Source organism: Sesamum indicum, linkage group LG13 (assembly GCF_026168435.1).
Source record: "Sesamum indicum cultivar Baizhima isolate 11 linkage group LG13, ASM2616843v1, whole genome shotgun sequence".
NCBI lineage: Eukaryota > Viridiplantae > Streptophyta > Magnoliopsida > Lamiales > Pedaliaceae > Sesamum > Sesamum indicum.
In genome coordinates this window covers 11,116,499-11,260,677 of record NC_142669.1, presented here as the reverse complement: position 1 = coordinate 11,260,677, position 144,179 = coordinate 11,116,499, and the positions used below count along the sequence as shown (strand labels likewise).

The window sequence follows — 144,179 nt, the reverse complement described above, 5'->3', positions numbered from 1 at the left end:
TATTATGCATTATTTTTAGCTTTAAATTTTTATTATATCTGTTTAACCGAACATACGCATGAGTCATTTGGAGATTCAATTTTGATTAAATATTTTTATTGATTTCTTTGTCATACCAAACATAAAAATAATATAATAAAATCATGCCATTTTCGTCTTTATTCCATTTCTAATTTCATTTGAATTTTATTCTCATCCAAATCCTGTTCCCACTGGATTTGAATAACATGAAAATACAGTGAGAAAATGAAGGGGTCAAGAAGAAAATAAGAATTAAGTAGGCGGTTTCCGCCATTCCTCCAATTTTCATAACCTTAATCATATTGAAATTTGATTTCTAACAAAAATGTGTTTACAAATTATGAAAGGTGATAATTTTGGGTCCTACACAAATTGATTTTCGAGTCTTATAACTTTAAAATTTTGGCAATATTCATCCTTTTTTTGGTGAATTTAGCCGAATTGTATGTGACTCACAGATGACTGCAATTAAATTGTAATTTTAGTCCTATAAGTTAGGAAGCGTTGAAATTTTTAGTCCTGTAATTTGGGAGAACTGGTATTTTTTTACAAACTAAAATTACAAGAAAATTGCAATTTCCAACCAAATTAAGCATGAAAAAATTAAAATTGCCAAAATTTATAAAGTTAGAGGATTAAATTGCAAAAATCAATTTCTACATAGCTAAAAATATCACCCCTAAAATTACAATTTTCCCAATTAAGAAACCAAGAATCAGACGATACCGTCCAGTCGATGTGATAACTAGTGAGGTTACGTACGAACCATATTTAATTATACTTATCTAGACAAAGAACTTAGGCACGTTGTTCATGTTATTTCCTTATATATATATTTGCATGCGTTCAAACAAGTGATTATTCTGACAATCTGAACAAGTCATTATCAAAATCTCAACCACCTACTTTTTTTGTAACACCAATATAATTTTATTTATTTTCTTTGATGTTTTACCTAATTAATGTTCATTTCCCCTTTACATCCCATGTTTATAAAATGCTTTTCTCCCCTATATTTAATGCAACATTTTATACACATCTCTAGATTGCAAAAATATGCAATTCGATTTGTCTTCTTCTTCATTTAGGAAAAGTTACAATTTCCGTCCTATAAATTTGAAGGTTGACATTTTTCTATCTATTTAGAATTCATATTTTAAATAATGACACGTTGATTTACGAATAACACCCAACTCATCCCTCCCACTCGCCCCTGCCTTCCGATTAGGAGGTCAATTGTTGCCACTCTACATCCTCTTTGGGAGAAAACCCCCTTTCCGTCACGTTTTTTGGGTTTGTGGAGACTTCGTTAGGAGTTGAAAAAGGGGAAAAATGCAATTTTATCTCTCTGTAATATGAAAAAAAATAAAATATTCACTATGAAAAATAAAATAACAAACTACCTCCTATGTTTTAAAATACAATGGATTAATTTACTGATTTTTTATTCATATAGAATATTTACTCATTTGACATAAAGTGCATTTAACGTGATTGGGACTTGAATGAGTGAATGCGTGCTTTCGCATCTCTCCCAGTACCAAATGTAACAAAGCGCAGTTGGAGCATGACAATTTTGACTTTGTGGACTTGAGAATTACATAGTTCGGATGCACACTGCGTCTTTTGAGGACTCGTCTCCATCAATCAATTAACAAAAACGGCTGATACATATATATATATATATATATATACACAATAAAACCTTTATAAATTAATACTTTATAAATTAATAAACTCTCTAAAATAATAAAATCTTCCGGTCCCGACTTGAGCCTTTGTAAAAAATCATCAAATTCGATAAAATAATAAGATAATAATTTTTTGAAAAATTCCTTTATAAATACTAGGTCCCATTAAAACTCTAAATTAATATTCATAAATATTACAATTATAAATATTATAATAATTTGCTAAAATATGAAGTCTGTAATGCTTTACGCATTTTATCATTCATGAATGATGTTGCGATGCCTTTTAGATGAGAAGACATGGTTAGGTGTCATGCATGAATCTATTTAATTGGCTATAATAATTATTTAAGTACAACGAATTAATGTAATCATATATATTTAAGTAATTTCAATGAATTGATACATGCATCTATGAATATAATAGTTAATTGTATACAATAAATTAATATTATATATAAATATATTTAATTCGTTACAAAGAATTGATTGATGCATGAATATAATCAATGAAATATATACTAATTTATTTATTTTCAATACATATGTACTAAATTTGTTGAATTTAAAAAGTCTCTCTTTTAATTAATAAAATATTAATTTATCGATAAATTAATATCTCTCTAAATTAATAAAATTTCATGGTCCCAAGGTTATTAATTTATAGAGGTTTTACTATATATATATATTTTGGGGAAATTACAATTTTAGTCCATTAACATAGGTTGGGTGGGAATTTAAATCAGGAATTAAACAAAATAATAAATAAGGTCAGTAATGTCTGAACAATGACAATTTTCAATCTAATTTGCCCTAATATCGCCAAAATTAGGCTTTGTGAATGGGAATATTTGTCCTAATCACAAGCCTAATTCTAGCCTGATTCCAGCGATATTTGGGTAATTGGACTGAAATTATCATTTTTTAGATATTATTGTCCTTATTTGCTATTTTGTTTAATTCCTGGTTTAGATATGATGAAAAATTGAATGATTATGAATCCTATTTTACATTATACGATGTTTGGTTTGAGGTATTGCATGTGGAATATTTCATTTGATAACAACGTTGAAAGGATTAAATGTAAAAGGACTATAAAGGGTATTCATTTTTACGGTATTTATATTTTTATATTGTAGGTTGTGAATGGTTTAAAAAAAATCATTAAAGTACTTATTGAAATACAATTGCTTAAAACAAAATTAATTTGTGAAATATTTTCTTGTTTTTTTGTCTACCCCCGTGTTATGAAAATTCAACTAAAAACCCCCTATATTAAAAAGATAAGCAAAAAACTCCCTGTGTTTTTTAAAATTTTGCACACTCTCCTCTTGCCGATTATTTGACTTAACAATGTTAATTTTTTTGTAATTTTCTATTATACCCTTATATATTATAAATGATTGTTATTATAATGAAAGTTGGATCTTTTATATCTCACCAGAACCATAAGATCAAATCAATTTTAAAAATGAACGGTCCAGATTTTATGTATTTCAAAATTATATTAAAATAAATGTATGTAAATTTATCATGAATAAAATATTGTATAACACATCCATTGACAATCACTGCTAGGCGACGGGGGGGGGGGGGGGGGTTGGGAAGGACGATGATGTTGTGCATCTTTTTCTCTCTTTCTTTTTATTTTTCTAATTTTATAAATTTTAATATATGAATTACATTAATTGTTTTTGTTTAAATATAAACATATTAAAATACTAAAATTTATTTTTTGTAAATTTATATAAATAATATAATTTCAAAATATATTCAATATAGAATTAAATCAATTATTTAGAAAAAAAATATCATGTAAATTTATTTACTGTAATTTATATAAATAATATAATTTCAAAATATATTCAACACAAAATCAAATTAAGTAATAAATGAAAAATCATGTATTTTAATTTTAAAAACATCTAAATATTAAAATAACCCTAAGTATTTGATATTTTCATATATAAAAATGTAAAATAATCTAATTTGATGTAATGATATTTTTACATATAAATATTTCATGAATAGTAATTGTTCAGTATTTGTAATTTTTTTTAATAAAACGTGAAAAAGGTAAAGAATTAATCAAAGAACTGAAGAAAGGAGATAATGGCATAAGATAGGAGTAATGTCCATTCAGATGGTCAATGGCTAAAACTAGATCAAAATGGTATCCTACTCTCGTTTTTGGCTCGTGTACCAATTAAAAAAATAAACACTTTTTATTGGCTGATTTTTGCTGATGTGGCTTATAGCGTGTTGCCTTGTTTTTCTGTTTCCTTGACATCAACCACCACTTGTCACATTAGCAAAAATCAGCCAATAAGATGTATTCTTTTAATTTTTAATCAGCATACGACAGGTACATTCAACTTTTCTACTAATTTTGTTTTGAAATTACAAAATGAAAAAAATAAAAAATTATTTGCAATCATGATAATTACAGCATAAAAATGTCAATAGATTATAATTACAGAATTAAAAATACAATTAAACCTGTATTTAAATGTGGACTAAGCACGGGATTAATATAATCAAGACTCCATGAAAAAGTGAATGAGATATTCAAATTTATTTTTAATATTTAACTAATTTCTTATAGTTTTGATTATATTAATAGCAGAATTAGTCTTAATATTTCTGCTTTTCGTAAAGTCAGTTATCTTAAATTATTGATACAATATAAAGTTTATATATATATAATAAGATTCTTATAAGTTGGAAATATATCATAGAATTAGATATACTATGGCCCAATATATCACTGCAAGAAAATGTTCAATAGCAATGAAAAAAATTAGCGTCGAACGAATTAGTAAGTAAAATTCTCGTTGTTAAATTACATTATTCAATATAAAAAATTACTTGCTAGTGATTTTAAAAATAAAAATTTATTTGCTGTCGAATTGATTAAAATATCTATTAACTAAGGTTGCGTTTGGGAGGAGGGATTTGGATTTGTCTAAGGATTTGAAATGAATAGATTTCGAATTCCTAAGATTTCAAATCCATATAATTTGAAATCCCTTATTTGGAATTACAAGGAATTTGCGCCAAGAATTTCAAATTCATTATTTGGCTAATAATTCTAAAGCATTTATAGTCTTCAATCTTCTCTTTACTTTTCTGTTCTACAAAAAGTAATAAAATGAGTCGAGCTCGAGCTCGAGCTCATAATTGAACCGGCTCGCGAAATGCTTTGAGTTTAAGTATGTCACCGCTGTTGGAAATAAGCTTTAAAATTCTCTACATTGTCAAATTATTTCCAATATTCCAGTTTAATTTGATATTTATTTGAAATTTATGGCCCCATTATTATAATGATTTAATTATGAATTTATAAGGTTTAATAAGTTTACATATTTATGTGACCTATTTATAATTGGATTTATTATAATATTATGAGTTTTAATTAGGCCACTTAATATTTTATAACCGTCATATTTTTACAACTATTTAAAGGGCCATTAGCTTTCTTCATTTGGCACATGGAGAGAGATATATATTTGGTATAGCTTATGTTTCGAGAAACATTTTATACTCCCACAAGTATTTGTAGAGTTTTTGCAACGTGATTGTGGACTGGTTCCTAGTCTCCTCGTGGTCGTGCACATGGGATGAGACACTGTTGAGAGCTAATGGGGTTTTATCCTGGAGTCATGGTCAACCGTTAAAACCTGCACATAGGGAGGCAATCATGGCTTTAGGTCAGCGACAAGTGTCGTGACTCTCCATCGGTGCAGCTTTTCTAATTTCTAAATTTATTTCATTCATTTACGTACTATATATAATTGTCATAATATGTATAATGTTATTTTATATATAATATTATTTTAAAATATAATTATAAACACAAATCACACCATTTTCCATGACAACCGCAGCTTGCGGCATCCAAGTATCAACATCACACTTGTTTGATCCATTTGATCTGTCGAAACCTTTGCTAAATGGTTGTCCATCTCTTTGTTCCAAGAAACATATTGTTTTTTGTACTTGATTGCTACAAGATTTATAAAAAATAATACTTACAATATCTAATAATTTTAATTAAGAAACTTTAGATGCTACTCCCTCTATATGTATAGGAAATGGCTTTCTTTAGGGTAGGTAAGCTCCGCTCATGAGGATGCAAGCTCTTAACTGTGGGCCTGTAATTCATGGTAGGTCTTTGAGATCCCTTGAGACGTGACCACAATTTGAATTAAATATATTTTGACTTTAAATTTTAGTAATTAATTAATTCAATCAATTAATTTTAAATTTAATTAATTAATTCTAAAATCCAATCATTTAATTAGTCCAATTAATTGACATTTTGAGTTTTCTATCACATGGGACCTTACTTGCATAATCCAATTATTCAAATAATTAATTTAAACTCCTTTAACAATCCACTATCTCTTTTAGAGCTAATTCAATGATTAATTCCCATCAGAAATTAATTATCCAATTAATTTTCTACAATATCGTTAGTATTTTGTGTGTGACCCTTATAGGTCCACCTTCAACTAAACTTAGGCTTGTCTAACTTTCAGTTCATTTATCCAAAAGTACACATTACCATGGGTGGTCGTCTAGCAATAGTTTATAATACTAGAGAACAAGTGAAACTGTGTAAACATTTAACAAAGGGTAACGTATGGCTACGATCTTTTCATAAAACTATCAGTCGATCAAAGTCTAGGGCCAGAAATTCTAAATCAGCTCCCATACTTGACTTCGATAACTATGTATCGGCTCTTAACTGTATTTCTCATTAATCAACATAAGAAACTACATTCCATTTGATCCCCAACTCTGACCACAGACTTTTAGAGATTAACACAGTCTAGAGGACATGGGGAATTATCATCATCTCATGGTGCACGACGGGATTCCTTGGAATGTACCGACCTCCATGTATGTTCTGATTACACTGGCACAGGACTTTTGGCAATCACATAATAATGCAATTACATTAGTCAAGACCAAGATACGCCGCCTCATACACCAGGCTATTGTGCTCCTCAGGTCGGAGGACTAACTTCCATACTATCACAACTAAGGAGTTTCAGTAACATTGACCACATAACACGGGCTTCCATATGATAACTCCGCGAGTCAATTCAGTAAACTCGACAACTCACTTGTTAAGCTCCCAGTAAAGTGCATAGACATCGTACATCTATCGGCGATGAAAAGTGGCATTTATCACATGAATGCATCACTTAGCTCAAACTTCTACAAGATCAAATGGCAACCCAACTTCATTAGATTAACTGGTCTGTGGACTTTGTTCGTGAAATGCAATAATAACATATAACATAACATGACAAAAATGACCACAGAATAAACTATATTTATGATATTCAATATTACATTGAATAAAATCATTAACAATAAATCATTACTCCTGTGAATAAATAATGTACGATTTATTAAAGCTAAGTGCCTTAAAATAATATAGACACAACTTTAACCCACTAGAAGAAAATTTACAGTTACTTATATTTTAAAGGCTGTAAAATAAAAATAGTGGTAAAATAATATTAATTCATAATTAAATGAAATCAAGGCTAAATAGTATAAAATTTTATGTGTTTTCAAAATACAACTAAAAATTTCTTGTATTTTAAAAATAAGTTAAAAAATTCCTCTCTATTTTTTTAAATGTAGTTCAATCTCTCCTCTTCGTTAAATGTAACTAACGATATTAATTTTTTTTTAAAATAATTATTATGCTCTTATTTATTATATATTATTCATTATTTTATTGATCATTGGATCTTTTTTAAATTTATAAAAGCCGTAAGATCAAATCAATTCATCTTAATCGTTAGATTTTAAAAAATTAAAGGTCAAGATTTAACAAATTTATAAATTTATTTTTATACATATTATTAATTATAAAAATTAAATTATTATTTTATTCAAAATAATAAAAAAAAAAAAATCTGTAACCACCCCCACCAAACCCTGCCCCCCCTCCCCCATCGCCTACCACCCCCGCCGCACCCACCACAGCCACACCCCACCGTACCCCACCCACCCCGCGCCTACCCATATATTAGTAATTTAAATTTAATATATTATTTATAGTAAATAATATAAATGTTAAAATATATTTAAATTAAATATTAATTTAAATTAGTTAAAAATATTATTGTTATTGTTCATTATTATTTACATTATAAATATTTAATTTTTTTAAAAATAAACTTAGTATTACTTCTTGTGTTGTGATATTAATTTAATTTTTTAATTTTAATTATAAATTTAGAAAATATATATACACATTTTTGTAGTTTGATGTCTAAATAAATATATTTAAAAATAAAATTATTTATTGTTTAGGAGGGATGAAAAATATAAAAAATTATTAAAAATAATATTAAAGTAAGTACATTAGATTATAGTAACTTTAAACACAATATATGAGCATTTTTTTCAATTTACCTTAAAAAAGGATCTAAACCCGTAAAAAAATCATGCCCACTTTCACCACCCGTAAGAGCACCCCACTTTCTGTTAGTTTCTCTGTACCCAAAAACAATACAAAAACTTAATTTATTTACCATGACAAATGTTTTAATCATATTCGCAAAAATTACACCCAACAACACATTATATGATTGTGTGGTCAATGAATATTTACTACAACTATTTATTTTTAATCATGCTAATTAATTACAATAAAATGTTATAATTTTTGTAACGATTCCAAACTTATAATTGATGGATACTTCATCTGTCAAAAAGTCTTGTGACATATCTTGAAAGAAAGGGTTTTCTCTGAAAGTTTCAGACCTTCAATGGCGGCAGCCTTAAGACAAAGAGGATAGCAGAAGAGATGGATACAGTACAAAGTTGGGGCTAGATGAAGTTGCTGCTAGTTCATAACTGTTAAAACATGTCAGATATCAAGAACAGGAATGTCGAAAGAACACCAAAGAGAAAAAGAATGATGATCATAATGTTATAAAGAAATGGCCCATTGATCCAAAGAACACCTGTACAAGCAACAAGTTTGCCTCTCTCTCTCTCTCTCTGTGCAATACCTTTCTTCGGTCCTTTTGGGACTAGACGACAACCGGAACCACAACAGAGCTGTCAATAATTCAAGATTTCAAACTGGGCCATCATTTTTCCAATCACTCGGTCATGCAGGAATCTTTCCGACAACAAATTTTGAAAATGTGAATAGCATAGTGAGGGTCACTAAAAGCTCTGAAATCAGAGTGAGAAGCAAGAATTCACCCAAAGTCAGTTTTCTACGCGTTGTTTGTCTCAGACGTATGGCTCTCTGATGGCTCTACCCTGTTTTCCGTCTCTGCTGAACCACAACTCTCCTTCATAGATTCGACATCCATGCTTGTTGTTCTGCTTCTCCTACTCCTTCTATCCTGCAGACAAGAAAATTGGGAAGTTGAGATACGACTCTTGCTATATCTCATCTTCGAGTATCTATCGTCTTCCATATGTAACTTCCAAGCACAAAGATGAAATCAGGTGAAGATTATGAAACCACTAGTGTTATGAGTCTATTTACAAACCTTCCTTTAGCTTGTTTCAGGGCTATAAACCATTGAAAGTTCTTCGAGTTACAGATAAATTAACTCAATACAATGACAGGTAATCCCATTAATAACAGTGACCAAAATGAGATACCCACACAATAAACGACAATAAGAATGGGCTTTATAATCAACTCTCGACTTAGTTGTAAGTACAACCTATTCTACTTGAATTAAGGGCAGACAAGAAGTTCTTTTTAGGTTAACACTAACAATTTGTCTGAGATTCAATCCGTGTATGTCCTATATCTGATTAAGATGGTTTAAACATTCGCCAGAACTACTAAATAGTAGGTTCATAAATGGTAACGGCAAACTATTACATAATCCATATTTTGGAAAAAATTGAGCGGTTAAAATTGAGTAGAAACGAAATAATTGGCCATTGTGGATATCACAATTGTGCTAACTATAGTTAGTTAAGAAAATCTTCACTGGATACTGCGATTGTGGGTATTTCTTTTCTCCTTTAGGGACACGGATATTGTAAGGCTACAATGAAAACGACGAAGAAGAAAGACATGAGAAGAACAGTGTAAAAGCCGCCATATATGCACAAGCATTTGATACTTCAGCGAGTTGCAATAGTCATTTTGAAGAGCATTGGAGAAATCCTCCACTGTAAATTATGTTATCATCAATGACAAGAATTTCAGTGGTGAAGCAACCACGATGAATTTATTACGCTCATACGTCTGTTTATAGTACTTCTTTCATATGATCAAGGAAAATACAGAGACAGCATGCAGAAATAAAAACACAAGCAACCTACATTGCTTAGATGAACTCCAAGCTAGAGGTGGAAAGCTCACCTCACGATAAGGAAACTCATCGGTTTCGAGCATCCGAACAACCTGACTCATTTTTGGGCGTTTCTCAGCATCAGGATCGACACATTTAAGTGCAACTAGAAGCACACGTTTCAGGGCACGAGTCGTCGGCTTAACTTCAAGGTTAGGGTCAACAACTTCTTCTGCTCTTCTGTTTCCAACCATCATTTTCAGCCACTCAACAAGATTAACCTGCCACATAAACCGTTATTGCTTGTTACTGAAGGATTTGCAAGATTACTCACTCACAGTCCTTGGAGGTATGCGTTCCCATTTTTTAAAGGAAAAAAAAAACAAGTAAATATGGTACTTCATTGGCAGGACGACTGTAGTCGACAGGGTCTCTTCCAGTAACAGCTTCCAACAGGAGAACACCAAAACTGTAGACGTCACTCTTTTCGTTCAACAAGCCAGTATTTGCATATTCAGGAGCCACATAACTGAAATCCACAAGGACACCTAGTTATGAAAATCCTTAACTGATACCAACTGCACTAAAAAGATATTATGAAAAAAACACAAGCGACGAAGGAGATGAAAAGCAGACATACTGACATACCCAAATGTTCCCATCACTCTTGTTGTTATATGGCTTTCTCCGGATCCCAAGAGCTTAGCCAAACCAAAGTCAGAAACTTTTGCATTGAACTCATTGTCAATCAAGATGTTGCTAGATTTTATGTCCCGATGAACAACTTTTGGTTCTATAGCTTCATGCAAATAAGCAAGTCTGCAAAGTCAAAATTTTTAGGTAACATGTTACTGAGACAGATGGTGCACTTCAATAGCTGTTAAACATGCTTGAGTTAGGTGTCAAATTGTTCATTGGCATGCATGCTCTATGTGAAATAAGAATCATTAATGAAGATCGCAAGGACAAACTTCGAATTGGGCGGTATGAAATGTTGAAAGTCTCCAGCCCACAATTATCAAGACAAGATGACTTTGTAATTATTTTTATCAAAAGTTGGTTGCTTATAGGAAAAAGAGAAAAGCATTTTCAAGTAGTTCACAGTTGGAGTCTAGTTAGAATCCACTTACGCTCTTGCAGTGCCAAGCAGAACCTTAATACGGGCTTCCCATGTTAGGGTGCCATGTTGTCTCATTGCCCCATGGAGCCACTGTTCCAAGTTGCCGTTGTTTACATACTCATAAACCAACATCCTTCAAACAAAAACAAAACAATGACAGCTAAGAAAAGTGAATTAATAAAAACAGTCAACAAAAAGACATAAAAAATTAAATCTAACATCTGACAACCACATAAAAACGAGAAGCCATACGATCTAAAACCTGATTATCAACTCTTATCTAGTAAACAAGCTAACCTCTGAATTCCTTCTATGCAATAGCCAAGAAGCCGAACAAGATTCTTATGTCGAACATTGCCAATGGCCTCCACTTCAACTCTAAATTCTCTCTCTGCTTGGCCACTGCAACATAATTTGCCATTCGATTATACACAGTATGAACACACTTTATGACGATGTGGACAAACTTCAGAGAAGTTTAAACATAAAAATGGATACTCACAGATTATTAAGAAGTTTCTTAACCGCTACCTCTGATCCATTGACCAATCTTCCTCGATAAACAACTCCATAGCCACCTTCCCCGAGAACACACTCTGGTGAGAAACGATTTGTTGCATTCTCAAGATCCCTAAGTGTGAACCAGTGGCCCCACCCAAGATGAGATATTTCCGGCAAACCAATTAATGGTGATGGCATCACGAGCCCATACGACAAAGAAGATTGTTTTCTGGCATTACCAGAACTTCCTTCCTCTCCTGACTGAGAACTACAGGCCCTTTCATGATGATATATTGAACTGCACTGACTGACATTATCAACATCACTTGATCTACTCCTGCCCAAATGAACTATCTTCTCTGAGTTCTTATCACTTGATTTATCATTTATATTCAAGAATAAAGTTTCTGGATGATCATTTGTGCTTTGATCCCCAACTCTATCAACTCTGATTTCCTTTGAAACATTAGGGATTCGGCAAAGAGAGTTCTTGTCCAAGGTTCTCCGAGATTTTCTTCGAAACATGGCCCATATTGATAGGATCCCCAGAATTAGAACTATAAATGCACCAACAGATATGCCGATCAGAACCCATAATTTTATACCCCCATATTTCTTCGATAACTCAGCGTTTAGACTTCCGGACGACATCTTCTGCAAATTGGATGTGAGGAGAAATTCTGCTGTCCCTAAGTTCTCGATAGGAACTAATCCATCGAATCCTGGATCCCACAAACAAGTAACATAACCATAAAGCACAAAATATAAATCTCTATTGAAGATTATCAATCATATTGACTGAACCTTCCTCAGTATCTAATGCAGTTCTGATTATCAATCATATTGACTCAACCTTCCTCGGTATCTAGTGCAGTTGCTGCAAAAACCAAACGTCACAATCCTAATTCGGCAATTCAGTCCCAGCACCCATAGGAATTCCTTATAGTATTAATTTAATTACTGCTACATGTAATGAGTTCCAAAGCAAACCCAACCAAATCAAGAAGCAGCATAGGCATGGAAAACCCAGAGCAGGCAGTGAATGTTTACTATGTCAAGGCATAAAATTTACATATACATTCCAGGAAAACAGTGACCAGATCATCAGGCACACGCATGTTCAAGACACTTACCAATCAAACAAAGCTTTTTCCTCAGAGAAACCATGTAAAAGTCAAAATCATCACACAAGTCATTGTATTTCAGAAATCCAACAGAATGGCATACCCTTGAACCCAAAACATTGACAATTCACACCAAATCCCAAATCAAAATCTTTGGGGGGTTAAAAGAGAGCAAAATGACAACAAGAATGACTTATCATCCAAGCAAATTAAAGATAGACAAAATAAAAGAGATGGGAGCGTAACCAAAATCAAACCGAAGAAGAAGAAGAAGAAGAAGAACCAGTCACCTTGGCAAGTGATCTGAACTCAACCCCTTGATCTTCTTCCTTGAGAACCCAAAGAAGCAAAGAAAAGGCACTATTTTTGCGTGTATCAACAGAGGCTCAGAGAGCATAGAATCCCAATGCGAGATGAAATTCAAACAAAAAAACCCACCAAATGAAAACCAAGAAAGGAAATAAAAGAAAACAAGAATAGCCCAAAAGAATGTTACGCAGCTGAAGAGGAGTAGTTTAGAAGTAGAAAGGGGGTGTGGCCTGCAGTGGGCCAAAGAGAATTCAAGAAAACGATAACATAATGCAAAAAATGGGAAAGCAAATTTCTTTTCTTCTAAAACAATGCCAGACAAAAATCTAATCTTTGTAAGTGAGCAGAGCCTTATTTTAATGGCGGAAAGAATTAAAAGAGTTGGGAGATGCCTAATAAAGGCAGAGTCGGGTGAAAATGGTAGGTGGGGTTTTGTAAATGTGGAGGAGAGAGAGGCACATTGGAAAAGCTGGCAAAAGAATAGCTTGGTTTGCAATGGAGGAAACCACAGAGACAGAGAGGGGGAGAGAGAGAGAGAGAGAGAGAGAGAATAGTAAAGTGAAAGCAAAAATGAGGTGCACAGAGAACTGCATTTATAGCTCCAGCAAGAAAATTAGATAAATGGCGGAAGTGAAATAACCCGAAAAGAAAAGGGCCAAAATAAAAGAAAAAGGAAAGAAAAATGAAGCAACAAGAGAGAGAAAGAGAGGAGAGAGAGAGAGAGAGAGAGTCAACTTTTAGATGTAAGGAGGGAACAGCAAATCTAGGATTTGTGACTAAGATTACAAATCTGCCCCTTACTTCTTCATAGTAATTTTTTTTTTTTTTTTACATTGAAATGTGAACACACAGAGAGTCGTGAGGATTGACCGTCAGAACTGGAATGGCACCCACAATGTTGTTTGGCTTTGAGAATGTATGGCCACGTTATGTTCTTTTATCTTACTTGGGAAAATATTTTTGGTAAATTTAAATCACATATATATATTATTTAATGAAATATTTTATATATATATCTAATAAAAAAAACCTTACATTTACGCATAAAGAGTGATTACTTATAATGTGACATTGATTTTTTGAATTACCAAAAATATCTCTTATATATTTTTTAATTACCCCCGACTCAAATTTCTATTATTATCTATATGTCTATACTATTTATCTATAGTAATATTTAAAAAAAAAAGATTTTTTTAACTCACAAATAATGATTTGTGATACCACTACACTAATTTTTTTTTGTCGATAGTATTCTTAAATTAATTTTCTTTTATTACTTATATTTATTTTTTTTAATGTGATATATTGATTTATATATTCTGTTTTTATGTATAATATATTTTAAAACGTAGAGGTATTATTTACTATATGCACGTAGGGACGACCTGTTATAACGTCTAGTGTTCATAAAATATATATATCATATATGTTGTACCCGATATGAAAACACTTGTTTTTCACTATGTCGTCTCATTTTTGGGTTAAATACAACAGATTCCTGTAAAAAATAATAATACTTAAAGACTTTTTTTAATGAAAAAGGCAATGTGACCCTCTAAACTTATGAAAAATTTTGATATTGACACTATATAATTATTATGGTAAATTATCATAATTACAAATACCCTATCATTGTTTGAGAAAAAATTAATACCTTTTAATTTTAACAGTTGTTCAACAACTAGGGCAATCAGTTAATCTTTATTAGATTTTCATCCACTTTTTGTGGTGAATTGACCAAAATGCCCTTGTTATCTATAAATTACAATTTTAAATTTTTTTATAGATCAAGTGGACAACTTTTTACAATCTTTTTAAAAAAAAATTGCATTCACCTTGTTCGATGTTTTTATAATTTTTTTATATTTAAAAATAATAATAAAAAAAAACTTGACGATTTCATCTCTCCATTCAAAAGTTATATAATTTCATCAAACATTAAAAGGGTATTTATAATTTTTTAAAAGAGGAGTATTCGTAATTATGTCAAAAATCTCAGGGTAGCTCATTATAATTTATCCTAAATATTAGTGAAAAACTTTGTTCACAAAATTTGTTATTATAAATAATTAATGACACATCTATAGTAACAACTTAATTATGCCACAATATACTGCCAATAATTATTTATTATCACTAGATCGCCGCTATGTTGTGTCACTAATTGTTTAATACAACTTTCTGTCATTAGCAATTTTTAAATCACTATTAAAATTACAAAAATTATTATTGTGACAAATAAAAATTTTTGTTACTAAGACAATGAAATTCTTTTTAAAGTCGCTTTTTTGCATATGAAGGGTTTGTAGGGGGAGTAAAATACAATTAATTCTCCAATTTTTATTTATTTTTTGTTACTGAATCGATTATAATTATATTATAAATAATTTTTTATTATCAACAAAATTCACTAATTATCAACACCAAATCTTAATAATTAACTAACAATTATTATTATATTAAATAAATAATTATTATTATAATAAACCAATCCTTATACTAGCGGATTTCAGATCGATGACGTCTCTTATTTATATTTAATTTAATAACCCGTAGTTTTTGTACATAGAAAGTTAGGAATTAATTACAATAATTTTGAAAATGTAATCATAAAGCATTGAGATTTTGCAAATCTTGTTCTGAGATTGAAAATATGCTATTAAAGTGATGTCTTTTTCATTTATTTTTTTTTTGTAAATTTGAAAATTTAAGACTCTATAATTGAAAAGCGATTTCATTACCTTGTTTTCCGTTTTTGCAGTATATCAGATATATAAATAGAAGGAATCGCATTTCCCAAAATGTTTTTTCTTTCCCTTTTCTGTTTGTGATAATTGCAACACTTTGACACTTTTTTCTTTTTTCGAAAAAAAATAGAATTGATAACAGTTGAAGGTACATTGTCGATTCCTTCTCTTAATATTGTAATATGATTGTCCAAATAAAGACAGGAAGGATGCTGCATGAATGCAAAGATTAAAATCCACAGTTTGTGGATTTTAAAGATTAAATGTATTTCTTTATTCTGATAATAAGTGAATATCAAAGTCGATCATGCACGGTACAAATACAATATGATACGGATATAAAGAGTTGAATTTATAATATTTTTAAGGTACGACTAAATTCCGATACAATTATTTACAACGTATAAATTGTAGTTATAACATGTAAATATACATATACAATGGGCTTGAGCTTGTTAGTAAGAATCATCGTTCCAAGCATATTTTCTTGTATTAAACTTGATGAATAAATGCAAATTTAAATGTTTTACTTGTAAATTCGTATTGTCAGTTACATGTATGTCGAAACTATTTCCATCGGATCCGTGTTGGACACTGCATCAAATATTGTTTAAAGCGTCAGTGCATTATAGATCAAAAGTTTTATTTGTTAAAATTATTGGGGGAGGGGGGGGGGGAATAAGTTGAAATTGAATGATGAATCATGAATCTATGTATGCCCATTCCAACATAATTGTCTCTCAAATTTAAAATATCTTTATTAGTACCTCATTTATACTCTTTATTTCATTTTAGTCCATCATCTCTCAAATGCTCCCTAATTGTCCCTCATCCTTTTAATAGATGTCACTATAGTCCCTAATCTAATTAAAATGGATGGACTATTCCACTAATGAGAAGTAAAATTGAAAGCCAAAAAAAAAAAAAAAAACTTATATACTTCAATAATTTGACAACAACTAAAAAAAATATATAGTGCAATAGTGTTTTTTGTTAACCAAATAAAATCAAAATATTAATAAAACAACTATGATTTTTTTCAAAAAAAAATAAATTTAATAAATTATACGACTTGAATATATTCAATTCTTTAAATTTCGCAATGCCTTTTGAATTTAACCTTTAATATAAGTTTCTGAAGAACGAGTCTCTCATAAATGTTGAGAAATAAAGATGATAGAAAAATCATAGAAATAATAAAATATTATAATCAATATGAAAAAAAAAATCTGAAAAAAGACAAAATGTGAATTGAAATTCATGCAAATTCTCTTTGATTGATGTTTTGTTTTTTAATACTTAGAAGTAAAATATGTTCATCGCATTTGAATTTTTTTCTGAATGATTAGTATTTGTTTGATTAATATTTTGATTTTTTGTTTAGTCATAAAAAATAACATTATTAAAGTACATTATATTTTTTAATAATTGGCAATTTATTAAAGTATATAAGTTTTACAATTTGACCATTCTCAGTGAAATATTTCATCAACTTTAATTAAAACTTAACGATCAGGGGACCGTAGTAAAATCTATTTAAAATATAAGGGATTATAACAATATATTTGAGAAATAAAAGACTAAAAATAAAATAAAAAAAATAAAGATGAGGGACTAACAAGAATATTTGGTCTTTTATCTATCTATAATAATTAACATAAATGCTTACCTATCTTTCCAAAATAATTACTCAAGATTTTCAACAAACAATATGGCACACAATTAATGACATTTTTGAACCAATAAGCCAAAACAATTGAACCTTTTTTAAATTTATTTCTCTCAAGGGCAAAATAGTCATTGCTCCATGATCAAGTACAAAATCAAGCAATTGAATGTCACCAGATATATAGGTATTTGTTTAACTGTATATAATTTTATTAAAATTTATAATTTCAATTTTCAATTATTTCATTATTGTTATTGAAAAAATATTAATGAACATATTGATATATTAATTAATTTATGCAAATATTACTGTAATAATATAATCATATGCATTATAAAAAAGAAAGAGAGAATTATATTGCTTCCCTCCGTAATTTAAGAAATTATATTTTACACTCTCGAAGTTTGCTTCCATCTAATAAGTAAGTCTCCCGATTAGTCAAAATTCACAAATTTTGTTGATATCAATAAAAAAATTAAAAAAAATATATAGATTTACCCCCATGACTTATTACAAATTTATTACAGGTCAAATAATTTTTTTATAACCAAAATACCCTCATACGTTTTTACGCGTTAACATGTGAGGAGTTTAGTTATAAGGGTAGCTCAGTTGGAAAAAAAATTATTTAACGTGCAATAAATCAGAAATAAGTGAATCGAGAGTAAATATCAATTTTCATTCAGTTTGCATTTTTTTTATTAATATCGGCAAATTCAATTAATTTCAACTAGTAAATGGACTTATTTATTAGACGGAAGCAAACTTCAACGTCATAGATATAATTTCCCCAAACTACAAAGAGTTTATATATCATTATACCAAACCTCAAAAAAGAAAAATATAATTACTCTTTAAAAAAAGATGGCATACGATGAATGACATTTATTAAACAAATAACCGAAAATAAATAAAGATTTTTTAAAATTATTTTCGCCCAACGGCACTCGAGGGCAAAATGGTCAATTGAGGGCCTCACAACACAATTAAAATGCCTTTTTTGAGGTGTCATTATCATTGTGGGAGGGAGATAAAGGGTGTATTGGGGGAGGAACAAAGTGTTTGATCTTTTCATTAAACTATGACTTGCACAAATCCCTTTCCCATCTTTATATAAACTTTATGTGTGTTTAGTATGTGGTGTGTGTGTTTAGTATTAATTAAGATGTGGGCAGGAGATGACTGGTTCTCTCATGGACCACTTTTGTGGGCCATCCTTTTGAAAAATTTGACCCCGGATGCAAACAATCCTGGACGTCCATTTCTTCCATGCTTGTGGGTTTTGCTGTGGTGGACTTGGTGCAGTGCAACAAAATCTTGCACGTGCACCACCATGCCCGGCACGTGCGAGGTGTTTTGCTATTTTCGAATTATTATATATTTATACTATATATTAACTGGGAGGGGCTTTATTATTTCAACATTTCTTTAAAATATCAATACTTTTTTATTATTCTTATAAGTTATTCATTTCTTCTTAATTTTACTTCGTATAATTAAATAAATATAATAAAAATCTAAAGTTTACATATGAATCGAGCATGTTTTGATTACTAATATCTATACTATGTATTAAGAGAGAGCACTATTTTAGTGTCTTTCTTATTTTTCGTATGCTGTTTTTCTTTTTAATTTTTTCCACCCAGTAACTTCCGTATTCCGTCCGCTACATACAAGTAATAAATTCTATTTCTTTAAATAATTATTTATTTTTAATTAATATTTCTTTTCTTTCTCCTACTCCAGATATTCTCTTTAAAAATGATTTATTTTTTTATCATAATTATTTTTATATATCATGTTTTTCTAGAAAAAAAGTGATTAATAAATGCTATTTAGTTATTTTAATTTTATTTGAAAATACATCGAATGTGTCACGTACAACTGGTGTTATTTATTAAGTGTGAGGGTCATAGAATAACTAGTTTTGATTGACAAATTATCCATTGACTAAAATACCCTCAAACACATGGACTTTTTTCACAAAATAACATTCTCTTTGATCACTTTATCTCCAATCATTTTTCACTCAATAAGATTTAAAATTAAAATATTTTTAATAGTTTCGATAAGTTATTTATTTTATCATTCTTTTTGTCTGCAATTAAACAAATAAAGTAAAAACTTAAATTATGCACGCAAATTGAGTATGCCCAATCACTATTATATATGATTTTACAATCTAGACCAGCATAGAAATTATGCCGGTAATTCTAAATAGTAAATATTTTAGCTACGACTAAAAATTATGGTGAATATTGATTAATTGTGGTAAAAAAAATAAATTTTTGATTTGATTTGGTTTATTCGTGGTTAATAGTATTGATTTACCACGATTTTTTTACCGTGGTCATTTATAGTGTACCGAAAACTCAATTTTTTATAGTGAAATTACCCGTTGTGTTTTGAAAATAAAATAAATTACCCCATATCTAAACATTAGGGAAATAACTTACTTCATTTTTCAAAATGCATAGGATAATTGGCTAATTCTTTTTTTACATGGGAGTTTTTGCTCATTTTACATATCTCGAAAGGGTATATTACATTTAAACCGATAAATTTACGTTTCTGCCCATGTTCTTAGTTGGCCCATTAATTTTAGCTGCAGGTTTTAAGGGGTTTAACTGGAATTTCAACATAGCCTTCTTAATTTGGTTCTTGCAATCCCATTCCTTTGATTTGAGAGAATATGACAATTTGATATAATTATTAAATCTTATCTTCAATTTGAATCGATATTGTCAATCAATTTAGATTCTTATTAATATGTATATACGTATGGTTAGGGATTGTTTGGCAAAACTTGAAATGGATAAGATTAGTTATGATACGACTTAACTTAATTAGGGTAGATGAGAGGAGAAAAGCAATTTTCCAAGTAAAATTCACACTTTCTCGTGGTTTGGCCGATTCCAGCTTGTTCCAAACGAGACATGGAAAGAAACGTCACGTTGATTGAAAGGGTTTTTGTTCTCTTACGTACAAGGAAAATTGCTCAATCACAACCACCATAGTTTGGATAAACATGTAAGTTCATCCAAACAGCGTCTAAGTGTTGTCCTTCTTCACTTCACGTAGACCAATAAAGTCTAGCTCGGTTGGTAAAGATGAGATTTTATGACCTTAGAGTTTGTGGGTTCGAATACCGTATTATTTGTGAGATGTTTTCATTGTATGGTAGGTGTTGTTTCTACTGCAATAATCATTGTTTGTTAGATTTAATTTATTTGATATTGTTGATCGAAGTATGGTTGTTGTAATGATCTTCGTTAGATATTGACATTAGACAGAAATGATTATAATCGATTTATTTTAATTAATAACATAAATTGACATATTTGATAACACAAAATTTTAACATATTCCAATTCTGCCCCTAGTATAATCTAATATTTTATTATCTAGAATCTATTTAGATTCGCCCTAAAAATCATTCTCCTCCCAGGTTCGTATTATTGTAAGTTTATCAATTGACCATTTTGCCCCAGCACTTCATTTACTATAGCTATATTTTTCCGCTTCTTTTAAGGGCGATTGAGTAACTTCACTTTCCACTTAGACACTCCTATATTTTCTTGATTCCAGCTAGGTGTGTCAATGGGTAAATTACAACAAATAAATATTATTAGACCCAAATTCATTAAAATAATATGGATTATGTTTGGATTGGGTCTCTACCTATCAATATCCATAGGTCTAAATACAGAATTCGGACCCGAAAAATATTTTTTTTTAACTTAATTCAATTAAAGGGTAAATTACAACAACCTCCACTGAGATTTGTCATGATTACGAATACCCACTTATTATTTAAAAAATTACAAAATACCCCCTAATGTTTGATGAAATTATGTAATTCTTGGATGGATGTATGAAATTATCAACTTTACCGTTGCTGTATTTTTTATTTTTTTAAAAAAATAAAAACTTATAAAAAAAATTTGAATGGAATTATAAAAAAAATTATCTACTTAGTCATAAAAAAATAAAAAAAAATAATTTTATAATTTTTAATCCACAAAGACATTTTGATTAGTCCACCACAAAAAAATAGATGGAAACCTAACGGATTGGGCTAATTGTTAGATAGCAGTTAAAATCAGGGGGTATTGATAATTTTTCAAACAATGAGCGGGTATTTGTAATTATGCCAACCTCAAGGATGGTCGTTGTAATTTACCTTAATTAAATTATTATTTTTCAATTGATCTATATTCAAATGAACAAATTCAAAAAAATTTAAAAACATTACTTATCGTGTAGTTCTTCAACTAAATTTATTTTTTAATAAATAATTAAATGATCAGTTATAAAAATACATTATCATGCTAGGTATATTTGCAATATCTTGATTGGCAATAATGCTTATTTGAAAACTTGAAGTGATAAAATTGAATTTTAAAGTTTTATAATATTAAATTCGATTGTTATCGAATATGTTAAGTTTCATTAGATCATTTTGTAAATGATATTATAACTGATATATTATTTAAAAAATTATCGAAAAAGAATTATTTGTGAGTTGATTTAAATAATTTTGAATTTATTGATAAAGCGTGTAATCAGTGAACGAACTGCTCCTCTATATCCATAAAAAGCGTTATTCTACTTTACCATTGTCTTAACTAAGACCGAGCCAAGTCTTTCCTAGGAAGCATCCAGATTTAAGAAAGAAGACTTGAAGATACTAGTCATTTATGAACACACCAAAAACGGAGGAAATGATAAAAGAGTACTGGTACGTACAAGTGCAGCCCCCCCCCTTCTTTTCCACTCTCTCTCTCTATGCACTATTGTATTATCTATACACTGATAGATAATATCAGATAATTATATCTTAAAAACAACTACTATTACAGTAGAACGACAAACACTTACTATGAAGTAGAATAGTGTCCCACGCATTAGTGGGGTTCAAACCCACGACTTCTAAGGTCGGAGTTTAGTTTCGCCGACTGAGCTAGGTCTCAAAGGTAATATACGCCAATTATTAACATAAAATATTTTAATATGTAAAACTAACTAAGAACTACTATTACAGTAAACGAACATCAATAATTCAAATAAATGAATATCTAACCATTAGTGAAAATCCATAACCGATGCAACTAAATTAGGCCCCATTGACCTATACATACACTTAGAATGGATACGGAAACGACAAACTTCACAAATTTAAGTTGCTCATTAAAAAAAATCAGGATGAATTACATTGACGATCTGAGGTTAGGTCCCCTTATTTTTTGTAAAATTATAAATACATCCCCTGAGGGGTGTTAGTGTAATATTTTTTTAGGATATTTCTGTAAACTTTCGTCTTTGAATAGAGAGTATAATTGTAATTACCAATAGAACTTCAAAAAATATACTTATTATTTTACGAATAACAGAGAATATTTATATATCCGAACCTAATTTTAGGGGATATAAATATAATTTATCCAAAAAAAGTTATATGGAAAGCTATGAATGAGGTAATAATGGGGCAGTAAGACAGAAGGATACATCTCATCATCATGCTTTAAATGCTTCACTCAATTTTAATTTGGTTAAAGCCAAGTTGAACAAGTAAAACCATTTATTAGCCTTTTGTCCATTGGTGCTTGGAATAATAGGCAAAATGATAACACATTATTTATCATTATACTTATAATGACAGTGACAACTCTTACACCTATTTATATCAGTAAGTGTCCATTTATTAACTCTGGTAGAATTAAGGGTAAATGCTACCTATAGTTACTAAAGTTTTTATTTAAAATTATTTTAGTTATTTAACTTTATTTTTTTATTTTAACATTTTTAAATTTTAGTTTTTATTTCAGTTTGGGCCTTCTGATCATTTTTCGGTAAAAATGTCGTTGGGCTTTGATTTTTTGGAGGCTAAAGTGTTCGAGTTAAGTTAAGGTGCACAGTGGGTCGAGCCGACTCAGAACCGACACAGACTAGTCCGGAAAAGAGCCAGCCCACTACTGTTCATGACCGATCCTGGTGGTCCTGGAACTTTAAATGGGCTCCAATTGGTTTCGTTTATAGACTCAGACCCTACCCATAAACCGACCCGATCGAGGCTCAGACCAGGATCGGACCAGGCCTGGATCAAGCTGGAATGTGCCTATTTTATTTTTGTTGTTTTATGAAATAGAAGTTTTCTTTTGAACAATTGTTTAAATTTATGGTTTTATTATAAATTAAAAGAAATAATAAATTAAATCACTCAAAATATAATAACTAGAAAAATAATAGTAAAAGTTATATAATGAACTTAAATAATAGTTTGATGAACAATCTTACGATAATAAACTTATTGATAATAAATTTAAAAATAATTTAAAATAAACCTTGAAAAATAAACTTAGATATTAATGAATTAAAGTGCAAAAAATTTACAAGTAGAACAATAAATATAATATTTTAGAGTTTCAAAAGTATAAAGGAATCTATAAAAGAAGTTAGTTTAGGAGAATAAGATGAAACTCATACGCTATGCTTTATTTTTATAAAAAGAAATGGCACAGTAGCCCCGACCTAGGACCAAACGGGCCTCGGCCAACCTAGCCTATTTTTTATCAATTTAATTCGATCCTGGGCCGGACTAGTCCAGTTCGGTCAACTGTGCATTTTGATAATAAGTAACAGCTATAATTTTATCACAATATAATTATTACTGATAAAAATTATACAAAAAAATTATTTTATGGACACTTAATTAGTGAAAATCTACAACAACAATCTATTCTAATAAAATTATTTGGTTATTAAGCCGTCACTAATTATTTTTAGTGACACGCAAGTGAAAATTTTTTGTAAGATAATTGTGCTAATTAAAATTATAAAACTCATTATTATGATTTATGATAGAGTAAAAATTCTTATCATTTACTATGTCTAATTAATAATAATATTAAAATTATTATTCTAATATTTTTTTTCTCTAATATATATATTTTACTATGAATGTAAACAATAAGCAAAATACAGTCAGACAATGTCATAAGAACTTCTTTATGTTATTTGAAGCAATGGTGGTGGTATGGATTTCGATGTCATATACTAAAAGAAATATAATTTTTAATTAGTGTAAATTACAACGATCTTCTCTAAAGTTCGACATAATTACAAATATTTTTATTGTTTGAAAAATTACAAATGCCTCCCTAATATTTGATGAAATTATGTAATTCTTGGATGGAGGTATGAAATTATCAACTTTGCCCTTACAGTATATATTTTTTAGTTTTTAAAAAAATTAAAAATTATAAAAAAATCAAACGGGGTGGATGAATTTTTTTTTAAAAAATTATAAAATAATTATTCACTTAATTCCTAAAAAAATTAAAAAAATAAAAAAATAAATAAAATTATAATTTTTAATCTACAAAGGCATTTTGGTCAGAGCCATAAAAAATAAATGAAAACCTAACGGATTGAGCTAATTGTTAGACGACTGTTAAAATTAGTAGGGTATTTGTAATTTTTCAATCAACGAGTGAGTATTTGTAATTATGCCAAATCTCAAGAGATGTTGTTGTAATTTACCCTTTTAACCATGACAAATTATCATGATTAAAAGTAAAAAATAGTGGCGGATACTAATTAGCCACAATAATTTAACGTCTACTAACCGTTGTTTCTATAAGCGACGTTGACATATTTGTTACAACTAAAAATAGTGACAATTTTTTTGGTTATATGTAAAATTATAATGAATATTAATTAGTCTTAGTTAAATATAAGTTTTCGCATCGATTTATTTAATTATAATAAATAGTATTAATTTATTATAATTTTATCATAATAATTAATAATGTAGTAAATGATCATTATTTTATTTTATTTTATTTTTTGATTGTGATAGTAAATATAGTTTACTACACATGGGCTTCTGGCGATCAAAACTATATAATATCCCCATGGCCAATTAAAAATAGCAATTTACATTCCTCCTGGGTTTCAAGAAGAGACAGTGATGAAATCCTGTAAGAGTTATGACAGTACTGCATCAGAATTTCATAGTTTGTTGTTTTCTTCGTGTCCCTTTTCTAGATGCTTGCACGTGGCCTCTTCACAACACTATAATACTATATATATATATATATATATATATATTAATATAATTAATTATATCTAAAAAAATTAAAATTTTCGATGTGAATTTTCCTCAATTTTTTCCTGTTTATATGAACAAGAGGGTTTTCTTCTCCAATTCAGAAGAGGTTTATGAATATTCAGAATTTTTCTTCAATATTTTTAAGTTCATCTTGAAAGTCGGATTTTTTCAAATTATCCTTTTGATTGAAAGGATTCCTTCTCTTTAGAAAATATTATTTTAAGTTTTTTTTTTCTTCTAAATTAAGACTATTAATCTCTAAAAATATATCCTCCTAAAAAATAAAAATTATGCTTGTACCTCCTTTTAGAATTCTTCATTTATAATCGCACCCCTTTTCATTAGTGTTTGGACGAAAAATTATGACATCAATAAAAAATTTATATAAATTTTTAATTTTACCATTTGTTGAAATGTGTGTGCATTGTGTCAGTGTGCTGTGCCATTGTGTTTGTGGATTGTGTGTGCGTTTGTATGTGCATGAATGGGTAATCAACATTTTTCGCCCAAACTCTTATGAAATGAGTATAGTTGTAAACGAATAAATCTCGGAAGAGGTGCAATTGTAATTTTCAAAATCATAATTTTGTATTTGTAGAGAATATCTAAGTATATATAATTAATTAATCCATATATTTAGACTGAAAATAAAGAAACTCATGTACATAGTAGAAGGATGAAATGAGAATTTTACCCTCGGCATAACTTCTCATTGAATGAAATTAAGTCTTAGATAGAGAATTTTTGAGAGAAAGTAGGTAAGGTGTTGTCCAATCAATTAATAGTAACTTGGTGTAAAAAATAATATTTTGGGTATTTATAGTCGTGTTCAAAATTATATATGTGGTAGGGTATATGTATTTCTTGTACGGCTTATATATAAAATTACTTTTTTGCTCTTGTAAATAAATATGTAATACCAATATATACATCATATAACCCTCCACTCTAGGATGAAATATCTAGACCAGGGTGAGCTCGAAGCACATACGCCTAGTTGGGCTCGAGGATGCCAGCTGAGCCTTGTCTAGTAGCGTTGAGCTGGGCTCAAGCCAGAGCCTCGAGCTCGGTCGTGTAGGCCCAACTGATCTGAGCTCGAGGCCGTGGCTCGAGCTCGGCTGCTGAAGTCCAGCTTGGGTCCGTGCCTCGAGCTTGAGGGTGGTGGACCTTAGGTTCGAGTGTAACGGCTACTGCCCTATGTGCTTTTGGGAGGGGGTGCACAATGTTGCACCCCATGGGTTTCGTACCCAAGTTAAAAGGGTGGAAAGTGGAGAGCTGAATCACTCCATCACCAAGTATTTTGTATTAATTTTTATTCTCACTCTCTAGCTGTTAGAGGTTATTCATCGTTATTTAATAACTTTACGCCGAATTCTCTCATGTGTTTTGAGGGATTTGACGTCATCTTCAAGAGATGATACTCCCCTGTCAATCGCAACAACCCTCCACACCCTTACCGTCAAGGGCAGTTGAAGATCCTTACCCGTCCCTAGTCGTAGCCCCTTCGAGATGTAGCCCTTTCTCCCCCGCAACTCTTAGCCAAAGCACTTCCAGTAGGCGTTAAAGTATCGAATCTTTTTTAATACGATGGAATGGGGGACCCACAAGAAAACTTAGACAAATTTTATGCTAAAATTGATTGGTACGACTTGAGTGATGCCACCTACTGTAAGGTCTTTTGCACTATGCTCGCCAGGCGTGCTCTGGAGTGGTTCAACCAGTTGCCTGCTGGAACTATCTCCAGCTTCAAGCAATTGACCCAACATTTCATGCACCACTTCTCCATGAATAAGAAAGTCCCAAAAACGGCCACATATTTGTTCACCATCCGTCAGAGAGAAAACGAGTCGCTAAGAGATTATGTTCAAAGCTTTGTAGTGGCAGTGCACAAGGTGCCGAATGTCAATCATGAGTTGTTGGCCAATATTATACAAAGTTTGCTAATAGGAAGATTCAGAGAATTTATAGCCGGAAAACCCTCTAGCTTTGTCCATACGATCACATAAATATATTAGAATCGAGGAGTCTAAATTTTCGGACACTTCCCTTAGTGTCAAAAGGAAGGGAAAAAAGGAGGAGAAAGAGCCAAAGAAGGAAGAACGCAAACACTTAGCTCCGATAGGATTCACATACTACACCCTCCTAAATGTACCTAGAAGTGAAATACTAGTTGTGGCGGAGCAATAAGGATTGATCAACCAATGGCCGAGAAAGATGAAAGATAATCCAAAAGGCTCAAGTCCGAATAATATTGTCGCTTCCACCGTGACATGGGGCATACAACCGAGAAATATCGTCACCTCCAAAATGAGATAGAGAAATGGATCCAGTGGGGACACTTGAAAGAATAAGTCAACCACCATCCACAAGGACGCCGATTTGACTGTGGGTCGACCTCGCCACCTCGAGAGCTAACATGAAATCCAACTCCTCATGGCGATAATCTTTCCACAGATGATGTTGTTATGATTTTAGTAGAAGGATGAAATGAAATTTTACCCTCAACACAATTGTTCACAGGGTAAAATTTGGTCTTAGAGATTTTTCAAAGAGAAAGTATATAATGTGTTGTTCAATTAATTAATAGTAACTTGGTAAAAAAATAATATTTTGGGTATTTATAGTGGTGTTGGAATTATATAGTGTGATAGGGTATATATAATTTTGTATGGCTTAAATATATAAAATTATTTTTTTGCCTTCATATGTTTGGCTTTGGACCTTTTGTTAAAGCTGCCTAATCTAATATTAAATAATTGTTCCCTTGAAATAGTTTAACGACTATCGTGTTGTGGGGATGCTGAGATTTGGGTGAATATAATATATCTACGAGTTCACACTATTAAAACTTGAAAACACGACTTCTTAATCATTTGAAGTTGGGGAGAGAATTAATGGGAAGTTGTGGACTTTTAAGTGAAAATCCATACAAGTGATGGAAACTTATGATTAATTTGGTTGACTTTTTTTAGTCAAATCACAATTTTTGAACCTTCCTTCAATCTATCAAATATATTTCTATTTTTAATGCATTATTCGGATCGAGATCATAGTCAAATTAGCTGATAATGTGATCCGCTTGATTTCAACAAGAACACAAATTTGTTAGGTTCGTTGGATGATTCTCAACAATATATAGTACTTTAAACTTTAAGTTAGATTGAGTATTAAAAGAATTAGATAGCCGAATTAGATCTCAATAAAAGTCTTACATTACATATCTTTTATCACTAATGAGCGTATCCAATATGTCAACAAGTGAACGGATCCATTTGGCTTAATTTGGACTGTCCCTAGAAGAAATGATCAAAGGTTGGAATAACGAGTCTCCGAGTTAGATGGGTAGAGTACAATCAGATCTGGATAAGAATGGACAGAGATACGGATCTCTGTCCTGTTAAGGAGTTCTATATTTCCATTCATGATTACAACATTCAGTATAGTCAAACTTAGATACTAATCCAATATATCGATGTTTCTAAATCAACGAACATATTCAAAAGAAACAATGAAACAAGGCACTACTGTTAAAATTAGACTACATATTTATGGGATTCGAATCCATAACCCTCTTGATCGTGAAGTCCCAACCTTGTCACTCGAATAAGGGTTCATTGACAACTGCAAACACATCTAATGAGCGAAAAACATATTTATTTATTTTTATATTTTTTTTCAGTTAATGTAATAATTATATTTTTTCAATAAATTAAGAATATTATAACAGCAAAGTCATCACCTGTCAATGTCAAAAGAAAGGAGTTTCGAGAAATTGAAATATATTTTATATGAATTAACTGTATTTTGATAATTATATTGTTACATTTTTATTTTTTTAAATTAACAAAAAGGGAATGCTTTTTTTTTCGGTAATTATATATTTATATTAATATTTTAATAAATTAAGCAATTGAACAATACATCGATTTGATCAATACATTACATTGAGTCCGAATGGATTGGATCCGAAATAATGGGTTCAAAACAGGTCAGGACGCAAATGTGTTGGATCTGGCCCGTTACTTATCCTAAAAAGTATCAAACTCAAACCAATCAAAACTAGTGGGTTGAGCTGGAATCATGGATTTCCATCCGTATTGCTACCCCTAATCACTACAAACAAAGTACAATAAACTTACGGAAAGTAAACGAATATTCATACATCCGGTATAACTTGAATACATGATCTCAAATTTATTTATGTGACCTTAACCGTAATCAATAGGTTAAGACATCATTTATAAATATATATATATATATATTTCTATTAAATTAAAGAGTCAACCAAGCAATTTCCACTTATCTATAGTTTTTTAATAAATAGAAAAAAGATCATTTTCTTTTGTTTTTGAGAAAGAGAAGAGAGAGAACGGCGTACACTCAAGTAATTGGTATGACTTTGGGTGCTTGTTTGTTGCCGGCATGTTCTTATGAAAGTGAGATTTTGTTTTTTAATAATAAAATGCAATTTTTTATATCTTTAAATATATTTTTAAGTTAAAAAATAAATTCAATGTATCGATATTTTTAAATCAATAATTATATTCAAAGAAAAAAATCGATAACTATAGAAGTAGATAGTATACCACTAAAAAGAAATACGATTTTTCAGTATGGTTAAAAATAAAGGGTTATGATGGATAGCAATTGATCACGACTGTGCGTGTTGTTTTACAAGTAAAGCCAACATATTTGTTTCAGCTAAAAACTGTGGCAAATATTTTTGTCATAGCTAAAAACACAGCAGATGTTGCGCACCGATTTTATCTGATCCTGATCGAAGTATATAGTATTGATTTGTTGAAAATCTGTCAATTGTAAGGGGCTCTTCTCAAATATGTCTGATCATAAATACCTTCTGTTAAAATATTATATTTTTTTAAATAATAAAAGATATTTATAATTATAATAAATTTAAAAAGTTTGATGTAATTTATCTATTATTAAATGTTGTTGGAAGATTGTAGAACTTGTTTACAAGGGTGTTAAATAAACTTAAATAATAGTTAGAAACAATATCCCACACATAAGGCGGGATTCGAACCCATGACACATCTGAATAGAAACAACATCCCATACAAAAAATAGGAATCGAATCTGTGACCTATAAAGTTATAAAACCTCAATTTCACAAATTACAAAAAACCCGTTGGAGCCATTATTCAAGAAGGGTAAGCCTATGAAGTAGACTAATGTAGCCCAAGTCCACCTATGGTGGAGGCCTAGACAGAAAGCCCAGTTTGGTAAGAAACGAAATCAAACAGCATGCTTAGGCTATAGAGTACTTTTTGTACTAGTTTCCATTTATGTGACCAGAATAAAAGTATCAGTAAAAATTAAGAATGTTTGAAAATAAAAATAAAAAGAATTAAAATTGAAGTATTTAAGTTAAAAAGAAGTAATTTAATGTTTTCGATTTTTACTAATAAGCTATCTAAAGGGGTAAGGAGTTGCTAACAATTTTTAATTTAAATCAATTTAATTTAAACAGTTTAAAAGTAGATGCAACAACTCAAAAGCACTCTTTTAATAATAAGTTGATAAAATGTTTATTTTAAATAATGGCAAAAACCCCATTTTTGTTTAATTTACTGATCTAGTTTTAATTTCTTATTCTTCTTACCATATATTTTAAAATCTACCCTTATTTTATTTTTTTTTGTCTTTCTTTGGTACACAAGGGTAGGGGTGGAGTGTTCAACAAAATCATCGGGTTTTTTCAATCGGTCAACCTAACCCAAACCGCATTGCAATTAGTGGGCTAAGGATGATTGGGTTGGTTTGATTTTGGACTAGTAAAAAAAAACTGTATTTAACAATTGGTTTTATGTTTAAATAGGTCCCATAAATCACGTTTGACTGTTAAGATGATGATGATGATGATAATAATAATAATAATAATAATAATAATAATAATAATGATAATGATAATAATAATAATAGTAATAGTAGTAGTAGTAGTAATAAGATACTAGAAAACTACATATGTTACTTTTGATAATACATAAACTAATATTCAAGACAATAATAACAATTATGATATTTTTATTGGTATTGCATAATATATATATATATATATGTATAAATATGTAAACGAGATGAATTAATGAATTTTTCGTTATTGGTAATTTTCTAGATTCTTTATGCTGTTGATAATTAAAAGAACTTGAAATAGGTGATATCATGATTCTTTTTATAATATATTTTCATAATTATTTTATTTTATTTCAAATAATGTTATTTAATATTTATATATTATTATGATTGGTTTCTTATATAATTTGATTTGAAATAATAACTTATTCACAATTATATGCATAAAAGATTGATAAAGTTTTTTTTTATATTTATTAGTATTCTTCTAAAACATATAACCATGTATAATATTTATTTTTTACACATTGTAATTGATATATCATATTTGTATATTTTTGCTAATTATTACTACAGAAAATGTATTTATTATGATAAAATAGTTGTAACAAAAGCATAAGTTGTCACGAATTACTAATATAATTATACATGTAGTTGACTCGATACTGAAGACCTTAAAAACTGCCGCAACCCGTCGCAACTCAATTAGACTACAAATTGCAATTTTGATGATTGTCGGATTGGATTTGTGCTGTACATTAAGTTATGCCAAAAAATTATCTAAATTAGCCCATACACTCCTAGGTGGGGCTAGATGAGCCGATGCACGCTTTGTACCATATCCAAATCCATATCCAGTAAATACATATTGAACAACTTTTGAAGGGATGTTATATTTGAAGGTGATTGTTTATTGATTATTAGGAGATTTCAAAATTCTTTAATTCAAATTAAGTTCGATTGAATCAAGTCAATTATACAATAAGTGTGGTACATTTGTCATATAATTGGTCACTTTTTTTGAATTGTACATCAATCACACTGCAAGTATATCGCACTTTTCGTATAATTGGGGTGTAAGAATAGTTGACCAAAAAACTAATTTGATTGACTATTTTCTATTTGTCAATCTTTATCAAGATAATATTGTAATGATAAATACAACAAGGGTTCATCAAACTGGCATTGTATTTTATTGTGCTTACTATACAAGTTGAATGGTGTTTTAATGTCACAACAAAGTACCTATAGACGAAAAGGTTAAATTCGTGGAGTTGGGTTGCGCATAGGTTTGACAACTATGAACTTAACTTCTAAGGGTCGTTTTGATATATTTTAAGTTGAGGACCTCGACACGGGGCATCGAGTGTCCCATGAAGACTTGCGCTAATTATTGTAGCCGTATTTTGTAGGCAGGAGACGTAATGATGAATACAACAAGAGTTCATCAAACTGGTATTGTCTTTTGTTGTGTTTACTACACACGTTGAACGCTGTTTCAATACCACAACAAAATGTCTACAGATCGAAAGGTTAAACTGTGGAGTTGGGCTGTGCATAGGTTTGGTAGCTATGAACCCAACTTTTAAGGGTTGTTTTGAAATGTTCCAAGTCGAGGACCTTGAGACGGGGCATCGAGTGTCCTATGAAGATTTACACTAAGTATTGCAGTCATATTTTTTTGGTAGGAGACGTAGGTCGTCTATGAAATTTTAATGGATTGGTTGGCAAAGTAGTCAACTAATTGACCTGACTCACGGGGATTGTCATATGGAAGTCTTAAGGACTTAGTCGGTATGAGTGGAATTCTCTGTTTCTAGATTACGAAATTAGTTCTTGGACTTGAGAAATCATGTTAGTCATGTGCATAGAAAGATGGTACGATACAGTGAACGGTGGCTGTGTTGTGAGGCATGATCATCATAATCCTTGTCCAGTACAGTCGAAGTATGTAGCGAGAACAATGAATTTTAAGATTGAATATGTCCCCTATCAGTATTTTGAAAAAAGTATCTCCTATATGCTCCGAGACCCATTTAAGCCTTGAAAATTTGTGACCACAGTGGCTGAATGAATGGGATAGGTTTTCCGTGTCAATTAGTAGGGTAAATGAGGACTTGAGTTAGAAACATTGTCGAAGTTTGTTTTCGGATGTGGATGCATAATCTCCTCCAAATTTTGTGGAGCAAATTACGTATCGTCTTGAAATTTGGTATCAAGCCTTGAAGATTTTATGCTGAGAAAGATGTAGAACATTTGCGGTCACAATGCTTCGTTGTTCTGAGAGCTTTTGGACTTTGGTCATTTGATTTGTTTTGACTTCTTGTCTTATATGTTGTATGTAGTATGGAGGAATGTTGTATGTCCTCTGAATTTGTGGAATGTGTATATCTTCCTTCAACTTGAGTGTTGGATAGTCCTTTTTATAGGTGTGAGTAGGGCTATACAAATACCTTTTTAAAATTACAAATACCCTAACAAATACCCCTACAATGGGCTGTCATAAAAGTATTTATTAGGATGTTTATAATGTCAAAAGAATATTTATAATTTTTCAAATAATAAGTAGATATTTATAATTAGTGATAATTATATTTTCCTCCCTTGAAGTTTCGTGTAATTACACATAGACCCTCTGTAGTTTGAGAAATACATTTAGCACTCCTGAAGTTTGTTTCCGTATAATAAATAAGTCCCTCCATTAGTCTATTCACTGAATTTGTTGATATATAAACAAAAAACTGAATGAAAATTGATATTTATCATCGATTGACTGATTACTAACTCATTGGAAGTCAAGCAATTTTTTTCGACTAAACTACCCTTATAATTTTGAAGGTATACCTCCTCATATAAGTTAATGCGTGAAGACCTATGATGGTAATTTGATCATAAAAAGATTTATTTGACATGCAATAAATTATTAATAACTCAATCATGGGTTAATATAGATTTTTTCTAATTTTTTTTGTTAATATCAGCAAATTTGGTGAATTTTGACTAATAAATAGACTTATTTGTTAGACAGAAGCAAACTTTAGGGGGTGCTAGATGTAATTTCTCGAATCATGAAAAATTTACGTATAATTACATCAAACCTCATAGGAGAAGAGTATAATTATTCCTTATAATTATAACAAATTTGAGACCGTTGTAATTTACCTTTTTTTATTATCATTCTTAAAAGCAAAATTTTAAAAGTTTACTAAAATCTCGTGCCAGCTCAACCCTTTCAATAATAGAAGACATTACATGAGTGCCATAAATTGTGAATGAGCCAATTAGGGACAATTAATTAGATAAATAGTTAAGTAGAACGGCTAGTCTACAGTCTACTATACATATAGCCGTTTGAGCAATTATGAGCAAAATCCACTCATTGCCAGTAATTCCCACAAGGATTATCAGACCGTTGGCATTAATAATAATTAAAAAATCTACCAAAGCAGCAAACCAACTTCGGCCAGCACCACTCTTTTTCTTACTTTGATGTAATCAATGTAACCCTTTTGGCCTGCACTTTGTGTATTTATATAAACAGCCAACCCGTCTGTAATAACACACACAACACACACACACACACACACTGTTTCACAGTCTTTCACACACACACAGAACTGAAGTGTATACGAAGATGAGGAAGGTTTGGTCGCTGAGAGGAGTGAGCAAAGAATGGTGGGCATTGAAGGGATTGAAGACAAAGAGGATGAGTTTTCAAGTATGGATAGTGGATGATGTAATTTTCAAGATTGTTTATGTGGTTGAAGCCATTGTTCTTATCTCCACCCTCTGCTTCTTCTACCTTTGTTGTGGCTGTCACATCTAATTCTTTATGTCTTCTTTCATTCTCTGTATATGTTAGGCCTCTTCGGATCAAATCTTTTATTCCAAATTTTATTACATTTTTTATTTCATTTTATATATATAAGTTCACGACATTTGAATAAATATAATTTTTTGCTATGATCGATATAAAAAAATCATAGTGGATATAATTAAATTAACTATGATCCTGCAGCAGCATTAGCGATTATTTCTGCAAGTGAGTTAAAATATTAGTCATAGCTAAAACTTATGTAAATACTGTGGCCATCGCTACAAATTATAGCAAATAAAAATTTAAGTTTTCGCTTTAATTTTATTTGACAGTAAAAATAATATTGATTTACCACGATTTTTAAGTCGTGATCATTTATTATGTGCGAAAAATATAATTTTTTTTAAATAAAATTAAATCATGTAATTTTCATAAACAAAGTGTGTGTATATATATATATATATATTAGTATTCTGTGATAATTTATACTTTTGTTTCAATTATTTTGTATAATAAATGCATTTTTTTGTAGTGATAATTAGCAAAGTTATAAATTATGAGATATCAATTACAATGTGTGACAAATGAACACTTGCACATGATTATATATTATAATAGAAACATACAAATAAATATAAAAACTTACCAATTCTTTTATGAATAAGAATACGAAAAAAGTCGTTATTTTGAATTAAGTTGTATAAGAAGCTGATCATAATAATATATAAATGTTAAACAAATATTATGTGAAATAAAATAAGATGATTATAAAAATATATTATAACAAGATAATGGTATCATTTATTTCAAGTTCTTGCATCTATCAACGACAAAAAAATATAAAAAAAAATTGATAACCAAGAATTAATTAACTATTTGATCTTATTTACATTATTATACATATATATATATATATTATACAATAACAAAAAAATATTCTAATTGTTATTATTGTCTTCAATATTAGTTTATGTATTATCAAAATTTTTGTATTACATGAAAAGTTTTAGTATATTATTGTAGTTGTTGTTCTTATAATTATTTTTACTTTCGCATTTGAACACGGTTTATGCTATTTATGTAAACAGAAAACAAACTTGATGCCAAAATACAGTTTTTTTTTTTTTTTTAATAGCCCAAAATTAACCCACCCCACCCCTTAACTCGCTAATTGCGATGTGATTTGTGTTGGGTCGATGAATTGTGATAACCTAATAATTTTGTTGAACAACCCTATAGTTTATATTAAGAGCTTACTTTTACTTTCACATTAAAGTGTCTGTGCGTGTGTGTGTTTTTTTTAATTTTATTTTGACTGATCATAAAATTTAGGGAAAAAAATTGAAATTTGTAAACTTTTATTTATTGTTATATTATTGATATTGAAAGTTATTAATTCAGTTGAATAGATAATTATTTCAGGTGAAGTTTTATTTTAGATAATAAATTTTGGTTTGAGATATATATAAAACAATTGTATATCTACATATGTGTATATAATACAAAAGTGTGAAATTTTTTCCATGCTTTATATTTCTTTCTTTTTTGTGATGAACATATCCTTTTCATACAATAATGTATTATAAATTTATATGTACAAATAAATAATTTTATAGATAGTTTTTATAATAATTATTGTTAATTACTTAGTTGAATTGAGATAGAATTTTAATAAAATTAAGTCATAATAAAGAGTTTTATTCATATTCCACAGACAAGCACTATTCCATAATTGAAACTTTGAAAAAGCTTCCCTTTAAAAGAAAAAGAAGCAATAGGCAAGACAATTTCTCACTAATTCTTTGTTATCATAGTAATTTAGATTAACAGTATTTGTAATATTAATTTTATTTTTACTATATGATTGGCTGAGTCATGTTAACGTAATATTAATTATGTCGTACTGAAAAGGGATTATTTATTAAAAGACAAAAAACCCTTCATTAAGGATAAAAAGGGTATTTTTGCTGAGGATCCGCGTACAAAAGTGCGGGTCGGGTCGCTGGAACCTGCCCCGTGGATCGACCCGTCGGGCAGAACAATAGCACGCCGTAGGATTAGTAGACGAGAGCACAAGATTGTGATACGTGGCTGTGTCTACAGTGTCTAATACTGACCCTATAAATACCCAAGATCTGATTCCATAAGAGGTACTGGCATTTAATGCACTCGACCATCTTAGATTCAGATCGCATATTTTTGTCTCGACCACCAACTAACTTGGGCATAGGAGAGTTTTCGTCGGGGACGAACCCAACTAGCCTAATTTATTTGTCTTGTCCTCAAGCCCCATTCATAGATTCGGGAGATGACGTGACCTAGTCGAATTCACTGGTTAGATTACACATTCGGAGCCGAATCACGTACCTAGGATCTAGTTAATTATTGAGATACTTAAAGAAGGTGGTTTTGTCAAAAGAATTAAACAATAGAAAAAGTAACATTTTTGGTAAAATATTTGTGTAGATAGATGTATATTGATTTATCTTCTTTACTTTCAACTTGAAAGCTGAATCTTGATAATGTTGCAAGTATTTTACCAGAATCTTAATGGAGATTAAGAAAAAACAATTGATTTGATATAATTTAAATTTCTAATAAATAATAGTAGAAAAATAGGAGTAATTTGAGATTTTTAATTTCTTTTTTACCTTTTTTGTGATGCATGCCTGGTAAACTACAAAAAAATTATTTTATTGGGACACGAATATTTGGGACTACTAACATCTGTTTAAAAAATAATTCCAAATTGGGATGATTTTGGGACGATTTCAGACAAATTTATAATGGCAGATTTTGTGCCTGTATGTACGGTCCCAAAATAAAAAGTTCATCACAAAATACGAAAAATGAGCACCAGTGCCAAACCTTCTAAAATACAGTCTCAATCTTTTGGTGGGTAATAATTTGATGAAATTTGGGAAGACCTGTTCGCCGTCCCAATTTTTGGATGATATTTAGGGCGACTTAATATTTATTTGGGATGGTTAGCTAGGGTGTAAATAAGTTGAGCTCGACCTTTTCTGGCAAGTTCGAGCTCGATTTTGAGTTTTCTGGCTCGAGCTGATTTTTTTTTTATTATTATTATTAGATTAAATTATGTGAATCACCAAATTTTTACATAAATTTATAAGTAATAAAGAAAACTACATAATGTATATTATATTATAGATATACCAAAACAGATTGCAAGACTAGGCTTCACATCAGGAACCTGCAATGGCTTTCTCGACTGTCTTAAAGTACTTAGACTTGACAGGAGTAAACATTAGTGAAGCAACTACCTGGTTGCAAGTGAAGAACAATCTTCCTTCTCTGGTTGATCTACACTTATCCAGGTGCGGTCTAAGGCTCATCACTTCTGTTGATTTTGTTAATTTCACGTCTCTTCGTGTTCTTGATCTTTCTGGCAACAATTTCAACTCCTTTCTACCTTATTGGGTTCAAAAATCTTGGCAATTTGGTGCACTTTAAGTGATTGTGGGCTTTATAATCAGTTTTCAACCACCTTGCAAAATATGACAAGACTCAGATATCTCAACTTGTCTTCCAATAATTTCAATTCCACCGTCCCCAACTGGTTCACCAGATTTAGAAATCTAGAGGTTTTGAGTATTGAAGACAATCTTGTTAGAGGTGAACTCCCAAGTTCAATAGGCGATTTGACATCTTTGGTGACTCTTGACTTGTCTCAAAAATCAACTAGAGGGAATGTTGCCAGAATCTCTCGGCAAGCTTTGCAGGCTCGAAGAAATTTATTTGTCTAGAAACAGGTTTTCGGGAGACATACAACAGGCTTTTACAGGATGCATCTCAAGAAGCTTGCCATTCTTGTACTTAGGATCAAATAAGTTTTCTGGTCAGATACCGAAGAATCTTGGAGAACTGTCCAAATTACAAGAACGAGACCTTGTTGATAACAATTTTTCCGGGCCATTGCCTGTAAGCCTTGGACAACTTCAAGAGTTAGAATACCTGGTGATATCCCTTAATTTGTTAGAAGGATCTGTGTCTGAAGCACACTTCAGAAACCTGTCAAGATTGAAGATACTTCGGGCTAATGGAAACAAGTTGATTTTCAAACCAAGCAGAAACTGGTCTCCCCCTTTTCAACTCAGAGGCTTATCTCTGAGAACATGGCAGCTGGGGCTAAAGTTCCCCATTTGGATTAAACATATGAGACATCTGAACTATTTGAGCCTCGCAAGAATGGGAATAGTAGATGCCGTTCCAGCTTGGTTCTGGACTTCAACCTCCCAACTGAGGTACCTAAATCTCTCTGGGAATCTAATCCATGGAAGAATTCCAAGTTTACTACATTTTGGTGCTGATTGGAACGTAGCGATTGACCTGAAGTGCAATCTCATCAGCGGTCCATTACCGCCCGTTTTTTCCAATATATCAATGCTAGATCTCTCCACAATAATATTTCAGGATCTATGCATCATTTCCTCTGCAGCAACAATGCCTGGCACAAAAACATGCTGGAAATCCTGAATCTTCGCAGCAATAGTTTGTCTGGAGAAATTCCAGATTGTTGGATGACATGGCCGTTGATAAGGGTTCTAAGATTAGATGCAAATAGGCTGACAGGAAAAATGCTGAGCTCCATCGTATTCTTGACTAGACTCCAATCACTGCATTTGCATCGCAACAAACTCTCTGGAGATATGCCATTCTCTTTACAGAAATGTGCTGATTTGATGGTCCTAGATTTTGGCCGTAATTAGTTGACAGGACGTATACCAGAATGGATAAATCGGCTTTCCAATTTGGTCGTCTTCAATCTTCGCCTAAATGAGTTTCAAGGCAATATTCCGCCTAAACTGTGCCATCTTAGTTCTCTTCAGACACTAGACATGGCAGGAAACAATCTGTCCGGAAGAATACCAAGATGCTTCAACAATTTCAGCATGATGGCAGGAAAGCAGCGTCCAACTGATCAAATATACTACTCAACAGAAGATACGTTTGGTGGAGTTCCTGATAGTCAATTTCTAGTGCTGAAAGGAAGATTTAACGAGTACAGTAACATTCTTCAGTTTGTGTTGACCTTGGATCTCTCAGACAACAGCTTATCTGGATCGATCCCTGTCGAAGTAACAAGGATTGTCCAAGTTCAGGCACTGAATCTCTCTAGAAATTCTTTAACTGGAAGCATTCCGGACAGCATTGGTGGCATGGTACTGCTCGAATCACTCAATGTTTCCAGGAATCAGCTCTCTGGTGAAATCCCATAAAGCATTTCAGGGCTGACATTTCTCAGTCACTTGAACTTGTCCTATAACAACTTGACGGGACGGATCCCATTAGGCACTGAAATCCAAGGTTTTGATCCATCCGTCTTCATTGGAAACCAGCTCTGCGGACCTCCCATGTCAAAAGATTGTAATGATATTAGGGAAACAACTAATATTGAATACAATGATGAGAGAAATAGATCTTTACTAGGAGAGCGATTCGGATTATTCCTAAGTGCGGCGCTCGGATATGTATTTGGTCTTTGGGCAGTTCTAGGCCCTTTGTCCCTGAGCATGTCGTGGTTCCTGACAAGCATAGGGAATTATATTTACTATGTATGGTTCAAATTCTTGCAAAGGTAAAGGAAAAATTACACACATCTCCACTGAATGTTTTTGTGGCTGCTGCAGTATATCTCATTGCACCAATCCATTAGATAAATTTAAACACTACATGTACAAAGGATTGAACTAGAATTGGGCAGGGGCCGCGCGAACGCAGGCCCCCTCTACCACAAATTATGACGTAGGCTCGACCACTTGGGCCGACCTTAGGCGGGCGCCCCTCCCAAGTGCAATGAAGGTCGCCAACCTAGGCCATGGGCCTTGTTGATCACCCATCGACCCCGTCCAGGTAAGTATGGAGCTTAGACCACCTCATTCTCCTCATATTCCCTGCTCGCCCCTCCTCAATACATTTCCATTTCGATGTGGGACATTCCACTCCAGTACACTTCAACACATTGATCACAACAAGCGGTTCAATATGAAATTATTTTAATTTATGAGTAGTTTCTTATTGCTTCAACATGGGCTAAATATAAATACATGACCTACTATTAAATTTTCTCAATTCAACTTTGAAAGTTAGTAATTTTACCTAATATTGACATGACCAACGGCTCGTCATTTCTTTTTGTTGTGAATTTGCAGCAAAGTATCGACATATCATAATACTTATTAGAATATTTTGACTATTTACAGGCTGGAAGCCTAATATCCATAATGAGAAGATGACATTGATTTCAAATCATACTATTAATATACTTCATTAAGGAGATAATACGAAAATAATCACGAAAATAGTCCCTTTTTTCTCAAGAAAATATATATTAATTTATCAAATCCATCTCAAATAAGGCGATAGTGTTGATTTATTATTGAGGTTAGGAAACTTGGATTAGAAGAGTTATGCTAACTCATAATTACAACTAGTGGAAAGCGCACGTTCGATATGCATGAAACTATAATAATATTTTATTAAACTATTGATTTATTATAAAATATAATTAATTAAAATAAAATAGAGAGAATAAATGGATGAAAGAAAATCCATATATATGTAAAAAAAAATAAAATTATGGATGCGTGGGATAATAAGTGGGAAGAAATAGTAATTATTCAATATATAAAATTAAAAAACAAAATAAATAAATAAATTTTAAAATAAAATAAAAATGAGATACCAAAAAACAAATAAACTCAAAAATCACACTTTTCATTATATATAGTATAGATTCAACAACATGCTATCAATAGTTACCCTAACAAGAGATGCTCTCATCCATTCAATTCAATGTGAAGACCATGATTCACAAAATGTACCACAAATTTTTCTGAATTTGGGCATATTCTACGGATGCTCAGAACTTCCTTACATGTTCTACTCTACCATCTATATAAAGTACCATTCCACAATGTACAAATAGGAGTGAAAAAAGAATTATTACAATTGTGCGCGCACACACACACAAATAAACTACGAGGAATAAAGGAGAGAAAAATCAATCATGGGTTCACTGTTGCCAGGCTTTGTTTTACTATTATTACTCTCCCTCTCTCAAGCTCATGATGTGATAGATGATGTTTGTTCCAAGTCAGAGAATCCATCTTTGTGCACCAGTATTTTGAGATCCGACCCGCAGTGTTCTGGAGCACAAATTCATAAATTGTATGAAATCTTTGTGAAGAAAGCAGTACTCTCCACCCAAGCAGCTTTAGAGGTGGCTAAATCATATAGCAGTGGCGCAGATAAAGCAAAATGTGATGTGTGCGCCAAGTCTTATACCAATGCCATCAACAGCCTTAACAGTTGTCAGCATTTGATAAACACGAATGATAGGGCCAGCATCACTACTCTGCGTACTAGATTGACGACAGTTAAGACTGATGTTGCGACATGCGACAATCAATTTGGGGAGAGCCAGCCGTTTATGTTGAAAGCAGCCAGCCGCTCGTGCCAAGAAGTAATCTCTGTGCTTTTAGCCATTTCGAACCGTATGTGAGTGAAAGAGGAAGAAGTGTATAACAAGAAGCAATAAGAACACGACTGCATGAAAATATCCAATGATAAATTGGATCTAGAAAGAAATAAGAGAACCAACTAAGACATTTTCTTATATGTTTAGAGTATTAAGTAATATATGACCAAAAGTGAAAAATCGTAACGGGTAGTATTAACAATAGTTTCACAATGGCTATCGGTTGTCGTTTCAATCAGTCATATCTACATATTATGACAAATACGTGACCGTAGCCAAGAACTATGTTAAATACTTAGACCATAGTTAAAAGGCAAATATTAATAAATTATAGTTCATATTTAAATTTTCTAGTGGTTTGATTGGTCGTGGTTGGTATTCCTGATTTTACCATGATATTTAAGTTATATTAATTTCTAGTGTAGACAATAATTATTTATTTTTTATTTTTCTTTGTAGTGAATATCATGTATTTGATATTTTTGAAATTTTAAATAAATATATCTTTCTGATTCATCGTGTTGTTTATATCTCCATTCAAGTGGTTACTAAATAATATTTCCTAGAATAATTTTTGGGTGACAAAGCGTGTTTTAGCGTAAACTATAGATTGGATCAAACACATTTTGATTATCTAATTATGATAATCTTGTTCGCCAAAAAAATATTTATTTTCACAAAGTTTTCTGCAAATGCTTAATAAACACTTATATAATTAAAAACTAGATTTATAGCACTATTAAATAATATTACCAATAATAATTAAGGATAATGTTGTAATATTTACATATAGGAATGATATATTCAGATCATAAATAGAATTGATTATGCTTCAGAAATTTCGCTAATATTACCAAATTATTCTAGCTCGCAGTGTCTGATTGTTTGAAAATGAGTTGCTCTCGCTTGTTCTCTTGTCACTTGAGCTCTCATCCAATTCTCGTAAAACTCGAATTTCGAATTATTGATGCCCCTTGATGAAGATAGAATAATGTTTTTATTATTATTTTTTTTTATAGAAAAATCTCATTATTTTATAAATCAACTGTTGGGTATAGATCGGTCACGACTCCAGCAATATTATAGAAATCAAATAGTTTTACAAATTTCTATGGGTTGACGAAACCCTTATACAGATTTATTACAAGCTTTACAAATATAAAGAATAATACCAAACTTAAACCTAAAAACTGCAGTACTAACGATAACATATGCATATAAACAGAAAGCAATAAGATAGGCTCAGATAGCCTAGATCCAAGGCCACAAAGGCCAAAGGCCAACAATCCTTAAAATTTCATGGTTGCTAAAAGATCACAGAGCCACAAAGGCAAGCCACCAAGGTTTTATACCACTGAACCACCAAGGAAGGCCACAAAGCCACAAAGGTTATTGTTTTAACCTTGAGCCTTCAAGTTTAGGACATGAAGAACAAGGTCAGATGATGAAAAAGAAAGGGGGAAGAAGATTATATCTTCTTGTTTCGTTATCTACCGAACCATTTCTGCACCAGCTATTTAAAGAGATTGGCCATTAAATGGCAGGAGACAAACATCGGAGAAAGAAATGATGGGACGAAAAACCAGAGGTGAAGGGGGAGAACCCAAAGGGTCAGAGAGAAAACTAGACGACGCTGGGGAAATAGGGTTAAGGTTATAAGGGGAGAGAGAGAGAAGAGAGAAGTATTTAAAAGGTCAGCAAGTGGGCAAAAACCTGATGGGCTGGGAAGGCGGGTCAGGCGGCCCAATTAGGGGATTTGGGCCTTGTGAATATTTAGCAGTCCAAATGAATTCCTTAGGCCTAGGGCATTTTGGTTTGGGCCATTTTATTTACATTTTCCACCTTGGGCCAAACCTAGATGGTGAATCTTAAAGGCTTTCATCACTGCCAGTACTTCGGGTCCCTTTGCTAAACTTGCAAGGAAAAGTCAGGATACAAGGTAGTTTATAAATTAAGAATATCAAGGAAGTTTTTAAAATTTTCAATGGATAAACACTTAGTGCTCATGTCAGCTGGATTTCTTTAGATTTAATTTTTTCCAGACTAACTGTATCTTGGTTAACAATATCTCTAATAAAATGATATCTAACATCAATGTATTTTGTCCTATAATGAAAGACAGAATTTTTGCGTAGTTAAATTCCTAATTGACTATCAGATAAAACTGTAAGTTTTTTTTTGGGTAAATATAAGTTTAATTAATAAAACAAGATCGTACAGTACAACAGTGCTCAACTGGTGGTTTCTCCCTCGACAGGCCAAGGGATACACCATAATCTATATAACGCACATGAACTAACAGAACGAGATAAATTAACACTGATAATCCTCTGTCTAATATCTTCCACAATAATAATGGCTATTATATTCGGTGGTCGCTCCATATGCTCAAAGCGGCTCAAATTTCGTTTCCTCCAAATGTGGTAAATGCAAGCAGCCAGGAGTGCACGATAAACCAAGTTAATCATATGTTTTCCTCTCCATTTCCTTGCAACCCACTCAACGTCCCGTGACCACTCTCTATTAGGCCATTCAAATCGAACAATCTGCCGAATCGCTGTCAAGCAGCTTCTGGCATAACGGCATCGAAAGAATAGATGAGTATTTGTTTTCATTGCGCCCTCATCACATAATATACAGACGCCAAGATATGATAGCCATGGTTTATTAATTATGGATAGTTTCGCCAAAATCGCAAGCCATAAGATGAAATTATGCCTGGGGATCTTCAGAGAACCCGAGAGTAGTAAAGTCCAACCTACCTTGGGTCCTGGTAGGTCCAATAGCCTGTAAAGAGATGCAACTGTAGGTTGTCCCGTCTCAAATCGCCAAATAATGCAATCTGTCTCGCCATGAATTATTGACAATGCATGCAAAATCTCCAAGCACTCAATGTCCATAACGAGAGGCCAATGCCATTGCCCCTCTATAATAACACTGCTGAGCTTGTCCGTCATCTGAAGCCCAAGCGTACGTGGACCCTATGTGAATCTCTCAATAAAGGGACCAATGTGCTGCCATGGATCATGTCACAGATAAAATTAATTCCCATCACCAATCTGATAGTCTACCATCGATCGAAGCAAGGGGCGTAGACGAAGGAGTTTCCTCCAGCCCCACGAACCACCATTGTCAATGACCGTCCATACAGATTTATCACGTAGCCGCCCATTATATAACCATTCTACCCAGATTGATGTTCTATCACATCGAATAACATCACATAGCTTCTTGCTCATCAAGGCACGGTTTAAAGTAGCGATGTCCCGTAGGCCCTGACCCCCCTCTGATGCCGGCCTACAGACATCCCTCCATGCTACTTTGGCATATCCACTGGTTCCTGTGCCCTTCCACAAAAAAGCTCTCAGACGCTTTTCAATCTCTCTTATAACACCTTTAAGTAGGATAAATGCAGAAGCCCAATATATACTTAACGCCATAAGAATTTAATAATCTGTACCCTCCCAACATACGATAATCTCATTCCTTCCCAACCTTTAGTGCGTCGATCAATTTTCAATAATAAAGACTAGCAGTCTGTTAACGATAATCTAGAGGAAAGTAGAAGAAGTCCCAAGTATCTCATCGGAAGATACCCTTCCTCGAAGTCGAGCATCTCTAACAGCTGCTCCCGTATCTCTTGTGCAGATCGAAAGATGATAAGATGACTCTTATGCACATTAAGCCGGAGACCTGACCAGGAGGTGAATAGGTCCAACCCCTACTTAAAGACCCCTATAGAGTCCATATCAGCTTTGCAGAACAGCAACAGATCATCTGCAAATTCAAGCTGAAATAATCGAGAAGGCTCACATTTCCAATGAAAAAAAAAATGCTTGTCCTAATCAATCATCTGCAGAAGAATCAAATGCAGAACTTCCATTACGAGAACGAACAGGTATGGCGATAAAGGGTCCCTCTGCCGTAGCCCTCTCGATCTAGTAAAGAAACCATGTGGTTTCCCATTCAGCCCGACGAAAAATGAGGGTGTCGTGACACACTCCTCTATCCACCTAATAAACGTAGTCGGGAATCCAAACAGGTGTAACATTGCAAGTAGAAAATCCATTCTACCGTGTCATAAGCTTTTCGGATATCCACTTTTAGTGCACATCTACGAGGTAAGTGTGCCTGGTTGTAGCCTATAAATAGTTCTTGTGCTAACAGTATATTGTTTTAAATACTACGACCAAAAATAAAGGCAGCCTGACAAGGGCTTATCAATTTATCCAACACCCTACTCAACTTTTGCACAATAAATTTGGCAATAATCTTATATAAAATATTACAAAACGAAATAGGACGAAAATCTGTAAGTTTTTTATTTAGAAAATCAATTTCTTTAATAAAGTGAAGGTTTAATACTTGTAGTTTCTTATTGCTTCAAGAGGGGTAAGAAACAAATACACGACAAATACAAATTTTAAATAGAAAGTCCTGACTAGTAAATTTTTCTCCATTGAAATTTGAAATGTAAGTGATTTTTCCTAATGTTGACATGACCAAGGGCTCGTCATTTCTTTTTGCTGTAAATTTCCAGCTTTTTGAGATGTCATAATGAACTTATAGTAGAGTATTTTGACTCTTTTCATGGAGGTGTAAGCCTAATATCGATAACGATGAGATGACAATCATCTCAAACTATAGCATTATACTATTCATTGAGTAGAAAACATTTTCTTCGTATGTCATGAGGGTAAAATGCATTTTACCCTTGTGTTTTTGGAAAAAAATATCTTTCTGTATAGAATAAATTAGGAAAAATTTTTCTTATAATTTTCAAAATATAGCAAAACATCCTCTCAAATCCTACTGTGAATCACACACGCCCTTCATGAGACTTGGGCTTAATTTACCCTATGTCACGAAAATAGTCCTTTTTCTCTCAAGAAAAAATATATTAATTTATCAAATCCATCTCAAATGAAGTAAGGGACAATCACACTTTCCTCCCCTGATGTTTGGTGGAATTACATATAGACTCTTGTAGTTTGAAAAATTATATCTAGCACTCATGAGGTTTACTTCTATCAACAAATAAGTCCTTCGGTTAGTCAAAATTCACTGAACTTGCTTATATTAATAAAAAAATTGAAAAAAAAAATTATATTTACCCCCAATTGATTTATTACTAATTTATTGCCAGTCAAATAAATCTTTTTATAACCAAAATACACTCGTAGGTCTTCACGTGTTAATGCATGTGAGGAGATATATCTCCATCGTTATGAGGGTAGTTTAGTCAGAAAAAAATTGTTTAATCTGCTATAAGTCAATAATAGTCAATCAAATGTAAATATCAATTTTCATTCAATTTTTTTGTTAATATCAACAAATTCAGAGATTTTTGACCAACAGAGGACTTACTGTTAGACAGAAACAAACCTCAAGGGTGTTAAATATAATTTTTCAGACCACATGAAATTTACATATAACTACACCTCAGGAGAGGGAAGTATAACTATACCATAAAGCGACGGTGCTAATTTCTTATTGAAATTAGGAAACCAGATTTAGAAGAGTTATGCTAACCCATAATTACAATCTAACACCATGCTATCAATAGTTACCCTAACAAGAGATAGTCTCGTCCATTCAAATTCAATGTGAAGACCATGATTCACAAAATGTACCACAAATTTTTCTGCATTTGGGCATAATCTACGGATGCTCACAACTTCCTTACATGTTCTACTCTTCCATCTATATAAAGTCCCATTCCACAATGTACAAATAGGAGTGAAAAAAGAATTATTACAATTGAGTGCACGCACACACACACAAAACAAACTACGAGGAATAAAGGAGAGAAAAATCAATCATGGGTTCACTTTTTCCAGGCTTTGTTTTACTATTATTAGTCTCCCTCTCTCAAGCTCATGATGTGATAGATGATGTTTGTTCCAAGTCAGAGAATCCATCTTTGTGCACCAGTATTCTGAGATCCGACCCACAGTGTTCCGGAGCACAAATTCATAAATTGTATGAAATCTTTGTGAAGAAAGCAGTACTCTCCACCCAAGCAGCTTTAGAGGTGGCTAAATCCTATAGCAGTGGCGCAGATAAAGCAAAATGTGATGTGTGCGCCAAGTCTTATACCAATGCCATCAACAGCCTTAACAGTTGTCAGCATTTGATAAACACGAATGATAGGGCCAGCATCACTACTCTGCGTACTAGGTTGACGACAGTTAAGACTGATGTTGCGGCATGCGACAATCAATTTGGGGAGAACCAGCCGTTTATGTTGAAAGCAGCCAGCCGCTCGTGCCAAGAAGTAATCTCTGTGCTTTTAGCCATTTCGAACCGTATGTGAGTGAAAGAGGAAGGAGTGTATAACAAGAAGCAATAAGAACACGACTGCATGAAAATATCCAATGATAAATTGGATCTAGGAAGAAATAAGAGAACCAACTAAGACATTTTCTTATATGTTTAGAGTATTAAGTAATATATGACCAAAAGTGAAAAATCGTAACGGGTAGTATTAACAATAGTTTCACAATGGCTATCGGTTGTCGTTTCAATCAGTCATATCTACAGATTATGACAAATACGTGACCGTAGCCAAGAACTATGTTAAATACTTAGACCATAGTTAAAAGGCAAATATTAATAAATTATAGTTCATATTTAAATTTTCTAGTGGTTTGATTGATCGTGGTTGGTATTCCTGATTTTACCATGATATTTAAGTTATATTAATTTCTAGTGTAGACAATAATTATTTATTTTTTATTTTTCTTTGTAGTGAATATCATGTATTTGATATTTTTGAAATTTTAAATAAATATATCTTTCTGATTCATTTTGTTGTTTATATCTCCATTCAAGTGGTTACTAAATAATATTTCCTAGAATAGTTTTTGGGTGACAAAGCGTATTTTAGCGTAAACTATGGATTGGATCAAACACATTTTGATTATCTAATTATGATAATCTTGTTCGCCAAAAAAATATTTATTTACACAAAGGTTTCTGAAAATATTTAATAAACACTTATATAATTAAAAACTAGATTTATAGCACTATTAAATAATATTACCAATAATAATTAAGGATAATGTTGTAATATTTACATATAGGAATGTATTCAGATCATAAATAGAATTGATGACGCTTCAGAAATTTCTCTAATATTACCAGATTATTCTAGCTCGCAGTGTCTGGTTGTTTGGAAATGAGTTGCTCTCGCTTGTTCTCTTGTCACTTGAGCTCTCATCCAATTCTCGTAAATATCCAATTTGGAATTATTGATGCCCCTTGATGAACGTAGAATACTGTTTTATTTTTTATATAGAAAAATCTCATTATTTTATAAATCAACTGTTGGGTATAGATCGGTCACCAAGCTCCAGCAGTATTATAGAAATCAAATAGTTTTACAAATTTCTATGGATTGACGAAACCCTTTTACAGATTTATTACAAGCTTTACAAATATAAAGAATGATACCAAACTTAAACTTAAAAACTGCAGTATTAACGATAACATATGCATATAAACAGAAAGCAATAAGATAGGCTCAGATAGCCTAGATCCAAGGCCACAAAGGCCAAAGGCCAACAATCCTTAAAATTTCACGGTTGCTAAAAGATCACAGAGCCACAAAGGCAAGCCACCAAGGTTATATACCACTGAACCACCAAGGAAGGCCACAAAGCCACAAAGGTTATTGTTTTAACCTTGAGCCTTCAAGTTTAGGACATGAAGAACAAGGTCAGATGATGAAAAAGAAAGGGGGGAGAAGATTATATCTTCTTGTTTCGTGATCTACCGAACCATTTCTGCACCAGCTATTTAAAGAGATTGGCCATTAAAATGGCAGGAGACAAACATCGGAGAAAGAAACGATGGGACCAAAAACCAGAGGTGAAGGGGGAGAACCCAAAGGGTCATAGAGAAAACTGGACGACTCTGGGGAAATAGGGTTAAGGTTATAAGGGGAGAGAGAGAAGAGAGAAGTATTTAAACGGTCAGCAAGTGGGCAAAAACTTGGTGGGCTGGGAAGGCGGGTCAGGCGGCCCAATTAGGGGATTTGGGCCCTGTGAATATTTAGCAGTCCAAATGAATTCCTTAGGCCTAGGGCATTTTGGTTTGGGCCATTTTATTTACATTTTCCACCTTGGGCCAAACCTAGATGGTGAATCTTAAAGGCTTTCATCACTGCCAGTACTTCGGGTCCCTTTGCTAAACTTGCAAGGAAAAGTTAGGATACAAGGTAGTTTATAAATTAAGAATATCAAGGCAGTTTTTAAAATTTTCAATGGATAAACACTTAGTGCTCATGTCAGCTGGATTTCTTTAGATTTAATTTTTTCCAGACTAACTGTATCTTGGTTAACAATATCTCTAATAAAATGATATCTAACATCAATGTATTTTGTCCTATAATGAAAGGCAGAATTTTTGCATAGTTAAATTCCTAATTGATTATTAGATAAAATTGTAAGTTTTTTTTTTTGGGTAAATATAAGTTTAATTAATAAAACAAGATTGTACAGTACAACAGTGCTCAACTGGTGGTTTCTCCCTCGACAGGCCAAGGGATACACCATAATCTATATAACGCACATGAACTAACAGAACGAGATAAATTAACACTTATAATCCTCTGTCTAATATTTTCCACAATAATAGTGGCTATTATATTCGATGGTCGCTCCATATGCTCAAAGCGGCTCAAATTTCGTTCCTTCCAAATGTGGTAAATGCAAGCAGCCAGGAGTGCACGATAAACCAAGTTAATCATATGTTTTCCTCTCCATTTTCTTGCAGCCCACTCAACGTCCCGTGACCACTCTCTATTAGGCCATTCAAATCGAACAATCTGCCGAATCGCTGTCAAGCAGCTTCTGGCATAACGGCATCGAAAGAATAGATGAGTATGTGTTTTTCATTGCGCCCTCATCACATAATATACAGGCGCCTAGATATCATAGCCATGGTTTATGAATTATGGATAGTTTCGCCAAAATCGCAAGCCATAAGATGAAATTATGCCTGGGGATCTTCAGAGAACCTGAGAGTAGTGAAGTCCAACCTACCTTGGGTCCTGGTGGGTCCAATAGCCTGTAAAGAGATGCAACTGTAGGTCATCCTGTCTCAAATCGCCAAATAATGCAATCTGTCTCGCCATGAATTATTGACAATGCATGCAAAATCTCCAAGCACTCAATGTCCATAACGAGAGGCCAATGCCATTGCCCCTCTATAATAACACTGCTGAGCTTGTCCGTCATCCGAAGCCCAAGCATACGTGGACCCTGTGGGAATCTCTCAATAAGGGGACCAAGGTGCTGCCATGGATCATGTCACAGATAAAATGAATTCCCATCACCAATCTGACAGTCTACCATCGATCGAAGCAAGGGGCGTAGACGAAGGAGTTTCCTCCAGCCCCACGAACCACTATTGTCAGTGACCGTCCATACAGATTTATCACGTAGCCGCCCATTATATAACCATTCTACCCAGATTGATGTTCAATCACATCGAATAACATCACATAGCTTCTTGCTCATCAAGGCACGGTTTAAAGTAGCGATGTCCCGTAGGCCCTAACCCCCCTCTGATGCCGGCCTACAGACATCCCTCCATGCTACTTTGGCATATCCACTTGTTCATGTGCCCTTCCACAAAAAAGCTCTCAGACGCTTTTCAATCTCTCTTATAACACCTTTAGGTAGGATAAATGCAGAAGCCCAATATATACTTAACGCCATAAGAATTTAATAATCTGTACCCTCCCAACATACGATAATCTCATTCCTTCCCAACCTTTAGTGCGTCGATCAATTTTCAATAATAAAGATTAGCAGTCTGTTAACGATAATCTAGAGGAAAGTAGAAGAAGTCCCAAGTATCTCATCGGAAGATACCCTTCCTTGAAGTCGAGCATCTCTAACAGCTGCTCCCGTATCTCTTGTGCAGATCGAAAGATGATAAGATGACTCTCTTATGCACATTAAGCCGGAGACCTGACCAGGAGGCGAATAGGTCCAACCCCTACTTAAAGACCCCTATAGAGTCCATATCATCTTTGCAGAACAGCAACAGATCATCTGCAAATTCAAGCTGAAATAATCGAGAAGGCTCACATTTCCAATGAAAAAAAAATGCTTGTCCTAATCAATCATCTGCAGAAGAATCAAATGCAGAACTTCCATTACGAGAACGAACAGGTATGGCGATAAAGGGTCCCTCTGCCGTAGCCCTCTCGATCCAGTAAAGAAACCATGAGGTTTCCCATTCAGCCCGACGGAAAATGAGGGTGTCGTGACACACTCCTCTATCCACCTAATAAACGTAGTCGGGAATCCAAACAGGTGTAACATTGCAAGTAGAAAATCCATTCTACCGTGTCATAAGCTTTTCGGATATCCACTTTTAGTGCACATCTACGAGGTAGGTGTGCCTGGTTGTAGCCTGTAAATAGTTCTTGTGCTAACAGTATATTGTTTCAAATACTACGACCAGAAATAAAGGCAGCCTGACAAGGGCTTATCAATTTATCCAACACCCTACTCAACTTTTGCACAATAAATTTGGCAATAATCTTATATAAAATATTACAAAACGAAATAGGACGAAAATCTGTAAGTTTTTTATTTAGAAAATCAATTTCTTTAATAAAGTGAAGGTTTAATACTTGTAGTTTCTTATTGCTTCAAGAGGGGTAAGAAACAAATACACGACAAATACAAATTTTAAATAGAAAGTCCTGACTAGTAAATTTTTCTCCATTGAAATTTGAAATGTAAGTGATTTTTCCTAATGTTGACATGACCAAGGGCTCGTCATTTCTTTTTGCTGTAAATTTCCAGCTTTTTGAGATGTCATAATGAACTTATAGTAGAGTATTTTGACTCTTTTCATGGAGGTGTAAGCCTAATATCGATAACGATGAGATGACAATCATCTCAAACTATAGCATTATACTATTCATTGAGTAGAAAACATTTTCTTCGTATGTCATGAGGGTAAAATGCATTTTACCCTTGTGTTTTTGGAAAAAAATATCTTTCTGTATAGAATAAATTAGGAAAAATTTTTCTTATAATTTTCAAAATATAGCAAAACATCCTCTCAAATCCTACTGTGAATCACACACGCCCTTCATGAGACTTGGGCTTAATTTACCCTATGTCATGAAAATAGTCCTTTTTCTCTCAAGAAAAAATATATTAATTTATCAAATCCATCTCAAATGAAGTAAGGGACAATCACACTTTCCTCCCCTAATGTTTGGTGGAATTACATATAGACTCCTGTAGTTTGAAAAATTACATCTAGCACTCATGAGGTTTACTTCTATCAACAAATAAGTCCTTCGGTTAGTCAAAATTCACTGAACTTGCTTATATTAACAAAAAAAATTGAAAAAAAAATTATATTTACCCCCAATTGATTTATTACTAATTTATTGCCAGTCAAATAAATCTTTTTATAACCAAAATACACTCGTAGGTCTTCACGTGTTAATGCATGTGAGGAGGTATATCTCCATCGTTATGAGGGTAGTTTAGTTAGAAAAAAATTGTTTAATCTGCTATAAGTCAATAATAGTCAATCAAATGTAAATATCAATTTTTATTCAATTCTTTTGTTAATATCAACAAATTCAGAGATTTTTGACCAATAGAGGGACTTACTGTTAGACAGAAACAAACCTCATAAAGCGATGGTGCTAATTTCTTATTGAAGTTAGGAAATGAGATTTAGAAGAGTTATGCTAACCCATAATTACAATCCAACACCATGCTATCAATAGTTACCCTAACAAGAGATAGTCTCGTCCATTCAAATTCAATGTGAAGACCATGATTCACAAAATGTACCACAAATTTTTCTGCATTTGGGCATAATCTACGGATGCTCACAACATCCTTACATGTTCTACTCTTCCATCTATATAAAGTCCCATTCAATGTACAAATAGGAGTGAAAAAAGAATTATTACAATTGAGTGCACGCACACACACACAAAACAAACTACGAGGAATAAAGGAGAGAAAAATCAATCATGGGTTCACTTTTTCCAGGCTTTGTTTTACTTTTATTAGTCTCCCTCTCTCAAGCTCATGATGTGATAGATGATGTTTGTTCCAAGTCAGAGAATCCATCTTTGTGCACCAGTATTCTGAGATCCGACCCACAGTGTTCCGGAGCACAAATTCATAAATTGTATGAAATCTTTGTGAAGAAAGCAGTACTCTCCACCCAAGCAGCTTTAGAGGTGGCTAAATCCTATAGCAGTGGCGCAGATAAAGCAAAATGTGATGTGTGCGCCAAGTCTTATACCAATGCCATCAACAGCCTTAACAGTTGTCAGCATTTGATAAACACGAATGATAGGGCCAGCATCACTACTCTGCGTACTAGATTGACGACAGTTAAGACTGATGTTGCGGCATGCGACAATCAATTTGGGGAGAACCAGCCGTTTATGTTGAAAGCAGCCAGCCGCTCGTGCCAAGAAGTAATCTCTGTGCTTTTAGCCATTTCGAACCGTATGTGAGTGAAAGAGGAAGGAGTGTATAACAAGAAGCAATAAGAACACGACTGCATGAAAATATCCAATGATAAATTGGATCTAGGAAGAAATAAGAGAACCAACTAAGACATTTTCTTATATGTTTAGAGTATTAAGTAATATATGACCAAAAGTGAAAAATCGTAACGGGTAGTATTAACAATAGTTTCACAATGGCTATCGGTTGTCGTTTCAATCAGTCATATCTACAGATTATGACAAATACGTGACCGTAGCCAAGAACTATGTTAAATACTTAGGCCATAGTTAAAAGACAAATATTAATAAATTATAGTTCATATTTAAATTTTCAAGTGGTTTGATTGATCGTGGTTGGTATTCTTGATTTTACCATGTTATTTAAGTCATATTAATTTCTAGTGTAGGCAATAATTATTTATTTCTTGTTTTTCTTTGTAGTGAATATCATGTATTTGATATTTTTGAAATTTTAAATAAATATATCTTTTTGATTCATTTTGTTGTTTATATCTCCATTCAAGTGGTTACTAAATAATATTTCCTAGAATAGTTTTTGGGTGACAAAGCGTATTTTAGCGTAAACTATGGATTGGATCAAACACATTTTGATTATCTAATTATGATAATCTTGTTCGCCAAAAAAATATTTATTTTCACAAAGTTTTCTGAAAATACTTAATAAACACTTATATAATTAAAAACTAGATTTATAGCACTATTAAATAATATTACCAATAATAATTAAGGATAATGTTGTAATATTTACATATAGGAATGATATATTCAGATCATAAATAGAATTGATTATGCTTCAGAAATTTCGCTAATATTACCAAATTATTCTAGCTCGCAGTGTCTGATTGTTTGAAAATGAGTTGCTCTCGCTTGTTCTCTTGTCACTTGAGCTCTCATCCAATTCTCGTATACTCGAATTTCGAATTATTGATGCCCCTTGATGAAGATAGAATAATGTTTTTATTATTATTTTTTTTATAGAAAAATCTCATTATTTTATAAATCAACTGTTGGGTATAGATCGGTCACGACTCCAGCAATATTATAGAAATCAAATAGTTTTACAAATTTCTATGGGTTGACGAAACCCTTATACAGATTTATTACAAGCTTTACTAATATAAAGAATAATACCAAACTTAAACCTAAAAACTGCAGTACTAACGATAACATATGCATATAAACAGAAAGCAATAAGATAGGCTCAGATAGCCTAGATCCAAGGCCACAAAGCCCAAAGGCCAACAATATTTAGAATTTCACGGTTGCTAAAAGATCACAGAACCACAAAGGCAAGCCACCAAGGTTTTATACCACTGAACCACCAAAGAAGGCCACAAAGCCACGAAGGTTATTGTTATAACCTTGAGCCTTCAAGTTTAGGGCATGAAGAACAAGGTTAGATGATGAAAAACAAAGGTGGAAGAAGCTTATATCTTTCTGTTTCGTGATCTACCGAACCATTTCTGCACCAGCCATTTAAAGAGAATGGCCATTAAATGGCCGGAGACAAACATCGGAGAAAGAAACGATGGGAAGGAAAACCAGAGGTGAAGGGGGAGAACCCAAAGGGTCAGAGAGAGAACTAGACGACGCTGGGGAAATAGGGTTAGGGTTATGAGGGGAGAGAGAGAAGAGAGAAGTATTTAAAAGGTCAGCAAGTGGGGCAAAAACCTGGTGGGTCGGGAAGGCGGGTCAGGCGATCCAATTAAGGGATTTGGGCCCTGTGAATATTTAGCAGTCCAAATGAATTCCTTGGGCCTAGGCCATTTTGGTTTGGGCCATTTTATTTACATTTTCCACCTTGGGCCAAACCAAGATGGTGAATCTTAAAGGCTTTCATTACTGCCAATACTCCGGGTCCCTTTGCTAAATCTGCAAGGAAAAGTTAGGATACAAGGTAGTTTATAAATTAAGAAAATCAAGGCAGTTTTTAAAATTTTCAATGAATAAACACTTAGTACTCATGTCAGCTGGATTTCTTTAAATTTAATTTTTTGCAGACTAACTGTATCTTAGTTAACAATATCTCTAATAAAATGATATCTAACATTAATGTATTTTGTCCTATAATAAAAGACAGATTTTTTGCATTGTTAAATTCCTAATTGACTATCAGATAAAACTGTAAGTTTTTTATTTAGAAAACCAATTTCTTTAATAAAGTCAAGGTTTAATACTTGTAGTTTCTTATTGCTTCAAGAGGGGTAAGATACAAATACACTACAAGTACAAATTTTAAATAGAAAGTCATGACTAGTAAATTTTCTCCATTGAAATTTGAAATGTAAGTGATTTTTTCCTAATGTTGACATGACCAAGGGCTCGTTATTTCTTTTTGCTGTAAATTTCCAGCAAAATATTGAGATGTCTAATGAACTTATATTAGAGTATTTTGACTCACGGAGGTGTAAGCCTAATATTGATAACGATAAGATGACAATCGTCTCAAACTATAGCATTATACTATTCATTGAGTAGAAAACATTTTCTTCACATGTCATGAGGGTAAAATGCATTTTGCCATTGTGTTTTTAGAAAAAAATATCTTTCTGAAAAGAATAAATTAGGAAAATTTCTTCTTATAATTTTCAAAATATAGCAAAACACCCCCTCAAATCCTACTGTGAATCACACACGCCCTTCATGAGACTTGGCCTTAATTTACCCTATGTCAAGAAAGTAGTCCTTTTTCTCTCAAGAAAAATATATTAATTTATCAAATCCATCTCAAATGAAGTAAGGGATAATCACACTTTCCTCCCCTGATGTTTGGTGGAATTACATATAGACTTCTGTAGTTTGAAAAATTACATCTAACACTCCTGAGGTTTACTTCTATCAACAAATAAGTCATTTGGTTAGTCAAAATTCACTGAACTTGCTTATATTAATAAAAAAAATTGAAAAAAATTTATATTTACCCCCAATTAATTTATTACTAATGTATTGACAGTCAAAAAATCTTTTTATAACCAAAGTACACTCGTAGGTCTTCACGTGTTAATGCATGTGAGGAGATATATCTCCATCGTTATGAGGGTAGTTTAGTCAGAAAAAAATTGTTTAATCTGCTATAAGTCAATAACAAGTCAATCAAATGTAAATATCATTTTTCATTCAATTTTTTTTGTTAATATCAACAAATTCAGTGATTTTTTATCAATAAAGAGACTTACTGTTAGACAGAAACAAACCTCAAGGGTGTTAAATATAATTTTTCAGACCACATAGGATCTACATATAATTACACCTCAGGAGATGGAAGTATAACTATACCATAAAGCGATGGTGCTAATTTCTTATTGAAGTTAGGAAACCAGAATTAGAAGAGTTATGCTAACCCATAATTACAATCCAACACCATGTAACAAGAGATAGTCTCGTCCACTCAAATTCAATGCGAAGACCAGATTCACAAAATGTACCACAAACTTTTCTGCATTTGGGCATAATCTACGGATGCTCACGACATCCTTATTCTACTCTACCATCTATATAAAGTCGAGTTTCCATAAAGTACAGATAGAAGTGAAAAAACAATTAAGGGAAAAAATCAATCATGGGTTCAGTTTTTTCAGGGTTTATTTTACTATTGTTACTCAACATCTCTCAAGCTCATAATTTGATAGAGGATGTATGTTCCAAGTCAGAGAATCCACCTCTGTGCAATCGAATTTTAAGTTCCGACCCACAGTGTTCTGAAGTACGAATTCCGAAGTTGTGTGAAATCATTGTGAAGAAAGCAATATTCTCCACCCAAATAGCTTTACAGATCACTAAATCGCTCAGCATTGGCGTAAACAAACAAAAATGTGATGTGTGCGGCAAGTCTTATTCCAATGCCATCAACAACCTTAACGATTGTCAGCGTTTGCTAAACACGAATGATCGGGGCAGCATCAGTACTTTGCGGTCTAGATTGTCGACAGTTAAGACTGATGTTACGACATGCGACAATCAATTTGGGGGGAGCCAGCCGCCTATGCTGAAAGCAGCCAACCACCGATGCCAAGTAGTAGCCTCTGTGCTTTGTGTCATTGCGAACCGTATGTGAGCGAAAGAGGAAGGAATGAATAACATGAAGCAATCAAAACACAACTGCATGAAAATAGGAGAACCAACTAATAAGACATGGTCTTATGTTTACGGTATTAGGTAATATGACCATAATTAGTGAGAGATCGTAATAAATAGTATCAACAATAGTTTCACAATGGTTATTGGTTGTCGGTTCAGCAGGTGCAACCAACACATTAGTTATATCTACAAATTGTAGCGAATGCTTTCGCCGTAGCTAAGAACCATAGTAAATACTTAGACTATAGTTAAAATACAAATGTTAATATATCGTAGTTAAATTTAGATTTTCGCATTGGTTTGTTTGATCGTAGTTGATACTCTTGATTTACAATGATGTTTAAATTGTATTAATTTTTATTGTAGACAGTAATTCTTTCTTTTTTCTTTTATAGTGAATGTCATGTAATTTGATAATTTTGAAGTTCTAAATAATTATATATCTTTGAGCAGCATGTTGTTGTTTATATCTCTATTCAAGTGATTATTAAATAATTTTTTCTTGAATAATTTTAGTTGGTAAAGCGTATTTTATGCTAAATCATAGGTCGGATTAAACACATTTTGATTACTCTACGTGCATATAATAAATAATTATTTACGCTTTAAAATATATTATAAATAAGAATAAGATTATTAACCAACATATCACATTTAATAAATAAATAAAATAAAATAAAACTAATTTAGAGATATTATCAACACAAAATGATGAAATTTTCATATTAGTATAGATAGATAGTATAAATCATATGGATGAGAAAAAGAATTCGAGTGGGGGTGGTTGAAAATGCATACAGACATTTTTGGTAATTTAAAAAATTGATGAGGCGGTTTAAGTAATCGCTACTTATGAGTGAAATAGAGATTTTCTTTTTTTATATAGTATAAATATAGATACTAGCCGCCGTGGCATGTTGTCTCTGCGTGCATATGATAAATGCTATTTTATATTTTAAAATATATTATGAATAAAAAAATTATATATAAAGCAACACATCATATTTCTAAAAAGAAAAAATAAAGAGAGAAAGCAACGAAGAGAAAAAAAAAAAGAAAATCAACTAAAGGGTATTATTGGCATGATAATAACATTGGTGTTTCGGTGTCATATTTGCCGTGTGAAATAAAAAGACTTTTCTTTTTATATAGTATAGAATATCAATATAGATAAAAAAAAAAGCAACTCCATGTCATTTTTAACATCACTACACCAATTCTTTTATTGAGTCAGTAATAACTTAAGTTTGTTTGTTTTTTTATTAATTTCCTTTTTACATATAATTTGTTCGTTTATATTATTTATTTTTACTTATAATATATTTTAAAACTAAAAAGGTTATTTACTATGTGCAGATAGGACAGCATGCCATGATGATAGTTTATTATATATACACAAAGACAACGTGCCACATTAAAAAAATAATTAATTAACTAAATATAATATATATAGATAGATAGATAGATAAAATGTATCATACAAAATGTATATAAACTTGCTGCCTTCCTACTTGTTGTGTAGCATTTTATCTGGGAAAATAGTATTTTTAACCTAATAACTGAGGCTCATGTTACTTTTAGTATCATTCTTTATGGGATTAATATTTTTAGTTCCATAACTTACAAAAATTAGCATTTTTGGTCTTCATGCATTTTTTTATCTATAATTTAACGATGTATGTCACGAGTCTAACACATTGCCGTTAAGTATTTTTAGTTTGAGGAAGAAATTGGCCATTTTTTCAATAACAACAACTGAGTGTTTCATTTGGCCTATTTGATTCATTTATGAAATACATGATTCTTTGTATTGCTTATACTTGATTTCAACTTTTAGAAATATGGGAATAATATGATTCAATTTTTGTGAGAGAACAGAGAAATTGCTATTTTTTTACCCTAATTTTTTTCAAAATTTATTTTTTTTCCTCAAATGTAGTTATATTTTTTCCCAAAAATAGTCATAAGATGAAAAATAAATCAATTTTTCTCCAAAAGAAAAAATACTTATCGATCACATACTGGATATGTGCACTATACCGTTAAATTGTAGATAATAGAGTAGACGAGGATTAAAAGTGCTATTTTTTGTGAGTTACGTAACTAAAAATGTCAATTTCATAATGAATGAAAATAAAAGCGAAACGAGCGTAATTTATGGGATAAAAAATATTATTTCCCCCATTTTATCCCATGGGAAACATACAAAGAGTGCATGACTCATTCATGTACAACAGTTTCTGCTTTTCATATGCTTCTTTCTGAGATCTAAATTCAGGACTTGGAACAGAAAGGAAACAGCCACAACACTGCCTCAGACCATGGCTTCTCCGGCCATCTCCAAATCCCCACTGCAACGCCTCTCCACATACAAGACCACGCTTACCCCGACCGTTACCGCCACTCCCACTCCCGTCGGCAACACTCCGCTCCCCCTTTCCCCTTCATCTTCCTCCTTAGACACCTTCTCCTCCGACCCAATCTTCTCCAATTTTCTCTCCCCGGACTTTAACCCCACGCAATTCTCCTCCGCCGCCCTCTCATCCGGCTCCGCCGCATCAAGAATCGAGAAACTTCAGGAGGGGCTCCGCCTCCTCGATACGCAACTACGCAATGAGGTCCTCTCCCGCCATCACGGCCTCCTCCACCAGCTCTCCTCCATCAAGGTTGCTGAGTCCTCCCTCTCTTCCCTCCGCTCCTCTCTTTCATCGCTACAGTCCTCCGTCCGCCGAGCCCGAGCTGAGCTCTCCGATCCCCATCGCGTCATTGCCTCCCAGACCCACCAACTTAACAATCTTCACTCCACTTCCTTATTACTTCAGTATACTATCCGCACTCTCCGCTTAATCCAGAAGCTAAGAAACCTTGTGGATTCACAACCTGATTCATCAAAATGGGATCTTTCCAAGGCAGCCCAACTACATTTTGAGATTTTGACCCTTTACAACGAATCCCAGTTATCTGGAATAGATGTGGTTGACACGGAATTGAAATGGGTTACGGAGATCGGATCCAAAATCCGAGAGGAGGGGATGAAGGTTTTGGAAAAGGGTCTGGAGAGTTTGAATCAACCGGAAGTAGGGTTGGGTTTGCAGGTGTTCTATAACATGGGGGAGTTGAGGGGTACTGTAGATGGTCTTGTGAGCAAGTATAAGCAAATTGCTGTCAAGAGCGTGAGCAATGCACTTGATATGAAGGCAATCTCAGGAGGAGGGTATGGTGGTGGAGGGCCAGGAGGGGTTCAGAGACACGGGACGCCCCAGATTGGGGCTGGGGCGAAGGCAAGGGAGGCTCTTTGGCAAAGGATGAGTGGTTCTATGGACCAATTACATTCAAATTTGCTTGCAGTCTGGCACTTGCAGAGGGTGTTGTCCAAGAAGCGTGACCCATTCACGCATGTTCTTTTGCTAGATGAGGTTATGCAGGTAACTGGATTCAATGTGTTCTTTTTGGTACTTTCTGCTGAAGCTTTAGTAAAGATTTGTGTGGTCGTGTTCAAGTTGATTTACTTTTCCGTTTGGTACATGAAAAAACAGTTCCATCCACGTATATTACTACGCTTTTGGCTGGAAATGGATATTGGTCCTGCGTTTTACCATGCTAGCCTCCATTAAGTGTTCTCATATAGTTGTCAGAAGTTAATCTACCTTCTTTTAATATTCGTTTAAGTTTGCTAAAAGATAATATCTTAGTTATCTCTTTTTTTTCTTCTTTTGAATGATTGATGGTTGTAGTTGGTCTTAGCTTGCCCAAGGGGATATAGTAGCCATTGAAGAATATTTTGGTTTTAAGGTACACAATATACTCTGTGGATGGCTCTGTAGTTAAAGAATAATGAGTGAGAGTAGAGTTGTTTCAACTGGTTAATTGATCGCCCTTTATGTATGAGCTGAAGTATCCTCTATAAATGTGGTTGGAGATTGTCGTTAACCCAGTAGGAACCTGTCATAGTGTTTGGATTCGTTTTTTGAGTGTTTTATTGTGTTTTGTGGAGATAGAGAGAAAAAAATAAAAATAAATAAGTATATGCTAGAGATAGTATGTGTTTGGATTTATTTTTTGAAATAATTTAAAAAAAGTATTATATGTTATAATATTGTGTTTGAAGACAAAAAATATTGTTAATTGTCAAATCATGCCTTTTTTTATATATATTTATGTATATGTGTGCGTGTATATATATGTATGTATTTATGCTAAAACAGTTGAAAACCCAGATAAGATGTTTATGTATGATGGCAAACATTGATTATATTTTAACTCATCTCGAAGATAATTTGAAAATGAAAACGAACATAGTGTGTAATTTCTAGTTTGCTTCAGTATGCTAGTGCCTTACAGTGTGTAATGATGTTGAAACAAGCATGTTAGGTTTTAATATTACATATTCTGTGTGCCTCTCTATAGCTCATTGTGTCACCTCAGTCTACTAGGTGGAATGGTATTAATTGGTACCTGGAGTTGTTTTCTCTTTCTCCTCAGAATACTCTGTGCATTATTGTTATGTTGACCATTTGGTTAAGGGCTCTGCTTCCCAATGCATTATCTAAGATATCCTTGTTGCAAGTTGTGTTTCGCCACTTCAACAATTATCAAATAGGGGTGTTGCTATTGGATCCTTGTAAGGCCTGCTGGACTACACACACTTCAAGTTATGTTATTACTCAATACTTTTAGATTTCAGGTAGACACAAGCAACTGCGGTACCAAAATTGTAGTGATCTGAGTAATCTGAGGCTTAGGATGCTCAAGCTTGGCCTTGATTTATGCAAAAAAGCTTGAGGACGATCCTTCTTTGGCAGCTTTGTTGTGATGTTGTTGACTGAAATTCCAGTGCAGAATTAGTTCCGTTAGGATTTGTTATGTGCTTGCTTAGTTACATTATTCGGATTAGATCTGTTACAAACCTAGAACTGTTTCTTACATCTAATTCTTTCATTTCATCTTTCAATCTTGAATATCTTAGGGCGAGCCAAGCCTTAAGCATCCTATGTATATACAAAACACTGGTAACTGCCTGAAATTGGTTTCCTGTGTGAAGTTCATTGTAATTGGTGGTCTCTTTTGGTTTTGAAATCATTGGGATCTTAAGAGCTATTGTTTACTTTTACACTGCTTATATTTGCTCATCTTTATCAGGAGGGTGATCAAATGTTAACTGATCGTGTTTGGGATGCTTTTGTAAAATCCTTTGCAAGCCAAATGAAGTCTGTCTTCACGGCATCTAGTTTTGTCAAGGAGATATTTACTATTGGTTATCCAAAGCTTTTCACAATGATTGAGAATCTCCTTGAAAGAATTTCACGTGATACTGATGTGAAAGGAGTTCCACCAGCTCTCACCTCAGAGGGAAAGGAACAAATAATAGCTGCCATTGAGACTTTTCAGACAGCATTTTTAGCCCTTTGCTTAAGTAGACTGTCAGATCTTGTGAACTCTGTATTTCCGATGTCAAGCCGTGGAAGTGTACCCTCTAAAGAACATATCTCAAGGATTACATCACGCATTCAGGAAGAAATTGAAGCTGTGCAGCAGGATGCACGTCTGACTCTTCTCGTTTTGCGTGAAATCAACAAAGTTCTGCTTCTTCTTGCAGAAAGAGCTGAATACCAGGTACTTTTGGGATTATTGCTCCCCAATCAATAGGCTCACCTTGCATTTTGTTTGGACATGTGATCTATATTACAGTAAGTGTTGTTACTTCATCTAATTCTAAGTGTAATTTTGAATTGTTTGACCTATTCAGGAAAAAAGAAGTAATGGTTTTGTTTCTCTATTACACTCTGTCTTCTTCTTGAGAAGATCATTAGATGCTACTCTTAAGTGAAGAATGATACCAGTGTAATCAAATGCAAAACTAATTCTGATGTTTGCTATTTAGTCTCAATTAATAAGTTCTCTGATGTTTAAGATAAGCACAAAGGACTCTTTCTTGGTGCTGGAGTCACTTCCTACTTCTTTGTTTATGTTCTTTTTCTTGTACCTTGCTTTTATCTTCAACGTCTTTTCTTGAGTTTACCATAACAGGGTTTTGGTTCTAATTAACATCAAACGGGAGTAATCATTCCTGAAAAAGACACGGCAAATGAGTTTTGTAACAGTTCCGGTTGTGTTTACCAGCCAAATCCATACTTACTTGGTATATTTATGAATGACTTTGACACTTACCACTCACTCTGACTCTGGGCCTTATCCATATTCAAGATTTCTATTTGGTGCAGATGAGAATATCTTTGCATGCATTTGTGTTGATGTTGTCAAGAACTTCTGTTTCTGTTTTAAGTTCGTGTATTTTTTATGATAGATATCAACAGGCCCCGAAGCACGCCAAATTACTGGTCATGCAACTCCGGCGCAGCTCAAGAACTTCACATTATGTCAGCATCTGCAAGAAATTCATAAACGCATAACATCAATTTTAGCAGGATTGCCCACTGTCGCTGTAGATGTTCTATCTCCAGCCCTTGGTACTATATATGGAGTCGCTGGCGACTCAGTGACATCCTTATTCCAAGCCATGCTAGATCGTCTCGAATCCTGCATCTTACAGATTCACGACCAGAATTTTGGTTCTGCTGGTATGGATGCTTCTATGGACAACAATGCATCTCCGTACATGGAAGAATTGCAGAAAAGCATTATCCACTTTCGGGCTGAATTCTTGTCCAGACTTTTGCCCTCTTCAGGAGCTAGCTTCGCCAAAACAGAAACTATTTGCACAAGGCTTGTGCGGAGCATGGCTTCTAGAGTTCTGATATTCTTTATAAGACATGCTTCACTTGTTAGACCATTGTCCGAGTCGGGGAAACTGAGAATGGCTAGAGACATGGCGGAACTTGAATTAGCTGTAGCCCAGAACTTGTTTCCAGTGGAACAGCTCGGCCCACCATATCGGGCCCTTCGAGCATTTCGGCCTGTTATTTTCCTGGAAACGTCTCAACTGGGATCATCCCCTCTTCTTCAAGATCTTCCCCCAAGTGTCATACTTCATCATCTCTATTCACGGGGGCCTGAAGATTTGCAGTCACCTCTTCAGAGGAACAAACTTACGCCTCTCCAGTATTCCCTGTGGATGGATTCTCAAGGGGAAGATCAGATATGGAAAGGCATAAAAGCGACTTTAGATGATTATGCTGCCAAGGTAAGGGCCAGGGGCGATAAGGAGTTCAGCCCCGTCTATCCTCTTATGATGAAAATTGGGGCGTCTTTAACAGAAAATGAATCATAGTCTCGACATATATTTTACTTTGACTCCATGAGTCTGTGCTGCAAAGACTTGACTCTGGATGCTGCTGCTACAGATGGTATACCCTCGATCTTTGAAATTCCAGCTATTCTTTTTCCTTACACCTCGTAGAGTTCCAATCATCAGTCTAGGTTTGATTCTTTTATTTGTAAAATCACTGCCCTTCAATCGAAATAAGAAATTATATGATAAAATAGATCAAATTCTTGAATATGGATTCATCAGTTGTCGGCACCCAGTCTATCTTCGGAAATGTTATTTTCTCTGTATGTTTGGAACTTGGATTTGAGCATGCACGACAGAAATGGAGAAGCCACTGAAGGAATTCTTGATCTTTTTCCTTCTTAGAATTGAATTTGTTCTGTCTCTTTCTTTCACAAAAGTTTCATGGAAACTAGCTAGGAGAAGAAGACAAGGCCATGTTCTCTTCCCTACTCTAGTTTATGAAGGTGATGCTGCATGACAGTACAACAACGAATGAACACAAGGGACTTAAATAGTATATATAAGGTAAATTACAGTCACCTCCCCTAGAATTGATATAATTATATATACTTTTTCATTATTTAAAAAATTACAAATAAGCTCTTGATTCTAACGTATATGTAATTACAAGCTTATTCTGTTATCTTTCGTTAGATTTCCATCCAATTTTTGTTTTGAATTGACCAAAATGCGCTTTTGCATTATAAAATAAAATTTTATATATTTTTAAAATTGTTTTTATGAAATAATATTCCCTATGAAATATTTACTTCAAACACCTTAATTTTTTTTACATTTCTTTCAAAAAAATTCCGCAAGGTAATAGTAATATCCACTTCATTGATTATGAGTTACATAATTATTTTTCACTTGAGGAGGGGTATTTGTAATTTTTTTTTCAAACAACGAGAGGGCATTTGAATCATGTCAAACTTCAAAAAAGGTAGTTGTAATTTACTATTGAGAAATTATTGCCCAGGACCAAAATTGGTAGGCACAAGCCCACAACACCCTAAGCCCACACCTTGGATGGCTGTCCAATTTCTTGATGCCTTGGCCCATTCTTATTGGCTCAGCCCACTCTCACCTACCCAGCCCATTACTCAATTAGATTTTCCCTAGATATTTCTCTCTCACACCCTTTGTAGAACAAAAGAAACTTAACCCTAATTGTTGTCTCTCATCTCCTCGTCTCCCTCACCCTTTTCCATTGAGCAAACAATCGCCGCCCTCCTTTCTCCTCCTGAAACGTCGTTTCTCCTGCGCTGATTGTTCCTCTCTCTCTCTCTCTCTCTCTCTCTCTCAGAAATCAATGGCTTCCCTTAATAAATACTTCGGTAGTTTTTCTAATGACAATAACCGAATTAGAAAAACTAATCTTTTGTCTTTCTTTGATAAATTAGTTTTTTGTGAACTAAGTTCCTAAGTGGAATCTTTCTGTGTGTTCCTTTGTGAACGAAGTTTCTTAGTGGGGTGTTTTTTATTTATGTGACTTGAGTAACTGAGCCTTGGTGGCTGTTTTGGGTTCAAACAATCGGTGTTGTGGTTGCAGACTTTGATGGCTGTGGACTATACCCATCGAATCTGGCTGCTTGAGCCAAAATCATTTATTTTGTTTTTATTTATATTTTATTATTGTTCTAGATCTGTATATGTTGTTTAAATATCTATAATTATAGTTCCTGTCAATATTCTTATAGTTTTTGGACTATAATATTAAAGTGGTTTCTTCACAATCCATCATGCTTTGTAGTAGTTGAGTTAAGGTTTATGATTTGGGCTCATCACTGGTGGATAAATTTTCAATAGTGGTATCAGAGCCATTTTTTGTAGTAGTTGAGTTGGGGTTTATGATTTGGGCTCATCACTGGTGGATAAATTCCCAATAGTGGTATTAGAGCTTTCGGGTTCTGTCTCCAACATCGGTAAGATCATCCTCATCTATATATTTTTTTTCCTGCAAAATAACCTCTTCATATTTTCAGTTTGTGCGATTTTAGCTTACTACTTATTTTCTGGGGGAAAAAAGACTGCGGATTTTCTAAAATGTATTTTTCTAAAAATTATTTCTACGATATATATTGAGTTCGCTCTATGCAAAAAATAGCTGTGTTGGATTATTATTCTGAAAATCTGTATTATGTTTGGATTAATATTTTGAATATTTTTGTTTTGGTGTTTTGGAGATAGAGTGAGAAAAATAGAGATAAGTAAGTATGTGTTTTGAGATAGATGATATGTTTGGGTTTGTGTTTTGATATAATATAAAATAGTGTAAAATAAGTGGTGTAGGTTTGATGTTAGAATTTGGGACACATGAGTTACTGTTCATTGTCAAATCATATCTTTGAATATATATATTTAGTAATATATGTGTATATGTATATAGTTTTTTATTTGTTAGTGAAATATAATATATATATATATATATATTTATGTTAAGTAATTTCTTTTTATTAAGGAATTCTTTTTACATTTTAAATAATAATTATAATACATATAATACAAAAATGAAAGAAGAGGAAAGAGAAGAAAAAAGAGAAAAGAAGAAAAAGAAAGAGAGAAGAAAGAAGAAAGAGAAAGAAGAAAGAAAAGAAAGAGAAGAAAGCTGCAGACAAAAAAGACAGAAGAGAGAGAGGAAAAAAAAAAGACAAAAACAAGAAAAATATAGAAGAATAAAAAATAATAAAAAAAGTAATTAAAAAAATTAAGTTACAATTGCACACCTAGTGCAGGTGTGCAAATCATAAAACCAAACATAGGCCTGATTTTTTGATTTTATGATAATTGCTGTGTGAGACCCGCTGTGTGCATAATTTGATATCGCTTAGTGCATTTTGTTTCTACTTAGTGCTTAAAAGCTAATATTAATTGCTTTGTGCGAAACATTACTTAGTGCAAAAAATAACTTAGTGATTGATATTTTTTCTTAAATATCTAATATTTTTTAGTTCTGTATTATCCACTGAGTTATTCAGTACTTAGTGCATAAAACGCACTGCTTAGTGAATCTCATTTAATCTGCTTTGTTGTGTTTTCACAAGTACTTAGAATATTTTTGCTTAGTGTGTTATTTTCTGCTTAGTGCTGCTTAGTCTATTATTGCTTTGTGATTATTCCTAAAACAAGACCAAACCTTTGCTAATCCTTCACCTGGTCGAGTCCCTGAGGCTGTCTGGTATCTGGTTAAAATTTAGCTAAGGTTCACCCTTAAAATCTGTTGTTATTATTGCCTTTTGTCGATATTATTCTGTTGATTTTTATTTTGATGATATTATTCTGTATTAGTGCACATTCTGTCTCAATGTTATTCTTCTGCCTCATATTTTACTACATTTGTTGCTGTTATTTCTGTATTGAGATGGCTTGTTATAATTTTCAATCATTTGATGGAAAATCTGATTTTTCTATTTTGCAACAAAAGATGAAAGGTATTTTAATTCAACAAAAGATCTTCAAAGCTATTGGTGGCAAATACCCCGAAAATTTTTCTGCAAAAAAGAAGATAGAAAACAATGAATTTGCATACTCTTCAATAAATTTAAGTCTTTCTGATATAGTTCTAAGAAAGTTTGGAAAGTAGAAAACTGTAAAAGATTTATGGAATAAGTTAGAAGAATTGTAACTGAAACTTCTTTACCTAGTAAATTATTTTTGCTTGAAAATTTTTTCAAATACAAACTAGATTTGTCTAAAAATAATGAGAAAATTTGGATGATTTTAGAAAACTAATTCAGGACATTAAACTAACTGGAGATAAGAACATAGATGATTATTCTCCTATTGTTTTATTGAATACTAGTCCTAAAACTTATGGTGATGTAAAAGGCTAAAAGCTGCTATAAAATATGGGGATAATATAAATTTAGATATTGTAATTAGTGGCTTAAAAAGTAAAAAAATGGACCTTAAACTAATATTGTTAATCAGGTCCAAAATGAAGTGAATTATGTTAGTAGAAGAACCAAGTATAGATATTCTGAAAATAAATATCGGAATAGAAATCATAATAGGTCAAAGTCTAGAAATAGGAATGAAAAATCTTGGGATAAAAGATTTTATAATTGTGGAGAAAGGGGCATTTTATTATAAATTGTAAAAAGCCCAAGAGAGATGACAAGAATAAAGAAAATAATGAAATTACTGAAGAATTCTCTAGAGAAGTATCTATGGTTTATTAATACTGCTTAGTGTTCTTTCTCTAACCTATATCTGTACAAGTTTCTTTTCGTTTTGCAGGTATAATCAAGGAGTTCTGAAAATGATGAATGCTAGATCCGGCCTTGGACTAGGTTCCCTCTTTTGGGTCCTAGTCCAAGGTAGAGAATGTTGAAACATTATGGCCTAGGACAAAAATTGGTAGGCCCTAGCCTACAACACCCTAAGCCCACACCTTGGATGGCTGCCTAATTTCTTCATGCCTTCAACCATTCTTATTGGCTCAGCCCACTTTCACCTACCCAGCCCATTACCTAACCCACTTTTCCCTTGATATTTCTCTCTCTGACCCTCTACAAAATAAAAGAAATGTAACCCTAATAGTTGTCTCTCATCTCCTCGTCTCCCTCACCCTTCTCTCTTGAGCAAACCAACACCCCCTCCTCTCTCCTCCCAAAACGTCGTTTCTCCTCCACCAATTGTTCCTCTCTCTCTCTCTCTCTATATATATAAAATCAATGGCTTCCCTTTATAAATACTCTAGTGATTTTTCTGATGACAATAACCGAATTAGAAAAACTAATATTCTGTCTCTTTCTTTAATAAAATAGTTTTTCGTGAATTAAATTCCTAAGTGGAAATCTTTCTATATAGTCCTTTGTGGACGAAGTTTCTTAGTGGGTGTTTTCTGTCTATGTGACCGTCCTTGGTGGCTGTTTGAGTAATTGAGCGTTTGTGGTTGTTTTTGGTTCAAGAAACCGTTGTTGTGGTTGCCGACCTTGGTGGCTGTGAGCTATCTCTACCGGATCTGGCTCCCTGAGCCAAAATCATTTATTCTGTTTCTATTTATATTTTACTGTTGTTCTAGATCTGTATATTTTGTTTGGATATCTGTAATTATAGTTTCCATTAACATTTTTGTAATTTTTGGACTGTAATTCTTTGTAATAATTTAGCTAGGGTTTATATTTGGACTCATCATTGGTGGATAACTTCCCAACATTTACCCTTTATATATACCCCAAAGTTCTCCGCCCATGATGGTGACTATGTACTACAATCCTACACTAGATGAAGATCTTTGTCGCTCCCTAGTGGTTGCCCTTTGCAGAGACCGACTTCTGATGCTCCATTGAAAACAGATAATAGTTCGTGCAATACGTTCAATGGAAACGAGGGGCCTGGACAACCTACAAGTCCTGGTACTCGAATTTTCTATAGTTAGATGTCCTTTCAAAATCAAACTAACTATTTTTCGACAAAATAGATCAGATCTTGAAGAGCACCTGAATTGAAATATTAGCACAGGCAACATTGTACATGAAAAAGAAGACCCCCAAAAAAGCTGCTGAGCAACATTGCAGTGAGTTGATGACAAAGGAGTAAAAGGTTGTTTCTAGTCAGTTGACGATTAGGGCTCATATTTGGTGTAATTATACATCTATCTATTGTGATGAGAAAAATTGCATTTAGTATTTATGAGGTTTGCTTTTATCTAACAAATAAATATCTCTGTTAAACAAAATTCACCAAATTTGTTGATATTAATAAGAAAACTGGTTAAGAATCCATATTTTACCTCGATTTACTTATTGATTTATCTTAAATGTTATAAGGATAATTTAGTCAAAAAAAATTATTTGACCTACAATAAGTCAATCGAAGGTAATATCAATTTTTCTTCAACTTTTTTATTAATATCAATAAATTTTGGCTAATGTTGGACCTATTTGTTAGACGGAAGCAAATTTTATGGGTATTAGATGTAATTTTTCACACTATTGAGAATTTATATGTAATGACACAAAATCTCAGAACATAAAAATATAATTATTCCTAATATTTGCTGACTTATTTTAAATTTACAATTTTCTTTTACCCTACTGCTTCATCAAGTCCAAATCCCTCTTCATTATACCTCTAATCATGCCATAAACGCCAGTAATCAAACGGCCGCCCCCACCTTGAATAATATTAAGCCGACATTGTGTTATAAGTTGACTCCATGGCCCAATGGATAAGGCGCTGGTCTACGGAACCAGAGATTCTGGGTTCGATCCCCAGTGGAGTCGTTTTCTGTTTCCATTTTTGTCAATTTTTACTTACCATTTTCAGAAAATTTGTAAGATCAATGCATGTTTGCCTCCATCTTTTCTCGTGTTATAATTTTATATTTTTATTCAATTAAATTGTAACCTATTTATGTAAAATAGACAAACAGCCCCTTATGAAAAATAAAATAGTATTATAGCCCCTCTATGTTATTGAGTGTTCATTTGTCCTTCCTTCTCTTGATCACCTTTTGAGTTCAATTGCACTATTTTGCCTTTATTTCATCGAAGCTTGTCATAACAACTCCATCATTCAAATGATATAATTCCAAGATCTATGCGATAAAATCCTTTCAAAATACTCAAAATCGACATGCATAAAAGCGTTAAATGTGTCTTATCAGTAATATCGGCCGATGAGACCTAATTTCGTTGGCAAAGTTGAAGCTTCATAATTCTAAGGTCATGGATTCGAACCCTACTAACGTATAAGATGTTTCTACTGTAATATTAGGTGTAGTTCTACTTTAGTAGTAAATATTGATTAGATATAATCATTTGAAGTTGATAAAATAGTATATAATTGTTATAATATTAATTTTTATTAAATATTGATACTTAATAATAATGATTGTTATAATAGTTTGTTGTCTTCACTAAAAAAAAAATAACAAAACATGTAACGCTAAAATATGATAAAAGATGCCGTTTTAAGAAGTGAAATCGGCCGAAATTATTTGTTGATTGGATCACCATAATAGTTCGTTGATGAAAACCTATTCTAATTCAACTAACAAAGTTAAGCCCTCATAATTTTAGAGGTTATGAATTGGAACCAATCAATGTATGGAATATTGTTCGACTGTATTATAAATATTATCTTTCTACTGCAATAGTAAGTGTCATTTAAATATATTTTATCTAATATTGTTGATCGGAATATAATTGTTATAGTTGTCTTTATTAAATATAGGTATTTGACATATATGATTGTAATCGATTTATTTCAAATAATACTAGTTCATCGCTTTATTAACTTCGATTTTAAATTTTTTTTAATGGCAAGCAATAATTTAGAAAAAGTAAAAAGTACATTTGATTCAATTTCTATTGAAAATGTCAATATCGTAAAAAAAATTAAATTTTCACGTGTCAAGCATGTATCTTTTCCAATAAAATTGACATTTTATTGCAAAAAATGGATCAAATATACTACTTTTACATCCTCAATTGCAAATTGAAATAGGAGAAGATCAAAATTACCACCATAGCATAGTTACAAGACGAAAAAGGCTTAAAGGCAATTTTCTTCCCCTAACTTTAGGTCATTCTCGTTTTAGTCTCCTAAGTTACTAGGGTTCTATTTTGGTCCTGTAAAACTTGATAAATCTCAATTTTGGTACAAATTTGGTTTGAAAGTTGAGTCACTCGCCGGAAAAAGTCACATGCCAGGCATGTGACTTTTTAAATTGGGGCTTGCATTGTGATTAGTTGAAAAAGATGATATGGTGAAGATATAGCCTGAAGTTAGGGGACTAAAACGAGAATGACTTGAAGTTACGGGACTAAAACGAGAATGACCTGAAGTTGGGGGACGAAAATTGCCTTTAAGCCTTTTATTTTCAGCCAATCACAATGTAAGCCCCAATTTAAAAACTCACATGCCTGGCATGTGACTTTTTTCAGCGAGTAACTCAACTTTTCGATCAAATTTGTACCAAAATTAAGATTTTTTCAGTTTTACGGGATCAAAATAGAACTCTAGTAACTTAGGAGACTAAAGCGAGAATGGCCTGAAGTTAGGGGACGAAAATTGCTTTTAATCCAGACGAAAAATGTATTTTTTGGATTTTGCGCCTCTCCTTTGTTGATCATATAAAAAAATATTTAAGAATTGAGCTTAGAACTTTTTTTTTTGACCTTTCTCGTCCATACAAACTCAAACCTTAACAATGTATGGAAACTCGTATTAATTCAGCTCAGCTTCAATTTGGAGCAGCTTGTTGAGAAAGGAATCAAGAAGTAAAATCAAAATGGAAAACTGATCTTGCAGCTGGTTTTACAGAAGAGAAGTTCTGTATATGTATATTCAAGGAAGGAAAAATGCCTCTTATATACAAGAAGACCCAACTAACAATAACAACCACTTAGTTGTCAATATACTTAACGGATAGATGAAAGTGCTACTGTAAAACACGACTTAGCTAACTGAAGGAAAAGAAAAAAATAAAACAGAGTCTGAAGTATTCTGCCTTTTATTCCTCTGCTTGTGGCTGCTGTTCTTGTGGGGAGTATGGATGGAAATAAAACAGAGTCTGAAGTATTCTGCCTTTTATTCCTCTGCTTGTGGCTGCTGTTCTTGTGGGGAGTATGGATGGGTTTCATCACCCCCCCCGCAAGATAGACTTGGGTTGAGGGTGACCAAGGATAGCTTGGACCGCAAATGGAGGAACGAGTTGCAAGACAATAATTTTGTAAAGGCGTCTGCAATTTGTTGTCTAGACACCACATAAGTTGGTTGGATCAACCCTTCCTTGAACTTGTTACGCACCACATGGCAGTCTATTTCCAGGTGCTTCGTCCTCTCATGGAAGACTGGATTTGCAGTTATGTGAAGTGCGGCTTTATTGTCGCAGTAGAATGGAATGGGAGTCTTGACATTAACACCGAAGTTCTTCAGAAGGTACACCAGCCATGTGACTTCACAGGTGGTAGCAGCCATACTTCGGTACTCGGCTTCTGCGGACGATCTGGCCACCGTGGTCTGTTTCTTGGTTTTCCAGGATATGGGAGTCTCTCCCACAAAAATACAGAACCCTGATAAGGACCTTCTTGTCTCTTGGCATGCGGCCCAATCTGCATCACAAAAAACTTTGAGTGAAAAATCAGTAGTTGAGGGAAAATACAAACCTGTTGAGATGGTGCCTTTCAAATATCTGACAACATGAATTGCTGCCTCCCAATGCTTCTCACAAGGATGTTGAAGGTGCTGGCTTAGTTGTTGTACAGCGTAGCACAGGTCTGGCCTGGTGAAACTCAAGTACAGCAATCTGCCAACCAGTCTTCTATACCTGGAAGGGTCAGTGAGAGCAGCCCCTGTGTCAACTGTGAGCTTCAGTCCAGGAGGCAATGGAGTGGCAACATGCCTGCCATTGTTGAGCCCAACATCCTTGAGAATATCTTGAGTATACTTGCGTTGGGTTACCACTAAACCTTCAGTGGATCGTGCTAACTCAAGTCCTAGGAAATATTTAGCATTTCCCAAGTGCTTAACTGTAAAAAGGTCATCTAAGTAATCTTTAACAGTGATTATGGAGCTTTCAGAGGCAGCAGTGATTAGTATATCATCAACATAAATCAGTAATGCAATGAGGCTAGTGTCAGTTCCTTTTATAAACAAGCAATGATCATGACTACATTGTTCAAAACCAAATTCTCTTATCTTGTTAGTGAATTCTTCATTCCACTTTCTAGATGCTTGTTTTAAGCCATATAGGGACTTTTCCAATTTACAGACCTTGCCGTGTGGAATTTTATAGCCTTGAGGAGGCTCCATATATATATCCTCATCAAGAGTGCCATGCAAGAAGGCATTATTAACATCAAGGTGATGGATAGGCCATTTCTTTCCCACAGCCACAGCTAAGAAGAGCCTTACAGTGACTGCTTTTGCAACAGGTGCAAAACAGTCATTGTAATCCTCCCCTTCAACTTGGCTGTACCCTTTAGCAACTAACCGTGCTTTATACCTTTCGACAGTGCCATTAGGATTAAGTTTTACCTTATACAGCCATTTGCATCCAATGGCTCTTTTGTCAGAAGGCAAATCTGTAATCTTCCAAGTTCTGTTTCTTTCAAGTGCATTGATTTCTTCCTGCATAGCCTTTCTCCAGTTAGCCTGCTCCTGAGCTTGTTTGAAGTCCTTTGGCTCCTGTACACTTAACAGATTCTCCACAAAACAAGATTGTATATGTGACATATGCAAATTATTAGAGTTTTCAGAGTTGTAGCACTCATAGTCATTCATCCAGCTAGGTTTGCTGGTAGGTCTGTTGGATCTCCTAGGTATGTGAGTATCAGCCTCAGGTTCTATAACATCATTAGCTAAAGGTTTATTGCTGGTTTCACTCTCATCTATTTGATCAATGACAGGCAAAGGACAAACTATGTCACTATCATCATCTTTGGAGGTTTTAAAGGGAAAAATGTTTTCATAGAACATTATGTCTCTACTAATATGGATATTCCCTGTGCTAAGTTCCATTACTTTATATCCTTTTATGCCATGGACATATCCTAAGAAAACACACTTCAAAGCTCTAGGTTCAAACTTTCTTTTAGAGGGTGAGGTATTAGTGATAAAGCAAAGGCATCCAAAAACTTTTATATGATCATAAGAAGGTTTGTGGTTGTAAAGTAACTCATAGGGTGTTTTCCAGTTCAAGACTTGAGTAGGCAACCTATTAACTAGAAATGTAGCCATTAGTAAAGCCTCAGTCCAAAATTTTAAAGGCATGCTAGCTTGAAACATAAGGGCTCTAGCTATTTGGAGCAAGTGTTGATGTTTCCTCTCAACCACACCATTTTGTTGAGGTGTGTGGATGCAAGTTCTCTGATGTATTATGCCCTTTTTATGGAAGAAGGTTTGACATTCCTTATTAACAAATTCAGTACCATTATCAGTTCTGATTCGTTTGATCTTGGCATCAAATTGAGTCATTATCATGTTATAAAATTGTTCAAGTTTAGAGAGGGTTTGAGATTTATGAATCATCAGGTAGGCCCAAGTAGTTCTGCTAAAATCATCCACTATTGTAAGCATGTATTCAAAATTGTTGATGGAATACTCCCTGTACGGTCCCCACACATCTACATGAATAAGCTCAAAAACAGATTTAGTTTTGGATTCACTCAACAGAAAAGAGGTTTTGTGTTGCTTTGCTAATGGACATATTTCACATTTAATCTGTTGAATGTTGTTCTTATTACAAAGATTCATACGTCTCAATACATCTAGGTTAGTGTGTCCTAACCTATTGTGCCATAGAACTTCATTACACACAGCCTTACATTTGTTCATGTTACACATGCCAACAGACAAATTTTCTTCATTGGCAGAGGGGTTCAAACTAATATGCTTTGTCATGTGATGCTGAGGTTGTCTTTCTAACACATAAAGTCTCCCTCGTTGTTTACCTACAGCAATCATCCTTTTACTCTCAAGGTCCTGCAAAATACAAGTCTCATTTGTGAAATGAACACTAAGGTGATTATCATTACACAGTTTATTGACAGAGAGGAGATTATGCTTAAATGCAGGCACATATAGCACATTCTTTAGTATGATGTCTTCTGTAATTTGAACTTCTCCATAGAGTTTTACTTGTTGGCTAGTTCCATCAGGGAAATTAACAGAAACTTCATTATCAAGATTATGAAGGTATTTAAAGGCAGTTATAGATGCACACATGTGGGCTGATGCCCCACTGTCAATGATCCATAATTCAGAGGTGACAAGAGTGTTACCTGCATAACCTTGGAAATCAGAAAAGTTCGAACTCATCTGGCTGTTATTTTGGTCTTGCATGATCTTGAGCATTTCTCTCCTGATCATTTTTGAAAAATTAGTGTCAGGTTCATTATTCATGGTTGTCTGCAAACTGTTAGCTTGTTGATTCATTCTTGGGTTATTCATCCTTGTATTCACAGGTCTGCTGCCAATTTTCCTCTGATCAGTCATGTTCTTGTACCAATCAGGGTACCCCACAAGTTCGAAACATCCCTCCTTTAAATGTCCCTTCTTTTTGCAGTGATCACATTGGAGTTGCCTTTTATCAACTGCAGGTCCTTTCTTGAAATTTGTCCTCATGTTGCTTTGTGGTTTTGTCTCAGAAATTTGGACCGCCATAACTCCTTCTTTTTCTACTTCAGCAAATTCAGAATTAACTTGTCTTTGTCTTTCAACTCGGTGCACCATGGAGTATGCTTTTGCAGCGGAAGGCAAAGGATCCATGATTAATATCTGGTTCTTGGTATGATCATAGACGTCATTGAGGCCCATGAGAAATTGAATCAATTGGTAGGAAGCGTTTCTTTCTGACATTCTTTTGCTCGCTCCACAAGTGCACACAGGTAGGGGGTCTAAAGATCCCAATTCATCCCATAGCCTCTTGAGTTTTGTAAAATATGCAGCAACAGTGGAATTTTTCTGTGAGATGGATGCAATTTCCCTTTGGATTTGGTACAGGAGTGGACCATTGCTTTCACCAAACCGCATCTCGAGTTCAACCCACAAGTCCCTTGCTGATTCTGCGTACAAGAATGCTTCTGCAATCTCTTTTGATATTGAATTCAATATCCAAGAGACTACCATGTAATCATTTTTCTGCCATTGCTCAATGGCTTCTTTATCTTCCATTGGTTTTGTTTGTGTGCCATCAATGTAACCCAATTTTCTTCTTGCTCCAAGGGCTATCTTGATAGATCTTGCCCAAGACAAGTAATTGTTCCCGTTCAATGGTGCAGATACCAAAGAAATGCTACGATTATCATTTTCTTGAATGCCTACATCAGTGGAAATTCTCTCTTCCTTTTCTTCTTTGTCTGTCATTTCTTGTGTTGATTCTTGATTCAAGAAATGAAGATGTGGTGTGTGGAGTAAGGTACAAACAGAATGCAGAAGCGGCAGAGTGTTTTGTTACGCCTGCTCTGGTGCCATGTTGAGAAAGGAATCAAGAAGTAAAATCAAAATGGAAAACTGATCTTGCAGCTGGTTTTACAGAAGAGAAGTTCTGTATATGTATATTCAAGGAAGGAAAAATGCCTCTTATATACAAGAAGACCCAACTAACAATAACAACCACTTAGTTGTCAATATACTTAACGGATAGATGAAAGTGCTACTGTAAAACACGACTTAGCTAACTGAAGGAAAAGAAAAAAATAAAACAGAGTCTGAAGTATTCTGCCTTTTATTCCTCTGCTTGTGGCTGCTGTTCTTGTGGGGAGTATGGATGGGTTTCATCACAGCTCCACTGTTTTGCTTCCTTATTCATACACAAATATTACAGTTTTAGACATTAAAAGTACATCTTAACAAGGGAAAAATAAGATTAATCCTGGGAGAATGAATCTTACCAACACCAAAAACATGGTTTTGTTATTTGGTTTACTGTCCCTTGCAACTTCAAGAAACTGAAAAGAAAACAACAATAGCTCCAGATTTGTGGTCATCATCAACCCTTGCTCGGTGATTGTTCTGTGGGCGGGAGGGTATACAAGGACTTGAGCTGCTTGCTGATCAGCTTACTATTGTTGAGCGCCATTTGCAATTCCAAGTCGTCAGACCACCATTGCTGTAAACCGTGTGCCTCAAGAAACTTCTGCTTCCCCTTCGACAACACATAGAGCTTGTCAGTAGCGCATGGTGTATTGGTTGATTTTGCGTTCGCTTTCTCAACTTTGAGCTCTTCTGCTTGGTTTGCATCTGTATAATAGCAACAAATATAGTCGCTATTGTTTATGTATAGATGAGGTACCCACTGTTTCAATCCCGGAGTCGTCTCAGCAGTTGAAGGAAGCCTGCTCCTAAACCTCTTCCATATATCGCCGACTTTCTCCCCCATGTTTTTAAGACCGGAAGATAGTGAAACTGATGGTGGATTGAATAAATGTGCTTCCACGTATGTTCCATCTTCGGCTAATGCTCTCCCGACTTGGTGAGCAAAGCTGGCTCCCAATGAATGGCCGGCAATGCAAATTTTGCTGCTTCCATACTTGTCAGAAATTGATCTCAGTGCCTTCAGACCTGAGCTAAATCTGACTGATCCCTTCAAGCTTTCCCAGGCTAGGAACCGGAGATCATCCTCAATATCCCGTCTTATTGTTGGAGTTTTAAGCAATGTCCCCCTGAAAGCCAAAACAGCCTTTGGTGCACCACTAGGTCTGACGGGCACAAAGTCTATCAAAGCTGCAGCACGGTCCCATTCGAATATCGCCCCAAATATTGATCCATCTCTTTCGTCTATCAGGGTCTCCACCAATTTGTACTTAAAGGGTATCCACCACTGAGGAGCAAGAGCAGTTTGGTTGGTTCTGTTTTCTTGTCTGTCAAGTTCAAGCAAGTAAACTGCTTGTACGAAGCAGGCCATTACGATTCTTTTGTAATTCCCATCCTTCCTGTTTATTATGCCATGCATCACATGAATAGACACTAGTTATGAGAATACTAGAAATTGAACGAATCAGAGATTTTCAGCTATTTAAACCCATTTCAGAAGAATTTTCTTAGAGCAATGAAAAGGAAGAAAACGAAATATACACAGACATATATGAAAGCATCTCAAACATATAAGACTGTAATGGACACAGTCTTATATGTATTTAAATTTGGTAAGAATCGAGTGCTCGAATTTTAAGATATCGTAATTATTCTCAAGAGGATGCAAGAGCTGTCAATACCACTCCAATGTACCTCATACACGTCCAGTAAATCAATTAAGTATTCCAATCACATATCCTTTTGATAAGTGGGGGATTCATATCTTAGGACCCTTTCCCCCAGCCATTGGACAACGAAAGTTTATCATTGTAGCAGCGGAGCACTTCACTAAATGTGTTGAAGCGGAGGCTATTGCAAAGATTAATGAAAATGAGGTGATGAAGTTTCTTTTGAAGAACATAATGTGCAGACTTGGAATACAAAGAGTGCTAATATCTGATAATGGCATCAGCTTCAAGAAAAGAATATGCAAGACTAGTTTCGTGAGATAAAAATACAACAAAACTTCACCTCAATATCCAACATGCAGGCGAACGATCAAGTGGGGGTTGTGAATAAAACTATACTGCAACACTTGAAAACTCGCCCAGAAGGTCTCAAAAGAAATTGGCAGAGGAATATGCACCAACGCAAGAAATGCCATGGGAGAAACACCTTTCTGTTTGATATGTGGTTTAGAAGCAATGATTCTAGCAGAAATTGAAATGGAATCAATAATAGTGCAAATGTATGACCAGGCAAAAAACACAGAGTAGCAAGAGACAGATTTGATATTGCTGCCAGAAAAAAGGGAACTAGCTTATACAAAGATTCTCAAATACAAGAAGCAAACTAAAAAGATTTATAACAAAAGGGTGAAGCCAAGAGTCTTCCAAGTCGGAGACTTAGTATTGGAAAGATGTCAAGCCTCCAAACATGTTGGGAAACTGTACCTGAACTGGGAAGGACCTTTTAAGATTGTGAAGATAGCCAAAAATAGACCATACCGCCTAAGTGTATGCTTAGAAACTTTTGCTAAATAAAGAGATGTGATCGAGCTACCTTTCTTCCAATGTCGAACTATCCTACAGACCTCTAATTCTTTAAGTCTGAAAAGAAACCTCCAATTCATTAAAGTATAAAAAAGACAAAGTCTGAAAAAGACTTTAATTTCTTTAAGTTTGAAAAAGACAAAGGTTTGAAAAAGGCCTGCAATTGTTTAAGTCTGAAAAAGACCCTCATTTTCTTCAAGTCTGTAAAATATAATTTCTGAAAAAGGCAATATCTGAAAAATGAAAAGGTTTGAAAAAGACCTCTAACCTTTTAAAATTATCATCATACAACCCCATTTTGCAACAATCAGAGCGAAATGAAGAAAATTCAAAACATTGAAGGTATATCAGAAAAGCTTCAATGCCAATTGTGGATTTTGCATCACACATATATAAACATAACATGATCCCATGATAAATGTCTTAACAAAAACATATAGCATAGCTAGTATTCAGGAAATATTCTCAACATTTGACAAAGTTACAAGTTACTATTCCAAAGCATTCAAGGGAACACTTGCCCATTTCAAATGTAATTACATGTCAGAAGAGGCAGGATATTCTTTAACATTGGCATTTTACTCACATAAGGCAGACAATCTAAACCAAGATCAGACTTCACTTCATAACTCACCTCCAAATCATGAACTGCTACTTCAGTAGGGGAGGATTTCTGGGTATCAACAGTCAGGACATCACTTGGGTAGGATACAGATGGGATGCATTCTGGATTAATAGTCTTTTCGGGAGTGAGAGAAGGTTGCTTCTGGGTAGATTCAACAAGAAGGCAGATCTTGGCCTCTTCTTCCATAATATCAAGTGGAAAACGAGGCAATCAGGCATAGAATTCAACGTCCAAGGGATTTCCACTTCAAAAGGCCTTACCTTCCGGGTACAACTCACATTTCTCATCCTTAGAAGGGCCTCGAAGACTTACATCAAAATCATCATTATAGACACCCAAGAATCGGGTTTGGTGTATAAGTTTGTCCCACATGTTGAGCAGTTCTTCGAACATTTTGGAATCCACAATGGAATTAAATACTGGAGACTTCATGAAGGCACGAGCACTTTGAATCTTGGTATTAGCAACCACCTCTTTATATTCGTCACTTCTATAGAATAACTCCTTATCCTGGTCAATACCTTGCAAGCGATACACTTCACAATCTCTCTGTCGCGAATTGAGGAGTATATTGTACTGAAGCTGAAGATCAATCACCTTTGTTTGTGCTTCATCTTTCACCTCCATCAGAAACTTCAGCTAGCTCTTATATTCTTATTTATCAGGGGTTACAGACCTCCTATAACTCTGTTCTTTATCACTAACCGACTCATATTTCTCCTACAACTCTTGAACTCGAGCTAGTGCAGATTTTGTCGTCTTTTTTGATTGAGCGGTTTGCTTGTTGAAATTGGCAACTTGGAGAGACAAGCTGTCAAGAATTTGATTCACCTAAATGCAACATTCTAGAAGTCATAAAAAGGCAAAATTGAGATGAATAAAATACAGAAGTCAGGAAAGATCTTTACACTAGTAAGGTGCTTGGCACCATGAGATTCCATTTGAGGGACCAAACTTATAGCGAGTTTCATTTGGTCTAGAGGCAGAAGGCCAAGCGGTAGAGGTCAGAGGAAACACCACCAGCCACTGAACTTAGAACTGAAGAAATCTCCCGCACTTTCCAATTAGAGCGAAAGATGGCCCCAGGATTCTCAGGATCAAAGGAAGAATCCTTTGTGGCCCACCAGGTCGTCCTCATTTATTCTAGTTGACGCTCTTGGGCTTCCAATTATTTTTTTATCGACAAGTACATTTTAACAGAGACCGACATAAAATTATCCTCTTCCTTAGCAATAGTCAAGGATCCAGATGAGGAGCCGCTTTAGGGGGAGAGCGAATGAGGAAAAAATGTTTTTTCCAATCAGTATGAGAAATCTTATTTTGGGTTATCAGCATGAACCCTCTATTATTAGTGAGATAGAAGAGACCTTTCTCACCAATACTAAGATTAAATTGATGAAGGGCGCAGAAATTATTATAAGAAGGATCAACAAAGATGTTTAGCAGGGAGTTCCCGCAAATAAGAGAAGTTTTAGAAGACGAAAGGGTTACTTTGCGACTAAGAATTGATATTTAAGCCGCGAAAATGGGCGCGATAACTCAAAAAGTTGCTTCACTTCCTATTGGGTGCACCCCTGCAAAAAATGGAATAAGCCAGTGATACCTGTTAGAATATGATAGGGCGACACGGTCCAGACATCCTGCAAAAAGTGACTTATTCAAAATTTGAAAAACTACCACTATCATCTATAGAGATGTACATTGAAGGAACGGAACTGGAAGAGTGGAGATTGAAGGTGTCACATCTCCGATTATTCAACCATACTACAAATAAACTTGGTAAGTGGAGGGGACTTCTGATGTGGGGATATTTTTACACCCTACTGGACACCTTCACAATACTTCATAGACCTTGTAAAATCTCAAGGTTGACAGACCTTGAGCACCCAGAAAATAAATGACACCTGAAGGTCTCCTGAGACCTTTGTACACTGAAAAAAGAATGTCAGAATAGTACAAGTAGTGAGCAGGCACTTTTTAGAGTGCACAGTCTTGGTCCCCTGGACCACTTCTTGTCATTATCCCATGGAAATGTATGGCTCATTACACCTCGTTGGATTAAAAAACGATCTAAGGGTGTACATGAAATCGTACAGTCCACCGATACATATAACTATGGCTCTACACCACCAAATAGAAGTTCGGTCACTTTAACGCTCACATACTCTCTGTACATAATTTTGAATACCGACTGACTTGAGCGTCGGATAGCCATCTCCGGTATCACTTTCGGCTTGGCCCTAACGCGCTGTTCTCTTGCAGGACAGCTCTATTCTCTAGAGATCATTTGCATATCTACTCCAAAGACCTTCATTGCCCCCTGACAAGCTTGCCAATACCTTAGGAAATTCCTTGATACAACAGGTTGTTGAAAGCTATGTCCAGCACAAATAGATCAATGCAGCTATTGATAAACAGAGTAGAAGAAAGAAGGAAGGAGATAGAAGCTTCAGTCTCGCATTTTTAGCCTTTCAATCTCGCATTTAGTTTTAGGAATACGTTTCTTTAAGTTGTAATGTTTTCTATTTTAGTCATGTTCCTTTTCTTGTTTATGCTTTCTCGTTATAGCGTTTCTATTAGTAAGAAACGCGAGTTAGTTAATAGCCATTGTGTTCACTATCTATAAAAGAAGAAGAGGTCTTCTTCTCAATTGTAACTTTGAAAACCAATTCTGCAATACACCGAAGCTCTGCTGTTCTTCTTACTTCACTTCTCATCTCTCAAACTCACAAAACTACGTATTAAACACAAAATGGTTCCGCTGTGCGCACTTTCACATGGTATCAGAGCCATCATTTGATGGTCTCTGATATCTTTTGTCAAAGGAGTTCATCTGCTACCAGTTCTTGATAATCAAGAATTGCATCTACTTCAAGAATGACTGAAGATTCAGATGTCTTGAAGCTGCAACCAGGAGATAATCCAGGAATTAGCCTAGTGACTACACTATTTGATGGAACGAATTTTCTTTCATGGAGCCGCTCCATAAAATTGGCACTCACAGCAAAGATGAAACTCTCCTTTCATCAATGGAGAAAACCAAAAACCAGAAAAGAATGCAAAAGAATTTGAGCAGTGGATAAGAACGGATTCCATGGTGGTCTCATGGATACTGAATTCCATTAAGAGAGAAATAGCAGACTGTTTCATGTACACGAACACATCAAGAGCATTGTGGAAAGAACTGGAAAACAGATATGACCAAAGTAATGGGCCAATGGAGTATCAACTCAAGAAGGAATTAGGTGGTGTCATTCAAGGGACGATGTCCTTGTCTGCATACTTCTCCAAGATTATGAAATTATGGGATGAACTTTCTTGTATCACACCAACACCTAGCTGTACCTGTGGTAACTGCACCTGTGGATCATCAAAAGAATCTGCAAGAATTAAAGAAAACGACCAACTCATTCAATTCCTCATGGGATTGAATGAGGCATATGACGATGTAAGGAGTCAAATTCTGGTGATGGAACCAAGACCAGACATCAACAAAGCTTACTCAATGGTGCTCAATGTAGAAAAGCAGAGGGAGGTGAATTTTGGACAATCACAGACGACTCCAAATATGGCGATGCAAGTCTTTAGGAAACAAGACAACTCAAGAAACTTCCAGAAAAGAAAGAATATGGTGGACAAGAAATCCTTGGTCTGCAAACATTGTGGGAAAACTGGACATCAAAGAGAAGGATGCTTGAAATCATTGGATATCGAGACTGGTACAAACCTTTCCAAGAGCAAAAGAAGAACAACCAAGTAATTCCCAACAAATCTGCAGTAGCCATGAACACTGAAAATGAAATAACCAACAACAATGTTGATGAAAGAACCATGTCCAATCTAATAAGGTCAGAGTTCCAAAAACTTTTTGAGGAATTGAAATCACAAGGATCTGGAAGTATACATGCAGACAGGTATGAATTTTCAGGTAAAAGTCTTGAACATAATCTCTTAAATATCAGAAAATCTGATGTTTGGATTGTCGATAGTGGTGCAACAACACATATGTGTAATAATCAGCCCTATTTAATCTTGCTAAACCACATATTCAGAACACTTACATACATCTAGAAGACGGTAGCAAACACTTGATCAAGCACTCTGGAAATGTGAGACTCACTGAAAAACTGCTGCTAGAAAACACACTGCATGTGCCTGATCTGAAATTTAATCTCCTATCTGTCAGTAAACTGTGCAATTATACATCTATGAGGTTCAATTTTTCTAAATGTCACTGTATTATGAAAGACCACAGGACTAGAGAGGTCATTGGGATAGCATGCTTAGCAGAAAATCTCTATATCATCAAGACTAAGTCCTTTGACAAAAGATTCATAGAAGATGTGCTTGCAGATTTCAGATATACTGGTTTTATAGTTGCTAAGATAGAACCAGATACATGGCATAAGAGATTAGGCCACTTATCTCATGATGTGTTGATTAACATAGGTTTAACTGATAAAAATACAAACAAAAACTCTACCTGTGAAGTTTGTCCTTAGGCTAAACAGCATAGATTACCTTTTACTATCAGCAATTCATATTCCACTTCTTGTTTTGATCTTGTTCATGCTGATTTATGGGGACCTAACAATGAATATTCCCTTTCCAACTGTATGTACATGTTAACCATAGTTGATGATCATAGTAGATGCACATGGACCTTCTTGATGCAATAGAAATCACAGACTTTTAACTTGATAAAGGAATTTCATAAAATGGTATGGACTCAATTTGACAAGAAAATTAAAAAGATAAGGACTAATAATGGTTTAGAATTTTTAAATGAACAATGCCAAAAAAAATTTAAAGAAGTAGGAATAATTCATCAAACCACATGTACATATACACCACAACAAAATGGCATTGTTGAAAGGAAACATAAGCACCTATTAGAAGTTGCTAGATCCCTTTTGTTCCAGGCTAATCTACCTAGAATGTTCTAGTCTGAAGCTATATTAACCTCCACTTATATCATAAACAGGATTCCCACACCAGTCCTAAAATGGAAAACACCTTATGAGATTTTAATGAAAAAGCTTGTTGCTTACTCCCCTTTTAGAACTTTTGGTTGTTTATGTTTTGCTACTAACACTTTACCTCATAAATCTAAATTTGATAGTAGAGCTATTAAGTGCATTTTCTTAGGTTATGCCAATAATCAGAAGGGCTACAGAGTTTATGATGTTAATAAGAAAGTCATCTTCACTTCAAGAGATGTTGTTTATAAAGAAAACATTTTTCCTTTTGCTGATGAATGCACTGATCCCATTAATTCTGATGTTCAGACTTATAACCAACCAGTCACTAGTATAATAGAGGATCAAGATGAGCAAGACACTCATATGCAACCCATTCCTGAAATTATAGAAGAACATACTCCTGTTAATAATCAACAAGAACATATACCTGATGACATGTATCTGAGAAGGTCAAGAAGACATATTGTCAAACCTGCTAAATTACAGGATTATGTTTGTGCTTGCAATAAAGAAGACAATGATATTCTCACTGTTAAACTTCAGAACAACATGGATATGTGCATGAATGCTGTTATAAATATGCCTAATGAACCTAAGAACTACAGTGAGGCTATGAAGGATAAAGAATGGGTAGAGGCCATTAATTTAGAGATAAAACCCCTAGAGGATAATGATACTTGGGATATCACTGAACTCCCTGCTGGCAAAAAGGCTATAGGTAGTAAATGGGTATATAAATTAAAGTTAAAACCTGATGGTAGTATGGATAGATATAAAGCTAGACTTATAGCAAAAGGTTATAACCAAATCGAAGGTATTGATTACAATGATAGTTTTTCTCCTATTGCAAAGGCTGTAACCATTAGAACTTTTCTTGTTGTTGTTTGTAAACAAAACTGGTTTCTACATCAATTAGATATTAATAATGCTTTCTTGCATGGGTTTATTGACGAGGATATTTACATGAAACCTCCTGAAGGATATATTGTCCCTACTGGACATATCTGTAAGCTAAAAAGATCCCTATATGGCCTTAAGCAAGCCTCTAGGCAATGGAACTTAGAGTTCACAAAACAGTTGGAAAAGATAGGCTTTACTCAATCTAAGGCTGATCATTGCTTATTCACTATCCTTACTGATGCTGGTTTCTTTTGTTTACTTGTTTATGTTGATGATGTATTGATTGCAGGCCCTTGTGAACATACCATAGCTGGTTTTAAAACTAAGTTACATAATCTTTTCACAATTAAGAATCTGGGAAAGGCTAGATTTTTTCTTGGTTTAGAAATTGGCAGGTCCAATGAAGGAATGATCATCACTCAAGATAAGTATGTGAGGGACATTATAGCTGATGCAGGCCTCACACAATGCAAGGCCACTAATACCCCCTTACTAGCCGGTCTACAGCTCAAGGCTGCCTCAGGACAACAACTAAGCAACTCTGAACCTTACAGAAGGCTATTAGGTAGACTTCTTTATCTTGGCTTCACAAGGCCAGATATCTGTCATGCCACACAGCAATTGAGACAGTTTATGCAATTCCCTTGCCAAGATCATTGGGAAGCTGCATAGTGAGATATCTAAAAGGGACATCCTACAGAGGCCTACACTTCAACTCTGATAATAATTTCACTTTAGAAGCATATTGTGATGCAGACTGGGCCACTTGCAAAGAAACAAGGAAATCTCTCACAGGTTATTGCATATTTCTAGAGGGAAGCTTGATATCTTGGAAAACCAAGAAGCAAACTACGGTTTCACGGTCTACAGCAGAGGCAGAATACAAAAGCATGAGTTCTACCACCTGTGAACTCATATGGATTCACAGCTTGCTCAAAGATTTAAAGATTAATGTGCAGACACCTATTCCCTTTTATTGTGATAACCAGGCAGCAATATATATCACTGCTAACCCAGTCTTCCATGAAAGAACTAAACACATTGAAATTGATTGTCATCTTATACGGGATAAGTATAAAGAAGGTTTCATGGCACCAAAACATATTGCTTCAAAGGATCAACCTGCAGATCTCTTTACTAAAATTTTGACAGGACCAAGATTTATGTACCTGATGTCCAAGTTGAACCTTGTCAATATCTTGACGAGTTCGACTTGAGGAGGGAGTGTTGAAAGCTATGTCCAGCACAAATGGATCAATGCAGCTGCTGATAAACAGAGCAGAAGAAAGAAGGAAGGAGATAGAAGCTTTAGTCTCGCATTTTTAGCCTTTCAATCTCGCATTTAGTTTTAGGAATACATTTCTTTAAGTTGTAATGTTTTCTCTTTTAGTCGTGTTCCTTTTCTTGTTTATCCTTTCTCGTTATAGCGTTTCTATTAGTAAGAAACGCGAGTTAGTTAATAGCCGTTGTGTTCACTATCTATAAAAGAAGAAGAGGTCTTCTTCTCAATTGTAACTTTGAAAACCAATTCTGCAATACACTGAAGCTCTGGTGTTCTTCTTACTTCACTTCTCATCTCTCAATCTCACAAAACCACGTATTAAACACAAAATGGTTCCGCTGTGTGCACTTTCACACAGGTTGTTATATATTTTATGGAACAACATCAAGAAACCAGTTTTCATCAACAAAACGCAGAGACAAACGCACACACACATCATGAGAGTGAAAAATGAGGAATTGGGCACTGACCAACTAGAGCTGATGAGGTCCCTCCAGTTGATGGAAGGAACATTTTGAGGCCCAGAGACATGAAAGGCAGAAGGATGTTGAGTCTGAGTTTCAGGCCCTTGCTCCGTTTTCACATTTGGATTTTGACAATTCTTGTTTCCTCCCACCACCTGCAGAACTTCGTTCTTCATCTCCTCAGTACCTCTCTTCCCCTTTCCCCTGTTTACTCCAACAAATCAAACTCCAAGATTTTTAGATTTCTCCAATACTCTTCGGTTACACTGTATCAGAGAGAAGCCCAAAGAAAAAATGAAGAGAAAAAGAGTGAGAGATCGAAGAAAAGTGCGAGGTGTTATCTTTTTTAGCCATCATTTTGGCATCGGATACTAAAAGAATAAATGCGGGGATTTCAAGTTGTTGGATTCAGTGTAATATAGTTCTAAATCTAATGCCTAACACGCCAGCCCATGTGTTTAGTTTTGAAATTTGGAGGGGAGGGTGTTCAATTTGATTAAATTGATCCAACGAATCGAATAAAAAATTCTATTGGAATCGAAAATTGAACGGAAAAATTCAGTTCAATTTTTTAGTTTTTTTAAAAAATGATTTTCGATTCGATTTTTTCCTTCAACGTTCGGTGGCCGAATCGAATTGAAAATCGATTGTTTTTAAATATATATATATATATATATTATTTTGTTAATTATTAATACTGTGTTCTTTTCTTTTAATTTGAAATTTTGAATTCTATTCGTAAATATTCTTTTCATTATACATTTTATTTTTTGGATTATGATATTTTGGTACATATGTTTTTGTTTAAAATTGAAAAAATACTAAAATCGAACAGTGTTCAGTTTAAATCAAACCGGATCGATAATGTTCGGTTCCATTAACCAAAAATTTAGTTCAATTCAATTCGATTGACCGAACTGAACACCCCTGATTGTTAATAGTTGGTTGCATTTTAACTTCAAATGGAAGATGGTTTTGCTTCCGCAACATCAAGTGTCATCATTGATTGTGCATTCTTGGGTTGGGCTTACTCTGGATTTAGCTGACGCGGTGTATTGGGCACAACAAATAATTTACATATTTGTCCCACACGTTGGTATCATATCCACTCATATATTATATGCAATTTCATTTTTAAATTATGAGAACTTATAGTTATTTTTTTCTAAATTTAACATAATTAAAATATTGTTCATTAAAAAAACATAACAAAAATTTGAGCTAGTGCAGGTAAAATAAATAATTTCTAGAACATATCAATGTATAAAAATATTTTATAAAATTCAAAAAATATATAAAATTATAATTCATCATCTAAAAGGGAAATTTGATCAGTTCGCCACAAAAATTAAATGAAAATCTAGCAGAGTCTAATGTGGGCTCGTTATTACACAAAGGTTAAAATCAAGGGAAATTTATAATTTTTCAAATAATAAAGACATATTTACTAAATCATATTGGATGTGAGTGTAATTTACCATTTAAGTTATAATTTAAATAATTATTGGGTCTTTTTAATTATTAACAAATTTCTGTGTTCTGCTATTGTTCGTGCCGTCTTCAGGCGACGCCAAGTAGGGGAGTTGTTTGGGTATGCTCGTGAGGAAACCAAGCAAGAGCCCTTACAATATTTTTCTATCAGAAACTGAGACCATAGAGATGATTAGGTCCTAAAACGCCACCCATAAGTTTAAGGAGAATGCAATCACAATATCAGTTAAAACTCTTATGCCTAGGCCTCCCTCTTCAATCCATTGATGCCAAGAAGACCAATGCAATCTCTTGACTGTGCCAGCCGTCTCTTCTAACATTTTTCAGGTATAGATCTCTAGTCACTGAGAGTTAAGTCCAAACTTTGCATTCCTGTCAAATCGGGCCAGTATACAGTTCTTTGTGCATCTATCGATAAAACTATAAATCACCTTTTAGGATCATTAAAATATGAATTAAAAATAAGAATAGCGTGTAAACTAATTATAATAGTTCAATTAGGTGGTGTTTGAAAGATATGCATAATCTTGTGGATGAAATGATGAATTTGATAGTGGTGGTAATGAGATACGTTTTTACATATACTCCGTAGGGATTGAATTATGTGCATAATTATATATATAAATAAGGTTTATTTTAAGTGTGATATTTAGGGGAGATATAATCATTGTGCCGTTAGAGGGTGCTACAGTCGGACTGAAATAATTTGGGAATAATAAATAAGGGAAATTAATCACATTTGGATATCATTCCTATAATTGGTATACACAATATATAATCATTGTGCCGTTAGAGGGTGCTATAGTCGGACTGGAATAATTTGGGAATAATAAATAAGGGAAATTAATCACATTTGAATATCATTCCTATAATTGGTATACACAATATATAATCATTGTGCCGTTAGAGGGTGCTACAGTCGGACTGGAATAATTTGAGAATAATAAATAAGGAAAATTAATCACATTTGAATATCATTCCTATAATTGGTATACACAATAAAATAGAGGGTAATAGAATTGTCATTCCTTACTTCATTAGTTGATTCTATTAATATAATTGATAATTAGAAAATAATGCTTAGTAATAAAACAAAATTATTTTTATGACAAATTTGCTCTTTTTTAATTTTTCTTAAAAAAGTATCTATTCGTATTTTATTGAGTATGTTGAATTTAATTATATAACAACAGTATTTTCAAAATTACTTACAAAGGTTATGAGCAATTTATAATATATCTATATATAAATAATTTATTGACTCGTTAAATATATAGATAATATTTTCCTGCCAAAATATAAAAAATGATTCGAACATCAAATAGACTAATATATTTAATCAGTGCATCTACTACTATTTATTCAGTACTTAGTTAAAGAATGTATTTATTTACATAAGAAATAATTTTTAACTCAATAAACATATAGATAGTATTTTTTTCCCGAAAGAAAATTTTCGAACAACCAAATTGACTAATCGTTTTAATCATAATGCATCTACCATTATTTTTCCAATACTAGGTGAAAATAATATTTTGAATTTAATAAAAATAATCAAATATCAAACTAATATCACTTTTTTATTACCATGCATATATAATTATTTTTCAATGCCGGACACAAGTACTTAAATGAAATAACAATTAAAGTTAAATATCAAACTAATACAATAATAATAATAATAATAATAATAATAATAATAACTTTAATTCCCAACATGTTGGGAATAGCGAATACCATGTTGGGAGGAGAGAATGACTAATCATTTATTCAAGGGAATAAGAATTTTCAAATTTTGAGCATACCAATCATAGATCTAGGAATAAATTTGGGAATATCTATTCCATTCTTGCTCCACTTCTACGTACCAATTACCCTCTAAATGTTATAAATAATATTATATTACTTAATTTAAATTTATCAATTTTATTAAAAAAACTTATAAAGTCAAGACGAAAAATAAAGGGACAATTACACTTTGTTATCGAGGATTGGTGCAACTACACTGCATGATAAAAATGATGGACTACGAAATTTATAGGCCTTAATCTTTTTATGTGACATATGCCACAAATAAGGTAAATTGCAATCTACCTACCTTTTTTAGAAAAAATAAGTAAATAATTCTTTTATAAAAATTTAGCAATTTACCCCTCTATATTTTACGAAATGTAGCAATTTACCCCTTTTATGTTTAAAAAATTAAAATAATTTGCCTCATTAGGCAAAAAGGTAAAATAATTTATTTTTTAAAATACAGAAGATAAATTATTATTTTTTTATAAGATATAATTTGCTCAATTTTAATACCGATAAATTGCTATTCACCCTCCACAAATATAATCACTACAACACACTAATCTATCTATTTCTCAGTTAACTGATGCACGAGGCTGCTGTTGGACCCACAAGAAATAATATATGTGGAGGAGCTAATTTTCTGAAACCCCATTTAAATTGAGGTGGTCGTTTGCCAATTCCTTGCAACTACAATGGAAGCTGAAAGCTCTTTCCCAATTGCCCCAAGAACACCACAAATATTTCTATGGCACTTAATCTTGGAACTGCTTCCACTGCTCTACATCCAAGACCCTTAATTTCATCAAAGATTTCGAAGCACAGAAATGCCCTGAAGCTCGAGACTCCATCTCCATCTTGTCTGAAGACGGCTGCTCTCTCTGAAGGAACTGAGAGTAGAGTGACTGAGGAAGATCCACCGACTTACTCTGGTAATGTTGTTGCCGTTTTCTTGATCTGTAGGGTGTTTGATAAGCAAGGATTTCTGGGCTTTATAAGTTAGAATTTGAAATGATTGATTGGTTCAAGATTAGGATTTGAAGCTGCCTAATGCAGTAGGCTTCATTCTGGCCCTTTTATTTTTCCCCTGGTTGCTGGATTATTGAGAATTTGCAGGTTTTAGGGTAATCTTGAATGTGCAGACACTTGTTTGTGGAGCTTAAAGTGGTACTGCTTTGTTCTATTACAAGGGCAAGTGTGATTAGGATTATTGTTGACGTGTTGGAAAGATTACATCCTTCTTGTTGTGTTCATGTTATTTCATTTGTAAGCCTGTCTTTTTATCAGAACCAATTGAGAATGTGTATAATTAGAGCTTGAAGAAGTTCTGAATTTCAACAGGTCAGTTAAGAAATTTTGGCTAAAAATGTAGTACTGAAGTTCCCTTCTAGTGAAATTCCTGGAAATTGGTGATTTATGAAGAGCTTACTTGATTGGTTATTTGCACGTTTTTATGCATAAGTGTATTCGATATCATAGTTGCTCGAAAGAGATTTCTATGCTTATTAGGGATTGAGTCTCGTTGAAATGCGTTTTGGCTTTGCTGAGTTCATTCAAAGAGTATAACTGCAAAATACAGAGTAAGAAAGGAAGGTATAAGATTTAAACATACTCATGTTAACATGTCCAAATTTTACCTAAACGAAAGGGACATGAGCAAAAGTTTCATCACAAGAATCCCGACATTTTAGTTCTTTGCTCTATATTTACAACTGCTTCAACCTTAGCGTCTGATTCGAATATACAAAATCTCGTTATTTTTATTTGTCTCGCATCCTTTTGGTTCATATAGTAGCTGATTTGTTCATCTGCATTTTAAATTTAAGGGTCGTCCTCTTCTGCTCGGATGCAACTGGATCTCTTGGAACAACTCACTTCTGGTAGCTCCTCTGATGATGGTACTTGCCTCCTTTGCCCACCATTTGTTTTTCACTAAATTGCAGACGTGTTTGGTAATATGTGGCTTCGCTTCTCAAGCTATCTTTATACTAACTAGGTTACGAGAGTGACGGTACATATAGGCCGACGATACGTGAACAACTTGCAAATTTAGTTCCGGATCGTGATGATGATTTCAGCATTCCGCTAGGTAAAAATCTGAAGAAGGTGACTGCCAAGTTCTTAACTATATCACAGAAGAGAAACATCCGAAGGCAGGCGTATTTGAATGAAGTCTCTAAGAGGAACGACTCGGTTTTCTTTGCTACAATCGGTGCATTTGTTCTCCTCCCTCCTCTTGTTATTTTAGGAATAGCAATTGCAACAGGTTATGTGCAACTTTTTCCATGATAACTGCATCTGTACATATTATAGGAAACAACACTTCTTTGAATCAGTATAGTAAACTTTGTTATCTTCTGATCATACATTCTCAATATCATCATATTCCAGCTGATAAATACTTTTCCCTGTGGTGTATAGATGTGCTAAAGGAGTCTTCTTACACTAAGTAGCTGTATTTGACAATCCCGACTTCTATCGTCTTGGTTAAAATCTCTCGAACGTTGAGTTAATAGACATTCCGAACGGGAAGTTACTCACATTGGTTAAATTTGAAATAATTATATGATAAATTTATCGTAGTTTTTATGTGATTAGTTCAATTTTGTCGAGCCTTATCTGGATATGAATTTTCATTTTGATTAAGAAGAATAGCAATTTTGGGAGATTATATACTTTTTCTAGTTGTCTAATTTATGTCTTGAATTTATATTTTTCAGTAAATATAATATAAATACCACTCTTATTTTTATTTAATTATAATAATTTATTATTAAGTAATTGAGTATTTTCTCTTTATTGAATGTTAGAAAAATCAATCAGTAAAAACAGTTTTGAAAAAACTATATACATAATGCAATTTTAGGGAAGAAAATAGGGAAAAATGCAGGCAACCCCTTGTGATATTGCAAATGAGCAAATTACCCCCTTATGAAAAAATAAATAGCGATTTGCCTCCCTGTATTTTTTAAAATACTACAATTTACCCCTCTATAATTTTTAAATGAAGCAATTTACCTTCTTATATAAGGAGATAAATTGCTTTATTTTACAAAGTACAATGGGATAAATTACTATATTTTTTTCATAAGGGAATAATGTACTTATTTTCAATATCACAGGGGATAAATTGCTATTGACCCTTAGAAAAAATATAAAATACAAATGACTGAACTAGCAGAATACAAAATTTAACATTACATAATTGTCATTTAAAAAGTTAAAAAAATAATTTTAAGAATACTCGACTTGAAATTTTGTCTTCTTATGTGGATTTTTTAAAATCGTTCTTTTTCTTAAGGAATTATTGCCTCCTCCTTGAAGTATTTCTTGAATCTTTCATAAGAGATAATTCCTTATTTTAGGGATAATTACAGTTTTGGTCCCTGTATATTGCCACTAATTTATTTTAAATCCCTAAACATATTAAAGTTTTATTTTAGTCTTTCAACTTTTAAAATATTAATAGTTTTGGTCTTTAGGCCTAATTAATGACCATTTTGTCCTTTCAAAGAAAACATAATATAGTCTAACTATCTTTTCCTTATGCTCATAATCAGACCCAACATGCTTTCGAAAGTAAAATTAAGCCTTCATAAATTCATATATACATTTCTTTGACCGTCTTGTTCTTGGAGTATTTCAAGTACTCGATTTTACGAACTTTCTTCAACCATATTACCCGAGAATACCAAGGAATTGGAATACTCGGAAACAAAACGGTTAAAGAAAGACATGAATTTATGGAGGCTTAATTTTATTTTCGAAAGTATATTGGGCTTGATCACGAGCATAGAAAAGAGATAGTTGAAAAATATATATATATATATTTTCAATTTTCCCTTCAAAAAGGGTAATCAATTGAGCCGAGAATGATACGAGAGTTTCATAAAGCTTGAAAGAGTCTACAAACGACAGTAATTGTCTCCACACTGATGCTAATAACAAACGAAATTTGAGAATCTGATTAATCCAGGAATTAGTATTTTGAACTCTGGAACAGATCAAAGATTCAAACAAAGCCAACAAAACATCCTACTGTTGCCGGACTCCAACTTTCTTCTTCTGCCAGAGGCGATCCAAGGCACTATCAGCCATCACCCTGAGCACGAATGAAGCCACAAAGAGCAAAAGTAGAGAATGGACCAGCGTAAATGCCCCTCGCATCCACATGGCCGATATTGATCTGCACTGGTGCATTGTCCTTGGAAGTAATCAACCTATTAGTAGCTGAGCACTTTCGAGGAATGTACAGATCCATGTTCTGTCCCTCTTCATTCTGCATCTTGGCAGGTGTCTTCAAAAACTAAGTGAATAACACAAACACCGGATTACAGTTTGCTGGCAAGGATGGACGGTCACCAGAACTGATAGTTGGACTACATGTTTGCTTTGAAAGGGCAAAATGTTCATTACTTAGGAATGACGACCGAAACTGTTAATATTTTAAAAGTTGAAGGATTAAAACAAAATTCCAACATGTTTAGGAACTAAAAACAAATTAATGGCAATATACGAGGACCAAAATTGTAATTTTCCTCTTTTTTAAGAAGGATTTTCAAGATCCTTCTTCTGCCTAGTAGTTCATGTTCTCTTCTTGTAAGGATTATTTGGATCCGTTCTTTTCTTAGTGGATTATTTGTTGGTCCTTGGAGGATTCTTTGAGTCCTCCCTTCCTCTAATTTGTTGCCAGGGTTGCTCATTTCTTATATATACATTAGTGGTCTTCTTCACTTCTTAAGTCCTATTAGTCAAAGAGTATTATCCTTTCTTCATCATGCCTAAGAGAGGTACTTTCTTCACGTGCTTGCTTTTTCTGAAATATTTGTGTTTTTGCTCTATCGAACATGAGTAGTCATAGTTTAGGTTCTAATAATAATGAGCGATGCATCTACGGGACCATCAGATTTTCTCCAGGGTGAAGACGAAACTTTTTCTGAAAGGGGGAATCCGAAAGTTCTCCTGAGAATTGTGGAGGAGGCTGAGGCAAGGACAACCACACATTGACCTCTTGCGTTCAACAGGCTGAGGCTTTGTCGGGGTGTCACGCCCTGGAGTTGGGGAGGGCCATGGCAGGTCACCTCGGCTTTCTTCAAGTTGATTACATCTTGCCTCGACTTGGGGATCGCTCGGCCTTGGCCAATGAGGTCGAGTCTGGTTGTTGTGGCCTCGACCACACTAGTCAATTTGATCGCCCATATGATATCAACTCTTTATTTCCTCCTATCGATACTATTCATATTATTGTTGATTTGTTATTCTTTTTTTTTGTAAATGCTTTTGATTTTCTTGTTTTAATGGCATGTTCGAGATTGTGGACACGAAGCAATTTTATCGCACATATAATATAATAAGTGAGGGCTGGACTAACTTTTTTGGCCTTCATGCTAGTAGCAATAAGATGGCCAGAACTATGCAACATGACAGAAAAGTTTAATATTTATTACACCAAAAAACGAACCTGAAAATGGACAAATTGCCCATATCCTCGCGAAATAGTCATGTATAATAAGTGGTTAAATCAAGATATGAGTGTCCGTTTTACTTTGTTAAAAAGAACATGGTATTTTCTATTTTTATCCCTTATTTGATCCTTCGGAGTAAACATTCATATATATCTAGAAATCCCACTTACATCGTAATTCAATGTAAGGTAAATAAAATGTAATTAATATTACTAAATCCCATTTCACATTTAATCATTTAAGAATGAATCATCTATCTACCCATACAAAATAATAATAAATAATAATAATAATCACAATTTACAAATTTGAAATCGAAAATGAACCACATCCCATTACCTTTTGCTACAATAATGCATAGTCATTGAAAAGAATCCACTCACTATAAATAAAAAAAAAAAGAAAAATAGTTACAAATATTAAATGATAATTTTAAAACTATATATCATAAAAAAATATATATATCAAACGACAATAATTTTGATTTTGTCACAATACAATTTTCAAAAAATTCCAATCACCAACGAAAGTTAGGAAATCATCATTGTGACAGAACAAAAATTCTTGTCATTTAATATATATAATTAGTGATAATATCTATTATCAGCTTTTTTTTATATCGAGTGTCGACAAGTAATATAGAGATAATTTATTTAATTAAAACATGTATATTAATTCTCAGCAAGGTTGAGATGGTGCTGCTTTCTCCGGGCACCTCGGAGACATCTCTTGATCGGTGGGTTGGACGGGCTTATTTCCCAGAACTGCGCCTTGTTTCTGTATATAGTTCCATTTCTCTTGAAGAATGTAGAAGAAGAGTATGAGAGAGATCTGAAGAGTGAAAATGATGGTCCAAACCCTCACATTCTTTGATGTTCTGTCATGGTAGGCTTGTAGGCCTGTGTATATGTTGATGACTCCAAGTAAAGACACTGATATTCCCACAAGCCAGTGGAAAACAAACCATATGCTTCTGCCTTTGCTTCCCCTGTGCACAGGTAGTGAATTATAAGCAAAACTATATAACTTCGTAAGGTTTCGACATATTACAAAAGACAAAAATGTAAGTAAGTCTGTTATGATATTATAAATAAACAAATTTTCTCCTTATAAAAAAAAATAACAATTTACCTCCCTATATTTTGAAAAAAAAATACAGGGGGATAAATTGCTATTTATTTTTCATAAGAGAGTAATTTGTTTATTTATAATATCACATTGGGTAAACTGCACTAAACCCTGTTACGAAAAACCCTCTTGGCTTTAAAAAAAATTACACTTGCATTTATGAAATTGGGTTTTATGTTCCAGATTTTTGAAATTGGATATTGGAAATGAGCAAAGTACTCCCTTATGAAAAATGAATAGCAATTTATCCCTGTGTTTTAAAAAATTAAGCAATTTAGCTCCTTAGGTAGGGAGGTAAATTACTTTATTTTTTAAAACATAGAGGGGTAAATTGCTACATTTTGAAAAATAAAGAGGGATAAATTGCTATTTTATTTTTTAAGAGGGTTGTTTGCTTATTTTTCATAACACAGGTGTGTACATTGCAAGTTACCCCATTATTTTTTAACTCACCACATTACATTCATAACTTCATAATATTTTCAATTTTGGTTGGAAGCCTTAATTACGTTAAATTTTTGACGAAAACAATACATGCATGGCATGAGCTCCATTTAGTCTTGAGGGGATTAAGATTATTTCTATAAAAAATTTAATGAAATTAAGATTTCGGACAAAAATTATAAAATTTTTCAGAATTATGAGATACAAAGTGGTGAATTTAAAAATAATGATATCAAAATTATGAAAATACTAACTTATGGGACGTAAAATGCAATTTTATGTATTGTAAAAGAAGGCTGGAGGGGGCTTAGTTATAACTTTGTTCGTGCACATATGGGGAGTTAGTGCTTTTAGTTCGACGGAAATCTGATTTGGCAACCAATTTATAATTTTTGCGAATTCAGGACTTTTTTTGTCGGAAATTGCCAAAATCGCCACAAAACAATTTGAAATTTTTTTTACTCCAAATCGTTGGCCAACTTCGATTGGCTTCCCCCCAGCCCCCTACCATTTCAGCACAATTCAACCGGATTGCCCAAAATATACAATTTTTTGTCATCACGTGATAAGCACATAGTACGGGGCGATTTTAGTAATTTATGGTGAAAAAAAATCCTCAATTCACAAAAAATTATAAAATTATTGGATTAAATTGCAAAACCACATATTTTTAGGACTAAAAATGCAATTCTCTCTCTATATATATAGGACCAAAATTTCTGTTAAGCTGCTAAAAAGACTACAGTATAATATTGGCTTAAATTTCTGAGGGAGTTGAGATAACTATACTTTAAGGTCACCTTTATTTTGAGTTATTATTTGGGATATCTGACTTAATCACCCTTTAATTTTTTATTTACTTTATTTCGAATCGACTCGATATTAATAGTTAAAATCCATTATTATAGCTAATTATAATTGAATTGCAATCTCAAAAGTATCTGTACCACTGAAATACGATCACGAAGAGGGCTAAGAATTGAAGTTAATTGCTCGACTCAATCAATATACGTACACATGCACATAAGAGGTATTGATCATTTACCTGTGAGGCCTGAAGATGCCAATCAATGCTTGCAACCACATGATAATGTAAAAAGCTAACCCTATTCTCTGGTGATCATTGCTGAAGGAGTTGTCGAAGTATTTTATTGACATTACAGCCCCAGCTGTTGCAAGCAGGACTGCCAAAACCTGCAGGTGGATATCACTCATAATGTGGTCCAATTCAAGTTAAAATACGTGTGGTGTGTGCAAAAGATAACATGGAAAATTAAATATGAAAATGCATGTTTTATGCGAATATATGTATACATGAGGAGAAATTATTATAATATTTGGTTTCATTTTTGGCCCATCTCCAGACAATGTTTGCTTTGATTTGTTTTGAAAGTTTTGGTGTTTTGAGATGTTTTGAAACAGTGCTTCATTTATTTTTTGTCAAAATAAGTCTACACTAATTATAGATTTACAACTAAATAAATTATATACATACTCATACATATATATAAATATATATAAAAGAGACATGATTTGACAATGAACAATAGTTTTTGTCTTCCACTAAACAACATCAAACATATCATACTTATTTTATATTATCTCAAAAAATAAATTCAGACATACACACTATCTCTAACTGCACATACTTATTTATCTTTGGTTTTCTCGCTCTATCTCCATAGAACACACCAAAACAAGTTAAAAATGAAACCAAACGTAGTGTATGTTTTTCATCTATAGTTTAAACTCTCAATACTTTTAATCTCATTATCTACGAAATTCTCGAAAGTAATCCTAAAATTTTAAGAATTTGACAGAAAACATAGACATGTTGTTATTTCGGCAATTTTATAATGTAAGTAGACAGGAGGACGGAAAATGAGATTTTTGTTTTAGTAATTGGACTATTTTTAAGACCCCTTAGCATTGGGACTGAGAATGCACTTGACCTCAATTATGGAACGAAAAATACAACTTTCACTATATAAATTGCGTGTGACGATGTAAACTTTTGCTCCTGTATAAGAAGTATACTTGTAATTACAAAGATAATTTCATGGATTGTACTTATAATTTTATAAAAAAATAATGAGCAAATGTAGTTAAATCTAATTTTAGAAGGTATTAATGTAATAGATTGACTATAAAATATATGTCACAAAATTATAAAAAAATAAAAATAAAATAAAATATTAAATCAAACTTCACGCTCTAAATAGTCGTCCAGAAATTTAAGTGATGTGTTAAGGCATTACATTGTCATCATTCATGTGATTTATTTTCCGGCTAAAGGAGAACAAAGTAGGTTAAATACAATTTACCTCCTGTATTATATGTGAAAATAAGCAAATATCGCTTGTTAAAAAAATATTAACAAACTATCCCCTATATCTCAAAATTAAAGCAAATTATCTATCTACTAATGGTTTAAATAGGAGGATAATTTACTTCATTTTTTAAAATACAGAGACTAACTTGTTATTTTTTTTTTACATAAATTTTTTTATTTATTTCTCATATTTCATGGGTAAATTGCAGGCGTTATTACCCTATATATATAATGTTATCCCCAGAAAAAGTTACATTGGTGAATAAAAAACATTGTTTTTTTCTTCCCCTCCAAGTATTGGTAATAATTAAGACAAACTAAAGATAATTAATAGAGTTGATTTTGGCCTTGTGGGGTACCTTATCTAACTAACAATTGATGATATTGTTCCTTTACACTGTACAGATATTGTTTATCATGCATAGATAAAAAAGGCTACAAGCAAAAGAATAAATTAAAAACTAAAAAAAAATACCAAGAATTTAAGAAAAAGTTGCTAATGAGTAAATGAATTTGATGGTAATGTACTTCTCAAAATTGAAATTAGTAAATAAGCTTTATATATACGGAATGAGTTTGGTCAAATTTGAACTAATTACTAGACAAATATGATTAGTTTATAGTTCAAAAAGTGATCAATCACATTATAAGTATATTGTGCGAAATTTATGCTTGACACACTCGAAAAAAATTACAATTAGATACAATGTTAATGGATACTGCTAAAAATCATGGTAAAAACTATTATTAATCATAATTAAATAAAAATCGAAGCAAAAAACTAGTTTTTCCACTATCAAAAAATTATTTGCTAAATCGGAGAACCATGGTAAAAATATTTGCCATGGCTTTTAGTCATGTAAAATATTTTAGTCACTTTCACAAAAACCACGATTGACAATTGTTGCGTGCTCGTGATAAATAACTATTTAGCACGGCTATTTATTATTAAGTAGGACAATTAGTTATTGTTATATTTTTTGTAGTGATTGGCTCGTTTTGACCAGACCTGGTAAGGATAAGAATTAATTTCTGGGAGTTCCATTAGTAAAAAGTGTAGAAATGTGGATGGACTTGCCTGTGTGATAGCATGAATGTAGAATATGATTCTCAGCCTTCTGCCGGATTCCTCTCTGATGGACATCCTCTTTATAAGTATAGCAACTGGCATTAGGAAACCAACTGAAGCCCACAGCAGAAATCCATGGAGTTTGATCTCAAATAACAGTTTAGGAGTGATCTGAAACCATATCAACCTACTCACTAAAACCTCTTACCTCAAACATGCTAAAGATGCATGGTTCTTGAAATGTATACACATACTCACCTTGTATTTGTTGCTCGACTGAACGACGCTTTCCATCTCCGTATGCCCTTGAGATGAGCCAACCGACGCTACAAGATTGAGGACGGGGAGCCCGACGGGCAACGCAAAAGCCACCAGCTTCTGTGGAGATGGCCGGCAAACGCCTATAAGAACAAGGAAAGCAGCAAATAAGGCTAATTTGAAAGAGAAAAGCAGCTGGAGAAGTGCTTTTTGCTCTTTGTTAATTCAAAGGGTTTTTCATGATTGTATTGATTTCTCACAAGGAATAAAAAAAGTTGCACATTACTCTTTTCTAGCTGCTGCTTTTGGTATGTGAAGGCAAAGTGATATTACAGCAATGTTGTTTGTATGACTATTGCATTGGGTTTATATATAGGAGAAGAAAGTTGAGAGGAATGGGCAATTGGTTTTTGATTTGAAAAGGGGTGGGGTCCTTTTGACAGGCTTTTGGCTCTAATGGGGGGAATGTAGAATTTTAGGGTTGGAGGAGATGAGAAATTTGTGGGCTTGTAGTGGTGCACAATTGTTTATGCTCAACAACACTATCTTCTGCTACTACCCACTACGTGCTACACACAATTATACAAACTGAAAAGTGCATATGATGAATGAAATGGGTTTCCGGGAGATAAATGTTATTTTGGTACTCAAACCTTTAGCTTTTTTGGCATTTTTTTGTCCTTTCATGAACTTTTTCGTTAAACTTAACGAAAATTTCATTTAAAGTGAAAAAAATGCTATTTTTCTCCCATTTTGTGGTGTTTTGATTTTCAAGTTGTAATCCAATACACCCATTTTTCCTATTTTTTTGCAAACTCTAAAAGAGAATAAATAAAAAAATGAAAAAATATATTTAAACAACAAATTTTTTAAATAATCTTAACAAAAAATTGTCAATAATAGAAAAATTATCAGTAAATTTTAGAAATTTATTGTTTAAATTTATTTTTTTCTGATTTATTCACTTCTGAAGTTTGAAGAAAATAGAAAAAAATAGATGCTTGAGATTACATCTTGAAAAGCACCACAAAATCGGAGACAACTACACTTTAAATGAAATTTCTGTTAAATTTAATGAAAAAGTTAGCGGAACAACCAAAAGTGCCAAAAAAAGTTAAAGTTTGAGGACCAAAATTACAACATTAAATTATTTGAGGACTAATACCGCATTAGTGACTATATTTAAGGACCAAAAATGCATTTATCCCATTTTTCAGTTTATTGCCCTAAGAAAAGACTATTTACGAAAAAAATTATATTTTTCATTTCATAATTTAAATTCAGTATATTTTCATTTTCATTGCTTATGAAATTGTTAAGAATAGTCTCAGAACTTGCAAAACGTCTCATTTTTACTTTTCTTGCCAGCTTCTTCTATCAGGAAATTAACGTAAAAAGTATGCGCAAATCACATAGCTATTGTCTTCGCAGAATAAGAGAAACGGTCACATGACTCGGACACGATTTTTCCATAGAAAGATTGAAAGTAGGATTCTTTTAGGTTACAAGAATGTTTTTTAGAATTCCGTAAAAAAATGGATTAAAAGTGTAAAAAAACTAGTTATGGGATGATAAACAAAATGGCAAGGCAAAGACTGACGGATGACATTTAGCTATTGATAAATATAGGATTATATTGTTGTACCTCCCATTATATTGCCTTTTATCTTTTAAAATGGAAAAATTATATTAACGTCATATGAGATTAGATCAAAATATATAAGTATCTTTTATTTTCTGTAAAATTATAGCTACATCTTCTGAGGTTATAGTTGTAATTATAACTACACCCCCTATTCAAATACAAATTTACACAAACACCCTTGAGAATTATTAATCTAACATTTCTTAATGGGTGTCGCTGTAATTTTGTAAAATATAGGAAATTTTGTGTAATTTGATATAATTTTAGGGGATGTCAATATAATTTATCTTAATAAAATTTATATTAAAAAAAAATTTACTTTTGTCATTTAATGAAAGTTATGAAACCTGTCAATTAAATTTACGTAGTACTTTTGACAAAGTGGAGCAGCTTTTTACCATTTGTCCTTTTTCGTTTATCTATTTCTTGGTGCTCTTTTCATTTCCTTCTTTGAATTGGTATTATAAGTTTGATATTTGAATCTTACTCTTTCCTGATGTCATTATACGCGAACGGATACGTATCCACAAACACTACATATAATAGAAATTTAAAAATTATAATAAATTAATATCAACTGTAATTAAATAAAAAAATAATGTAAAATTAAGTTATTTTTAATATTAGTTTATTTATCACAGTTAGTCATTGTTCGTCATGGTTCTAGTCATGACAAAGCATTCGTGATAGGTTTTATAATACTAAAAAAGAATAAAGGAAAAAAGAGAAAAGTTTAGAAATAAAATTTTTAAGTGACAAATTTTAATATTGTCACTAATTATATATAGTGATAAATATGATATCATCACAATATTATTGCGATCACATAATATAAAATATTTTTAAAATTATCACTTAATAATATATCTCTAGTATTATACTATATCTTGTAGAGTTTATTATGACTAATATTTGTTCTTGCCTCTTGAAACAACGAACAATAGTTATTGCGCATATATATAAGAAAAATATAATTTGAGTCCTGTAATTTTAGGAGAACGACAATTTTGGTCTTGTTCGAATTAAAAATTCTCATTTTGATTCTGTAACTTTAGAAGTTGTAGCAATTTAGTTGTGTCCGTCTGATTTGACTGAAAAATTCCATGTCACCCATGTCAGCCCCTAAATTAGGGCTTTCAGTGAATTTGATGATGTGACAGTCCAAGTTGTAATTTTTAATTGTAATTTTGGTGCTGCAATTTTAGGAGGTCGGGAATTTTGGTCCTCTCACTTTCGATGTAACAATTTTAGTCCCCAATCTTTCAAAATAATAACAATTTTGGCCCTTAAGTCCAATTAAGACAATTTTGACTTTTTAAGATAAAAACTCAATAGTCCTATCACATGCTCTTAAAAAGGTCCAACATACTTTTAGAATAAAATTAAACCTCCATAAACTTCATATCTTGGTTTGACAGTCATGCCACCATTTCCAAGCTCTCGATTCTTCGGACTTCTTTCAACCATACTGCTATCACAGATGGTCCACAGGTACTTGACTTATTTAACAACAAATTTGGTGAGACGTCTACAATACATCAAGATCCGGGGTAGAATACTAGTAAGGAGATATTATTTGGGTAAATTTCTAAAATACTCAAGTTCTTAATATTATGATAAAAGGATCTGATTCCAAAAAATTCGAGCTGGTTAGCTCAAAGTTTTCTCAAGATCTAAGAAATATCTAAAAGACAGTTCCAAACGATGGACATAAGTTAATCTATATACCTACGAAGATATAACTCTTGAACCAAAAGATGGACGAGATCTCTCTTTGCTGGTGTTCTACCCGGATCTTGATAGATTGTAGGCATGGCACCGCATTTGTTGTTGTTTATTACTGAAGGAACCAAGTACTTGTGAGTCATCTGCTACGGTAGTGTGGTTCGAAAAAGTCCGTAAAATCAATGGTTTGGAATATCTAGTGGCAAGACAGTCAAATCAATGCATGAGATTTATTTATATTTAATTTTATTTCAAAAGCATATTGGGCCTGATTAAAAGTATGTGATGACTATTACATTTTTATCATAAGAAGGCAAAATGGTCACTAATTGGGCTTAGGACCAAAATCGCCACTATTTTGAAAGATAGATGACTAAAATTGCTACATCCAAAGTTAGAGTACCGAAATTACCAACCACTTAAAAATATAGGATCAAAATTATAGTTAAAAATTACAACTTAAATGTCATATCATTAAATTAATTAAAAGACCCAATTTAGGTGCTGACATGGCTGACAATATGGAATTTTCGACCAAATCGATTGAAAAAGACCTATAATTGCTATAATTTTAAAATTATAGTACCAAATTATAAATTTTAATTTCAACAAGCTCCCAAATTTCCACCCCTAATTTACAGGATCAAAATTATAAATTATATGTATATATATGATTAATTATAACTATTTACGATGATTTTCGCTTTTGTCATGACAGTTACTCAAAACAAAATGTTATATTTCTTATAGTAAAATAAATCGGCTAATAATTTGTCAAAGTATTATGAACTATCGTCAAAAGCCACAAAATATCGCTTTCGCATGCATGATGAGCATACACAAACATTCGTTGTATTTCGCAACCTTTCTCTCATAGTTCTAACTTTTCTATTGTTTTTTTTCCATGTGTCTGTTACCATCAATGATACAGGTTCTGGGATCCTTGGCATAATGGTTGCTAACAGAAACAGCTCATAAAAGCACAAATTATAAGACGAGAAAATTTGTGTAGACAACATGTGGACCATGAAGAATAGATAATTCATGCAAATGCAACCCTTTAGTTGTGGGAAATCTAGTCGTGATTGCTATATTAAAAAAGCAAGAAATGGTCCCTCCCCCCGTTATCATTTCCCTGCTGTTGAGTCTCAAATGTGATGATGATAAATTGGATCCTACAATGTTAGTCTTCTTGGTGCTTGATTGGCCACAAATCTTGGATTCTCATTTTAACTAGGTTTTGTGGGAAGACTTTATATGATATTTGCACGATTTCCAATGAGCATTCACACGATTTCCACTTAGATTTTAATTAGCGTATCTTAATTAACGTTGGATCTTTAATTTGATGTATGAGCTTAAGACTGTATTAATTGAACTTTCATCCCTCCTTTACATTTTGTGTTACTAGATTCCATGTTTTCTAGTCTTCTTGTCTCTTCTCTGATAATTGTTTTTTTTTAAATACCATTAGGTGAGATCAATGTGATAATTTGGTAAAGGAGTAAAAAGGAACTTAGGGCATGATTAGGAGTCCATCAAGGGAGGGTGAGGGGTCTAGCTATCGAGGGGCGAGGTTTGAGGTTCAGCTTTGTCAGCTCGTGGGTAGAAGGTCCACCCCTAGCAATCAGGGTTGCAACCCTTATGCTAGGCGGTGTGGCAACACTTTGCCTGCATGCGGTGTAGGCACCATCCAGCCCACAAGCAATGGGGTGTCTCATTTGGCGGGCGGTATGTTACTTGTCCTACTGGCGGGCAGGGCTCGCCTTATCCTGTAGACGGGTACGATCCTACATCCTCGGTGATCAATGTTTCTTCTTCCTATTACCATTTTAATCATTCCAAAGGGGGGGGGGGGGGAGGATTTTACTTTAGAGGTAATTGAGGTAATCCAAGGAGACTCACTCAATATCTCTATTGAGTCAAATTCTTTTTCTCATTAGCCGGGGCTCCTACTTAGGTGATTCTATAAACGATTCAGATGATGGCAATGTTGAGTCTTCTTCTATTCCTTGTTATAAGTCTCACAATAGGGCTATAGATGTGGATGATTGTGATAACCTCACTGGTTTCGATGAGTTTCATATTCTAAAAAAGAAAGTTGATCCTTCATCTGAACTTGAATTTGCTTCACAAATTTAGTTCCTTTTCAGGTGTTGGCATGCCCTGTCAAGTTTTGAACTAACAAAAATTTTTATCCAAACTTTTTTTTCCCTGAATTTTGAACTTATATGCTTAGGTTTGAAAATAACTAAAACAAATATATCTTCATTTCAAACACAAAAAACAATAAGAAAATCTAATCACATTTGAAAATAATAAGAAAAATTAAACCAAACAACATATCAATGTTGGTGAAAGTGAGCCTATTGTTGAATGAATTCCAATAATAGGATGTCCATGTATTTCAAAGAAAGAGACCTATCATAGGACAACAAGCTTAAGAATGGCTTAAATTTTGGACTTTTAGAGAAGCTTCATTAGAAAAAAGTCTAAATTGAAGCTTTTGGCCCTGATTCTTGTAAGTTTTACGACGGGGATCTGTAAAAATACGTTATGATTTCGACGCTCAAATCAGTAATTAATCAATCGTAATAGATTAAAAGCAATAATAAGCAAAGTGAGAGTAAATACAATTGCGCATTAAGGCTTCTAGTGTGCCAGTGTGAAAAATGATGCTACCGACTATAGTTAGGTAGGAAACACATTTATACTGGCCTCATCCAATCGTTGGGAAGAGTCAGCCTTCTTGTGGACTCAAGGATACCTTTATCCCCTTATGTACATGAATCCCCTCTTTTCCCGCGGAGTGGTTTCTTCAGGATATATGTCTTCTCCAAGGGATAGGGCTTATCTTCAAGATATCGAAATAAAACTATTCCGCACTCCAAGCAGGTCATTTTATCAAAAAGTTCCATAAGAGCCTCTTAAATCTTAGAAACCCTTATCTGACGGTATCAATATGTTTTGTTGACCTGATCTACGGGAGCTCTCACCATTGTGGCAGCTGGCCTCCTCATGCGCAAGTTAACTGTCACACTATTGGGTTACTGGGTCTTCTAGGCCTGGTCAAACTTCTAAAACGATTCTCCTACTCAACAAAGATCCTTGGTCTTTAGGGTGGCCTAATAGGCCTAGCTTGCTGGACTACCTTACCTTGTGGAGCCTTCTTGCTCTGTGGTCCTATGTCCTGTTAATTTTAAGGGTATTATTCAATATTAGAAATCATTTGGTAAAATACGACGTTTTAAAGAAAATAGAAAGCATTGAAAATTAATTGAAGTTTGTTGAAAAACAAACACAAAAACATGCCAGTACAACAATTGATATGAGTGAATTTCACAACAAACATTGAGCTCAGGCGATGATCTCAGGCATAAATAGATCATCCCGTAACTCATCCCAGATAAAAAGTTATTATCATTTGAAATTCCACCATCACACCAAGAACTTCCAGCATTACGTTCAAAATACACCCTTATGTTATTTTGCGTCAAAGGTCTTGGCCTAAAAGTTATGAGATACAAAATAAGTTTGAGTACTAGGATATTTCTTTTTCCTAATAAAGCTGATCTTTTTCTTATATTATATTAGCTGTCGTTGTACGCCGTCTTTATATGGATATAATAAATAATCATTCATATTTTAAAATATATTACAAATAAGAATTATATAATATATAAACCAACACATAGCATTTCAAAAAACAACAAAAAAATAAATAAAATAAAACCAATTTAATTAAGACTATTATTGATACAATTAAAAATTGATGTGATGGTATCATTAACCACAGTTTGTGAATAAAATATGCTTTTATTTTTTTTTTTAATTTGTCATTATTCTTAAGGGCATCTCTATAGGAAAATGAATATTATCATTTTAATTTGTCTTTGTTAGGCCAAGTAATTGAAGAAGATAATTTTGGATGTTACATTTACTAATTCAAGATTGGTATTTTTCAATTTTGGTTATTCTTTACACGTGTTCTAAGTTGCTCTTTCTCAAGTATTTTAGCATTTTGATCTACTGTGCTCTTACATTCGTGGTCTAACCATCGCACCTGTCCTCACTTACACTCAGTTTGCCTTAAATTTGAGTAGTCAAAGACAAAATAATAGTCTCAAATTTTATCATTAACGTTGTTGATCAACAATTTCACCAACTCAAACTCTTGAAAATTACATAAAATGTAGTTATAGGAGGAAGAAAACAGAAAAAGTTTAAATACCTAATCAACTAATTATTCTAAATTGAAAACGTAATAAATGAAGTCAGCAAATTGACTGTATATATAAGGGTAAATTATATTTTGCCATTCGAATTGTGCTTGTTTTTGTATTTTGCAATTGAAACTTTTTTTTTTGTGTCAACTTACCATCTCAAATTTGCGAAATTTACACTTTGCTATATATGATTATTTTTTTGTTGATTTTTCTACTGGAAAAACATCACATGCTATGCATGTGTAAAAAATATCATATCACATAAATCTTAAATATCACATGTGCACTGTATGCTATTTTCTTCGAAAAAAATTGATTAAAAACAGTTAAACATAGCAAAATGCAAAATTTTGTAAAGTTAAGATGGTAAATTGACACACACAAAAAACAAATTTAGATGTCAAAACGTAAAAAAACGATCATAACTTGGATGACAAAATGTACTTAATCCTATATATAAATATATATGTATATTTACACACATATGTAGGGAAAAAGATCTTCAAAAGTTGTACTGTTGTATTTTTTTTACTTAATAAAAATTACATTTATCAAAAAAAAAAAAAATCAAAAACAAAGAGCTCTCATAAGTCCAGACATCCAATTTGCCTCGGTAAATTACATCAATATTCATTAAAATTAAATTTAATTACTCACATATTTTTTACCTTTTACAAAATTATAAGTATACCCTTGAAATTGTAGTAGTAATTAAACCTCATATTCAGGAAAAACAAATTTATAAGTATACCCGTAGAAAGTGTATTTGTAATTTTATAAAACAGATAAAATATTTGTGTAATTCGATTTTACTTATAACTCGCTTAATTTGATAATAATTCTCTTGGACCCCATAACCTTGAAACTAAATGTGGTTTTTCTCTATAGAAATGAGTAAATATAATAATAACAATAAATAATAATAATAATAATAATAATAATAATAATAAATTAACAAATAAAATAAAAAATGCTAAAGTAGTAGAAGTTTCGACATTCTCAAGCTATTTGACTTTGTTACATGGGCAGTGATGAAGAAGCTCAAAATTTCAAACATGCTACTGATGATGTCTAATCCATTTCATCATTCTATTGCAGTGGTTGAGTTGTGTTTTGTAACTACTGATTAATAATTGTAACTAAACTATCATCACAATTAGAGACCCACAAAAGACTACTCAAAAAGGACAAAAACGATTTCTTTACACCCACAAAAAGAAATTCCATTAAAATGAAAATGTATAGTTAATGAGATTGTAAGTTTATGGAGAAATTGCTTTTTTTTTTTTTTTTTTTTTTCAAATTATGAGGTTGTGAATGCAAATTTATGGTGTTTGAAATCAAAGCTCAAGAAAAATTATGATAAATAAAAATATTCGATTATGATAAAACTAAATGAGTACAATTTCTATTTTTTCCTCCAATTCTTTTTTTTGTTAAAAGTAATATTCGTAAATTTGATAAATTTAAGGTAAAAGATCCATGTAGATTCTTTTGGACTAAGATTTAAATTTTTATAATGTAATATCGAATTAGATGCTATGATTTTAAATATAGATTTGAGGATTGTGGATGGATTTGCTACTTGAATCTTCTTGAAAAATAAATTGGGGTGTTTATAAGGTATCAACATTGTAATTCCGAATCAAACGCTGGAAGTTATTGTGCACCTTCGATAAATGGTTTGATTTTCACCATGAGTGCATCGAATGTTTTTGGACCTAATTAAAAAACTTCGTATAGGGAATACTTTGAGATATTTTTATCTAACTTCACATTTCGTTCTTTGTATCCTAAATGAGCTTCATCGAACCTTTTATACAAGTGCCAAAAGGAAATCCTTATGATTTAATGAAGGAGTTAAATTTATTTTGACCCTCTTTAATATGGAAAAAAATAAAAAAATCTCTGAGAAAATTTAAATATAAAAATCGTCTTTATGTTTTGAATAATGACTCACACAACCCCCCTGGTCAATCTGGACCTATTTTTTTAAGGACAATGACTAAAATCGTATATATGAGGAAAATTTTATATTCAAGTAGTATATTATATAAATTTTAATTAAAATATACCTATAATATATAAAATTAAATTTTTATATGAAAAAATTATTTTTTTGGTCCATTGAATATGTTCAATATTAATTTTAATCCAATAATTATGCCTATTTTTTATGCATTAAGTTTATAAATTAATTAAATTTAGTCCTTTGGTGGACCAAAAGTTTTTATTTTTACCAAAAAATGACGTGACGTGTCAATTAAATATTTTTTTTGAGATTTTAATCTTACATGGTTTTAGAAAATTGACGCCACGTTGGATACAATTATATTATATATACTATTACAATTTATAAAAATAAAAATATTATTTTAAAAAATAATAATTACCCCCAACCCCGACTGACCCCCTTGCCTACCGCCCCCGAGAGGGGGCAACAGCTATGTCGTTGGCCACCTTTGCTTCTTGGCAACCGTCGAGGGCGACCCGCGGGGTTGGGTGGCAGGGGTGAGGATTGGTGAACCCTTCTTTGTAACCGCAGTCGATACTATTTTTTTTATATGAAATTAATTTTAATTAATTTAATTATGCAATTAAAAAATTATTAATATAATTATATATTCACATATAAAATATATTTTTTATTAATAAAGTATTTATTATTATTTTAAAATTCATTAAATTATATATTATATAATATTATATTATGAGAGAGATAAAGGTAAAATTATCTAAAAGAATATATTTTTAAATCCATATTCCCAATCACAGGACGTGTACCACCAAACTCTACCCTCAGGAGATTTTTTCAATTTTTTTTCATATCACAGAGAATGTAACTGATATTTTATTTTCCTCAAATATTCGTTTTAACATTTTCAATATCATATGAGTTTTTTTAATTTTTTCCTTCAATAAAATATAAGTCAATGACACTCAATGGCTAAATACAATTTGCAGTTAATATATCGTTTTGCACTTGTTATTATTTAATTGAGTGCAAAATTAATTTATCTATATAGGCGGTTTACAATATTAATACCAAACTTTATTTTTGAATGGAAAATAGTGTGTGACGTGAACTTGCATTTTCATATTTATACACCTACCATGCATAATTTTAAGGGATAATTATAATTTCTTTTCTTGATATTTAGTATAATTACAAATAAATTTTTTGTGTTTTGAAAAATTATATTTGACACCCTTAAGATTTGCTTCCGTCTAACAGATTAGTCAATTCGTCAATCAAAATTCATCGAAGTTGCTGATATTAACAAAAAAAATTAAAAAAAATATATGTATATTTACCCCTAATTGGCTTACTATTGATTTATTACATGTTAGATAATTTTTTTATGATCAATTTATCTTCATACGTCTTCACACTTTAATGCATATGAGAAGGTATATCTTCACAGTTACAAAGGTAGTTTAGTCGGAAAAAATTGTTTGACCTACAATAAGTCAATAATAAGTCAGTCGATTATATCAATTTTCATTCATTTTTTTTTGTTAATATCAGCAAGTTCAATGAATTTTGACTAATTGATGGACTTATTTTTTAGATAAAAACAAATTTCAAAAATATTAAATGTAATTTTTTAAATTACAAAAAATTTAAATTTAATTACACCAAATCTGAGAGAGATGAAGTATAATCATCCCTAATTTTAAACATCATCAATCTTTTTTATGTAAACATATTTCGACAGTTTTGACTACTCCACGGAATTATAAGATACTCAACCCCAACTTATGGTAAAATTACATAAATCGCTAATCACTTTCGCATAATTACAAAAGCAACCAATGTTATTCATTTTCAGCCAGAAAGGAGCTACAAAAGATAAAATAACGATTATACCCTACCGAAAAATAAATAAAAAACAGAAAACAACAGGAAAATGATTTATATTGTATTACTGAGACAGAGAGAAGAGAACGAAACAGAAAAGAGAAGAAAGAAAGAAAAGAGAAAACTGAAGACGACGACAGCAAAAGAAAACTGAAACAGAAAAGAAAAGAAAGAAAGAAAAGAGAGGCTAGAGAGCATTGCACACGATTCCACCGGCAACTCACTGAGAACGAAAGAAAACTGAGAATAAGAGTTCGAAAGTCTGAAACAGAGAAAACTAAAATTCACCTTGGCACCGGCGGCGACGATCGACGGATTGAGTCAAAAAAATTGCAAAACCAATCTCATACGAGTCACAACAGGTAAGATTTCTGGTTTGGTTACTTTGGTATCTTAGACTCTTACAAAAATATTTTAACTTACAATATTGCTTTGAAGGTGTTTGATGAAATGCCTAAGTTAATTTGTGCTTAGTAATTGCATTGGTTAATTGCATTGGTGCTTCTAATTGGTTAATTTGCATTACTAATTGGTTAATTTGCATTACTAATTGGTTAATTTGCATTTGGTGTTTCTAATTGCATTGGTTAATTTGCATTTGATGCCTCTAATTGAATTGGTTAATTTGTATTTTTGTGCTTCTAATTGCAGCATTAGTATGTGTTTGGTTAACATTGTTTTGGCATTGTTTTAATGACATTGTTGCTCACATTAATTGGTTAATCACATTGTTTGGCATTGTCTTTTGTTAGCATTAATATGTGTTTGATTAACATTGTTGCTTTTTATTTGTTATTTGTAGTGTATTCAAATTCAAAATGGAAAGAGAAACATTGGAGAACGAAATGAGATTGGAGGATGCCGATGAAATGAGATTGGAGGATGAAGATGAACAGATTTCAGACAAAACTCCACCACATGAATCACAATCAAAAAGGCCAAAGAAAAAAGAAACGTGTAAAAGATCAAGAGTTTGGGACCACTTCATTACATACACTGATAGCGAGGGGAAGCAAAAAGCTAAATGTAAGTATTGTGACCGAAATTATGCTGCTGATCCACTAAGAATGCTACCGATCTACACCTAACATTGGATTCGGGGAAGTATTTCTGCCCGAAAACCTTACTATGATTACCGCCCGATTGGAAAGCCACTCGCCATGCTTGTTTAGCTAGAAGAGCCAAATTATACTTCTTGAGATGCCGGAATCCAAGACCTCCTTCGTCCTTCCGTGTACAAAGCTTCTCCCAAGCAAGCCAATGAATGTTTGAGTTCGTCCCATTGTTCCAAAAGAAATCAGCCATCAATCTTCAATCTCTCTAAGGAACATGTCGGCTAGTTAAAAGCAGCTTATTACATAAATGGGCATGGTTTGGATAACAGATTTAAGGAGAATAGACTGCCTGGCTTGAGAAAGTTTAATAGAAAACCAGCTATGTAGTTTTTTCCAGATTCATTCTCTAATCCCTTCAAACACCTCCTTCTTTGGACGGCCTACCACTGTTGGATGTCCTAAGTATTTATCATGCATAGCCATCACCTCAAAATTGAGAATACCTGCTAGAGTCACCCGTGTAGAAACCTCTACATTTTTTCTGAAAATCATTGTTGACTTGAGGTTTCTAATTTTTAGTCCCAATTCCGCTTCGTATTCAGCCAAAATGTGTTTAACTCTAAGCAATGCCTCGTGGATGGCTTGGCAGAAAATAAGCGTATCATCAGTAAAGAGTAAATATGAGATCCTTGGGGCCAATCTAGAAACCGCCACTAGTTCGATGAGACCCTCTTCCTCCGCCCTGCTAATTATGTTACTAAATGCCTCTGCAAAAAGGACAAAAAGATATGGAGACAGAGGATCTCCTTGACGAAGAAACTAAGTTGTTCTCCATTCAATATGTAAGAAAATGACAGAGTACTAAGACAAGTCATAATTAGAGATATAATCTTGGTATGCAAGCCTAATTTAATCAAAACCCTCTCAAGAAAACACCATAAGTTAAACGTTTAGTTAAACCAAGCCTAATTTAGTTAAACGCTTCCTTCATTCTATCGTGTCTCAGTTATTTGCACTTGGTTCCGGAGAGAAAAACCAAGCCCGGGAGGTGGAGCTTAATGAGCTTTGTCAGAGTCTAAATTGTCCAAGGGGGGCCTAATCCTTAACAGTTCCAGACTAAGATTTTCATGGCTCTCAAGGGGATTGGCTTGCAGTCTCCGCCGATATAGAATCAGAAGTTTCATCGGATATATGAGTACGTCCCTTGGATACATGAACAAAATCAGCATCATACTCAATCAACTGAATCCCACAGGTCTGTTTCCTCCCCCCCCCACGATAACTCTGCTTGGAGGACGTCTTCTTCTTTCTACTCCCCGAAGATTGAATACGTTTCGAGATGTGAATTGAAGGGGAATGTTAAATAGATTTGACTCTGGAGCCTCAACCTACGTTAGAGAACCCACCACCTCTCCAATCTGTACTAGCCCTTGCTAACCCTCTTTTGGTGTCTAGAGACCTAGTTCACAGTTCCACGAACCCTCGGTCTCTGTGTCTACCCTGGCTGAACGCTCCCTGGTACAGCAAGTGATTAAACCTCCTCCCGCTGGATCATATCTACGTTAAGTGGGGTGGTGGTTCGGTATAGATAGATTTGGGAGGTTGAATTCTATCAAAAGACCTTTAAAAATCCAACTTTTAATAGGGATCGAAAATAAATTGGCTAATTAGTATATGTAATAATAAGAGTTAAACTAATTGGTTAGGAATATATTAGATGCGTTATTACAAATTCTTTACAACATTTAAAAACTCCTAAACTAATGAATCCACTTCTTACCTACCAAAAAGTGGAAAATTCTACGAGACCACAAACAATATTTAATTAATCTTTTCTTAATAATGACAACGCAAGACCGAAAAAAAATTTGTCCCATCCTCGTCAATGGTCATGCAGGGCCCTCTTCCATTCTACAATTCCACCCAACCAACAAGACGTAGTCCATCTTCCACTATAAATTTGACTCTTCGTTTTTCAGAATTGGTACCAACAGATTCTTCACTTACTCTCCAAAGGGAGAAAAATGAAGGTAAAATCCCCCATTAAATACTTATATAGTTTCATGTATGTATAATTTTTTTTTAGAAAACTGAGGCCCCATATCAAAAAAATCGTGGGTTTAAATCCAATTAATATATGAGTATTAGTCTGTTTTAATTGTAGTTGTTTGTCTACTGTAATAATAATTATTAATTAATTATACACGTATATTTGATATTGACAATCAATGTATTTTGATTATTGATGATTGAAATTTATTATTTAATTGTAACCCATTCACTCAGAATGTATGTATGATTTTAATTTTTGAATTTGATTGAGAAACATTTCGCTAATTATTAATCCTTTTCTTCCCACTTATTTTTCTTACATGTAGCAAAAGATTGTGATCAAGGTGTGGACAGATGGGCAGAGATGTCGGCCGGCCAAGGCAATGAAGATTGTGATTTATGTGCTGAAGCTGATGATGCCTTACGACATAATATGGAAGAAAAGCAGCATATCTACTGCCAAGATAACTACAAAAGCCATGAAGATTGCAGTTACGTCCCCAGGTAATTAACGAAAATCACCACAAGAGATATAACGTGTAATTGTGGCTAATTTTTACTATTAATAATAAATAGTCATAGTAAATAATTATTAATCACGGTCACACTATGATTGTTAGCTAGGTATTAATCACGGTCACACTATGACTGTTAATTAGCTAGGGTTTTACAAGAGTAGCTAAAATATTTGTCATAGCTTTTATTAAGAGCCACGGTAAAAAAAAAAAAAAAAAATTCTATTATGAAAAAGCTAGTTTTTTGCAACGGCTTTATTTAACCATGATTAATAATAGTTACTTATGACGATTTTAGTCATAATCATTAATATTATAGAAAAAAAATAATTTATTTCAAGTGAATATTCATATATATGTATTTACTAAATATTTTCACGACCTTTTTTCCCCTTTTCTTTCCTAAATTTAATGAAGCATATGTTGTTACAAATGAATCACGAGTGAAGAAAAAGCAAATAATAATTATGCAATATCTTTTGTAATAAATTTATTCGCTATATAATTGAAAAAGTAACGGAATGGGTTGCGTTGTAGGGGTGGCATCGGTGGCGTTAACAGGGGAGGAGAAGAATCAGCTGGTGGTCACCGGAGAAGGCGTAGACGCCGTAAACCTCACCAGAGTAATAAGGCAGAATATCGGCTTTGCCGAGATTTTGAGTGTCGAGCCGGAAAGCGCAAAGGAATGAAGTTAGGAGGGAGATAAATTAGAGACGGATTTTCCGCCGAATCAAGACAAGTTTTGCAGTATTCTGAAGTTTAGTTTTCATATTTGAGTGTATAAACAAATTGTAAACATCTTAAAGTTTCAAGTGTATAACAGTTTGATCTTCTTTTATAATTAATTATTTTGGTAAAAATTGGAAAATAAACCATTTTAAATAATATTTAATCATAGCCGCCAACAGTTATTGATCACTATTTCAACAATTGAAGCTAAAACATTAATCATAAAAATTATGAGACTTTTGTAACAGTTAAGAATCGTAAAAAATATTTACTGCTAAAATTTAAGTTTTTACATAAATTTATATAACGAGAAAATATAATATTACTTTAGTATGACATTTTAGCCATACTTGTTTATAATATAAGAAATAGTTCATTTTTTTACAATTGATTGAGCAGTTCACTAAGACAAACTTGATTTTGATCTAATTGCAAGAGCACTATTCATTGACCCGCATTAATATCAAGTCAATTGGGAAATTAATAGGAAACTAACAATAATTTGGGTTTCACATCAAACTGGACTGGCATTGTCTGTATCGTGACCAAGAATCGATGTCTACGTCTAAGACTTTACTGTGGAAAAAAGCAAAAAAAAAAAAAAGAACAAAAAACAAAAAGAAAATAACTAAACATGGAATTCTAATGTCATTCTTCTTTGAATTTTGGACACATTGACTCTCACGTTAGATTCAAATATACAAATATTCTATTTTTTGATAAAATTATGAATAAATTGTAATAGATTCTTCCAAAGTTTTTTCTTTTTTGGCTGCGGTCACTAATGACAACCCTAAAGATGACATGTCGTTACTCCACGGGTGGCAAAAAAGATGTTCTCTCATACTGAAGACTACTTGGGTAAGTCGTGTGTTTACCAGGTTGGACGACCAATAAACTTCTCAATAGAAGAGATTGAGCGATTATCAGCACATCTCTGATTTCTTGTTGGTAAATTCTCCAACGGTTATCCTAGCATGGAAGCTATTCGTGTTTATTTGTCAAAGCAAAGGTTGAGGGGCTTACTCCATTGCAGTAATCAATGTTAAGCATATACTTATTAATTTACAGAACGAGGAAGACCTTTCTCGATTATGGCTGAAGCGGATTTTATTCATTGATGGTTTTCCGATGCGTGTTTTTAAGTGGTTGCATGATTTCAATCTCAATTTTTTTTTTTTTTTTTGCGAAAGCCGCCTGATGCCTAGGCGGAGGGTTTGGCGGGCCCCTACCTATTTATTACCTCAGGAAAAATTATAGAGTGTACAATTCAAAAATAGTAAATGAGGAATACTTACTCCCTTTACAGTCAAAGAAATTCTAATCTATGTGCAAAGTCTATCCAAGTCTAGAAAACAAATAGAATTTGATCTATAGACATGCTTATCCCTTTTATACGGTGGTGTGACTTGCTGCGTAATGCCCCCACCAATCTCTCCCCCAATGCCTGACCAAAAATCAATCTCAAAAGCATCACTAAATTTACCGGCGAAGGTGGGGAGTGCCCAATTTATCCAGTCTGATAATGCCTCGCAGTACTCCCGTAATGTCCTCCTGATACATAACCCGAGTCAATTGTCGAGATGCGGCGTCCTTCGCAAGATAATGAGCCGCTCCATTAGCCTCTCGAAAAACATGTCGTACGTCCGATCCTAATTCCTGTCGAAGCTGCATAATGCGCATGATTAAATGCTGCACCTCCCACATCCCAGACACTCGTGACTGTAAGAGCTGGAGAACTACGGTAGCATTCACCTCAACAACTATGGGTGCTAAACTGTGTGCTCGAGCTAGCTCTAAACCACGCCAAACAATAGTAAGCTCTGATACAACACTAGTGGTCGTACCCAAAGCAAACTGGTATGCTAGATGCACCTGTCCAATTTCATCCCGAATAATGTCTGCCGCTGCTGCCGGCCCAGGGTTCCCGAGCGAGGACCCATCCGAATTTAGCTTAAACCACGCTGGAGTGGGGGTACTCCAACGCACCACTCTAGGTGCCCGAGGCACCACTGGCCTGAAGCAGAAACCCATAGCCACCACCCGGTGCAAGTCCCCCTTCCACTGTATGCTCGTCATGACCCGTACGGCATCAGTGTGTGAAGCTGGCGCTAAACCTCCAATATGATTCCCGTGGCCATAAAATGTACCCCACGATATTTTGCAAATATTTCACTACGTCCAACTAGACCATAGAATCAGAAATGGTACCAAAGTGCAAATATGCAAAGCGGAGTGAAATGGGGTAGAGTATCGCCAGAAGTGCACCATGCAAATCAGGTCCCCCGTTTCACAAAGCTGAAACCCAAAGACGTTGGCAAAGTGCAACCAACATCTCAAACTACCACCCGTTCAACAAACAGACGAGAGATGCTCTTCTCTGCCTTACAACATTGGCATTTAGATGGGAAACTAAATCTGTTTCACTTCATGCGTTCATCCACTGGGATCCAATCTTGAAAAAGCCGCCATAAGAAGACGGACACCGTTGGCTGCAAGGAACGGTGCCATATATCTGTAAAAGATTGCCACCGAGGAGACACGACTCGAATGGTCTCCCATGCCGATGTTGTGGAAAATGTCCCATTACTCGCCGCGGTCCACACAATTTTGTCCCTCTATCCCGCTGCAATAGGAATTTGGCAGATAACTGTGCAATCTGTGGCGGGACAATCCTGAAGATTCTGGGGACATTCCATTCTCCCTCAGGCCAATAACAGCATACCGACTCTATAGTGTTAGGGGCTCCGCAAACTAGCTGGGCTAGAGGCTTCTCACCGAACCAATTATCATGCCAAAAGACACTGCGTCCTGGCCCAAAGTCTAGAATATTAGAGGTTCTGCCACATCCCTGATGTGACACAAGCAATGCCAAACAGAGGAATGATTGCGATTATACGACACACGAGTAGGATGAAGGGTCCTACAATATCGGTCATACAAGAATTCCGACCACAAGGATGATTTCAGCCTAAATCGCCACCAAAGTTTCATGAAAAAAACCCGAACATACTCCGCCAAACTTCGAATACCCAAACCACCTTCTGCTACTAGGCTACACATCTGATCCCATGAAGACCAATGAATATACCGACAGCCATTGTACGAGCCCCAAAAGAAACCATTGAATATGCGCTCAATGGTTATCATAACGACTTAGGCGGGTGAATTACTTGAAGCAGATGTAAAGGCGTAGCCTGCAACACACTTCGAATCAAGGTCAGCCTCCCTCCGTGAGATATATTCATCATCGCCCACCCTGTAGCATGTCACGTAATCTGGAGATGAGCGAATCAAATAAACATACTTTTCGATTACCCTTGTAAAGAGGGACTCCCAAATATGTGACTGGGAGATATTTCAACTGGTAACCCATAACGTGTTGTACCTCTTGCAACTGTGAAGATGGCACCTGTCGGCTTAGACTAAAAGAACTCTTTTCGCTATTTATCCATTGTACTGACACTCGCTCATATGCGTGGAGAAAATCACGGAGCAATTCCATGTGCTACCTGCAGATGTTAGTAAAGGTCATCATATCATCGGCATATGCTAGGTGGGATACCCGAACCCGACCCGATGATTGGTAATACATCATTGGGTGCGTAGCAACAAGCCGATCCAGTCCCTGAGATAAGTAATCAACACCAAGCACAAATAACACTGGGGATAGCGGATCCCCCTGCCGTAAGCCGCGTGTCGAATGAAAGAATCCAGCATGCTCTCCATTCACTAGGATCGAGAACCAACAGTTTCAGACAGCATTAACCACCGAGTCAATCCAGCACTACGAGAAGCCCTTTAGTCGCAAGACTTGAAAGAGGAACTCCCAGTTGAGTCGATCATAAGCCTTGGCCATATCAAGCTTAAAGATTACATTTGCCTCCGGCCGGCGAGACTCCAATGAGTGCACTAATTCTTGCGCTAAAAAAACATTACCACTCAGCAATCGTCCTGGGCTGACCCGATTCAAGACCCTCTGCGTAGGATCATTTCCAATTCTCAGAACATTCCAAAATAATCCTTTCAACGTTCAAGGGAGAGTAGATCGTATAGTACTCCTCGTGACAATCCTACAGGGCGAGGAGACCGCCTTCCCCCGATTCGGTGAAGCAGAATGGTTTATAGGTGCGTCTCCCATGGACCGACCTTGCTGATGGCGTGCCAACTTCCTAGAGACATCCTCCTCATCCATCTAAAGTACGCCCTCCCCTTTCGGGCCCAAAGCCTCATCGTCTTTAACCGTAGCACAGTTAGGCAACTCTTGATTCGCTGTATTGACCACACATCCTAGCCGCTCACAAGGCCTTGCTGTCTGGGATTCTGGCACAACACATGTAATTTTTGAAAAAATAAATTAATGAATTAGGTTACATCATTACGACAATCATACGAAATAACTAGCTTGTTTTTATATCGAACTGATTTTTAGAAATTAACTTGAATTTTCTTACATTTGATACTAAAAACATAATATATGCGAGTAAAAATTTAGAAAGATTAGAAAAGATAATAACTGTAACTGATATTTAAATATAAGTATAATGTCATAGACTTGAATTTGAATTCGCAAATGTTGTTTTATCTATAGTCATTATAATTTAGGACGTGGTTGGGGCCGAATATCGTTGGTATTCTAGAAATTGTATTTGTAGGAGAAATAGTATTTTTGGTTCCGTCATTTTGGATTTTTCCACTTTTGATTTAATTGGTTACTGAATTTTTATTTTTAGTCTTGTAATTTTTAAAAAAAATAGCAATTTTCGTCCCACGTCACCCTCCCATTATATTTTTAATGAAAATGCCACGTGGATGTAAGGCGTATTGACCAAAAGTGTTACTTATTGAAAATTATGAAATCAAAAGTGATAATCCTAAAACACATGGGATTAAAATTGTAAAAGCTCTAATCGCCACGTGATTTTCTATTAAAATATATAAAAAAAAAATGTGTCATGAAACCAAAAGTGTAACTTTTAAAAGTTACGAGATAAAAAATGAGAATCTCGTAATTGATAGAATCAAAAGTAAAAAAACTCAAATTACGGAACGAGGAGTATCATATGCCCGTATTTGTACATAGTGTACTCATACTATTGAATATTCTTTTGGAGTTTTCCGCACTTAGATGAATTTTCTTTTCAATGTTCTTTCTAAGACTGCATCTATGAGTCTCACTTGTTTCTTTGATGTTGAAAAGGTTGTACATATTAACCGCTTATTTTGTGTGTTCGAATTTGCATTCCCCTTATATGTCAAAATCGACTAACCCCCATAAACCACGGCACCAAACAGTTGACAACTTGAACCCAACGCCGGGCTGAAGATTTGAGCCAAGATCATCCAAAATAATTCTTATTCAAATTAGAATTTATTGCATTGAATTAATTATGTAATAAATATAATTATATTAAATATGTGATTAATTATTTTTCTTAAATTATGCGTTAATAACAAAGTAAGAATAATTCAGGTCTGAGCAAATTTGATCTGGGGAGTTAATCGAGTCGAAGTAATTACATGACAAGCATAATTATAATAGCCTTACGATTTGTTACTTTTCTTAAATTGTGCGCTCACAGCATAGGAAGTATAGTTAAAGTTTGAGCAAACTGGTCTCGATCAATACACTTATGTTATAATTGGTTAACTTTTTTTTAATTTGTACATCAATAATATAATAAGTTATAATTAATTGGGTAAATATGAACCCGACCAAAATATCCCAATTATCACATTATGTTTATTAGTTCATCATATAACATGTTACCATCACATAATTTTCAACTTTCATCACATTCTTAAACATAACGAATCAATCTCTTTTGATTTCTTCTCTTTGGAAAAAAGTAGAGTTTGGGTCTTACATGACGATAGTACTTACTACTTCACTAGCTCCATATGTCCCCACATCTTTCGTTAATATATTCATGGGATAATTTTATTGAATATTCATGAAATTTGATATAATTATACGTGAACTCTTTATATTTTAAAATATTATATTTAGTACTTCTGATATTTATTTTTGGCCAATAAAAAGATTCATCTGTTAGTCAAAGTTTACAAAATTTATTAATATCAAAAAAAAAATTGAATAAAAATTCATATTTACCTGCGATGATTTATTACTAACTTATTTCTAGTTAAAAAAATCTTTTCTAATCAAACTACCCTTATAAAAATGAATATGTGCCCTTACAAATTGCTTGTGACCGGGCTGGTAGTTATTGTGGATCTTTAGAGAATCCAAACAAATGTCAAGATATCAAATGTAATTTTTCATATTATAGAGAATTTACGTATAATTATTCTAAACCTTAGAAGAGGACGATGTAATTGTCCTTCATTCTAAAATCGTGCTTTATTTTATATTTCATATTCATCATTAATAACATATTCATATCAAAATAATATTTTTAGTTTGTCATATGAACATATTGGATGAAATACAAAGTTAATCGTCATATTAAAACAAAATATTCTAATTGACTTGATTGTAGAGTGATTTCATAAATATACACATGGCCCAAAGAGAGGGTTAACTCACAAGCAACCTGATCAGGGGCCCAGGAGGTGCAGGCTGTCCAAAGGGACAGGCCTAAAGACCTGAGAGCAACCCTTGGATGAAATAAATTTTGGTGGGTGCACAGTAGTATTTTTGTGAGTGTAGAATAAAGGATGACAGGGCAAACACCTAGATAACAATGTATCCTTATGTGTAATTGGTGGAAGGTCATTCAACCACTTGGAGGAAGACCGATCAAGCAATTTGTAACAAGGCCCAAGAATTTGGGCAAATCACCTCGCACATCGTACCCACCCCCTAGGAATTTGGACACATATCCTACTAGGAGACTTATCCAATCACAAAGTCCTCAGCCATCACGATCTTCAAGGATTCTCAATAACTACCAGCCCGAGTGGCAAGGGGGTCATACTTCTTGCAGCGGTAGGGAACTATAACCATAAAAGCAAAGCTTTTCTTCCCTACTAGAGGGTAAGGTTTTCATGGCATACATAAGCATAAAGACACTCACATTCTACTACTAATTATTGCTACATTTACCTTATATTGCATCCAAATTCCAAGCTATTTATTTTTTTTAAATCACCTACTAACTTGGGCATCATATTGCTAAAATTTTTTGTGCATGTCCTCATTTCAGAGCTTGTGAAAATTTCTAGCCCAAAGAGCTCTAGTCCACCACAAGATGGTTAGTTTTATAACTTCTGTAAACAAATGAAAACTTACAGAACCATCAGCTTCAGTTTGACTAACTACTTCAGGTTGTTGGGGGGGGGGGGGGCAATTTTCAATTACAATCACCTCATCTTGTTGTACAGATGTTGTTACATGTTGTTCAATTGTTGCAGCCTACTTAAATACATCATCTGGGAATTCTTTAGCAAATTTCTTCCACTTGCAACCTTTCATGGTGTGTCCTACTTGATGACAGAATTTGCATATCCCTTTTTCTCTTTGCCTTAGCAATTTGTCGATTGCAGTTGCAGGTTTCTTACCCTTCCGAATGTCGTCAAGTTTCAATCTTCTTTCCCTTGCAGGCCTCCCCTTTTTCCTCTCAAAATTTGGAGGCACGGGTGGAATGTAACTAGCTTTTTCCCACATTTCTAGTCCATGAAGAGGCATGATTGCTGGTGCATATACCTTGCAGAAAGTGTCAACATGATAAGACTCGTGCACAAAGTCATCAAGATCCAACACTTGTGCATAGGGGTGTCCATTTCGGTTAACCGAATCGAACTGAACCGAATTTTCGCTTAATCGAAAATTCAGTTCGGCGGTTTGGAAAATCGAAAACCGAACCTAATGACAGCGGTTCGGTTCGGTTAAAACTAAACTGAAGTTCGATTTTAAAATCGAAAAAAACCATTTTTTTTTAAAAAATAATATATTTTGATAGTTTAAGCCGAAATTGTGATATTGTTGCACAAATTAACTTAGGCATTTCATCAAACACCTTCAAAGCAATATTGTAAGTTAAAATTTTTCTATTTTTTTGTAAGAGTCTAAGAAACCAAACCAGAAATCCTACCAGTCGTGACTCGTGTTACGGTGTGAGGTTGTCTTTGCAAGTTTTTTGTCTCAATCCGTCGATCGTCGCCGCCGGTGCCAAGGCTTCTCTCTTTCTTTCTTTCTTTCTTTCTTTCCTTTCTCTACTCTGTTTCAGATTTTCAGTTCAGAGTTTCTCAGTTCTCTCTTCTCTTGTTTTCTTCTTTCTTCTGTAAGTGTCGTTGCCGACTCGCCGGTGCAATCGTGTAAGGATTCTCTCTTTTCTTTCTTTCATTTATTTCCTTCTGTTTCAGTAACTCAGTTTTCTTTTCTTTCCTGTCTTTAGTCTTCTCTGTTCTCTCTCAGTCTCCCGCAGACTCTCAATCAAGTCCATTCTTCCTAAATCTTATTCCATATTAATATATATTAATATATATTACTAATATAATATTAATATATATAATTATATAATTTTTATATGTGTAAAAATATATATAGTTTTTATTATTATTTACAAAATCGGTTATTTGGTTCGGTTCGGTCACCGAATTGGTGACCAAAAATCGAACCGAAAATTGAATTTTTTCTTAAAAAAACCGAAAACCGAACCGAAAATTTCGGTTAGGTTTTCTGCACACCCCTACTTGTGCAGATATTGCACTCATTGCATGGTTGCATGGGATACCTGTCAAATTCCATGATCTACAAGAATAATTTTTCTCTTTCAAGCCAACTATGTATCTTCCACCATCAAAACACTGTACCTCATAATGTATGTCATGAGACTTCGCTGAGAAATAATTAGCGATTTTTTTAAGATTATTATTCAGAATCTTTTTTAACTTTGGGCATAATTTCCTGCCTTCCCACAACCTCTCAGCACTATTCCTAGGTTGTTGCATTCTGGTCATTACATACTCCCTTATCCACTCCAACTTTGTCAGTATATGCTTCTTTCTTGCCTCGAGGATACAATTGTTGACGCACACAAGTTGTTAAGCAGAAAATCACACTTTAGGTACGTACTGAAATGAATCTTTGACCATTGTAAAGCTGGCTTGTCTTGCAACCACTCAAGGCATCTCATATCCAAATCAACTATGTCGTGCATTGCTGTTTAAAATTGACTGACTATAGTAGTCTTTGCTGCCTTCTATAAGGTCTTCTTGTACCCCAACTCCTTGAATCCAATAGTCTTCATGTTACCATGAAAATGTCTCACGCAAAATCTGTTTTCTACATCAGGAAGAACCTTTTCAAATGCTGGTAAGAGGCCCTTTTGTTTGTCTGAAATGAATGTGTGGGCATCATCCCTTACAATGTTCAAATCTTCTTTTAGTAATGTTAGAAACCATTCCCAATTGTCTTTGTTTTCACTCAAAACTACTGCATATGCAAGTGGGAATTGGTTATTATTTGGGTCGACACCTACTGCCATGAGTAGAACACCCCGATGAGGGCCCTTTAAATAGAAGCCATCAACACCTATGAAAGCCCTACACCCGCTCAAGAATCCATTCTTTATTGCTGCAAAGCACACATAAAACCTTTTAGATTTTTTCTTGCATGTTGCATCAACATATTCTAGGTTCATGATTATTATTGAGCCTAGATTCTTGTTTTTCAGAGCACCAGCATAATTCCACAATCTTGCATATTGCTCAGCTCTAGCCCCTTGTACTTCTCGCAAACATCTTCTTTTTGTTGTGTATGCTTGTCCCCTAGACACATTGCAGTATAATTGTCTGATTACATCTTGTCTGAAGTCTTTTGAACTTCTATTGGGATCAGATCTGAATGTCTCCACATACTTTTGCTATAACCAATTTATCCTGACATTCTTCACATTGAAACTGACCCCACAATTATGGACATGATTGTACCCTGATGTGAAATCCCAAATCCTCTCTTATCTCCACTGCATTAATATGCCATGAACACCCATCGGCCTTACATCTTGCATAAATTCTCCTTTTGTTATTTCTTGATATCACAAGATTTCTTCTTGTCATAATGGCATGAAAATGGACGGCCTCCTGAAATTTCTTTTATGACTAAATTTCATTCTCAATGCAAATTTAGGATCAAATTTGTCATCGGGAAAGAAAACGGGCGCCTTCCCAACATTATCATCATTACTGTTCTTTTGACTATCAAATTCATCTGGGCTATCACCATCAGTATGATCATCACTGTCAAACCGCATCTCATCTTCAAAAGCATCTTGCAATATAACAGCCCATTCTACATCCTTGTCTATATTCTCATCAAAACACTCATCATCCTCATCGTAATCAACACTTTAATAATCTCCATCGAACAAGTCATCTTCAAAATTAGCCACCCATTCTTCAATTTCTCTCATATCTTCGTCATCCCTATCCTAATCAACCCAATCAACCATTTCACCATCCCCACTCTCTTCTATTATCACAACTTTCCCTTTGTCTCTATTATGTTGCACAGGTTCTTCCTTAGTCATAGTATTTTTTCCTTATCACCCTCAATCACAATGTTCTTACCCTTCTCACCCTCAGTCACAGTGTTCTTACCTTCTCACCCTCAGTCACAATGTTCTTGCCCTTATCACCCTAAGTCGCAATATTCTTACCCTTATCACCCTCAATCGCAGTATTCTTACCCTTATCAACCCCCTAAATTTCTGCAGCAACTGTGGGGCATCTAACTGCTTAAAGGTAGACCCTAATCTCACCCCCATGGCCATCTATAAGCTGAAAAATATTTGTTTCAAAGAATAATGCTCTACTTTTTTGACATATCAATTCTAAAGTATTTTTTCCTACCCAAATAATCAAACTGTTCACAACACTTGTCAAGTACTAGATTGAAAAGTATCCTTATCAACAAAGTCAAATACACTTTCCATGCCCCCTTTGTACTCAGCTTCAGGATGGAATATTAATTTACCCCCTTGTTAAATTCATAAGCTGATAAGAAATTTATGTTCACCTCCAAATATAAATAATAGCACCAATCATATATAAATAAATTAAAGGGGGGGGGGGGAGCAATTGCACAGTGCGATTCTCCAGTAAACCCAACATGTAGGGTACCCTCTTTTAATTTATTTGACATGTTCTCTCAACACAACCAACAAACAAACCAAAAAAAGCACCCAACATTATATAGTAGGAGACCACATTGCATATCGTGTGCTTCAAAGTTCAAACAATAAACAAAGCATACTCATCATCCTCAAAATCCACATCACCAACACCTACTTCAGAACCACACAAAATACAACAACATCAAGAACCCAACAATTTACAAAAGTTCAAAAGAAAAACAAAACTCACCATAATCGGACACACCACCTGACACCAATGAAGCGGGTCGAAGGATGGGCGTCAATGCCATTTCTTCAAATTAACCACAAAAATAAGTCTCCCTGCTCTCGGATTCAGATTCTCAATCACACATTTGCCTTAATTTTCAATTCAGCTTCTATTTTGAGGTTAGGGTTTTCAAAAGGGGGAAATTCCTTCGTTGGAGGTGTGATAAGGTGGTTCAGCAAATTTGCCCGTTTTTTTGTCTTTAGAGGTCAACAGCCATTGCGCACGTGATTTAACGGGATTTGACGGCCGTTAAAGCCTATGTGCATGGTACATGGGCTCTGTCATTAAGTTGGTACTAAAAATGCTTATTTTTTAGTTTAATGGTTCAAAACTCAAACTTGCAAAATTTGTAATATAAAAACAAAACTAACCTTTTTTAATGATATCAAAATAAGATTTTGCCCAGCATCAATGTGTAATATACTTTCTTCTATTGAACTATTAATCGTTACTTTTTGGAGTAAAAAGTGGAACCCAATTGTCAAAAGAGTTGTTAAGTTGAATATACAGATTGTGGGGGTAGTTATGAGCTATTTTTTAGGAATTATTAGTTTGAATATTTATTCTTGGCACACAATTTTCTTACCTAAATATACTTTCTGAATTACTATATCATTTTCGAAGTCGCTTCAAGAAACAATTCAAATTTGAGTTGAAGAAAGTGAAGTGAACAAAATAGCATTTCTGGTCCTATATCTTAAGTTAACTACACTTCTCGTCCTTTTAGTTGTTGAATTCTCATTAATGATCTCATAAATTGCAAAAAAATTATCACTTTTAGTCATTTTATCAAATTTCATTACTATTTTAAAGAAAAAGGCACATGCTTATCAACAGAAATTGACATTGACAAAATGACTAAAAGTGAAAATTTCTATAACTTGTGGGAAGATTAATGAGAATCTCATAACTAATTGAATAAAAAGTATAGTGGTCGTGAAATATGGGACAAAAAATATAATTTCACCTTTTGAATCAAAAATTTAGGAAGTGTCGTGGACAACCAATCCGAGAATGGTAAACAAAGAAGAGGTACTTATTTTTGGGATATTTACATATTAACCCCACATGGAATTACTTGTGATGATAGACTAACACTGTCATTTTCTCAAAAAAAAAAAAAAAAAAAAAACCAAAACCTCATTTGTAAAATGAAATAATTGATTTTGGGAAAGATTGCTTAACCTATTTATATAAATGTGCCTGCAAAAATTGGTGAAACAATGACAATAACACAAAGCGTGCAGGGAAAGGGTTTGAAACACGCGTTGGGACTTATTTAATCTAGCCATCGTGGTACATTGTTCTTGTGTGTATATAATAAATAATTTTTCATATTTCAAAATATTATAAATAAAAAGAAAATATATAATTCAACAAATCACATTTTTGAAAAAAAAAAGAAATCAACAAATAAAAAGAATACCAACTTAAGGTATTATTGACACAACAAAAGAACTGGTGTAATTGTGTTAAAATTACGTGAAGTAATTTTATTAAAAAAAATAAATAAAGTAATTACAATTAACTTTTTAAATTATTTAATTAGAGGTATAATCGTCGTATTTAAAAATTGATGGGATGGAGTTCCTAACCTCCGTTTCGAAGTATAGAAGGTTTTTCTTTTTTATATTAGTATAAGTAGGATTTATTCTTAGAGTTACCTTATATGTATCTCTTTTGTTACCAAAATTATCGTTTATGGAGATACTTTACGTGGTCTGTGGATCATTTCCCTGCACTTTGTATCTATTTTCAGTAGTAATATTGGATCTAACATGCTAAAATATTTTAAGTTAATTTCACTTTTATCATAAAAATATACATTTAATAACATAAAGTATTTAATAAGTTACTACAGAAAAAATAAATTATTCCGTACATTATAAATTACTATGATTTAAATTCATGATAAATCAACATTATCTACCATAATTGAGCAAAATAGATGCAAAAACTTAAGTTTCGACCAAAGTTAAATATCAATATTTTCTATGGAGAAAACCTATGATCAAAATATTTTGTCATGATTTTTTACTGTAACTAATATTTTAATTTCACTTGCAAAAATAACGAGTAATAGACATTAAGAAGTTACGATTAATTAGTATTTCACGATAACTTTTATTTTTAGCCATGTTAATTAACTACGACAAAATGTTATATTTCTTCTATTAGGACCAGTATTCAACTTTGCTTTACCCGAGAAGAAAAAAAGTATCAATAATGAAATGCAAAGTTTTCTACTAATTTAGGTTTTAAGATTAAGCAAAAAAACGCACATAATTAACGTTCAGTGTATTTTATAAAATTTAGAAATCGTACGCCACTAGAAAAAAAAAAATAGATACTATCAATCACGGGTAAATTACATTTTTGATTTTATAAGTGGACCTGTTTTCAATTTTAGTCCTACACTCAGGCTAATTCGCACATTTAGTCCCATATGTGGATTATTTTTTTTAGGACCAAATGGGGGATTTCGTTAAATCCACATATGGGACTAAATGTGCGAATTAGCTTGAGTATGGGACTAAAATTAGAAACAGGTCCACTTATGGGACCAAAAATATAATTTACCCATCAATCAAGGATACAAACTCAATATGGTAACTTAAGTTTTGATCATGATCAATTAATAATATATTATCGTCTAAAGAGATAAATTGCTTTATTTTAAAAATAAACACATGGAGATAATTTGCTATTTTTTATTTTTTTTTAATAAGAGGGTGTTTTGCTCATTTATAATATCGTATGAGATAAATTACATTAAATCTAAATTACAAAAAGGAAATATATATATATATATATATATAAATGTATATGTTTAAAGTATAGGTCACACAAGATAAATCTATAATATTTTATAAAATTTGAATATATAATACATTTTCAAATATTAGAATGTAAATAGTAGGAAAATTATATAAAGTACATTTAGGGAAAAAAAAATACACACTACCAAATTAAGATGTTAAATTACCCCCTAATGAAAAAATAAATAGCGATTTACCTCCTTATATTTTTTAAAATACAACAATTTACCCCCCTACAATTTTTAAAATGAAGCAATTAAATTGCTTCATTTTAAAAAGTATCGGTAATTTTTTCATAAGGGGGTAATATGCTCATTTTCAATATCACAAGGGGATAAATTGCTATTGACCCAATTAAATAAAATATGAACTTTATGGATGGTAATGTCAACACATGAAAATAAGAGAGACTGATTAAAGTTATGTGGCTTAGTTCAGTTGGCGAAGTGGAGATTCCATGACTTTAGATATCAGAGTATGATTATTGTAATTGTGTGTTAGATATTGATATTCGGACAAGAAAAATTATATTTCAGTATTTGACGGAACCATTTCCCACATTTCTCTGATATTACGACATCGAATTGCATCCCTGAACGTGTGAATGTGCAATACTTCAAAGACATACTTTTACAATTATTTGTACAGGAAAACAAAATTCAAAACCAGAAAGAAAGTTCGACCAATTCAGTGTATGCCCACATGTATGCTTTCAATGTTGACATTTTCTCCGGATATTCATAAATAAATTGGCATACATGCATATTCATATAGAGCAAATTAAAAAGGAATCCCTGACATTTATTGAAATTACAAATATTTCCTTATTATTTAAAAATTACAAATAACTCCTTTAAATTAATAGTCGTACAATAAATTATCCCTACAACTAGCTGTCACATGGGGTATTTATTAGACAATCACTAATTTCATAATGAAATTTGTAATTTTTCAAATAATGAAAAAGTATTTATAATTATAATAAATTTCATAAGAGCCCGTCGTAATTTGTCAATTTATCCATATATATATATAGGAAAAGACTTAGACTTGTTGACATTGACTTAAATAAGTCATCACATTAAGGCCAAACCGGGGATAGGTATATCCAAGATTAGTAATTAATACAAGTCTTTTTAATAAGTCAATTTCAATATTTTGTGGGTAGTAGTAGAAGTGGCTTTGAGATAAGCGTTGGGATATCTTTACGACTATTCAGACGTACTAGAACTTATATAGTGCAGATTTTAGGTATTGGAAATATTTTTAAATATACAAAACTATGTAAAAAAGTTAACCTAATTTGAATAAGTATATTTGAATATATCAAAGAAGTTAATTTAATCTAACTAAAAAGGCAAAAAGTAGAAAGAGAAAAATTTAGTATACCAATTGAAATATAATATACTAACATTTGTATGCATTATATTAAATAATTTATTTATAAAAATTATAAACAATTGCTAAATTGTTTGTTAATTAGCTTGTCTTGAGATAGATATTAAATAATATAAATAAAAAATCTTATTTTATTATGATCTAAAATTAAAATATAAAATATTTATTCGGTATAAATTCAGTATATAATAAACTTTCAGTATGAACTTAATACTAAAAACACTTAAAAGTAAAAAAAAGAAAAAACTTGCGAGTTTTTGAATAAAAACATTTAGGCTCAAGCTCAAAATTGTTCAAATCTTTCGAGCTCAAGTCGAGCTTCATCTACGTTGGCTTGTCAAGCGCGCAAGTCGACTTGATTCATCTCGCCAACATCTCAATTAGATTCACTTCATGTACATTTATTCTCATCTTATTTTGAGAATTTGTTCGAATTTTTCGTACCTTTAAAAAATATCGTAACAAAATAAATAAAATTATTACTGATGATTTTTGTCCCATAAATATTGTGACTAGGTCCACTCTAACACTACTTACACTTTCTCCTCAGCTACATCCTAATTCAAGTTAGTAAATATTATTATGTACCTAATCAATCCATGCTTTGTGGACGTTTTATCTATTAAGTTTGCACCATGATGATTATGCTTAGGATATCCTTAGACATCTAAAGCTTATGCTAATGTTCTATACTAAACAATACTATACTTTTCACCATGATGATTTTTTTAGATTTAAATGTATTTTGGTCCTATAATTTAGGCCATTTGATGGGTTCGTCCATTAACTTTTGATAGTATTTTGATTCTGTATTTTTTTTAATTTTTATGATTTTAATCATTTTTTTATCGGAATTCACCTTTCTTGCTGGAAATACATATGTCACCCACGCGATATTTTAAAATTGGGGTTTTCGTTCCTACGGGCCCATTTCTGCCCAGATTCTTGTCTTTTAACCTTTAAGGATAACATTTTGGTCCTATATTTTTTTAAATTTTGTGATTTTAGTTTTTTCGGTCAAAGCTCATCTTTCTCGATAGTGAAAATGACCTGGAAAACAAAACAACTAAAAATTAAAATACTCAAAGAAATATACAGTACAAAAAATACATTTAATCTATTTTTCCTATAAATAGGCAGCCACTCAGCTAGCACTACAGAATTACCAAAATTCTCTCCTCCCAACTCTTTCTCTTCTCCTTCATTTCTCACTCCGTGAAATATTACTCATCCATCAAACCAAGAAAATGAAGGTATTAAATTGCAGAATTAATTCAATTTTGTTTTATGTGATGATAATTACCGAATTTTTATGTTAATTATTATTATTAAATATGAATTTGCAGCAAAAAATAGTAATTAAGGTGGCAATGCACCATGATAAATGTCGCTCCAAGGCCCTGAAAATCGTTGTTGCCACAACAGGTAATTAACATATACATATAAATATTTTCAATTAATAAGTAATTAGGCTGTTAATTTCTTCTCATTTTTCGTAATGGGTTTGGGGGCTTGAAGGGGTTGAGTCGGCGGCATTAACCGGAGAAGGGAAGGATCAGGTGGAGGTGGTGGGAGATGGGATAGATTCCGTGAAGCTAACCCGGCGGCTGAGGAAGAAGGTGGCGCATGCAGAGCTGGTGAGCGTGGCCAAGCCCGCCGAGAAGAAGGATGATGCGCCGCCGGTGATGGGTTTCTTGCCGCCACCTTGTTATGGGTTTCCTCAGAATTACCACTGTTGTGAAGTGGTGGAACCGATGTACGGCTCCATTTGCACCATAGTATGATACAGATACAACCCCCCCCCCCCCCACACATATATATGGCAAAATCATATTTTTGTTCCGATTTTTAGCTCGTTAGTATTTTTTATTCTGTAATTTACTTTATTTATATATTTAGACATTATTTTTACGAATTTAATCCTAAACATCTCATATTTGATCCTTTTTTTTTTAATAAATTTAGTTATATTTTGACAATTTAATTTGGTCCCCTTCATATTGTAATAAATATTATTTTTTGTCCTGTAACTATGAATTGTTAGGATAAAAATTATCAATACAGAACTAGAATTGCTAAAAAAGAACCAAATGTGAAATGTTAAAATTCGTAAAAAATATGATTAAATGTGCGAATGAAGTAAACTATAGGATCAAATTAAAGAACTAATAACCTAACATTACATGACCAAAAGTCTAATTTTACCAATATATATTTATATTTGCATTGAAATCGATACTCTTGCACCATATTTATTCTATGTCTTCAATTTGTTTAATTGATCATTGTAAAACACTCGGATGTAAATAAGTGAAGTTCACGATGCTAAAATAGTAAAAGATTAAAATATATATATATATATATGTATATATGTATATGTCACAGGATATATTATTTTGAGTTTTTATTTTGCCAATTTTAATATTTTTTTTAGTTAAATATTATATTTAGTCCCTTAAATTTTTATTTAGAATCACTTTAGTTCCCTAAGTTCATTTCTTGACTTTAGCACCTTAAACTTTAATTTTTGTCTCAATTTGGTCCCTCTACCATTTTCCGATCAAAATGTGGCCGGAATTTGACTCTTTTGAGGGTAAAATGGTCAATAAATATGATTTAATCAGTTTATTCCCTTAAGTTTGTAAAATTGTCAAATTAATCCTTTTCTACACAAAAAAAAGTAACTTTTTTTAGATTCTTTTATGCAGATTTGTTGTTATATATCTTATGTGAACATAATAATAATATATTTGTTAATTTAAAATAAACAGTCTCTTTCTTGTAGTAGTTAAAAGAAATCAAAATTATGAATAAATTTTATAAAACTTATCTAATATGAAAATATAATTAAAAAAAAAACTAAGTCAGTATTTTTTATTTCAAGAGCTAGAGATAAGTCTGAAAAAGTTACCTTAATAATGTTTATTAAATATTTGGATTTTCGAACAAAAAGTTGATAGATTCTACTTTTTAACTAGATTTTTTAGTGGATTTCATATATATATAATTCATTTTAAAAGATTTCTAAATATATAGTCCTATTTTATAGAAAAATATCTCTAAAAATCTCTTAAAATGAATTTTATATATATTTCAAATCCACCAAATTAATAATCTAATTAAAAGTACATTCCACCAACTTTTTCTTTAAAATCGTAGTTGTTAATATCTAATAATATTGTTAAGATTTAAATTTATTAGACATATCTTTAACTGCTAAGAATAAAAAATTGACTTAAAATTGTTTTACTATATTTTTAGATTAGATAAGTTTTATAAAATTTATTTATAATTTTAATTTTTTTGTCACTTTTGAAAATAATAAGAGAAAAAGAGACTTTTTTTATTTTAAGTTAAGCATTATATTAATATTATATTCACAAGAGTTCAAAATTTTCATTTTTCATATGAGATAATTACATCAAATTCACCATATAAAAATATAAAAAAAAATAGTTCCATTTCTAAAAAACACTAATTTGATAATTTCACAAACTTAAAGGAGTAAAATGATAAAATCAAATTTAAATTGACCATTTTACCCTCCAAAAAGTCAAACTCCAGCCACATTTTCGTCGAAAAATGGTCAGATGGACCAAACTGAGACAAAAATTAAAGTTTAGAGATATTAAAGTCAAGAAATAAACTTGCTTAAAAAACCAAATATAGCATTTATCCTTATGTTTATGTCAACCTTAGTCCAAATATCGATGCAGGTGAAATAATATTATTTGACAATAAAAAGTAATAATCTTTTTTTTCAAAAAAACGATAATTACATTCCCTCCTCTGAGATTTAGTGCAATTATATTTAAATTCATTGTGGTTTGAAAAATTTTATCTAGCACCCCTAAGGTTTGATTTCGTATAACGATTTGATGTATTTGTTAGGTGAAAATAAATTTTAAAGATACTAAATATAATTTTTCGAACTAAGAGGGATCTACATGTAATTATTATTAAAGAATACCATCAAATATTATATATTTATTGGAATTATTATATATTTATTTCACTTTATGTGGGTTATTGTAATTTTTATCGTTGTAAATTATATTGATATATTAGATTAATTGAGGTATTGCTCAATATATCGAGATGAATTTTTATAATTTATTTATGGTTAGTAATTATACAAAAAAATGGGAGTAAATCCCCTCAAATTATACTTTGAAATCACTTTACATTTTAATTTAATCCTTTACATGGAAAAAATATTATTTTAATCCTTTAATTTTGTCTCGACTTCATTTTAGTCCTTTACGTTATAACATTTTCACATTTTTATCAATAATTTTACAATCATTATAAAATGTAGTCCAAGTTAGCCAGAAAATTGCATATTCGGCCGGAGGATGGTCATGTGCCATGCACATGATATGTAAATTGGGATTTTTCTATTTTTTTATATATGGATCAAAGTCGGTGTTTAAAATCGACTTTGTTATTAATTAGATCAAGATAAAATTAAAGGACTAAAATAATATTTTTCCCTCCTTTACATTAATTTTACCACTAAACTAAAGATTCGTAAGTCTGTAAAAGACCTCTTCTTTTTTCTTTCTGTTTTTTTTTTTTTTATAAAAGCGATTATTACATAACTATGTTAATATCAACAAACTGATAAATTTATCGATTTTCTATCAAAAAAACTCACATAAATGGAATAAAAACTCATTACAATAAACTTATATTAAGTGGGACAAATACCGTACATATTGGTTGAACTCAAACTCATGATCTCGAACATATTTATGGGACCTCAATTTAAATTATTAGGTAGAGACTCAAATTTCTGATTTCGAACATATTTATGAGACATCATTCTAAACTATTAGGTTAAGACAACATTGGTAAAAGAACCCCCACCTTTATTGCAGAGTCAATTTTTTCCAAAAATGTGTTCTATGATCTCTTGCAATGTTTGAATTCATATTTTTGCATTTTTCGAGACAAGATAATATTCTGTAACCTAATGGGTAGTTTATAGAACTGTTTATGTTGGGCCAAAATTGTTGGACCTAACTCCTAACAAAAATATTAACGTTCCTCAAGTTTTTAAAATTAGCAAACTGACCCAATAAATTTGGTATAATTGACATCTGCTCCTTTTCATTTAAAAAATGGAGGCCCATATACTTTTTGAAAGACTCTGGTTTAGTTGTCAATAGGTCCGATCTTAAGTTCTTAACCCAATATGATCCTTCTGTCTCTCCACCAGACAACGTACGTTACGATGTGTTTGTGTTCAATTTACTGTACTTTTATTTTCATAAATTTTAAATATTCATCTTCGTTTTATTCACGAGAAATGGCTAAAAAATTATTCATCATAACTAAGAGCTAAGATAAAATATTTTCTATGGCTTGTAGAAGTGACAAATGTTTTAGCCACTCCTCGCAAAAACTACGACCAATTACATTTGCGTATCGTTGTGGTTTATAACTATTTGCTACGACTATTTATAATCAATAATGAACAATTAATTATGGTTAAATGTCATATTTCTTGCTATTATTGTTTAACCAATACTAATCAATTAATTACACTAAAAAAATTGATTATGATGTTTCTTGTTACATTTTTAAAAATAGTCAAATTGACATGTAATAATACAGGTGTATGATGACTGATAAATTTATTAAATTGAAGTTCTCATATAATATAAATAATAATATTGAGTTTTGACAAACTATATGGTTAAATTAATTATGTCTTTAATAGCATTAGTAATAAATAAGTAAAGAGTGAGCTATAAGCATTCAGTATTTACAAAACCTTGGAACATACCTTAGCTACATTTTATGATTAAATAAATTAGATATATAGATGCCTTTTATTTTTTATGGTTGTTTTTCAGTTGGCGAGATCAAAGCATTAGTTATAAGTAAAGATTAACGAACATACCCTAACTATAGCTAAGAATTGTACTAAATACTTAGTGAAAAAATAAAATTTTGGTATGAAATGACAATTTTCGTTCATTTTGGAATTCAATTTGCCAATTAAGTCTTGCAACTTTTTTTTTTTAAAGAAAATAAGCACACAAAGAATAAAATCAACTAAAAATTGCAAGCTGGCAAGAATTTGGGGTTCACGTGAGAGGCGCATGCCAAACCAGTCAGATTAGTAATGATAATTTCACGCTAGGTTACCCTAGCCATACTACTTATTTAGTTTTGGTACCCTGTATTCTTGACTCATAAGTCTCTATACCTAATATCTTCAAGTTTCATTAATTTTGCTGCCTGTTGTTAGTTTGATCGTGAAAAACTAATGGTCAATCCAATTTGAAGGGAAAAGGAGGCGGTTTTCCATCAATTAAAGTGCATATTTAGCAGTTTTAGTGGTCACTACACAAGAAAGAGTTGAGAGAGTGAAATTGAGGAAAAATTTGCAAAAAACGAGAGGAACGAAGAGAAAGTTTTCTCTGCTTTTTCACTTTTTCAGTTCAATTTTGAAGCTTTCATCATTGACTTTGAGCTCAGTTATTTCATCTTTAAGATGGTTCACTTTTCTCAACAAATCACGAATAATTTACTTCAATCGTTGGCCCATTTTCAGATCAAACCATTTACACACTCCACAATATTCCCTTTCCTGTAAACAAAAAATGAAAAGCAAAAATTAAAATAACTAGTGTATAATAACACCAACAAATTTCAAATTTATCTCGTAATTAGTTTATGCCTAGAACTTTTTTTTTTTATTTATTTATTTTGGTCTAAGAACTCTTTAATGGAAGCTCGATTCCACACTTTATTTTTATTTTTTTCACATAAAACATTCTCACTAGACGAACCCATACTCAAATTTGAGAAAAATGGAAATTGGTTCCCCATCATTCTCTCAACTCTCTCGTGTAGTGAATGCTAAAGCTTCCGGTCATGCCCTTTTATTGATAAAATCCCACTTCCTCTTTTTTTTCCCTCCAAATTGAGGCTAATTGTTAGTTTTTACAGTCAAACTAACGGCAAATAGCAACACTGATGAAAATTCGAAATGTTAGACACTAAAACTGGTGAGTTGGGAATATAGGGTACCAAATTAAATTAGTAGTTTAATTAAAGTACCAAAAATGAAATTAATTCTAATTTTTCTTGAATTTTATCCTTAACATTTTAATTTATTTTTTTTTTAAATTGTAAGGCTTAATTGCCAAATAAATTTTTAATGGACTAAAGTTGATGTCCCTGCAATCGCCCTCATAATTTTCTTGATTTGCCAAAAATTGTTACTTTGACCTTTTAACTATAGGGGTGGCAATTTTATTTCTCTTACATAATTAATTCGCTAATTAATGATAATTAGCCAGAGCAGCATTTGCCAAATTCCAGCTAAATTTGCAATTTTTGATAATTTTTGTCTTTAATATGTTATTATTTAAATTGCGGGAGCTTAATTGCAAAATTAAATTCCAGGATCACAATTGCAATTTTCCCAGATACTTTAGTAATTACTAAGAGCATAGTAAATATTAATTAACTGTAAGTAATTAAATTTAAATTTTTACATACAGATTTTTTTTTAACCAATATTGCTAGTCAATATGTAGAGACATCCAATTTCATCATTTCCACATCACTCTTTTGATCTCTTTATCATATCAATGTAACATAACTTTAAGTGTAATATATATACATTGACATCATATGATGCCAGAACCAATTACACAAACACTCTTGATATTTTATTAAATTACAGTTACACCCTCTGAAAGATTTTAGTATAATATTTTTTTAAAAAATACTTGTGTAAATGCTGCATTCGTATAATTATAATTACAACCATAACCTCAAGGAGTGAACCTATAATCTTTCAAAAAATAAAAATAAAAATCGTATTTTAAACCTGATCTCAGATGTTGCCGATATAATTTGTCTTACTTTTAAGCAATCTTGATATATTCTCCACTGGGAAAAATGTATGTTACAACAACGTTATCATGCAAAGCCTCCGGTCCTAATCAGACACAAATGAAAACGTAAGATCCCTCCTCTTCGTGAAATTATTTATACATACATACATATATATATATAAGACAACCTCAATCAATCTTTGCTTGTTTTCTATGTACGTACTATAGGAAAACCGGATCACAACTCGACTCCTTTAAACTCATTTCATCGGATCACTTCCTATCCAAAAAAATTATGGGCGACAATACAACGCCTAAAATATTTAACTTTGATCCTCAGCTGCTCAAACGTTCCACACTTAACTTCAATCCTTTTTGAAACTCTACAAATGGATAAGCGATGGGCTGTTCGCTATCTTCGACTTTCCACCTGCAAAAGAAATGAATATAGTTACAGGACGGAAATGAGAAAAAATTGCACCACATGCTAGATTGATTGCGTAATTTAAAGACGGTACGTTTTCAGTCTTATT

General features: G+C 33.0%; 13 protein-coding genes, 2 non-coding genes and 2 pseudogenes across 27 annotated transcripts in view; 10 read left to right on the top strand and 7 right to left on the bottom strand.

Annotated features, from left to right (window-relative positions):
* Positions 1-8,571: 8,571 nt before the first annotated feature.
* On the bottom strand, positions 8,572-13,664 carry LOC105177061 (putative receptor-like protein kinase At2g42960). Of its 3 annotated transcripts, XM_020698858.2 has the most exons (9): positions 13,048-13,664; positions 12,438-12,510; positions 11,635-12,355; positions 11,430-11,534; positions 11,143-11,265; positions 10,661-10,831; positions 10,412-10,541; positions 10,084-10,293; positions 8,572-9,100 (listed from the first exon to the last, which is right to left on the bottom strand). In XM_020698858.2, exons 3-9 carry the CDS (start codon positions 12,282-12,284, stop codon positions 8,969-8,971), a joined length of 1,521 nt encoding a protein of 506 aa, XP_020554517.1. In that variant the 5' UTR covers positions 12,285-12,355; positions 12,438-12,510; positions 13,048-13,664; the 3' UTR covers positions 8,572-8,968. The 3 variants fall into 3 exon arrangements, with proteins under 3 accessions (XP_020554517.1, XP_020554516.1, XP_020554515.1); XM_020698857.2 differs by lacking the exon at positions 12,438-12,510; XM_020698856.2 differs by lacking the exons at positions 12,438-12,510; positions 13,048-13,664 and adding an exon at positions 12,767-13,028.
* A 24,819-nt stretch (positions 13,665-38,483) lies between these two features.
* On the top strand, positions 38,484-40,909 carry LOC105177063 (receptor-like protein EIX2; annotated as a pseudogene).
* Positions 40,910-41,010: 101 nt separating this feature from the next.
* Positions 41,011-41,171, bottom strand: LOC148784501 (U1 spliceosomal RNA). The gene has a single exon (XR_016063872.1). It is a non-coding gene; the product is annotated as a U1 spliceosomal RNA (small nuclear RNA).
* A 1,148-nt stretch (positions 41,172-42,319) lies between these two features.
* Positions 42,320-42,814, top strand: LOC105176854 (pectinesterase inhibitor-like). Its single transcript, XM_011099789.3, has one exon. The coding sequence runs from the start codon at positions 42,320-42,322 to the stop codon at positions 42,812-42,814; it is 495 nt and encodes a 164-aa protein (XP_011098091.1).
* Positions 42,815-48,611: 5,797 nt separating this feature from the next.
* Positions 48,612-50,719, top strand: LOC105177064 (pectinesterase inhibitor-like). Its single transcript, XM_011100086.2, has 2 exons — positions 48,612-49,102; positions 50,587-50,719. The coding sequence occupies exons 1-2, from the start codon at positions 48,612-48,614 to the stop codon at positions 50,717-50,719; spliced, it is 624 nt and encodes a 207-aa protein (XP_011098388.2).
* A 1,166-nt stretch (positions 50,720-51,885) lies between these two features.
* On the bottom strand, positions 51,886-53,145 carry LOC148784500 (uncharacterized). Its single transcript, XM_088876856.1, has 3 exons — positions 52,963-53,145; positions 52,672-52,812; positions 51,886-52,089 (listed from the first exon to the last, which is right to left on the bottom strand). The coding sequence occupies exons 1-3, from the start codon at positions 53,143-53,145 to the stop codon at positions 51,886-51,888; spliced, it is 528 nt and encodes a 175-aa protein (XP_088732982.1).
* A 1,670-nt stretch (positions 53,146-54,815) lies between these two features.
* On the top strand, positions 54,816-55,310 carry LOC105177065 (pectinesterase inhibitor-like). The gene has a single exon (XM_011100087.1). It carries the CDS (start codon positions 54,816-54,818, stop codon positions 55,308-55,310), a length of 495 nt encoding a protein of 164 aa, XP_011098389.1.
* A 3,574-nt stretch (positions 55,311-58,884) lies between these two features.
* On the top strand, positions 58,885-59,379 carry LOC105177066 (pectinesterase inhibitor). The gene has a single exon (XM_011100089.1). The coding sequence runs from the start codon at positions 58,885-58,887 to the stop codon at positions 59,377-59,379; it is 495 nt and encodes a 164-aa protein (XP_011098391.1).
* Positions 59,380-61,625: 2,246 nt separating this feature from the next.
* LOC105176855 (conserved oligomeric Golgi complex subunit 5) lies at positions 61,626-67,003 on the top strand. The gene is made up of 3 exons (XM_011099790.3): positions 61,626-62,827; positions 64,542-65,015; positions 65,707-67,003. Exons 1-3 carry the CDS (start codon positions 61,724-61,726, stop codon positions 66,628-66,630), a joined length of 2,502 nt encoding a protein of 833 aa, XP_011098092.1. The 5' UTR covers positions 61,626-61,723; the 3' UTR covers positions 66,631-67,003.
* Positions 67,004-72,790: 5,787 nt separating this feature from the next.
* Positions 72,791-72,863, top strand: TRNAR-ACG (transfer RNA arginine (anticodon ACG)). Its single transcript has one exon. It is a non-coding gene; the product is annotated as a tRNA-Arg (tRNA).
* Positions 72,864-79,646: 6,783 nt separating this feature from the next.
* On the bottom strand, positions 79,647-90,747 carry LOC105176856 (GDSL esterase/lipase At4g10955-like). 10 transcript variants are annotated; one of them, XM_088877212.1, is made up of 5 exons: positions 90,414-90,553; positions 89,831-89,927; positions 83,688-86,939; positions 82,789-83,610; positions 79,647-81,020 (listed from the first exon to the last, which is right to left on the bottom strand). In XM_088877212.1, the coding sequence occupies exons 4-5, from the start codon at positions 82,797-82,799 to the stop codon at positions 80,078-80,080; spliced, it is 954 nt and encodes a 317-aa protein (XP_088733338.1). In that variant the 5' UTR covers positions 82,800-83,610; positions 83,688-86,939; positions 89,831-89,927; positions 90,414-90,553; the 3' UTR covers positions 79,647-80,077. The 10 variants fall into 10 exon arrangements, 8 of the variants coding, with proteins under 8 accessions (XP_088733338.1, XP_088733340.1, XP_088733336.1 ...); XM_088877214.1 differs by having other exon boundaries at positions 81,634-86,939; XM_088877210.1 differs by having other exon boundaries at positions 82,789-86,939.
* Positions 90,748-94,358: 3,611 nt separating this feature from the next.
* LOC105176857 (myosin-G heavy chain-like protein) lies at positions 94,359-96,059 on the top strand. Its single transcript, XM_011099794.3, has 3 exons — positions 94,359-94,627; positions 95,522-95,593; positions 95,692-96,059. The coding sequence occupies exons 1-3, from the start codon at positions 94,444-94,446 to the stop codon at positions 95,982-95,984; spliced, it is 549 nt and encodes a 182-aa protein (XP_011098096.1). The 5' UTR covers positions 94,359-94,443; the 3' UTR covers positions 95,985-96,059.
* A 1,671-nt stretch (positions 96,060-97,730) lies between these two features.
* LOC105176859 (small ribosomal subunit protein eS21 pseudogene) lies at positions 97,731-98,047 on the bottom strand (annotated as a pseudogene).
* Positions 98,048-99,349: 1,302 nt separating this feature from the next.
* On the bottom strand, positions 99,350-104,670 carry LOC105177067 (cytochrome b561 domain-containing protein At2g30890). Its single transcript, XM_011100090.3, has 5 exons — positions 104,652-104,670; positions 104,392-104,534; positions 104,143-104,304; positions 101,778-101,926; positions 99,350-100,148 (listed from the first exon to the last, which is right to left on the bottom strand). Exons 2-5 carry the CDS (start codon positions 104,425-104,427, stop codon positions 99,839-99,841), a joined length of 657 nt encoding a protein of 218 aa, XP_011098392.2. The 5' UTR covers positions 104,428-104,534; positions 104,652-104,670; the 3' UTR covers positions 99,350-99,838.
* An 11,245-nt stretch (positions 104,671-115,915) lies between these two features.
* Positions 115,916-120,316, top strand: LOC105176861 (heavy metal-associated isoprenylated plant protein 47). Of its 2 annotated transcripts, XM_088876958.1 has the most exons (4): positions 115,916-116,211; positions 116,652-116,875; positions 119,283-119,460; positions 120,009-120,316. In XM_088876958.1, exons 2-4 carry the CDS (start codon positions 116,732-116,734, stop codon positions 120,158-120,160), a joined length of 474 nt encoding a protein of 157 aa, XP_088733084.1. In that variant the 5' UTR covers positions 115,916-116,211; positions 116,652-116,731; the 3' UTR covers positions 120,161-120,316. The 2 variants fall into 2 exon arrangements, with proteins under 2 accessions (XP_088733084.1, XP_011098097.2); XM_011099795.3 differs by lacking the exon at positions 115,916-116,211 and having other exon boundaries at positions 116,736-118,934.
* Positions 120,317-136,961: 16,645 nt separating this feature from the next.
* Positions 136,962-137,589, top strand: LOC110013105 (heavy metal-associated isoprenylated plant protein 16-like). The gene is made up of 3 exons (XM_088877284.1): positions 136,962-137,040; positions 137,134-137,212; positions 137,306-137,589. The coding sequence occupies exons 1-3, from the start codon at positions 137,035-137,037 to the stop codon at positions 137,569-137,571; spliced, it is 351 nt and encodes a 116-aa protein (XP_088733410.1). The 5' UTR covers positions 136,962-137,034; the 3' UTR covers positions 137,572-137,589.
* Positions 137,590-143,765: 6,176 nt separating this feature from the next.
* Positions 143,766-144,179, bottom strand: part of LOC105176862 (cytochrome P450 724B1) — a 6,344-nt gene continuing 5,930 nt past the window's right edge. The window contains exon 9 of the mRNA XM_011099796.3: positions 143,766-144,076. Within this exon, the coding sequence (XP_011098098.1) occupies positions 143,983-144,076 (94 nt within the window). The 3' untranslated portion in view covers positions 143,766-143,982. The remainder of the gene's footprint in view (positions 144,077-144,179) is intronic.

Bases quoted from the DNA above. Each gene is read 5' to 3' on its own strand.
- LOC105177061 (XM_020698856.2), bottom strand. From the start codon at position 12,800: ATGGTTTCTCTGAGGAAAAAGCTTTGTTTGATTG. The intron at 11,535-11,634 runs GTGAGTATCCAT...ATTATGTTGCAG, and splicing joins AAGAAACTTCTTAATAATCT to TGGCCAAGCAGAGAGAGAAT. The intron at 10,542-10,660 runs GTATGTCAGTAT...TGTGGATTTCAG, and splicing joins AGAGTGATGGGAACATTTGG to TTATGTGGCTCCTGAATATG.
- LOC105177067 (XM_011100090.3), bottom strand. From the start codon at position 104,427: ATGGAAAGCGTCGTTCAGTCGAGCAACAAATACAAG. The intron at 104,305-104,391 runs GTGAGTATGTGT...ATATGGTTTCAG, and splicing joins AGTCGAGCAACAAATACAAG to ATCACTCCTAAACTGTTATT. The intron at 101,927-104,142 runs GCAAGTCCATCC...ATCCACCTGCAG, and splicing joins ACATTCATGCTATCACACAG to GTTTTGGCAGTCCTGCTTGC.
- LOC105176856 (XM_011099791.3), bottom strand. From the start codon at position 90,583: ATGAAGAACGAAGTTCTGCAGGTGGTGGGAGGAAACAAGAATTGTCAA. The intron at 81,021-90,413 runs GTCAGTGCCCAA...CATAATAAACAG, and splicing joins GACCTCATCAGCTCTAGTTG to GAAGGATGGGAATTACAAAA.
- LOC105176855 (XM_011099790.3), top strand. From the start codon at position 61,724: ATGGCTTCTCCGGCCATCTCCAAATCCCCACTGCAACGCCTCTCCACA. The intron at 62,828-64,541 runs GTAACTGGATTC...CATCTTTATCAG, and splicing joins TGCTAGATGAGGTTATGCAG to GAGGGTGATCAAATGTTAAC. The intron at 65,016-65,706 runs GTACTTTTGGGA...TTTTTATGATAG, and splicing joins CAGAAAGAGCTGAATACCAG to ATATCAACAGGCCCCGAAGC.
- LOC105177065 (XM_011100087.1), top strand. From the start codon at position 54,816: ATGGGTTCACTTTTTCCAGGCTTTGTTTTACTTTTATTAGTCTCCCTC.
- LOC105177064 (XM_011100086.2), top strand. From the start codon at position 48,612: ATGGGTTCACTTTTTCCAGGCTTTGTTTTACTATTATTAGTCTCCCTC. The intron at 49,103-50,586 runs GTGAGTGAAAGA...TTTCTGCACCAG, and splicing joins TTAGCCATTTCGAACCGTAT to CTATTTAAAGAGATTGGCCA.
- LOC105176857 (XM_011099794.3), top strand. From the start codon at position 94,444: ATGGCACTTAATCTTGGAACTGCTTCCACTGCTCTACATCCAAGACCC. The intron at 94,628-95,521 runs GTAATGTTGTTG...TTTAAATTTAAG, and splicing joins AGATCCACCGACTTACTCTG to GGTCGTCCTCTTCTGCTCGG. The intron at 95,594-95,691 runs GTACTTGCCTCC...TATACTAACTAG, and splicing joins TGGTAGCTCCTCTGATGATG to GTTACGAGAGTGACGGTACA.
- LOC105176854 (XM_011099789.3), top strand. From the start codon at position 42,320: ATGGGTTCACTGTTGCCAGGCTTTGTTTTACTATTATTACTCTCCCTC.
- LOC105177066 (XM_011100089.1), top strand. From the start codon at position 58,885: ATGGGTTCAGTTTTTTCAGGGTTTATTTTACTATTGTTACTCAACATC.
- LOC105176861 (XM_088876958.1), top strand. From the start codon at position 116,732: ATGAAGATGAACAGATTTCAGACAAAACTCCACCACATGAATCACAAT. The intron at 116,876-119,282 runs GTAAGTATTGTG...TCTTACATGTAG, and splicing joins GGGGAAGCAAAAAGCTAAAT to CAAAAGATTGTGATCAAGGT. The intron at 119,461-120,008 runs GTAATTAACGAA...GTTGCGTTGTAG, and splicing joins GATTGCAGTTACGTCCCCAG to GGGTGGCATCGGTGGCGTTA.
- LOC110013105 (XM_088877284.1), top strand. The intron at 137,213-137,305 runs GTAATTAACATA...GGGGGCTTGAAG, and splicing joins AATCGTTGTTGCCACAACAG to GGGTTGAGTCGGCGGCATTA.
- LOC148784500 (XM_088876856.1), bottom strand. From the start codon at position 53,145: ATGGATTTTCTACTTGCAATGTTACACCTGTTTGGATTCCCGACTACG. The intron at 52,813-52,962 runs GTAATGGAAGTT...TGGACTCTATAG, and splicing joins CGCCATACCTGTTCGTTCTC to GGGTCTTTAAGTAGGGGTTG. The intron at 52,090-52,671 runs GTATCTTCCGAT...GATCCATGGCAG, and splicing joins ATGCTCGACTTCAAGGAAGG to CACCTTGGTCCCCTTATTGA.